At 45.0% G+C, this 111,270-nt stretch overlaps 5 protein-coding genes across 7 annotated transcripts; 3 read left to right on the top strand and 2 right to left on the bottom strand.

The window, feature by feature from the left end:
- Nucleotides 1-30,555: 30,555 nt before the first annotated feature.
- Nucleotides 30,556-77,803, top strand: CBFA2T2 (CBFA2/RUNX1 partner transcriptional co-repressor 2). 3 transcript variants are annotated; one of them, XR_013336306.1, is made up of 11 exons: nucleotides 30,556-30,693; nucleotides 34,973-35,214; nucleotides 45,530-45,619; nucleotides 51,077-51,258; nucleotides 51,915-52,168; nucleotides 55,361-55,446; nucleotides 56,669-56,864; nucleotides 64,477-64,545; nucleotides 67,933-68,123; nucleotides 72,994-73,666; nucleotides 73,838-77,803. XR_013336306.1 is itself a non-coding variant. In XM_077769319.1 (10 exons), the coding sequence occupies exons 1-10, from the start codon at nucleotides 30,576-30,578 to the stop codon at nucleotides 73,291-73,293; spliced, it is 1,725 nt and encodes a 574-aa protein (XP_077625445.1). In that variant the 5' UTR covers nucleotides 30,556-30,575; the 3' UTR covers nucleotides 73,294-77,803. The 3 variants fall into 3 exon arrangements, 2 of the variants coding, with proteins under 2 accessions (XP_077625445.1, XP_077625444.1); XM_077769319.1 differs by having other exon boundaries at nucleotides 67,936-68,123; nucleotides 72,994-77,803; XM_077769318.1 differs by having other exon boundaries at nucleotides 72,994-77,803.
- A 6,100-nt stretch (nucleotides 77,804-83,903) lies between these two features.
- Nucleotides 83,904-102,074, bottom strand: NECAB3 (N-terminal EF-hand calcium binding protein 3). The gene is made up of 15 exons (XM_077769373.1): nucleotides 102,069-102,074; nucleotides 101,753-101,860; nucleotides 99,794-99,925; nucleotides 97,848-97,872; nucleotides 96,214-96,322; nucleotides 95,188-95,213; nucleotides 94,880-94,977; nucleotides 87,034-87,170; nucleotides 86,642-86,760; nucleotides 86,457-86,536; nucleotides 86,295-86,348; nucleotides 85,667-85,779; nucleotides 85,420-85,497; nucleotides 84,827-84,918; nucleotides 83,904-84,737 (listed from the first exon to the last, which is right to left on the bottom strand). Exons 1-15 carry the CDS (start codon nucleotides 102,072-102,074, stop codon nucleotides 84,709-84,711), a joined length of 1,206 nt encoding a protein of 401 aa, XP_077625499.1. The 3' UTR covers nucleotides 83,904-84,708.
- On the top strand, nucleotides 88,462-89,812 carry CUNH20orf144 (chromosome unknown C20orf144 homolog). The gene is made up of 2 exons (XM_077769365.1): nucleotides 88,462-88,793; nucleotides 89,465-89,812. The coding sequence occupies exons 1-2, from the start codon at nucleotides 88,560-88,562 to the stop codon at nucleotides 89,810-89,812; spliced, it is 582 nt and encodes a 193-aa protein (XP_077625491.1). The 5' UTR covers nucleotides 88,462-88,559.
- ACTL10 (actin like 10) lies at nucleotides 92,681-93,765 on the top strand. Its single transcript, XM_077769392.1, has one exon. It carries the CDS (start codon nucleotides 92,748-92,750, stop codon nucleotides 93,660-93,662), a length of 915 nt encoding a protein of 304 aa, XP_077625518.1. The 5' UTR covers nucleotides 92,681-92,747; the 3' UTR covers nucleotides 93,663-93,765.
- E2F1 (E2F transcription factor 1) lies at nucleotides 102,012-106,721 on the bottom strand. Its single transcript, XM_077769372.1, is given in 6 exon segments — nucleotides 102,012-102,889; nucleotides 102,985-103,099; nucleotides 104,390-104,542; nucleotides 105,355-105,574; nucleotides 105,948-106,038; nucleotides 106,701-106,721. Coding segments are annotated over 6 exon segments (1,125 nt in total). The 3' UTR covers nucleotides 102,012-102,364.
- Between the last annotated feature and the right edge of the window lie 4,549 nt (nucleotides 106,722-111,270).

The raw sequence follows: 111,270 nt of genomic DNA, 5'->3' as shown, positions 1-111,270 counted from the left end.
AGTGTGAGAAGGGGAGGGTCAGAGAGAGAGGAGATACAGAATCTGAAGCAGGCTCCAGGCTCTGAGCTGGCTGTCATCACAGAGCCCGACGCGGGGCTAGAACCCATGAACCGTGAGATCATGACCGGAGCCGAAGTCGGACGCTTAACCGACTGAGCCACCCAGGCGCCCCTCATTTATATTTTAAATTTTAATTCCAGTGTAGTTAATATACAGTGTTCTATTTGTTTCAGGTATACATTATAGTTTCCATATATTACTCAGTGTTCGTCATGTTAAGTGCTCTTTACCTATTTCACCATCCCCACCACCACCCTTTTACTTTCCCTCTGGTAACCATCTGTTTGTTCTGTATGGTTAAGAGTCTTTTTTTTGGTTTCTCCCCCCCCCCCCCCCCCTTTTCTTTTTTNAAATCATATGGTATTTGTCTTTCTCTGACTGGCTTATTTCACTTAGCATTATACTCTCTAGCACCATCAATGTTGTTGCAAATGGCAAGATTTCATTCTTTATTATGGCTAAATAATATTCCGTTGTATATATACACACCACATCTTTTTTCTTCGTCTAGTGATGGACACTTAGGTTGCTTCCTTAATTTAGCTATTATTAATAATGCTGCAGTGAACATAGGGGTACACGTATCCTTTTTATTTTAATGATTTTTTGTGTGCGTGAGAGAGCATGTGGGCACACTCAAAAGTGGGGAAAGGTCAGAGAGGAGGTGGGAACAGAGGATCCCAATTGGGCTTCCCACTGTCAGCACAGAGCTCAATGCAGGGCTTGAGCTTGAGAACCCCAAGATCATGGCCTGAGCCAAAGTCAGACACTTAATTGACAAACCATCCAACACCTCCATGTATGCTTTTCAGTTAATGTTTTTGTATTCTTTGGGTAAGTACCCAGTAGTAGAATTACTGGATCATAAGGTAGTTTTATTTTTAATTTTTTGAGGAGTCGCTACACTGTCTTCCATAGTGGCTGCTCCTGATCGCATTCCCACCAATAGTGCATGGGGGTTACTATTTCTCCATGTCCTCGCAAATCGTTGTTTCTTATGTTTTGGATTTTAGCCATTCTGACTCATGTGAGGTGGTATCTTGTTTAGGTTTGCGTTTTTCCAATGATGAATGATGTTGAACAGGTTTTCATGTGTCTGTTGGCCATTTGTATGTCGTCGTCATCGTCTTCTTTTTCTTTTTTGAGAGAGAGAGAGAGGATACAAGTGAGAGAGGGGCAGAGAGAGAATCCCATGAGGGGCAGAACATGGGGTTTAAGCTCATGAACCATGAGATCATGACCTAACCCGAAGTTAGATGCTTAACCAACTGAGCCACACAGGTGCCCCTGTATGTCTTCTTTGGAGAAATTTCTGTTCATGTCTTTGGCCCATTTTTATTTGGATTATTTGGACTGTTTTTTTCTGCATAAAGTAAAATAAGTTATTTTTATAATTTGAGTTTGTTTTTGTTTTTAAGTAATCTCTATGCCCAATGTGAGGCTTGGTCTCACAACTCTTGAGATCAGGAGTTGCATGCTCTACTGACTGAACCAGCCAGCACCTCATCTTTATATATTTTGGATACTAACCTTTAATCAGCAATGTCATTTGCAGGCTTCTCCCATTCCTTAGGTTGTGTTTTTGTTTTTTTTGTTTTTTTAACTTATTTATTTCTAGGAGAGAGACAGCGTGAGCAGGGGAGGGTCAGAGAGAGAGGGAGTCACAGACTGAAACAGGCTCCAGGCTCTGAGCTGGCAGTCAGCACAGAGCCCGACGCGGGGCTCAAACTCACGAACCGTGAGATCATGACCTAAGCGAAAGTTGGACGCTTAACCGACTAAGCCACCCAGGCGCCCCAGGTTGTGTTTTTGTTTTGTAGATTGTTTTCTTTGCTGTGCAGAAGCTTTTTATTTTGACGTAATCCAGATAGTTTATTTTTGCTGTTGTTTCCTTTTCCTCAGAAAACATACCTAGAAAGATGTTATGGCCAGTGTCAGTGCCTGTGCTCTCTTCTGGGATTTTTATGATTTCAGGTCTCACATTTAGGTCCTTAATCCATTTTGAGTTTATTTTTGTGTATGATGAAAAAAGTGATCCAGTTTCATTCTTTTGCACGTAGCTGTCCAATTCTCCCAGCACCATTTGTTGAAGAGACTCCAGTTGTATTCATTCCGGATGCCTCAGTTGATGTGACCATTTGTGTAGTGTTTAACTCTACTTTTCTATTAGCTTAATATTTTATAAAAATTAAATCTTCACTGTAGGTTTATACAGGGCTTTTCAACCTTTTCACAGCACAGCACAGCACCCTGAAAAATTGGTAAGTTCTGATTGGCCACCCCAGGCTGAGGAAATCAATACCTCATACATCCAATCATTCACACCTCTTCACTGTTTCTTGGATTATGGCTTGGGAAGTTCTGCTTTAATAGAAAAGAAAGCTTTCTGTATTACATTTTAGTTAACTGGAATTAGGAAAAGAGTTCTAGGCTATACTGTGTATCAGATATGCTAGGTAGTTTCCATGATTATAAAAGCGAAGAGCTCAAGGAACCCCATGGGCTCGAAGAGAGAGACAGGCACAAACAAACAGTGGTACAGTTTGACAAATGATATTGTACAGATAATTATAAGGGGCTGTGAGAGTGCAGATGTGGGGAAGCTTAATTCTGTCAGAGTGCAGTTGAGGAGTCTCTAGTTGGGCTAATGAGGTGAGGGTTGAGTTGAGCCTTAAAGTAGAAGTTTCCAAAGTGCTTGAGACAAGGAAGGCAGCGCAGTTTGTGGAGAGGGAACAACCTGTTTTATAGACACTCTGCCTGTTTAATTTCTATTGGAGATCTCTTAATATATAAGTAGATATTGGAACTTAGAAGTTTGCTCTGATAGCAGATACGGTTGTTCGCTCTGCCAAAGTGCCCATCTACCTTCCATTTATGTTGGTTGGATTCATTCCCCAATATAATAATAGCCTTGTATTTGCCTTATGCTTTTAATTTTCAAAGCTTTTTATCTTCATAATAGCCCCCCAGGGATGGGGAAATAAAAACCAGGTGGCAATATTTTTGATTTTACAGAGGATAAAACTAAGATGTCATCATATCAGCACTTTTTTCCCCAAGCTTGGTCATTAAGAGGCAAGGATATAAATTTTGAAGAGAAATTTCTATGACAAATAACACTTCCCAGATAAGTTGTTTTCCTTTGCTTGATTCCAAAGGGTGCTGTCGAACAGGAAGAACCTCTCACAGTTCCCTGGGCACAGCCATAGTGCTGACTGATGGGATGGTGACCGGGAGGGAACTAGCAGTGCATATAGCATGGCTGCTGATCACAGAGCTAACAGCCTGACATCTGCAAGGTGCAGCTGTAGCATTTAGCTGCAGCGATTCATATTTACCTTCCTACTTGCTGAAGAAGCATGGGGTCTGGAGGAAGAATGCAAGATAAACCCTTCCAAACATAGAGTGTGCTTCATCCCTAGGATTTAATATTCTGTATTGGGTGGAGTTGTTCATGAGATCCCATAGTTGGTACTTTTCCCAGTTCATTTATTGCCATGTTTATTCCATCTTTCCCATACCAATTTTAGTTTAATGCCAAAATAAGATTGAGCTATCTTAACAGATGAATTGAGTGGGTGCTAATTGCATCACTAAAATGTTTGCCAAAGAGATCTTATTTTCTAGCTGGTTTTGACCTGTTTCTATCCTTCAACCTCTCTTAGAAAACACAGTAGAATACCTGGTTATGTTTTAGGGTGTCATCATTAAGATGGTATTTTTAATGAGCAGTGATGGCTATTGGTCCTTTATATTTGTGCCTAAATGCCTCTAGGTAGTATTTATCCCATTTTCTAAAGGTACCTGCATGTTTGGAAATACTGAAAGAAGGAACTTTTTAGGTCATTGATTTTGAGGATCTGTACTGGGAAGAAAAGGATGATCTTGGTGTGGAGCCAACATTTTCACAATTATGGTTTAATTTTTCTTATTCCTTGAGCCCATTCATTTGACAGACCAGGCCTGCTTTGTCAGAAGCCTCTCTGATTGTCAGTTGAGGTCATAAATGGGTTCCTACATAGTAACTTCTACGTCAGTGTTCTACCTTCCCCTGGGCCCGCATTAGCTATAGACTCTACATTTACCTTCACATAGTTTTGAAGAAACAAACTGTATAAGAATATGAAATCTCTTTGCACTAAGATCAATGTTCATTTCTTTTCTCTTATTAAATCTTTGGTCACAGTGTACAAACTTGATGGAATCCTATAATAATTTACTCTTTCAGTATCATTCAGTGTAGGTTTCTTTTGCTATAGGTATGGGCTCTGACGTCCAACCGAGCTATCATGTCTTAGCTATATGACCTTGGGCATAATTTAAATTCCCTGAGCCTTATTTTCTGGCTGAGTAAAGTGTTAATCATGATGGTACTTCCCATTGTTTTGGTGTTGTTTAAATATTAACAGTGCTTAGCACCAATCTTTGTACGTAATAAATGTTATGTTATTTGCAAAGGATAAATGGAAACGGAGAATAATGGTAGCTATTATTATTATTATTTTAGTTGCTTCCTGACTTCTATTATCTTTCCCTACAAGAAGGTTGCCCTACTCAAATCTTAGATAAATAGGAAAAAATGCTTTATTAGCAGTATGGATTAAGAAAAAGTGTATTGCATTCATGAGTATCTGAAGAAAGCCTTTTAAATCAGTTTTCCTTTGTTATCATTGGTCACTGTTTACTGCTCTAGAATAGAATAAATGGCTGCATAATACAAATAACATCAAAATGTCATGCCTTGGGGTGCCTGGGCAGCTCAGTTGGTTAAGCAGCTGACTTTGACTCAGGTCATGATCTTGCAGTTTGTGAGTTCAAGCCCTGCATTGGGCTCTGCTGACAGCTCAGAGCCTGGTGCTTGCTTCCGATTCTGTGTCTCCTTCTCTCTCTGCACCTCCCCTGCTCGCACTCTGTCTCTCTGTCTCTCAAAAATAAATAAACATTAAAAATTTTTTTTAATGTCACGCCTTAATATAAGCATAATTCAAACAGTTGCAGGAACAATGTAAAACCAAAAATAAATGGCCTCTTCCCAACACACGTACTCCTGACTTTTCCTTTCCGGCTGATTACTTTGATGTTTGTACACCAATTCAGATTTTGTAAATGCAAATTTTCCCACATCTCTAAAATTTCGTAATGTTTTCTAAGGCAATGTGTATGATTGAATTGATTTACATTGAGTCTTAGCTTCGTTGGAAGTATTAGGGTTTTTTCTGTTGGTTTGTTTAAAATTTTTTTTTCCATTTTATTTATTTGAGAGAAAGCACGTGTGAAGGAGGGGCAGGAAGAGAAGGAGAGAGAGAATCCCAAGGAGGCTCTGTACTTACAGCACAGAGGTGGATGTGGGGCTTGATCTCACAACACTGGGAACATGACCTGAGCCAAAATCAAGAGTCAGACACTTGACCAACCAACCCACCAGGGTCCCCAGAAGTATTAGTTAAAAAAAAAAAAAAAAAAATAGATCCTTGGAAAATGGTAGAGTTGAAAAGTCAAGGCTATGAATAGATAGAGAACTGTGGCCTAAGTTGAGTACGGAATTGAGATAAACAATTCCTATTTGTTTGGGAAAAGAATCATAACCAAGGGAAATGAACTGCTTGCATCCATTTGCTACTACTTTCCCTTCAATCATGTCGTTTGCACTTTTTCCATACTGGCCGGTTGTGGAGTTGCCGTGCTCTGCAGTGTCCCACGAGGCTGGCACAGCACCCCTCACTTGCAGTGCGTACAGCTGTCATCCACAGGGGCCAAGCACATGGCATTGTAGTGTATTTCCAGATGTCCTTCTCTCTGGTTGGAAGGCGTAGAGCCTAAGAAGGGCGGTTGCTCTAGAATAGGAGAATTGTTACTTTGGCATAAGGCCACTCTGGCACCATTCCCACATCTGTTATTGATTAGAAGTGAATGCTGGTCAGGATGCAGGAGTGCTGGTCTGATTATCAAGCTTACCCTTCAGGATGAAAAACTGTGGGAAATTTGAAGGGTGGCACAAGCTGGTGCTGAAAGAAGACCCTTTCATAGCTATTGTACAGAGACCTGATGTACAGCCTGAGTGATTTCCACATGCCATGAAGTTATCCTTCCATCAGAAACTTCCCTTAGAGGAGGGCAGCAGAATAGGTGGTGAAAGCCTTTGGAACTGACTTTTTATAATACATGTAATTCAAATAAAATGCACAGATACTATATTCAGTCTAATAAGTTTTTTTTTAATAATTGTCCACTCTTATGTAACTATAGTGTTAACTAAAATTTAGAACACTTAACATTTACCAGAAAATTAACCTCCTGCAACCAATATCTCGTTACTCCTCTTGTATTTCCATTTCTTTAAATATATTTGTTTGTTTGTTTGTTTGAGAGAGGGAGTGCATGTGAGCAGGGGAAGGGCAGAGGGAGAGAGAGACAAAGAATCTTAAGCAGGCCCCATGCTCAGCACGGAGTCTGAGGCAGGGCTGGATCTCAGGATCCTGAGATCATAAACTGAGCTGAAATCAAGAATCGGATGCTTAACTGACTGAGCCACCCAGGTGCCCCCCCATCCCCCTATATTTTCATTTCTTGTAAATGGAATCATATAGTGTGTATTCTTTTGTGTCTGGCGCTTGTGTTTTTGAGTTTTATACAATGTAATTATGTGAATTAGTGGCTTGTTCCTTTTTAATGTTGTTAGTATTCCATTGTATGGATGTACATCAGTTTGTCCATTCACCTGTTGCTGGACATTTGGGTTGTTTCAGGTTTTTGCTATTATGAATAGGACCACTATAAACATTTTTGTAGTTTTTGTGAACATACATTTTAATTTCTCTTGGAATAGAATTATTCAGTCATTGGGTAGATGTATGTTTACCTTAATAGAAAACTTCCAAGCAGTTCTCCAACAGCCCAAAATGGTTGTACTTTTTTCTTTTTTAATATTTTTTATTTATTTCTAGGAGAGAGAGAGAGAGAGACAGCATGAGCAGGGAACGGTCAGAGAGAGAGGGAGACACAGAATCTGAAACAGGCTCCAGGCTCTGAGCTGGCTGTCAGCACAGAGCCCGATGCGGGGCTCGAACCCACGAACTGTGAGATCATGACCCAAGCGAAAGTCGGACGCTTAACCGACTAAGCCACCCAGGCGCCCCAAAATGTTTGTACTTTTTACACTCCTATGAGAATTTCATACACTTCATATCATCCTTAACATTTTTTATTTTAGTGAGTGTGGATGGGAGCTCATTATGATTATATCGTGCGTTTTCTGGATGATTAGTGATGTTGACTACCTATTAGTGATGTTGACTACCTGTATGTATTAGACATTGCTTTATCTTCTTTTCTGAAGATATATTAATTTGTTCCATCTGAACATTGTCTATTCAAATCTCATTTTCAAAAATTAGGTCATTTAAGTTTTTATTGTTGTCAGAATTCTGTATACATTCTAGGTAAGAGTGCCTTTGTTAAATATATGAGCTGTGAGCAATTTTTTTAATCTATGGCCCATCTATTTTCTTAATGGTATTTGTGGATGAGCAGAAAACATTAATTTTCATAAAGTCTAATTTATCAATTTAAAAAAAATGTTATGACTTGCACTTTTTTTGTGTGACCATCCAATAATTCTTTGCTTACCATAAGGTCATGAAGATACTCTTCCGCTGCTCTTTTTCTAGAAACTTTCTGGGTGTTAGTCTGTAATCCATGTTGAAATAGTTTTTGTAGATGGAATGACAGTATTCAGACTAGTTTTTTACTACTTGAATAACCAGCTTCAACAACATTTATTAAAAAGACTTTTCTTTCCTCGTTGAATTGATTTGGCATCTTTACTAAAAGTCAGTTGCCATTGATTAGTTTGTACTCTAACTTTGTTCTTTTTTGAGATTGTTTTGACTGTTCTGTACCCTTAACGTTATCACATAAATTAACTCCTTTGTTTGTCCCTCTTTTTTGCTTTCTAATGCAAAGATAGTCTGGAATTTCTAAAACTCTTAGAAAATCAGGAATATACATTTTATGCAATTTCAATAAAAAGTTACAGAGTAATATTACTGCACAGTATAATTTCTCTGTTATGTTTAAATGTATGTATATATATAAATGTGTATATATATAAATGTGTATATATATAAATGTGTGTATATATATGTATAAAAGCATGGAACAAACTATTAAAATAGAAGAGTGTTTTGTGTTATCTCCCATTAGAAGCAAAGCCAACATTTACCTTGTTGCTTTTTTTTTTTAATGTTTTTTTATTTATTTCTGAGAGAGAAAGAGAGACAGCATTAGCAGGGGAGGGGCTGAGAGAAAGGGAAACACAGAATCCGAAGCAGGCTCCAGGCTCTGAGCTGTCAGCACAGAGCCCAACGCGGGGCTCGAATCCACGAATCGTGAGATCATGACCTGAGCCAAAGTCGGACGCTTAACCGACTGAGCCACCCAGGTGCCCCACATTTACCTTGTTTTTATTTGGATTTAAATCAAGGCTAAAGTTCTGGTCCTAATTTCCCATCCTTATTGTTTTTTTTTTTTTTTTCCAACTTAATGGTCCTACTATTATTAAGAAAACTTGTAAAGTCCACTAAGAAATACCTAAGAGTTTAACTTAAACAAATTAAAAAAAAATTAAGTAAGGATCAAGTGTGTACTATGTTCTGGCCTTTGGACTTGGCATTGGAATACAGCAGTGATCAAGAGGCTCCAAATCTGAAGGGGCATACAACATGAGAGGCATAGGCTGGCTTCTTATGAAACAAAAATGAACAAATTATGCATTTGAGATCTTGTGATGTGAACAAAAGTTTCTTGATGTTCTCTATTATGTAGCAGCGGATCGATGTGTTAAAAATACCACCCCCCGAAAATATCACCCAATTGATATATCTTACCATTTGGGTAGGACTCCTCTGCAGCATACAGATACCATTGCTAATTTTTGTATTTTCTTTTGTTTGTTTTTAATTTTAATTTTTTAATGTTTATTTATTTTTGAGAGAGAGACAGAGCATGAGCAGCGGAGGGACAGAGAGAGAGGGAGACAGAGAATCCCAGGCAGGCTCCATGCTGTCAGCACAGAGCCCAGTGCAGGGGTCGAACTCACAAACTGAGATCATGACCTGAGCTGCAGTCAGACACTTAACCGGCTGAACCACTCAGCCGCCCCTAGTTTTGTTTTTTAATGAAAATATGTCCTGCAGCCTTACTATCAGTATTAACATTGGGATGAGTGAGTACGTATATCTGTGGTTTTGTCAGGTATGTAGTTAGTTATCTTCTAAAATTTTTTTTTGCAAAGATTTGTTTTGTACCTGTGATAGGTATTGTGACTCAGGTTCTTTGTTTTTATTTTGGATTTTTTTTTGGGTGGGGGGGGAAGAGTTGTTTTATTTTAATCCAGCGGAACCAGAGGTGTTAGCCTGTGTTTTAAAACTCACATTTGATAGTGGTACAAACAGCTGTCACACTGAATAATTGTCAAGTCATTATGAGGGTTTCTGTTGCTCACTAATCTGTAGGTATAAATCTGGATTTTTAACCACATGTGATGGGTAAAAATTAGTTCTTAGGAGAGTTTATGCTGTGTAAGCCATCTGTTCCATTTTCTCAAACAGAGAATGAAAAATTAGCTTTAAAATATGCAAGCTGGTGAACTAAGATGTATGTTAAGGTGGGCTGAGTGAAGTTTCAGGGAGACACTTGAAACTTGGCATCTGTGTGTGATTTGGTTGCAGAAGGAGTAGTGTCTGTGGCTAATACTCTTCATTTGATGGACAAGAGTCTGTTTTTAGCTGATTCTCCATGGTGGCTGTGAACCTGTTTATCATCTAACACAGTATGATTTGATTGTTTTTTGTAGGATTCAGTAAAGTTTTCCCTTTTCTGTGTATCTCCACTCCCAGTCTACTTGAGGTCTCCTCCTTTAATTCTTATTAATAATTATTATTATTAATTCTAGCTATATCATGAACTCCTTGACGCTTAGAATTGTAGCTTCCTCTTTGTGTTGCATATACTGGTTATATTCCAACTAACAGTGGTTGGGTCATGTTAGTCTTTCTGTGATGACTGATAAAATGAATTATCATTGCAGTGTCTTGCTTTATGAATGGCAGCAACTTATTTTTTCCACATTCCCTTTCAGTTTTGCCTATGAATTTGTATGCTTTTTACATGTTGTTTCCATGAATTTTTTATCTGTGGCACCTCATATCAAGGCTTTTTCTATGTTGCTGTATATTTATCTGTCATGATTTCAGTGAAGAAATAGACCCAGAATGTATATTGTTTTCATTATGTAACATTTATAATTAGATTATAGTTTTTTTGTAATTTGTAATTATAATCAGATTGTAGATGAATCATATTGTATTGCCATCTACCAATCCTTTATATATATACAAGAGCACTGCTGTATGTATTTGAGGAATCTGTTGTTTCAGTTTAGCCATTGCCCAAGCCCCTTATCCTTGTCTGGTTTCCTTTTCTTTGTCTGGACAGAGCGACTCTATTCAGTTCTTCAGCTGATTGGGGAGATCCAATTATTCCTCTGAACCAGTAATTTGAATCTAATGTTTGATTAGGTTTTAGAGAGTATCTTCTTTATTTCTGAGTTGAGTATGTTTTTATGAAAAGTCTTAGTATTTTAGTTTAAGTGAATTATATTTAGTAAATAATTTTAAATCATTTTGTTCCTGAAAAAGATAAAATCACAAATGCTTGAGAATGAATTATTTGTTGAATTAAAATAATAAGTCCTAGAGTGGTGTTGGTTAAATGTATTTCAGTCCTAAGTCACCTCATTTGGATTTAGGTGGTAACTAAGTCCCTACTAGCAATGCATTTAGACACCATTTCATCAGATGTATTTTTTTCTGCAGGGAGTTCTATTATAGTAAGTATTCAATTTCAGTACTAGCACACTCAGAGGACAACTGTCTCAAAATGCTAGAAGCACTTTTTTGTACCCCCTCTTCTACCAACTGTATCATGCATTTAACTGTGGACTTGCTCTCTATTTTCCTTCTAGATCTTGTACTCTCATCTTTGTCATTAGGTTTAAGTGACATTTTAGGTTTAGATTTTTGTCTTAGCCCATTAAGTAAACTCTAGCTAGCTTCTATAGCTGGATTCTAGGTAGGTGCAGTAGAAGTAATAATAAGAATAATAGCAGATGATGGTGGTGATAGTATGTTTTGTAATTGGTTAGCAGTTTACAACAGGATCACTAACTTACATTTTTTGATGACAGACAGATTGGATAGAGGCCCGCTTAACTGCTTATTTTACATAGACCATGAGCCACTGTTTTAGATGTACTTATTTGTTTAAGCATTTACTGTGTACCAAAAAATGGTATCTGTTAAACTCACAATGAGATTTTGACAACTTAACTGACATGCCTTTGGTCATAAAACCAAGTTACTAAGATTGGGTCTAAACTAAGAGCATATTTTTACCTATCTATGGTGGAGTAGGACTGGGGTCTAGGGCTTCTGACTCTCCAATTTTGTTTTTTTTGTCATGCTTCCTATTTCAAAACATCAGTCCCATTGTTCTGACCCTAACTGCTTGTCAAAATTTTGGTTTCAAAAATGAAGTCATGGTAACTAGATCATATTGCTTCTGTGTGAAGAAAGACTTCACATGTTAGGAATGCTTGGCAGCCCAGAGGGTGTCTTATAATTCTCCTGTATAAAGGGAAGTTTAGTGAGAGAGCAAATGAGAATATTTTATAAGCAGTGTTACAAAACCATTCGAGGAAATTGGTACTTACCCGTTATTCCCACGTCATCAATTCCATTTTTGTGTTCCTTTCCATACTCTGACCATATGTGTTTGTTTTATGTATATATATATTTAATTACACAATTATATGTATAATAAATTACACAATTATATATATAATTGTAATTGTACTGTATATGTAATTTTTGTAGGAGGCCTTCCCCCACAGTATTGTATTGTATGCATTTCTCCAAATGTTGAATGATTTTCATAATTATAATTTTTAATGCCTTCACAGTTCACATTGATGTGCGGTTCCACCATTTAATTAACCATTCCTCTGTGGTATAAATTGCTTTTTCCCTTGAGTTATTTTCTAAGGACATATTCCCAAGAGTGAGGTCCGGTAGTCAAACTGTATGAAACATTTTTCTGGCAGAGAAATCAGTTTTTAACCACACTAATTGAATGTCGGTACTTTAACATACATTTATTTCTGTGCTTTTTCTTCCTAGTATGTTAGTAATCAGATACTGTAACTAATGGAAGGTAACTGGCATACATATAGATAAAGCCTTACAGTTTGAACTGAAAATACATCATAATTTTCTCCCAAAATTTCACTATACCATTTTGCTATGCTTTGCCAGAATGATGGAGGACTGGCTGAGGAAATGTGGAGAATTTGCTATTAAAACCTTGGCCATGGTAAATTGAAGTAAACTTTAGGAGAAAGCTTAGCTATAGAAGGAAAGCATGATTACTCTTTATGATTGGCTATTGAAATATGAGTTTAATCCTTTTGTCCTTCTTTGCACACCAGTCTCTTTTTGATATTTGTTATTTGCCCACTTCCCTAAAAATGTGGCTAATTAATGGGTATGGTACTTTATGTTATAAAAAGGACAGCCAGGATATGCTCATGTAATTTTATCAACATTGCAATTAATTACTATCATTTTCCCCTTATTTTAAAAATAAGTAAACAGAGGTTCCTGTTAACGTTGGTTCATTATTTACCCAAAACAGTGCTACTTGCTCATCCTGTCTTTCTCTGAGGGTTTTAAGCAGTAATGGGATTCATGAAAACCATTCATATTCTGTAATAGATTCTTGTAATAGATAAAATCTTGAGAAGCTTCACAGTCAAGAGTTTCTAAATAATCAAAAGTGCTTTGTGGAGCATAGAGGCCCAAAGGGAGTCATAATAGGGAAGTAAAGATAGAAAGGCAGCTCTGAATAAGGAAAAAGTCCTGTGATCCTACAGAGGTATGTATTTTGACCATTATTTTTTTTCCTTAGAAAATGCATAATTATGGCACAGAAATTCAGGATTATTCTAGTTTGAAGCTGGAAACTGGATTGCTAGCTTTCTCAAAGTATATAAGAGAGTCTCCCAAGAATGTCTTTAACCAAATCTAAACTTTACTACTTAAATGTAAGATTCTCTGCCTTTGTTGAATGAAATTAGTTTTAATTACATTCCCTTAGATAAGTATGGAGAGTATTTTGGATGTTTCTAAGACGAAAGTTAAATCATTTTACACGTACATCATTTTAACTTGTTACGTCTGGGCTGTTTTGGCATTTAAAGCCATTAATCTTCACAATTTCTGTCCCAAGACAAATGAGAGTCAGATGCTCACATCTGGACCGTTTGTTCCAAACATTATTTCGTTCACATAGTTTAAATTCCATTGGAAATTTTGATAGTGATGAAGTCAGGAATTTAGAGTGAATCATTGGGTCTTTCCATTGAATGCGGAAGATCAAAACTTCCAAGTTAATATAGAGGTAGAGACTTAAATATTTTTTTGTGGATATAATTTAAAATATGCATTGTTATTCTGTTTTAGCTTTGCTCAAGTGTTTTTCAAAATGATAAACTTTCAGGGGACTCCTGGGTGGTTCAGCTGGTTAAGCATCAGGCTCTTGATTTTTAGCTCAGGTCATGCTCATTCATGGTTTGTGGGATTGAGCCCCACATCAGAGCATGCTTGGGATTCCCTCTCCCTCTCTGTGTGCCTGCTTGCACATGCATATGCATGTTCTCGCTCTCAAAAAAATAACATTTAAAAAGTTAAAATGATAAACTTTTAGAGGGAAAAGTGAACATTTCAAGTATTTTCTGTAATTAAAATAGAAAGCTAGGTGTAAATAAATAAATAAATGGTTTAAAAATATATTTTTAAACCAAAAAGTATCATTGCTGTTCAGCTCACTATATTTCTTTCTTGCTCTTACATTTCTGGCCAGTTTGAAAGACTTAAACTGCATTATCTTTTCCTTTATTCCTTGGTTTGTTACAAAGAAAAATACTGTATTTAAGAGTAACACAGCCTAATCAAACAGGATGATCCCATAGTACAGGGATAGTTCAACATTTAAGGAGCTGAAAGGAGAAATAAACTATCATTTCAATAAATGGATCCCTTCCCCTCATAGAAAAGCTTTTGATTAAACTGAAGACCTATTAAAACAAGTAAAACACAAGTTTTTGGTAGATGGAAACTTTAAGGGTATAAATGCAAAACATAATTTTTAAATTAGAGTTCACATTTAAAGATGGTGAAGAACAGTAGAGTTTGGTTTGGGGCTGGGGGAGACCCACAGATGAGAGAATCTGACCTAGAGCTTGAGGGATGGAAATCCAGCCAAACACAAAGAACACAAGGAAGCTGTGGAGACACCTCCCCTCGTCTGTATCTGCTATGGACATAAAGACCATATCAGAACGCTTCTCCCAGGTTCATTGTAATAAAGCACCTCAGTTACATATGCATCTTATACTCCTCAAAGATTGAGATCCATAAAATGACTCATTAATTGAGTTCTTTTTATTTTTACCTTACATTCTGGAAAGGAAGAATAAACCAAAACTATTCTACCCTTAATTGCTCAACCTTAGTTATGTGAGATCATCATTTTCCAAATTTCCCTTGAAAAATGACAAAAAGATGAATTTGTTTCTGTGGCTCAGGGTCTCTGCTAGGTTCTATTTAAAAAAAGAATTTTTTTTGTAGTGTTTATGCATTTTTGAGAGAGACAGAGACAGAGCATGAGTTGGGGAGGGGCAGAGAGAGGAGACACAGAATCTGAAGCAGGCTCCAGGCTCTGAGCTGTCAGCATACCACCCACACATGGGGCTCAAACTCACAAACCATGAGATCATGACCTGAGCCAAAGTCGGATACTTAAGCGACTGAGCCACTCAGGCGCACCTATGTTGTTCTATTTTTATTTGATTTGATTGTCTACAGCAACCTTGGCAGCTGGACGGTATTGACTGCATGTTACAAGCAAGGAAACAGAGACTTTGAAAAGGAGCTATTCCTACTATCAAAGAGCTAGACAAGGGGCGCCTGAGTGGCTCAGTTGGTTAAGCGTCTGACTTCAGCTCAGGTTGTGATCTCACAGTTGATGGGTTCAAGCCCCATGTTGGGCTCTGTGCTGACAGCTTGAGCCCGGAGGCTGCTTCGGATTTTGTCTCTCTCTCTGTCCTTCCCCTGCTCTCTCTCGCTCTCTTTCTCTCTCAAAAATAAATATATATTAAAAAAGAAAAAAAGAGCTAGAGAAGTAGCAGAGCCTCAATTTGACCCCTGATCATCTGCCTGAATCCAGAGACCATCTATTTTTCTACCATATTCCTCTTCTAAAAGAGCTATCCAACCAAGGGGCGCCTAGGTGGCTCAATTGGTTAAGTGTCTGACTCTTGATTTCAGCTCAGGTCATGAGATTAAGCCCGATGTCAGGCTCCATGCTGGGCATGGAGTGGGCATGGAGCCTGCTTGAGATTATCTCTCTCCCTCTCACTGTTCTCCTTCTCCATTCTCTCTCTCTCTCTCTCTCTCTCTCAAAAATTAATAAAAGAGCTGTACAACCAAAATATAATGCAGTCCACAAATAGGGGCCACATATGTAAGTTTTTCTAGTAGCTTTATTTAAAAAAACAGATAAAATTACTTTAATAATATAGGTCTAATATATTTCAACATATAATTGGTATTAAAACTATTGAAATATTTTATATTCCTTTTATTTAGTACTAAATCTTGAAACTTGGTATTATTTTACCTAAAGTATATTTCTGTCTAGACTAGCCACATTTCAGGCGTTGATTAGCCACATGTAGCCGATGGCTATCATATTAAGTAATGCATCTCTATATTGCAAAATATTATGCAAAAATCTATAGTTCAAAAACATGAATTTGTGCTAATTTATGTAATGTTATAGAAAGAATCTTTGCAGTACACATGGATTTGCCAGAAACTTTTTCCTGAGTAACTAGAATTTAGAGAATATTTGTTGACATGACTCAGGAGCATATCTACTCATAAACTCAGAAATGTTTATAATCCATCCCAGTGTCCTGTCTACAGACAGCTTCCAGAAAGTAGTTAAAATAAGCCATCAAACCCTCAGTAATTTTTTGTTATTTTTTTAAAGGTAGTTGTTTCCCTAGAAAGGGGGAAAATAAATAAATGGATAGAAACCAAATTGAATCAAACACATAAGAGTTATTTACCCCCTTCTTGGCATCCTGTGACTGTAGGTGCCACAGGATGTAGTATGTAGTTTGGTGGTTTTATACAACCACTTGTCTTTTGATCACTCATGATGAGATAGTTTGCTTCAAATATTTGACAATGTTAAGACCCCAGGAAACCGAACTATTAGTGACCATTGCCCAGAACCACTTCTTAGTTATCCAGCAATGGCATGTGCTATTTTTCTAGTAAGGCAAACTCCACAGTGACCAGAGTTCCTTAACAGAAACTGGTGTCAACCATTCAGGGAGGTTGTCCAGACCTTCTCACTTTGGAAAACAGTTTGTATCTTTGGTCTCTAATACTCCTGATTCTGCAGTTCTGTTTGTTTGTTTGTTTATTCTTGAGAGAGAAAGAGACAGAGCATGAGTAGGGGAGGGCAAAGAAAGAGGGAGACAGAATCTGAAGCAGGCGCCAGGCTCCGAGCTATCAACACAGAGCAGCTTAGAACCCAATGCAGGGCTTGGATTCATGAACCATGAGATCATGACCTGATCTAAAGTCAGACACTCAACCAACTGAGCCACCCAGGCACCCCACTGCAATTCTGTTTTTATGGTTGTCCACCCTAAGGCAGAAATTGACAGGCTTGGTCATCATTCTTCAGACTGCAGAAATATTTGAATCAGTTCTTCTAATATTAAAGGGATATGGAACCAACTTGGAACCCTAGCATTGGCAAGCTGTTTATAAAGATTGAAGAATAACTGCGTACAGAAAATAAAAACATTTGTACATCCAAGTTAACTGAGCACAGTCATGTGATTTAGAAAACCTTTTTTTAAGTTTTTATTTATTTGAGAGAGAATGAGCGGGGGGCGGGGGGAGGCAGAGAAAGAGGAGAGAGAATCCCAAGCAAATTCCACACCTCCAGCGTGGAGCTCAACACAGGGCTTAAAATCACAAACCATAAAATCATGACCTGAGCTAAAGTCAGACATTTATCTGACTGAGCCACCCAGGCACCCCAGAAAAAAATTTTTTTTAAAGTTACAGTTAACTTGGTGATTACCTTACTAATATTTGAAAGATAAGGCTGGGTACATATGCCTTTGTATTGGACAAACATTTTTTTTTTTTTACCTACTACGATATAAATAAAATAGTGAAAGTTAATAGCTGTTAAAATTTAATATTTTCAATCTGAAAGGGTAACGGCTATTGATGGATCGATAGATCGATTGATCGATCGATCAGTCGATCATTGGAAGCCACTTCTAGGCCAGAGAAGTAGGCTGCATTAAGTCACTTCAGCACAGATGCAGCAGTATTTGGAGCCAGAGAGACCAGCTGTGTGAGAATTTTTTTTAAATGTTTTTTTAAATTTATTTCTAGGAGAGAGAGAGAGACAGCGTGAGCAGGGGAGGGTCAGAGAGAGAGGGAGTCACAGACTCTGAAACAAGCTCCAGGCTCTGAGCTGACAGCACAGAGCCCGACACAGGGCTCGAACCCACGAACCACGAGATCATGACCTAAGCGAAAGTCGGACGATTAACCGACTAAGCCACCCAGGCGCCCCGTGTGAGAAATTTTTATCAAATTTCCTGGTCTCCAGAAAAACATGTAAGAAAGACTTTTATTTAACCAGGGCTGCAGTTAGCTTATCCTCTGACAGTCTCAGATCTCTGACTTGTCTGACCTGGACTATATGTGTTTGGCCAGAATAATAATGCTTCACAATGTTCAGAGATTGATATTCTCAGTAGATTTAGATTGTGGTAGGGGTGACCTCTACGGGAAGGCAAGATGCTAATCAAATGTAGTCTTAAGTCCTTTCTGTTCTTGTGAGAAATATTAACTTGGTGGAGACTTGAAACAGATGGTGTGCAGTTGGAGTAGATAACTATATTATTCCAAATAAACAGTTGCTGGAGCTAGGAAGCAAAAATCCATATTTCACTTTTCCCTATTTACATTATCAAGTCAGCTGTGTTGTTGCTGCTTTTAACTTGCATTAAGGTTATCAACAGGGTTTTGATGTTGGCAGGCAATTATAACATATCTTTAAATATTAAAGTTATTAGCTTCGACTGAGACCCGTTGGTTACCTTTAATATACAGTTACATAATGGTTGTTAATACATTACTGATGCATAGCTGTCTAATAGTATCTTGTCCTTCGTGTAACAGCACTTTCTCATACGTTACTGTATGGCCTTTCCACATCTCTTTCCTCTCCGTTACAGGGGAGCAAAGCAGAAGTGTGGGGTGACTTGCCCAAGGTCCTACAGCTGATAATTTCATAGAACAATCAGGATTCAAAGTCCTATATTTCAGTTGTATTCCAGCCTTCTTTCTTCTCCATCAGAGGCATCATGAGGCAGTTTTGGCCAGTACTGATCTTATCATCTCTCCTCTCCAGTGTACTATTATTATCCCTCTTGTGGCCTCTGTCTTGGTCACTTGTCTTATCTTCCACATCTAATCAGTCAACAAATCTTATTCTAACTCTAAATATCTTTGAAATCCAACCCCATTTCCCCATTCCTATTTCTACTCCAATCTCAGGCCATAATCATCTCTCATTATAACAATCGTGTAAGTAGTCTCTTCCTGCAGTATGATCTTACTGTTTTTCCCATTGTAGCCGGTGATTTTTCTTTTCTGATGAAATAGTTCAAGCTTACAAAGTAAGAAAAAAGCACAGCATAAAAAACACTCATGTACCCACTCGTAACTTTATCAAATTTTACTGGTTTGTCTCATGTTTTACTTCCAATATTTCAAAGAATTAAAACACTAGGAGATGCCTGGGTGGTTCAGTTGGTTGAGCATCTAACTCTTGATTTTCACTCAGGTCGTGCTCTCAGGGCCATATGATGAGTCCCCCATTGGGCTCCATGTCAGTGTGGAGCCTGCATGAGATTCTCTCTTTCTCTCTCCCTCCCTCTCTCCCTCCCTCTCTCCCTTTCTCCTTCTCTCCCTCTTCCACTCCCCCCCCCATGTATCTTCTACCCCACTTGTACACACACACTCTCTCTTTTTAAAAAATAAATAAATAAAACCTTAGAACCACAATTTGTAACCGCCTAATTCAGTCACTTTTCTTTCCTTTGCAGTACTCATTATCCTGAATTTGAAGTTTTATTTTTATTTATTTTTATATCTCCCCTGCCCCAGGGATCATGACCTGAACTGAAATTCAGCCAACTGAACAAGCCAAGCACCCCTTGAATTTGATGTATATTATTCCTTTGTTTTAAAAAAGATGCTACTCGGGTGCCTGGGTGGCTCAGTCGGTTAAGCTGCCAACTTCGGCTCAGGTCACGACCTCGTGATTCATGAGTTCGAGTCCCGCATCGTGCCCTGGGCTGACAGCTCAGAGCCTGGACCCTGCTTCAGATTCTGTGTCTCCCTCTCTCTCTGACCCTTCCCCACTCATGCTCTGTTTCTCTATCTCAATAAATAAAACATTAAAAAAATTTTTTGTAATAAGGAAAAAAAAGATTTTACTATGTATACATATGCAAATGTACCATATGTAGATTGAACCTTTATCATATGTAAATTTTTTGGTTTTAGGCTTTTAATAAAGCATTAGTCTATCCGTATTTTCTTTGCAACATGTTCTTTTTACTCAATAATACAACACTGTTTGGTGATTTATCCTTTTGATACATGTAGCTCTAGGTCACTTAAATCAGCAGTACTATTTCATTTGTGAATATGCCTTAGTTTAGTTGTGTGTTCTTTTGTTGCTGGACATTTAACATGTTAACTTTTGTACCTAGATTTTAGTATTTGCTCATCAAGTTACACTAAAAATCTTGCTGGTATGTAATAAGAATTGCATTGAATTTATACATTAAAATGAAGATAAAATAATGGTGACAGTCTTCCTATCCATAAGCATGATAGATCTACTTAAATCTCCTTCTTTTTAAGAAGTAATGACTTTCTTTTTTCCTTTTTAAGTTTATTTAGAGAGAGAGAGAGCATGTGAACGTTCACAAGGGAGGGCAGAGAGAGAGGGAGAAAGAGAATCCCAGGCAGACACAGAGCCCTACAATAGGCTGTCAGCACAGAGCCTGTCAGCACAGAGCCCTACAATAGGCTCAAACCCATGAACTGTGAGATCATGACCTGATCCAAAATCAAGAGTCAGGTGCTTAACCAACTGAGCCACCCAGGTGCCCCTTAAATCTCCTTTTACATCTTTTCAATCTACTTATATTCTTCATAAAGGGCTTATGTAGTTTGTGTTAGGCTTATTTCTAGATGGTTTATAATTTTTGTTGTTGTTTTTGAAATCAGTGTTTTTTTGCCAGGATATAGGAATGCAATTCACTTTTAAAATATTGGACTTCTGGGGCGCCTGGGTGACTTAGTCGGTTAAGCGTCCGACTTTCGCTTAGGTCATGATCTCGCGGTTCGTGGGTTCGAGCCCCGCGTCGGGCTCTGTGCTGACTGCCAGCTCAGAGCCTGGAGCCTGTTTCAGTCTGTGACTCCCTCTCTCTCTGACCCTCCCCTGCTCAAGCTGTCTCTCTCTCTCCTAGAAATAAATAAAACATTAAAAAAAAATAAAAAAATAAAATATTGGACTTCTATCTAACAATCTTGCTGAACCTGTATAATCTAATAATTGGATGGTAGAGTCTCTTGGTTTTCCTTATAGAAAGTCATCTGGTGTGTATAAAATGACAATTCCATTTCTTCCTTTCCAATACTTATTATTTCTTCTTAACTGTTCTGCTGTTTGAAAAATGTTGAATAGAAGCATTGAGCTAAAAGGCATTGCTTGTAATATTTCACCAAGACGTATGACATTTTATAAGGGTTTTTGGAAGCGATCCTTTATCCAGTTAAGGAACTGATCTGTTTCTAGTTTTGTTGATATTAATGAGTGGAAATTGGATCTTATCAAATGCTTTTTCTGTAATTATTGAGGTGATTTTAAGACATTTCTTTTAATCTGTTAATATGGCCAATTTTTCTGAACCTTAAAAAAATATTTTTAATATTTATTTACTTTAAGAAAGAGAGACAGAGCATGAGCAGGGGAGGGCCAGAGACAGAGGGAGACACAAAATCTGAAGCAGGCTCCAGGCTCAGCGCTGTCAGCACAGAGCCCAACACAGGGCTTGAACTCATGGACTGGGACATCATGACCCAAGCCGAAGTCAGACACTTAACTGACTGAGCCACCCAGGTGCCCCTCTGAATTTTTTTTTCCTTAATGTTTATTTTTTAAAGAGAGCTAGAATGTGAGCAGAGGAGGTACAGAGAGAGGGAGACCACAGAATCTGAAGTAGGCTCCAGGCTCTGAGCTGTCAGCACAGAGTCTGATGTGGGGCTCCAACTCATGAGCCATGAGATCATGACCTGAGCCGAAATCAGAGGCTCAACTGATTGAGCCACCCAGAGACCCCTTACTGTATTTTAAATGTATAAAATTATGCTTGCCTTCTTGGATAAACTCACCTTGATTGTGATTATAGAAAAACACGTTTCTGCATTTGGTTTGCTAATTTTTACTCACCTTTATTGTGGTATAATTTAGGTAGAACTATCATATTTAAAGTCAGGATATAGAAAATTTCCATCACCATAAAATGATTTATCATGGGGGTGCCTGGGTGGCTCTGTTGATTATGCGTCTGTGCCTTAATTTCAGCTCATGTCATGACCTTACCATTTGTGAGATGGAGCCCTGAGTCAGGCCCTGCAATGACAGCACGGAGCCTGCTTGGGATTCTTTCTCCCTCTCTGCCCCCACCAAAGTGTGTTCTCTCTCTCTCTCAAAATAGATAAACATTAAAAAAAATTTTGTTAAAGATTTATCTTGCCCCCTAATGTGCCTCTTTGTAGTCTGTTTCTTTCCATCAGTCCCAGACAGCCACTCATCTGCTTTTTGTCACTAATTTTGTCTTGTCATAAAATTTTATATAAATAGGATAATATGGTGTGTAGTTTTGTTGTGTGTCTGGCATCTTTCATTTAGTCTAATGCTCTTGACATTCATCCATATTGTTGGATATACATATCAGTCGTGTATTCCTCTCTACTGCAGTATTACAATTTGTGTTTTTTGATGACTCATATGCTGAGCATCTTTTTATGCCCATATCAGACAATTTGAACATTTTCTTTTGGGAATTGTTTCTTTAAATCTCTTCTGTTCATTCTGGGTTGTTTGTTAATATCAAGTTATTAGGGTTATTTATATATTCTTCATGTCTCTGTGTCGGGGATCAGATGGCGCTGGTAGAAGGTAGAGGAAAGAGGGATGACTAGGGGAGAAATTAGCATCATCATGAAGCAAGTGATCCTTCACAGTTTGGTAGTCATCTTTGAGGTTCTTCTCTTAGGTCTGTTTGTTTTTGGAAGGACATCAGATAACTAGCCTCATTTTTGTAACTCTGCAGCCAGCTCTGACTTCATTTTGTTAGTATTCTATCTTTAAATAATGTTTTCTTTAAAAAATAATTTTCTCTGTTTTTAAATAAATTTTTTTCTTGGAGGTCAGTAAGTAAATTCTCTTTATATCCAGTCTACAGAGAATAAAAATGTTATTCAGATGAACGACTTCAGTGGAAGCTGCAGAATAGATTTTATATGCATAGAAATAAACTAAGAATTCGAAATTTAATTTGTCAGTTTTTTAATCAGCCTTTGCAGGGATCAGTAAACTATGGCCCACTGGCTATTTCTGTAAATAAGATTTTATTGGAGCACAGCCACACCCATTCCTTTGTGCATTGTCTACAGTGTGCTGTAACAGCAAAGTTGAATAGTTGTGATATAGTTGAATAGTTTGAGACCGTATTGTCTACAAAACCAAAAATTTTACAGTCTTGGCCTTTGCAGAAAAAATATTGATCCCTGAGCTATAGGAATGTATTTGATGAATTAATCTTATGTATTTAAAAATGTGGAATGGAAAAAAATGTTTTCCAATCTCTATTTTTAGTATACAGTAAAGTACTAATTTTGTTTTAATGGATCTCTGTCAAGATCCCTTGTAAACCATTGTTTGGTCTTACTTGAGTCCTTATGCCTCAATTTTTGTTGAATGATAGATTATCTGTCATTATAAACAGTTATTCCTGGCTGTCTCTGCATGTGAAGCCTGCATGTTATTAGAAAGTTGGATGTGTTGTCAGGTTCATGGCAGAGCTACATGGATGGGAAATGTTCATCCTTAAGCAGGTGCTATGCGCACAGTTTAACCAGCGTTACAAGCCTACAAGTACAACAGTAATTTTGATGTTTTTTCCTCTAACTTTAGCAGATTAGAATTGTCAATCTTGGAAATGTTTCTCATCTGACAGCTACACATTCAGACTATTTCCCTATTCTTGGCAATGGTTAAAGAGAGACTCTAGGCAAGGAAATCTTTTTTCTGATTTTTCCCTTGGTTCTGATCCCAACTTTAGGGGCACTGTTTAAACCATATCTTTCATGATTTTGTCCAAGCTCATGTAACCTTCCCACTGAGCTACTTAATGCTCTGTAAAGACGTCCTTGGCCTTCACACATGGTACCATGTTTCTACTTTTTATTTTCTTAGTACTTTACAAACATTTTGATATAGGTGTTCACCTTAATCAAGGCCCTATCTTCTACGGTCTCTTTCCGAAAGCCTGGCAAATACAGGGTGGTCAGTAGCATGGGATCTAGAGAGCCTCAAAATTCAGCTACAAATGATTACAAATAATCCAGTTATTTCTCTATACAGAATTGTTTAAATAAACTATGGAACCTCCACATATGGAATATCATGCATCTGTTAACAACAAAAGGTCGTGGAATTACACTTTTAGGACATATTTTGAAATTATGAAACAAGGCAAAAGAAAAACAAGACAAAACAAGACAAAAAACCAAGGAGCAGTACAGTTTGTGGTATAGATCTGTTTCCTAGTAGTCTACAGCTGTGTAACAAACCACACTAGAACGTATTGGTCTAAAACAGTGTTTTTTATTTTTTCTCTCACAACTGTTGAGTCTGGCCATTGTTTTGTTCTTGGCTGTTCTTATTTATTCATATGTCTGCAAGTCAGCTCACTGCAGACCAGACTCAGTAGGTTAGGCTCTCACGTGTTTGGGGATCAGCTGGCCTTAGCTGGGACAACTTCTCTCTGTTCCATGTGGTCTCATCCTGTAGGAGATGAGTCTGTATTTGTTTTCATGGCAGGGTCAGGGTTCCAAGAGAGGCTCAGAACTGGCACTCTTTCACTTCTATCACATTTCATTGGTCAAAACAAGTCGGAGGCCCTGTCCAGATTCTGTGGAGAGGGAAATAGATCCCACTTCTTGATGCATTTCAAAAGTGGACATTGAATTTAACATCAGTACGCTTTCTTTTTATAAACAGGGCTGGGATAGGAATTTAAGGTTGTGTTTGCTCATTTGTGCATGGAGAAAGAAGGGGAGGATATACAAGAAATTAATTAAAATGGTTATGAATGGGGGCACCTGGGGTGTTTCAGTCGGCTCAGGTCATGATCTCGCGGTTTGTGGGTTCGAGCCCTGTGTCGGGTTCTGTGTTGACAGTGTAGAGCGTGCAGCCTGCTTCGGATTCTGGGTCTCACTCTCTCTCTGCCCCTCTCCTGCTGTCTCTCTCTCTCTCTCTCTTTGAAAAATAAATAAACATTAAAAATTTTTTTTTGAAATTTTTTTAATCTTCATTGATTTTGGGGAGTCAAGGACAAGTAGTGGAGGGGCAGAGAGAGAGGGAGACCCAGAATCAGAGGCAGACTCCAGGCTCTGCACTGTTAGCACAGAGCCCCATGTGGGGCATGAACTCACAAGCTATGAGATCATGACCTGAGCCAAAGTCGGAAGCTTAACTGACTGAGCCACCCAAGTGTCCCTAAAAAAAAATTTTTTTTAATGAAAATAAAATGGTTACCTTTGAGGTGTGGTAGGTAGGGACAGGAGCAACAGATATTTCTTTTTATATCATATTGATTCCTGAACCATATATATATATACCTATACATATAGAAAAGAAAATTATCTGGTTTTGCCTCTGCCCCCAAAGATTTAAAGTTTTAAAAGGTTTAAACCTTCCCATGGTTTCTTAGTTAGGAGTTTGATTTTTTTTTTTTTTAAGAAGTAGATATAATGGCTTCCTTGGTCAACATGTTTGGAGTGATCAGTATTCCTGTTCCAGTAATCTGAAAAATCTATATTCATCTCATTTTTCTCAGTACTGATAATCAGGAGCACTTGACCGTATCTTCTGTCTAAAACTCAGCATACAGGGGCGCCTTCAGGGCTCAGTCGGTTATGTGCCCGACTTCAGCTCAGGTCATGATCTCACAGTTCGTGGGTTTGAGCCCCATGTCAGGCTCTGTGCTGACAGCTAGCTCAGAGCCTGGAGCCTGTTTCGGATTCTGTGTCTCCCTCTCTCTCTCTGACCGTCCACTTCTCATGCTGTGTGTCTCTCTCTCAGAAATAAAACATAAGAAAAAAATTTTTGACTCAACATACATAAACATGGCCAAATAAAATTATTAACTTTAATAGATTTGTAATCTAATTCAAGTAAATACGTACCCTAAGGCCATTATTATATATGTTCTCGTACCCCTCACAGAATCCTGTTTTGAGTGTGTTACCCTAGGAACACATGAGGAAAATCATTACCACACAAAACTAGTAAGTGATAAAGCATTTTTCACATCAAGTTCACCTTCTTTTACCTAAACATACTTTTTCCTTGCAGCCCTGGGAGTTTCTTCATTCCAGTAGTCTAGGAAGTCCTTCTCCTGACATAATTGCATTTTTCTTACTTCATTTTTACACCTCTTCTATTTATTTTTCCATTGTATACTTGAGAGTAATTTTTTAAAACTTTTAAAAAGCAATTTTTGGGCACCTGGGTGACTCAGTCCATTAAGCCTCTGGACTCTTGATTTTGGCTCAGATCATGATTTCACAGTTCATGGGTTTGTGGCCCTGCTTTGGGCTTCTCGCTAATGGTGCAGAGCCTGCTTAAGATTCTGCCCCTACCTGGCTTGTGCTCTCTCAAAATAAGTAAATAAACTTAAAAAAAGTAAAAGTAGTTTATAATGCTTTGTCAATACTTTTATTTTTGGGCAATTTAACGTACAGGATTCTTCTCAAGTAACATTTATCTGGGATGCTTGTGTTTATGTTCTGTATTACTTCTCTTATAGAATAGTTCTACTCTTTAGTTTCATGTCTGATTCTTCAAATTCCTATTGAGAAGAAAAGCTCTGCTGTCACACAGAGGAGCCGTTCATTATTGTGTTCTCTCTTTCATCAGTTTTCTATTTTCATGATATCCATAGCTTATTGCATGAGGGAGAACTAACATCATTATTCAGACATGTTTCCAGAGCTTTTTCATGTTTGCTCTTCTTCGTTCCAATAGTGATATTGGAAATGCATGCGGTCATATGTTTGAGTTTTATTATTTTTTAAGTGTTATTTTTGAGAGAGGGCACATGTGCCCACTGGAGCAGGGGTAGGGCAGAGAGAGGAGGCAGAGGATCTGAGTAGGCTCCAGGCTCTGCACTAAAGCAGGAAGTCTGATGGAGGGCTCGAACCCACGAACCGCAGGATCATGATTTGAGTTGAAGTAGGATGCTTAACTGACTGAGCCACCCAGATGCCCCTCGAGTTTTATTTTTTAAGCGAAATATACCTAAGTCTTCAAAATAACCAAAGCACAGACTCGGTGACTAAATCAGTTACTTTGGATATTAAAAATCTATGTTTAGGATCAAGTTGAACCTTTATGACAAAAAGAAGGGTTATTTTGATTTTCTTGGACTGAAGACTTTATTTCTTTTTGATAATCCAAGCAGTGGTGTTTATGGGCTCAAAGTCCCAATTGAGAGAAAGGAATTTATTCTCTTTGCACTGTATCTAAGGTTCCCTGGCATTGAAAAGAGCTCAAGATATGGTTGGTTCTTTCAAGGAATTCAGCTAGAATATAAAACATGAGTATCTGTTCCATAAAAATTCAGAAATGAAATCACTGTAACAGTGATGACATAAAGGCAGGCATGGCCAACAATCAGAGGGCTAAAATGCCTACTCTGGAATGTACCCCTTATCCACCATCTGAGCAGCTGCTGTATTGTTAGGTTATAAACCACTTGGATAGATCTCACAGCGTGAAGTGTCTTCATGCCACCCAGCCTCCAATAAAAATACCCCCTTACATGGTACTTGGTGCTTTTGCAGCTGTTAATTTTTGAATTATTCCATGTAATATCGCTGAGGTTAGATGGATTAACTGTTGATAGTATACCCGTTTTCTATGGAAATCAAATATTAACTCAGTCATGGTCACATAGCTAGTTAGGTGGTATATCCAGAACTTGACACAAGGCTTCCCAGTTTCCAATCATCATTTCTATTTACTGAGTACCTTCTCTAACCTGGCACTAGTCTAGGCATTATTTCTTAACTTTATCTGTTTCCTACCAGGTAGGTCTTATTACTTCTTATTTTACATTTGTTGAAAATGGCCCAGAAAGGCGAAATGGGATTTGATAAAAGTCACGTAGGTTGTAACAGAGTGAGAATTCACATTAAATTTCTCAGTCTCCATACCCATGTTTTTTCTACTAGTCGATGTTATTGAAACATGAGATAGAACACTAGTGTTGCAGGTTTATGAGTAGTGATGTGAACCAGAGATATGGGTAGTTTTAATTTGTAAACAGTACTCTGTGGGCTGGGTTTTGCCCAGTATCTGAGCTTTCAGTAGTGTATAATTCAGTGTTCTGCAGTTGGGCTCCTCAGTTTTTCATTCTGCCAAGTGCTGAATGTTAAAACACATCTTGCTGTTAAGTCCTCCTCAGGCCTTTGGCGCCCTTGCTGTAAAGGCAGGTGGTCTGAAGAAAGGCTCCCTCTAGGTTGTTGCACACTATACACAACACATTATAGTGCGAGACAACTGTCAGTTCCTTCCTTCCCCTCTCCCCCACCCTCCAGAAAGCTGGGCCCCAGATGGAAGAGCTGGAAACATGTCAACCATTCTCTGAAGGGCATTGAAAAAAATACTGTCAAGAAGAAAAAGGCAAACGCAACAGCTCATTAGTCCACTAATCAGACAGGACGACCGTCAATTTCACAAAGAAAATGTCCTGGACAGAGAGATGGGAAGAGCTGGCAGAGTGTTGCCCACATGGCTCTCAGAGTGCTGCACATTTTTGTCAGGGCTTTTGTAACTTGAGGACATTACTTGATAGACTTTATATATTCATTAGCTCTCTTTCCAAAATATGGCCAGTGCACACTGAAGCATAAAAATAATATTTGGTGACATTTTCCTCATTAGAGCATGCTCATGAATGTGCAGAGATGGGCTTTTTTTTTTCTTTGCCAGTGTCATGAATGTATTGTGTTTATAGCTATGATCTCACAGAAAGAAATCTTTGATTTAACATTCTCATTTGTACCTTTGGTGTATCCTTTTCTTGTACTTTAAATTGAATTCAGCAGTAATTGGAGAATAAATACATGGCATTTAATTGAAAAGCTGGAGTTACTGAGAGGAACACAGTTCAGTTTAAAGATGATTATGGTGGCCCTGGCCCTATTAACCAAATATGTAACATGTTCTCTTTAATGAGGAAAAATAACTGAAGCTGTTAGAATATTGCTCCAGTCCTGTTGATATTAGCCCAGACCTATTTACAATGTCATTAAGTTTAAAACTGTCAAATTTCTCTTTCTGGAATTTGTTGTTCTCTGCCATTATCAAACAGCTGCTTATGAATTGTCCCCCTGGTGAACTAGCCTGTGCCTCATTTAGATTCAGCTCTACTTTTCATTTTTTTGGATACTGTACATCATAAATGACATTTTCGTGATTGGTGCCAGGGATGTTGACTCCTCCTCTTTTTTCCTGCTTACCATAGTTGATATATATAAAAATTTAGTACTTTGTCATTTGTGGTAATTTATATACAACTGATTATGATTCTATTTCCATGCCATGCAATTGATGCCTACTGGTCTAGATAGTCCCCCCCCTTCGCTCCCCCATTATTTGATGAATTTATAAAGAGAAGTCAAAAAACAATGCATTTGAGATAAGCTGAATTTGTAACCTGGTTTCTTCCTTTCTCAGCCACTATCCTCACTGTGAACTTTCAGGTCATGTTACCCTTTGATCTTACTGGCTTGTTTTAGTTTCCTATGATTGTCATAACAAAGGTCACAAATTGGGTGGCTTAAGACAACAATAATCTCTCACTGTTTGGGGGTGGGGGTGGGGCAGAAGTCCAAAACCAAGGTATAAGTAGGGTTGAGTCTTTCTTGGGACCTCTGAGGAAGAATCTAGTCCATACCTGTCTCCCAGCTTCTGGTAGTTGCTGACAGTCCTTGGCATTCCTTGGTGTATAGATGCATCACTCCGGTCTCTGCCATCATTGTCACATTGCCTTCGCATTGCACAACTACGTCCGTCTTCATGTTGTCTTCCTTCTGTGTATGTGTCTCTTCAGCCCTTCTTAGAAGGAGGGTATCATTCATAGTGGATTTGGAGTCCTCCTGGATAATCCAGGATGATCTCCTTTCAAGATCCTTAGGTACGTCTTCAAAAACCCTTTTTCCAAATAAGCACATATTCACAGTTCAAGGTAGTGAGAGTAGTCCTCCACCCCCATCCTTTAACCACAGGGGATATATTCTAAGACCCCCGTGGATTTCCGGAACTGCAGATAGTACCAAATGCTATACACATCTATGTGTTTTCCTACACACATACCTGTAATAAAACTTACTTTATAAATTAAGCACAGTAAGAGATTAACAATAAATGAAAATAAAATAAAACTATTATAATAATATAGTGTAATAGAAGTTATGTGAATGTGGTTTCCCCCTACCTCTCCCCCTCTATCAGAATATCTTATTGTACCGTACTTACCCTTCTTTTTGTGATAATGTGGATGATGTGAGACAACAAAAATGCCTGCATGATGAGGTGAATGACATGGGCATGTTTACCTCATGTTAGGCTACTCTTAAACTTCTGACTATCCTTCAGGAGGATCCTGTGTTTCCAGACCATGGTTGGCCACAGTTAACTGAAACCCTAGAAAGTGGAACTGGCTGAGAGGGAACTACTGTAGATCCCTTTTGAGGGGCATCCATTCAGCCTATTCAAATAAGCATTCTTAAACTTCTCAGTCCTCTAGAAAAATATGATGGTATTTTAAGTTATTGTCAAAATTTTTATCATCTTCTAGAAAACTCTGACTTCCATTCCTTTTATTCTCTTTAGTTGGTGCTGAGAAAAGAGTGCCAGCAATGCCTGGATCGCCTGTGGAAGTGAAGATACAGTCAAGATCCTCACCTCCCACCATGCCACCCCTCCCACCAATAAATCCCGGAGGACCCAGGCCAGTGTCATTTACTCCAACAGCATGTGAGACCTCTTAATTTACTTGGGTTTGTGGGTCAGGGTGACATTTCAGTCTAAGTGACTGGCTGCTATTAAGCCTTCTGCATATACTATTCAACATTTTCAAAATAGCTGTATGGCATTTTATATGTATACACACACATATGTACATACACATATACACGCACACACACGGTTATTTGTTTTATAAATTGGTTTTGCCCTCTGAGAATAGTACTTAATTTAGGAATTTGAAAATTTAGTGATCTAAATATTTTGTTTTCATACTCTGGCTATTAAGTAGCTATTTTAATTTCTTGGCTCTAAAATGAGTTTCAATTATTATATTTATTTATAGGAATCAAAGTAAGTTTCATATAATTATCAAACAACTTCTAAAACTATTTGAGGACTACCATGGTAAAGCTGTTGACAAAAGAGAATGAATGTCGTCTTAGTTTGCTAGGGCTGCCACAACAAAACATCACAGAAGGGCTGGCTGAAACTCACAGCTCTGGAGATAGAAGTCCAGGGTCACAGTGTCAGCAGGTTTGGTTTCTTCTGAGGCCTCTTTCCTTGGCTGCAGGAATGGCCACCCTTCCTGCTGAGTCCTCCTATGTGCTTGCCTCTGTGGATGTAGATACCTGCTGTCCTTTCCTCTCATAAGGACAATTTTCATAGTGGATTAGGGAGCCACCCATATTATCTCATTTAATCTTTAAAGGCTGTGTCTCCAAATACAGTCACATTCTGAGATGTCGGGGATTAGAACTACAACATAGGAGTTTGTGGGGGCCGTAATTCAGTCTATAAGAACTACATTAGCGCAGGGGCGCCTGAATGATTCCGTCAGTTAAATGTCTAGCTCTTGATTTCGATTCAGGTCACGATCTCACAGTTGTGGGATGAAGCACCACATACAGCTCTGTACTCAATGTGAAGCCTGCTTGGGATTCTCTCCCCCACCAATGTAAATAAACATTGAAAAACAAAAAAAAAATTAGCCAATAAATATATAATAAATATTCAACCTTGCATCAAGTTAACTCAAATAAAATCCAATGTGTAATACCAGAATGTTCAAAATGGAAAATAGTATCAAGCTTTGGTGAGCCTGTGGTGAGCTACCTGAACACTCTTAATATTGTTTGAGTGTGAGAATATTATTTGGTAGTATTTAGTAAAATTGAATTTTCAAAAACCCTGGAACTCAGCAATTAGTTCTGTATGTATAGTTAAACACACAAAAATCAAAAGAAGACCCAGTTTAAAATCTAGCCGTACATACATGTCTAGATTTTTTAAATTTTTAGTATTTATTTTTGAGAGACAGAGAAACAGAATGTGAGCGGGGAAGGGGCAGAGAGAGAGAGAGGCAGAAGATCCAAAGTCAGGCTCCAGACTCAGCTGTCAGCACAGAGCTCTATGAAGGGCTTGAACTCATGAACCTCCAGATCATGACCCAGGCCAAAGTTGGAAACTTAACTGACTGAGCCACCCAGGCACCTCTTTATATGTCTAGATTTTAATATGAATTTTTCTGCTTTTCTATGCCCATGCATGTTGACTCTCACAGATACTCTTCCTTGCTGAGCAGAATAACTTGGTGTTTGTGGAGTGCCCATGATGCATCAGAGCACTCTGCTAGGCGCTATATGCATTTTCTTATTTAAATGCTTTTACATAAACTTACACACTACCTTTGCTCAAGCATTTATGTTTTTTGTGTTTATTATTTTAAAAGGCAAGAGGAGAGTCTAAGAGGTACAGCTTTAATTGAAGTTTTAATTATTATATTTCAAAACATTTGAAATTGAATAGCTACTATAGCATTCTGACCCAAGGAAATAAAATGAAGTTTTATATCCTTTTTAAAATTCTGTTTTCTATTTCAGAGTTCTGCATCCTTAGATATCGGTGCTATCTTGAAATGAACAGATTTAAACCTAGGCTGTCATTCAGATTTCAAGGCACAGACAATAGGAATATATATACATAAATTTAGCCCTTTTTACCTTCATATTTGACTACTTGGTGGTAGAAGGTTTTATTTCGGAAGATGTGCTCATATGCTTTCACTGAAGAGACTGTGAAAAAGCAGCATGGCTAAAAGCACAGTAATATATTCTGTTTATGGGTTGCTTCAAAAGGGGCAGCTCTCCAATGGCAATTGACCTTTCTGTGAACACAAAGAAACAGCAGACCATTGCAACTAATTTTCTCAATTGCTGAGGTTGAGTGTTGAGCTTTCCTTTCCAGTAGCTCTAGTGATCTCTTTTAATGGAAGATATAGAAGAGAATTTGCCTGTTAGTCTTTTATGTAGTAAATCATTCAGCAGCTTTTTCCTTTTAAGCTTAAGCTTTGCTAGCTAATGAACAAAGCCAATATATGTATGGTATACACAATCTACAAAACTTAGTGTAGTATATACGGATATATAACATAGTGTTCATTAAAAAGTACACAGTCTTGGGGCACCTAAGTAGCTCAGTCAGTTGAGCATCCAGCTTCGGCCTAGGGCATGATCTCACAGAGTTTGGGTTCAAGCCCCGTGTCAGGCTCTGTGCTGATAGCTCAAAGCTGAGCCTGCTTCAGATTCTGTGTCTTCCCCTCTCTCTGCTCTCTCATTCTCTGTCTCTCTTGGTCTCTCAAATATAAACGTTAAAAAGAAAGAAAAAGAAGTGCACAGTCTGTTAAGACAGTGCAAATATAGAAGAAGTAAGTAGGTCCCATAATGGAAGTATCTATAGGCAGCAGAGAAGAGTTATTAAATCTACCAGGGTTTACCTTAATGTGGTGCCACAGAATCTGTTAAAGAATGTTTCTTAATACAGGTGATATCTGAGCATACATAGGATGAGGAAAAGTTGGCCAGATCAATTCTGAATCCAGGTCAGTCAAGGAGTAGGAACAGTATGGCTGACCAACTATGATTGGCATGGAGGCAGAAGAAGGGAAGTGGAAGATTTTTCACAATTAATGACTTGGTGTTAAGCCCAATATAAGTAAATGTCAGTTTTCTAAGTTAGGTAAACATTAAATAATTGGGCTCTTTAAATTTGGCTTAAGTCTTGACTTAATTTGTTTCTCATGTCTTAGACATATGTTTTAGTTTTACCCTCCTAGATTTTTAAGCCTAGGTATGATTAAATGAAAATCTATTGACACTTAGGCACCAGGTAATTTTATTTCACCCTTCAGAAGAAGGAAATTTTTTTTTTTAATTTTTTTTTTTAATGTTTTTATTTATTTCTAGGAGAGAGAGAGACAGTGTGAGCAGGGGAGGGTCAGAGAGGGAGGGAGTCACAGACTGAAACAGGCTCCAGGCTCTGAGCTGGCAGTCAGCACAGAGCCCGACGCGGGGCTCGAACCCACGAACCGCGAGATCATGACCTAAGTGAAAGTCGGACGCTTAACCGACTAAGCCACCCAGGCGCCCCAGAAGAAGAAGGAAATTTTTACTTAATACCACCAAGTACTTAGTTTTAGGGTGGTATCATTCCACATTGAAACTAGCAAGAAATGACTAAGAACAATGGGAAAACAAGTAAACTGTAATTAATCACATATATTATAATATGAGCAGAAATAGAGAATTAGTGTGTCCTGTGTGGTGTCTAGAAAAGTGCTTAATTGAATGATCAAGAATCTGGCACTATTAATATCGCACTGTTGGAGCAGAGAAAAATCGACTGTGATGGGCATGAATATTCTGAATGGGCTAAGAGATACATACTTATATTTCTTTTTGCAGAAATAGGTCATTAAATCTATAGCCTAGAAAAAACATTTCTCACTTTAACAGAACTCTCTCTTTTCTGGTTATCTATTCCCATGCTACATTGTAACTGATTCCTTATCTTCTTTGGAACCCCAAGATCAGGAAGGAGATGTAACATAAAAGATGGGCATTTGTGCATAAATGCAAATGCATAAATGTTGAGTCCACTGGAAATATGTATCCTACCAGACTCAGCTGCTGCAGTACCTATTGCAGGAAATCTTAACACTACCTACCCCAGTCCATAGCAACTGTAGTTAGGTATCCCTTCTCCATGCTCTTACAGCACTCCATACTCTTCTATTTTAACACGTCTGTGTTAATCTGTTATCGTTTTTGACCTGGTAATCTGTCTTACTATGTAGTAGTCTCACTGAGAGCAGAAACTCTTTCTTGTATATTCTTAATATATGCTTTACAAAATTCAGATGAATAAACGAAGGTTAATGAGAACAGGAGGAAATTAACAAAGATCCATGTGTTTTGCACTTAAACAGTCTTTCATTTTGGCTTTTTTTTAGTAAGCAATGGCATCAACCATTCTCCTCCTACCCTGAATGGTGCCCCATCACCACCACAGAGATTCAGCAATGGGCCTGCCTCTTCCACATCATCTGCACTAACAAATCAACAGTTGCCAGCCACTTGTGGTGCTCGGCAGCTCAGCAAGTTGAAACGCTTCCTTACCACGCTACAGCAGTTTGGCAATGACATCTCACCAGAGATTGGGGAGAAGGTGCGGACTCTCGTTCTAGCACTGGTGGTAAGTACAGCATCACTGTCTACAGCTACCTGAGTACGTGGCTTAGAACCAAAGCCAGCATACCTGTAGCAACATGGCAAAATATGCAGACTAGATCAGTTATTATATAACTCGTATTAAAGTGTGGAATTGTGGATTTTAATTAGGGATAACAATGCTTATTAAAGAAACAAATCTATAATGTTTACCTCATTATGTTGATTTTAATTCTAAGAAGCATCTTTGAATTTGTCTTAAAACTGAGTTTGAACAGGCTGCTGAGGTTCAACCAAGCTAATGCAAGGTTTTGTTACTTAATGTATTCAGTGCCTGGTGCATTGTATCCAAATCTGAGAGAAAAGAAAAGCAGGGAGTTTAATTTTCACAACAATAATTTGTAAAATTATAAGTCTCGTGGTCTAAATAGTGTCAAAGGGATTACATTATTCAGCTCCTCATGCAAATGTAGTTTCTTTAGAATTTTCAAGGTACACATAATTTTTCTTTGTAGAAGGAGTGTGGTGAACCCCTGGTATAAGGCAATAATTTTCTGACATAGGCAGCCAGGTAGGGTTTGTGTCTCGGTATATGTATATAAGGAAAGTACTGACAGTTCCCTATGTTTATAAATGGAATTCTTCAAAATTTACCTCCTGAAAAAGCAATTCGTGCTTCTGTGTGTTAGCCTCCACCTATGATAAAGGTGAATCATGGTTTTAAGGCTTAATGTTGTAGTTCTCAAAGTGTAATCAGGGACCCTTGGGATTCCCCCAGACCCCTCCTGGAAGTTCTGAAGGTCAAAATTATTTTCATAATAATATTAAGATGTTCCTTGCATTTTCATTCTTATTCTCTCAGGAGCATACAGTAGAATTTTCTCGAGGCTGCATGATAAAGGCTGTTGAAATGGATTAAATGCAGAAGCAGATAAGAAAACCCAGCTGTCTTTTAATAATCCGGATACCAAAAAGATTCACAAAACTGTCATGGCAGTGCCATTCTTCCTACATTTTTGGAGAAAATACAGTTATTTTGAAATGGGTTGTTAAGAAATGATTTCCATATCCTGAACTTTATTAACATTGGGATTATTGATAGATGTAACCCACATAAATTAGGAGTCTGAGACTAAAAAGTTGAATAATTGCTACCTAAAAAGATTTCTCAGTCTAGCATAGAAGAAACAACTTTCATACAAGGCAGAATGTGATAAATGACTTTTTCATCATTTCAGATTTAATCTCTTTTGATTTTTAGAGCTTTAGGTTCATTCTCTCTCTCTTTTTAGGTTGTTCATTTTCATTACTATATTATATAGTATTTTAATGTAGGAATACAATTTGTACTTTTTGCTCTTGATGGACATTTGAGTTGTTTGCATTTTGAAGCAGTCAAAGAACCTAATACCACCCCCACGTTCTGAAATTCCTTAAAAGAATTCACAGGACGTGGCGTATAGCTGTGCTCACAACTAAGATTTATTACAGAGGCATAAGGTTACACAGCTGGATCATAAAGGAGAGAGATACGGGTGGAATCTAGTGGAATCCATGTGCAGGCTTCCTTATGCTCTTTCTCTTGTATGAATAGTCACACACAGCTCACTCTTCACCCAGCAGTGAAAATGTGGTGACGTTTGTGTGACGTTTTTCCCAGGGAAGTCTAATAGAGACTCTGTGCCCCAAGTTTTTACTAGAGTCTGGGTACATAGGCACTCTTCGCCAGCACCTACCAAAATTCCAGATTCCTAGAAGGAAAATTAATGTTCAGCAGAAACCCCAATGTTTGCAAAAACAGTCCTGGCACAGTGAGCCACCCTTACCAGTTAGGAAAGTTTTTTTATTTTTGTTTTGGGGGGGAAACATTTATTGGTCAAATTTTACACTACTGGGTCTAGACTAAAAAAATGGGTTTAAATGTCAAGATGAGTTTGAACATAATTGTAAACAAAGCAGACATCAGAATGTCATTCCAGTTCNAGACAGAACTTTATGTATATATATTATATACATAAAATTATATATTATATACATATATATATAATATAATTTTAAGTTTATTTATTTTGAGAGAGAGAGAAAGAGCACAAGCAGGTGAGTGGCAGAGAGAGAAGGAGACAGAATCCCAAGAAGGCTCTGTGCCATCAGTGCAGAGCACCATGTGGGGCTCAAACTCAAAAACTGTGAGATCATGACCTGAGATCAAGGCTCGGATGCTTAACTGACTGAGCCACACAGAGGCCTCAACTTTAAGTGGAGTCTATGCTTGAAGATAATTTCAAGAGTAAAAGAAAAAAAATGACAGACCTCATTTGAGAAAAAAAAATTCAAATTTTGTTATAGCTATAGAAGTATTTATATGTAGATGTAGCCAGTTGTGTCCTTTAAATGGCCATTTTCAGGTTAATTTTTTCTTCCTGATGATATCATCAGTAGGTGGTAAAAGCACACATAACATTTACCAACTTACCCCAGTTTTAAGTGTACAATTCAGTTATTTAAGTGTATATGTTGTTGTGCAGCCATCACCACTATGTATTACCTCAGGAACTTTTTTCATCATGCGAAACTGAAACCTTGTGCCATTAAACCAGTAACTCCCCTTTCCTTACCTATCCCTTCAGTTTCCATCAACCAGCATTCTACTGGACTACTCTAGCTACCTCATATAAGTAGAATCATACAGCGTTTGTCTTTTTGTTGCTTATTTTGCCTAGCATAATTGTCCTCAAGGTTCATCCCTGTTACAGTATTTATCAGATTTTTCTACTTTTTTTGGCTGAAAGGTCCATTGCATGTACATACCACATTTTACTTTTCTGTTCATCTGTTGATATACACTGGGGTACTTTTACCTTTTCGGTTAGGGAAAGTTTTATATCTGTATGGGACACTGTTTATCGCCCAAATTCATAGGTGCCAGTCGATGGCCCAACTTTGTAATAACCCTTTATTAAGGTTATCAGTTTTAAACCTGCTATATTAACTCTTTTCTGTATGGGGGCCATTGCAAATAATGTTGCTATAAGCATTCTTTTACATGGTACACATGTGTAAGCATTGTACTGAACAGTGGAATTGGGATTTCATAAGGTATGCATATATACCAATTTCATATGTAAGGCTATTGGTTTTCTTACGTGTTATACTAATTTATACTCTGATATAATGGGATTTTTATTAAGATCAGTATCCTAATCTGTTCAGGCTGTTGCAACAGATACCAATGACTGGGTGATTTATAAACAATAGTCATTTATCTCTCACAGTTCTGGTGGCTGGTAAGCAGTGCCAGTAGATTTTGTATTCAGTGAGAGCTCACTTTCTGGATCCTAGATAGAGCTGTCTTCTCACTGTGTCCGCACAGGGCCAAAGGGGCAAGGGCGATCTCTTAAGGTCTCTTATATAAGGTCACTAATGCCATTCCTAAGAGCTCTGTCCTCATGACCTCTAATCACCTCCCAAAGGCTCCACATCCCAATACCAATTCATTGGGAATTAGGTTTCAACATAAGAATTTTGAGCGGCACAAGCATTCAGTCTATAGCAATTGGTATTGAAACCATGAATGTATTTGGAGAAGTTGCAGAAAAGGAAGTGTCTATTAAATTTAACATTATTTTTAAAAAATTTTAAATGTTTATTTGTGAGAGAGAGAGAACGCACACAAGTGGGGAAGGGGCAGAAAGAGAGAGGTAGACATGGAATCTTAAGCAGGCTCCAGGCTCCAAGCTATCATTACAGGGCCCAATGCAGGGCTCGAACCCACGGATGGCAAGTTTATGACCTGAGCAGAAGTCAGACGCTTAACTGACTATGCCACCCAAGCACCCTTCCATTCATTATTTTATTTTTTATTATNAAAAAATATCAAAACAAGTTAATAAAAAATAAATAAATAAATAAATAAATAAAAAACAAAAGAATGTCTCTTCCATTCAGTGTGATCCTGAACATTCTAACCTAACAAATAAGATATTAAGATTGGTGAGAGATCAATAAAACAGTCACTGTTCATAGATAAAATGATTATATTATATATGGCATTTGATATCTCTCTCTCTCTCTCTCTCTCTCTCTCTCTCTCTCTCTGTGGTTTGGCTGACATCTTGTTGAAAACTGTTTAACTTGGAGGAGAATGAACATCTTTAGATGGTTTTATTTCCCTATTCAAGAAAGCCTTCTTTCATTTCCTATTTATGAAAAATATGGTTAAGATTTTGGCAGACATATCTAAGTGGAACTGTTGTTCCGTGTGGAGGAGACTTCGTTAGTCAAGTCAATAAAAGACCACACAGTTAGGTACCTGGGGAATAGTTCCGCTGTGTGAATTTCATGTTTCTGGTGTGTAAGAAATAAAGTACTGATAGTCCCTAACTGTACCAGGAGGTTAGCATGCTTGATTTCTAGTGCAAGGTAAAGGGAAATGTTTTATACTCCACCTAGAATACACATTCTGTAGGGCAGTTTGGCAAATTTCAGGTACCTTAAAGTAGGCAGTTTCTTTGGCAAACCATTTTCTCTCTTTGAAATTCATCCTAAGAAAATTAATAAGCAGTTTGCACCAAGATCATTAGTTCAACATTTTTTATAATGCCAAAAAAAAAAAATTGAGACCAGCTAAATGTTATGTAAAACCCTGTGTAAATTGTAATACATCAATTTAATGGGATATGATATAGTCATTAAATATCAATGTCGGTGTAAAGCCTTGATACAAACGTATACTTCCTCCTGTTTCTCCTGACAATTAGAGCAAGAATCTCAGGACGTTAGATGAAAAACCAAAATAAAGAAGATTCTGAAAGATAGCAAGTTTGCTAATGACCTTGTAACCCAAAGACATACATAGTAGTGAGTTCTCTAGGTTTTGTGTTTTCATCATATATCCTAGACTGTGGACTGTTGAAGCTAGTAACCTAGAAAGACTTATGAGTACAGACAAACAATAATAGAAACCCTCTTTCTAGCCAAAGGACCAGGAAAGGAGCAACCAAACAAGATCGAAAACTTTGACAATAAGCACACTATCATAGCCAAATATCTGAAAATTGCAGTAATGGGCAGCCTTTCCTCTCCCATCAGAGGCCCAATGGGGAGCCCAAACTCCCGCCCTTCCCAGGAGTAATGATTCCCTCTCCCCCTCTCCAAATCAGTGGGAGAACCTGAGGATTGAGTGGGGAACCTGGGATTATACCCCATATGACTGCATCAAGGATTCTCCTTTTTCCAACGGTACAGTCTTGGGAGGCCTCCAAAATAGAAGAGAGAGATAAGATCCAGAGTCTTACAACACAGAACCCAAAACGTCCAGGATATATTACAAAAGGACTTCTCATATGAAGAACCAGGACCATCTCAACTGGAATGAAAAAAATTACCAAGAGACATAGCTAAGTTGACACAGATGTTGAAATTAACTAACAAGGCTTTAAAAAATGTTTTTAAATGTTTATTCATTTTTGAGATAGAGACAGAACATGGGCGAGAGAGGGGCTGAAAGAGGGGGAGACACAAAGTCTGAAGTTGGCTCTAGGCTCTGAGCTGTGAGCACAGAGCCCGATGTGGGGCTTGAACTCACAGACAGTGAGATCGTGACCTGAACTGAAGTCAGATGCTCAACAAACTGAGCCATCCAGGTGTCCCTGTCTGACAAGGATTTTAAAGCAGCTGTCATAAAATCCTTTAATGAACAATTGTCTACACAAATGAACAAATGCAAAAAAAATTTTATTTATTTTTGTTGTTGTTCCTCTCCCCCATCCCCCTGTACAGCCCCAGTTTTGTCTCTGTATTTAAGAATCTCTTGTGGTTTGCCTCCCTCCCTCTCTGTTTGTGACTTTATTTTCCCCTTCCCTTCCCCCATGGTCTTCTGTTAAGTTTCTCAAGATTACGTGGAAATTTTAAAACTGAAAAATATAATAATGAAAGTGAAAACACCAATGGACTCAACAGTAAAATGGAGAGAACAGAAGGAAGAGTCTGTGAACTTAAAGCCAGAACAACAGAAAACATGATCTATTTTGAACAACAGAAAATGACTTAAAAAATGAACAGAACCTCAGGGATCTAAGGGAATATAATAAAAGATCTAAATCACAATAGGACAGAAGAAAGAGTATGAAGCTGAAATAATGGCTTAAATTTTCCCAAGTTTGACAAAAGACCTAAATTTACAGATTTAAAAAAGCTAAGCAGGCCTCAAACAAGATACTCCCTTGCAAAAAAGGCCAAAAAATCTTGAAAGCACCGAAAGAGAAATATCTTATCTATAAAGGAAATATTCCACTGACCATGGCATTTTTCAAGTACTGAAAGAAAAGAACTGTCAACCCAGAATCTTACATATATCAAAAATGCCCTTCTGGAGTGTTCAAAATATTCTCAGATGAAGTGAAACTAAGAGAATTTGTCTCTAACAGACCTCTCCTAAGCGAGTGGCTAAAAGAAGTTCCTGAAGCAGAAAATGGTAAAAGCAGGAATCTTGAAGTATCAGGATAGATGGAAGAAAAATGGAAAGAGCAAAGATAAAAGTCAATACAATAGACTTGCTTTCTCTTGAGTTTTCTAAATTGTTTGGTAGTTGAAGCAAAAGTTGTAACATTGTCTGATATGGGATCTATATACCAGACAATCTGTGTACGTTAAGGAAATATTTAAGACAATTATATTATAAACCAGAGCGCAAAAGGGTAGATATCGTTTCTGTGCTTCTGTATCTTGACTGCAGTGACTTACATGGAATATACACACGCACTGAAGTCACAGAATACTCTGCTCACAGTTCACCAGTGTTTGTTCTGTCCTTGGTATATTGCACTACAGTTACAGAAAGTGTAGCCAATGGGAGAGCCTGGGTGCAGGATACATGGGAACCTGTCCATACTGTCATACTGTTTTTACAACATCCTATGATTATATTTATCTCAAATTTATGGTTGTTTTTAATAAGGACTTAGACTTTTTTTTAATTTTTAAAGTTTATTTATTATTGACAGAGCAAGGGCATGAGAGGGGCAGACACAGAATCCGAAGCAGGCTCCAGGCTCTGAGATGTCAGCACAGAGCCCGATGCAGGGCTCGAACTCACAAACCGCAAGATCATGACATGAGCCGAAGTCGGTCGCTTATCCAACTGAGCCATCCAGGCGCCTCTCAGAATTTTATTTATTTATTTTTAAATGTTTTATTTATTACTGAGAGAAAGAGAGAGAGAGAGACAGTGTGAGCAGGGGAGGGTCAGAGAGAGAGGGAGACACAGAATTTGAAGCAGGCTCCAGGCTCTGAGCTAGCTGTCAGCACAGAGCCCAACGCAGGACTGGAACCCACGAACCGTGAGATCATGACCTGAGCCGAAGTCAGACGTTAAACCAGCTGACCCATGCAGGCGCCCCATCCCCTCAGAATTTTAAAAGATGAAAAAATTTTAGTCTGGTAGCCTGTCTGTACCTGTTGTTTTCTAAGACCACTGTAGGTGTTCCCCTCCAGTAAGAGACCAGATCCCCTAACATTTTACCTTTTCGCAGTCTTCTCTTTGTCAGAAGCATCTTTCCTGAGACTGTCCTTTTACTTTTTCAGGTAACACCTCTGTAAAGCCTTCTTTGTCCCCCTGAGTCTGATTCAAGCATGTCTTCTCTTTGTGGCAGTAGTGTCCTGCATGTGTGTGTCTTGATCGTAGTGTAATGAGTAGCTTGCTTGTCAGTTTTCCTGCTACACTATGAGTACTTAGGGAAAAACAACTATGCTCTTATTTAAATAACTGAAGAGGGGGCGCCTGGGTGGCTCAGTCAGTTAAACATCTGACTTCAGCTCAGATCATGATCTCAAGGTTTCTGAGTTCAAGCCTTGTGTCAGGTTCTGAGCTGAGAGCTCAGAATCTGGAGCCTGCTTCACATTCTGTCTCCCTCTCTCTCTCTGCCCCTCCCCTCCCCAAATAAATAAAACATTAAAAAAAATAAATAACCAAAGGAGAGGGCAAGATAACAGAACAGTGGTTTATCATCTTCCTCAGATGATTCCCTTGCAACAGTATATACGGTCCTGAGTCACTTTCTCTGGCCTAAGTCACTATTTCTCTGATCACGCATCTCATCCTTTCCCTTCTTTGTCCATCTACAAGAATAGTTAAAAATCATTCATACAATTTATGCATATATTTACTCTATTTGTGTTTACTTTTATTTTATTTATTTATTTATTTATTTTTACAAATAGTTTATTGTCAAATTAGTTTCCACATAACACCCAGTGCTCATCCCCACAAGTGTCCTCCTCCATGCCCATCCCCCCTCCGCCCCACATCCATCAGTTCTCAGTTTTTGTCAGCATTCAAGAGTCTCTCATGGTTTGCCTCTCTCCCTTTCCCCCACCATTTCCCCCCTTCTTCTCCCCCTTGTTCCTCAGTTAAGTTCCTCCTAATCCTCCTATACGTGCAAACATATGATATTTGTCCTTCTCTGCCTGACTAATTTCACTAAGCATAACACCCTCAAGGTCCATCTATGTTGCTACACATGGCCAGATTTCATTGTTTCTCATTGCCATGTATTTGTGTTTACTTTTAGAGGCCTGATTGCATTCATTGCAGTAGGGAAAGAATATTCTTTTACACCTCATTTTTATTCTGATTACCAGTGCCTTTGGTGGCATTATACAAATGTTACGTACTTAAAACAAGGATTCAATTAAATTGTAAAAGCATCTTGGTATGGGGCGCCTGGGTGTCTCAGTCAGTTAAGTGTCTGACTCTTGGTTTCAGCTCAGATTATGATCTCGCAGTTTGTGGGAGCGAGCCTCATGTCAGGCTCTGCGCTGACAGCATGGAGTCTCCCTGGGATCCTCTGTCTCCCTCTCTCTCTGCCCCTTCCCCATTCACACTCTTAAAAACTTAAAAAGTAAAATAAAATCAATTCTTTAAAAAAAAAATCTTGGTGTGAAATGAGATAAACTTCAATTCGATATAAAAGGAAATAGTTTTAATTTTTACTGAATATTAATGTGATATATTTAGAAAATCCAACATAATTTCATATCCAGAAATAACACTGTTGTAATTGTCTTTTTAGGCACTTAAAATACTATGTGTGTGTGTGTGTGTGTGTGTGTGTGTGTGTGTGTGTGTGTGTTAGACACCTTTCCTTATTAATGCACATAGTCTTTCCCCCTCCCTTAGTGTTCCAATGTATGACTGTACCATACAGTCATGGTAGTGGACCTGTATGTTTTCTGTTCCTTGTTACTAAGAAGCAGTATTGTGTTGATAAATAATCTGTATGGTACTTGTTACAGCTTTGAACCCTTGATGATTTTATAAAATAAAATCTCTACAAGTAGTACTTGTTCTCTCAGGGAAGCAAGAATAATGCCCCGTTTTGTTTTTTAGCTTGTCATTATACTGTGTTTTAGGGAATTGAATAAAAATATTTTGTGAACTTTGATGAAAATATTTTTATTTGTACGTTCACCTTACCAGAGGAGCTGAGAATCCTATTTAAATCTAGACTTTTGAAAAAATACATGGGAAGTGCTAATAACCATACTGGAAATACTACAGTCTCAGCAGTGGGAGTGTGCCTATTTCCAGGCAATGTAATACACAAGCCGACCACGGAAGGTAGAAGGCACCTGCTGTTCTGCCTTGGATTTTTGGTTTGTCTTTTTTAGAAGATTTAGGGAACTGATGCTAGAAGGAGGCCAGGATCTATGAAGAAGTGAACTTCAGAAGTTGATATCCTGGACTCAGTCAAGATTATTCCATCTGGGAACATTGTAGGCTTGGTTTCTGGTACCTGAGGTGAATTGTCATAAACTCCTTAATACAAGGAACCTGAGTGCCTCTCTTTATAAGTACTGAGGAAAGCAGTAGCTGCTGAATACAGAGGAGAATTTAGATTTAGGGTATTAAAGAAAAGAAAATTAATGAGGCCAAATTTCTTTCATAAAGGAAACAGGATTTATTTAACCTTTAAGAGGGATTTGAGGGGCACCTGGGTGGCTTAGTTGGTTAAGCATCCGACTTTCGCTTAGGTCATGATCTCGCGGTTCGTGGGTTCGAGCCCTGCGTCGGGCTCTGTGCTGACTGCCAGCTCAGAGCCTGGAGCCTGTTTCAGTCTGTGACTCCCTCTCTCTCTGACCCTCTCCTGCTCACGCTGTCCCTCTCTCTCTCCTAGAAATAAATAAAAAATATTAAAAAATATAATAATAAGAGGGATTTGAGTTTACATTGGTGTTCTTGGGATTTTCCTTTTCCTTGACCTAAAAAGGGTTAGCACTATTAGATTTGTATTAGGGGGACAACATCCACTTTTAGAAATTGATAATGTTATTTATCTTTCCAGAACTCAACAGTAACAATTGAAGAATTCCATTGCAAGCTCCAAGAGGCTACAAACTTTCCTCTTCGTCCTTTTGTGATTCCATTCCTCAAGGTAATTTTTATAATCTCTGAGTGTAATTTATCTTCAGTGTTTCCTCAAGCTTCCCTGCTGCTGATCCCTGTTCTGTGATCTAAGCCAGGGTGGCTCGCCACACATTTTCATATTTTTATTTTATTTGAGTCTGCTCGAGAAATGGGAGTGTGGCCTGCAGATAAGCCTTCCTCACAGGTAGGCTTGAGAATTACAGAAGTCTTGAGTTGTGGTCCATATGCAGATACTACTGGTAACACACAGGAGCAGGTGAGGGGAGCAGGAGATATGTGGATGGTGTGGAGGCTTGGCTTTTAGCAGAGGAAGTAACTGAGCACTGAATTTTTTGTTTGTGGCCAACAAGAGAAGTGGGTGTGTTTTCTGAGGAGGCTGTCAGACAAGGAGAGGCCTCTCAGTTTCCACTTATCCTCAGAACAGAAGAACATGCAGGAAGGCACTGTTGCTGTCTCCCCAACCCCAATTGGTCTATCTTCTGATTAGGTCCTCTGGAATGAATGTTCCTTAGAACCTGTTGTCATGAAGGCTTTTGAACATTTACAACAAGTAGAATTAATAAGGCCCATGGAAAGAACTTGAGTAAATACACAGAGAGAGTACCAGCTGATGAAACTACTTTTGGATAATACTCAAATTATGAATGCTTTGCAGAAATACCCCAACTGTCCTACAGATGTTTGACAGTGGGCAACATCCTCTCTGAGCTGGTTATGAATATGACCAGGGGCTTCACTTATGGAGTTTCAGGCTTACTCCTCTAAGGAACTAAAAGCTATTGTCCTTTAACAAGATATGTTACTATATTTTTTTATATTTATAAAATTGTATTTTTGTACTTATCAGAGACTGTTATACATGTAGGTCTTGGCTGTGTCTTGCCTTTGAATCATGAACAGTTACATGATTTATAATTCCAGTGATTTAGATTATATTGTAATTCAAAGAAATAAATATCACTGTCTTTTAGGGGGAAAAAAAACTTTTGGGAGACATTGTTCGGAATTGTTGTACTTACCTGAGACGTAAGACTGTATTAAATTTGTATGTAATATGCCCTTTTAAAAAAGTGTTTTAGGGGTGCCTGGGTGGTTAAGTTGCTTGGGCAGACGACTTCCGCTCAGGTCATGATCTCATAGTTCGTGGATTCGAGCCCCACATTAGGTTCTGTGCTGACAGCTCAGAGCCTAGAGCCTGCTTCGGACTCTGTGTCTCCTTCTCTCTCTGTCCTTCCCCTGCTCATGCTCTGTCTCTCAAAAATAAATAAACATTAAAAAAAATTTTTTTTTAAGTTTTATTTCAAAATAATTTTATACTCCTAGAAAAGTTACAACATGGTACTGTAAACTTACTGTATACCATACCACCGTCTCTTTAGTCACATTCTCCAAATGTTACTATTTTATCACATCTGTTTTTCTTCTCTTTGTCTTATATTTATTTTTTCCTCAAATATTTGAGGGGTGCCTGGCTGGCTCAGTCAGTAGAGCATATGACTGTATCTCAGATGTGCGAATTGGAACCCCGTGTTGGGTGTAGAGATTACTTAAAAAATAAAATCTGGGGCACCTGGGTGGCTTAGTCGGTTAAGCGTCCGACTTTCGCTTAGGTCATGATCTCGCGGTTCGTGGGTTCGAGCCCCGCGTCGGGCTCTGTGCTGACTGCCAGCTGAGAGCCTGGAGCCTCTTTCGGTTTGTGACTCCCTCTCTCTCTGACCCTCCCCTGCTCACGCTGTCTCTCTCTCTCCTAGAAATAAATAAAACATAAATTTAAAAAAAATAATAAAATAAAATCTTTTTTTAGAAAAAGAAATGTTTAAGAGGAAGCTACAGACATGAAACATCTCAATACTTTTTAGTATAATTAACAAATCAAGAAATTAACATTGATAAAGCACTGTTTTTTGCAGACATTATTCATGTTTCACCAAATGTCCCACGAATGCCTCTTAATAATAAAAGAAAAGCTTTTTTGTGTGGTCCTATATCTGATACAGGATCACATCTTGCGTGTCATTGTCATATTTCTTCAGTCCACTTTAATCTGAAACAGCAGCTCAGCCTTTTATGACCTTGACAGTTTTGAAGAGTTCAGGATTAAAAAAAGAGAGTTCAGAATAGTTATTTTATAGATTGTACTTCAGTTTGGGTTTTTCGGAGGCTTCCTCATGATGAGAAACAGGTTATGCATCTTAGGCAGCAAGAGCACGTAACTGGTTTTACTGCATGCTCTTTGCAGCCATAGATGTTTTATCACTTTTCAAAAAAAATTTTTTTTGATGTTTGTTAATTTTTGAGAGAGAGACACAGAGCATGAACAGAGGAGGATCAGACAGAGTGGGAGACACAGAATCTGAAGCAGGCTCCAGGCTCTGAGCTGTCAACACAGAGCCTGACGCGGGGCCCAAACCCACGAACTGTGAGATCATGACCTGAGCTGAGGTTGGTCGCTTAGCCGACTGAGCCACCCAGGCGCCCCTGTAGACGTAGATGTTTGTCTTCTGATTGGTAATGTTGACTTTGATCACTTGATGACAGCCGTGTGTATCTATCATCCTTTCCCTCGGTAAAGTTACTGCCTTTTCCCTTTTATACAATAATTTTCAAAAACAACAACACAACAGGTAACGTTCTGACTAGTACCAAAAAAAGATGAACCTATGTCAAAGATTTTATTTAACTCATTATTAATGAGGGAGTCAGTAACATGTTACAACCAGTTCAGTAGAGAATCCAAAGAATGGACACATTTATATAGATCAGGATTATTGATATGAATATGCAACCAGAAGTAAATTTGGCTTCTACAGAGTATGCAAGGAAAGTCATTTGAACCTCTGCAGGACATAATTTTATTCATGTCCATAGATAGTAATTATTTTGCATTGCTATCATTCATCTATAACTTGCCAAGGTATAAAGTAGCTCCACAGCAATGAAAGACTAAGGTCAAATACCAGGGTGTTCTAGACCAAGCATAGTTTGGAAACCTGTAACACAGACCAGCTCACCATATGGTTGACAGCCCTAGAGAGAATTGTTTGTTTATTTGTTTGTTTTTAACTCGACACCCAGTGTGGGGCTCAAACTTCCCACCCTAAGATCAAGAGTCGAACGCTCTACCGACTGAGCCAGCCAAGCACCCCAAGAAGATTAATTTTTACAGACGTGCATTTGTAATCAATTTGTAATAGGGAACACTAACTCTGAACCCAGTTAAGCTAAATGTTATCCTCAGTCTCCCCCCCCCCCNCCCCCCCCCCCCCCCAACAAAATGAATTCCACTCTTTTCATTCGCGGGAGACAAATATTACAAAAAATTAGACTCAGCTTTTTGTTTTTTTACCTTTTTTTATACAATGTTGCGGAAATTTGTTTTTTCTCTTGTATATGACAACCTACATCATATCTTCACTTTTGCCTCTTGACTCACAAAGCCTAAAACACCTGGCCAAATAAATATTCCCCTTTTACCTGTATTTTTGCCCTTCACTTCCTAAAAAAAAATAATAAAAACATCAAAAAGATGGGTCAACTTATTGGAGTATTGTTACCAGTTTTTTTAATGTTTTAAAATGAGAGTAGAGCAAACAAATAGGAAAATGCATAGGTGTCAGGGGCCTGGGCTGCATGTGGCTCTGTTCTGATAGCATGGAAGCTTCGCTGCTCAGAGCAGTCTGCGGTGCCCTTTTCAGCCCCAAAACAGGTGTGCTGCTTCCGTCTCGGTCTCGTTGCTGTATGTCAGAGCCAGGAGACAATTATTTCCCCTAAGACTCCAGAACCAAGAAAGATTTGTGAGATTTGTGTTAATAAGAAATAATTAGCATTAAAAAAATTCATCAAAGGGCACATGTCACAAATGTGAAAGTTATATGACACAGTATTTTTTTCAGTTAAGATTTTTTTTTTTATAGTTGCTACAAGATTGAGGTTATAGAACAGACTTAAAAAGTATTTTATGTTGTCATGTTCCCTATTCTTAACTCTCTTTTGGAAGACAGCATGAGGTAGGATGTTATGGCAGCTTTTTGGCCAGTGTTTGGGTTTTCTCAATTTATTTCTGCTTTAAAACAATCACTAATTATGTGCCTCCTAAATTAACTCTTGGTAAAGGGACCATTACTTAGATCTATTAAAATTCTCCTTTTACTTATTCATCTGTTTCCCTTGAGATAAAGATGTCTGTTATATGCTCAGTCTGAATTGTTCTTAAATTTGGGGAGAAAAAAATATAATTATTTTCTTTGAATAAAAGGAATGTAGGAAAAGTACATTTTACATATGAAGATGAAGTTTAAAGGTAGATAGGATTTGTTTTATTATTTGTCCCCATTAAAGGTTTCTAAGCTTGTGAAGGAAATATAATAACTACAAAGTTAATTATTCTTTTACAAAGTACGGAAACAGGGGTGCCTGGGTGGCTCATTCGGTTGGGCGTCTGACTTCTGCTCAGGTCGTGATATCACGGTTCATGGATTTGAGCCCCACGTCGGGCTCACTACTGTCAGCGCAGAACCCACTTTGGATCCTGTGTCCTTCTCTCTCTCTGCTCCTCCTCTGCTTGTGCTCTCTCAAAAATAAACATTAGACAACAACAACAAAATTAGGAAACAGATTCAACTAGGGTGCCACACAAGAAATGGATTTTGCCCCTGAGTTATGTGTGTGTCCTCAGAGCCTAGTCTGTCTAGGCTTGTTGCCTTCATTTCCATCACTGTCGATACTTTCTTCAAAACCCCACCACGTTCCTACCAAGACAGAGTAATTGTCGCTTCCAGAATTCCATGACAGCTATCATAGAGAACATAAAAAAAAGGTTGAGCAGTCCTGTCAGAGATGAGGGGATTTGAAAGAGAGAAACGAAGAGTTACTGATAATCATAGAGGAAAGAGTGAATTCCTTCTACCCTTGTGTAAATGGTACTAATTCTCTTCTTGGGAAATGACTAAATTTAAAAAAAAAAATTTTTTTTTTTAAATTTTGAGTAGGCTCCATATCCAGCATGGGGCTTGAACTCACAACCTTGACAGCCAAAGCCATATGCTCTACCCACTGAGCCAGCCNCGAACCCACGAACCGCGAGATCATGACCTAAGTGAAAGTCGGACGCTTAACCGATTAAGCCACCCAGGCGCCCCCCAAAAAAAATGTACAAATTCTTAATACGTTCAACACCTTCACTGAGCTTTCACTCTGCACTAGTCCACTTAGGTAAATAAGGCACAGTCTTCCTGTTGAGGGGATTTATACCTTGTGGGGGCAAGAGACAAGTTAACCAATAATTCAAGTTCGGTATTATAGATGTCACTTTACTCTCAGGCATATAAAAATCAGGCTGACCAGGAGCTAAGGTCTTTTGTCTGGTGTCATCCTGTTTATGAAAGCCTTTTGAGGGGCTGAGCTCTGTTGTGTGGGGCCCAACACCTGGAAAACTACCTTCCAGCCCCTGCCTCTGTTTTTCAAGGCCAATCTGCCCCTGCTGCAGCGAGAACTGCTGCACTGCGCTCGAGCCGCCAAGCAGACCCCATCCCAGTACCTGGCTCAGCACGAACACCTTCTGCTCAACACAAGTATTGCGTCACCTGCTGACTCTTCTGAGCTACTCATGGAAGTGCATGGAAACGGAAAGAGACCCAGTCCAGAGAGGTGAGCAGAGAAGTGCTTTGTTGTCTCTGCTTTTCTGGAATTACTCTAAGCTTTCCCTTTGCTTGTGAAGGAAAGAGAATTTGATGACTATGGTTATATATGGGTATAGACTCAGAATTTCTAAGGTTGGTTCTGCTTTGTCCCAATATCAGAGACCAGAATGTTTCTCAAATCTATAGGTGTGGCTCCCAGACACAAATATTTTTCAGAAATTCTTCAATGACTCTGCATACCCCTGGTGAGAGAGTCTGCTCTAGAGACTCTATGGGCCCACTCCTTCAGAACCATCAGAAATAGAATCTGTCCAAGACACTTCTTCTGATGTGTAAAGTCTAATAATAAAGTATAACAATTAGTGATTGATACTTGGTAATGAATCACCCTTACTTTGAAGATTGAAGTTATATTAATTTATTCTGAAATTTTCAGTATGAGTGAAAGTGTTGGTCAAGGAAGCAGTATTTTAACAGCAGTGAAAATTTGTTTTCTGCCTCCCCCTAGAGACATTTCAGTTCATGCTTCATGTCAAACCTTTCCTTATCATCTTCCTATTCAGGAAAGTGCACAGCACAATACATAACACAGAGCAGGTGCTCAGGACATGTTTGCATGAACACGTTTATGGGCTAAGATATGTACTTCCGGTTCTTCTACAGGAGGGAAGAGAGCGGTTTTGAAAGAGATACAATTCCTCCTGAGCCTCCTGCCAAGAGAGTGTGCACCATCAGCCCTGCTCCCCGACACAGTCCTGCCCTCACTGTGCCCCTCATGAATCCTGGGGGCCAGTTCCATCCGACTCCTCCACCTCTTCAGCACTACACGTTAGAAGATATTGCAACTTCACACCTGTATCGTGAGCCCAATAAGATGCTGGAACATCGAGAAGTTCGTGATAGACACCACAATCTTAGTAAGTGACATGAGCAGCATGGTAGTGATTGAAATTCAGTTTGAATCATTGGGTTTCTTACCTATTCAGTTATACAGCAAAATAGTACAGTCATTGCTTTTATTCCACTGATAGATAAAACTATATTATACATAAAAAAGAATATTAGAGTTGTGTTGATTTCACTGGGAAATTGATCTCCCTTCATACTTTGTTGCTGTTATATGATAGAAGTGGGATTCAGTAAATTTTAGGAAATACACAGTGAAAAGGAGATAACACTTATTCTTAAATGATGCAAACAACTAGAGAATGATAAAACAAATCAGCTAAAATACTAACATTTTGGAAACTGGGTGAAGGACATAAGAGAATTCTTTTACTATTCTTGCAGTGTTTCTCTAACTTTTGATTTATTTCATGGTAATGTGTTCTTTTTTTTTTTTTTTTTCCAAGTTTATTTATTTATTTATTTAGAGAGAGTACAAGCTGCGTTGGGGCAGAGAGAGATTCCCAAGCAGGCTCCACACTGTCAGCCCAGAGCCTGAACCAGGGCTGTATCCCACAAACCATGAGATCATGACCTGCGCCCAAAACAGGAGTCAGATGCCTAACCGACTAAGCCACCCAGGGGACCCAGACTAAAAGTGTTTTTAAAATTAACCAAAAAAGATATGAAATATGTGGGCTTAGAGTGAAAGTGCATAGATGTTTAGGTCAGAAGGTGAAGCAGATCTAAAATTTAAATCTTGGCTGTGCATTCTAACTAGCTGTGTGATCTTATGCAAGTTGATTAGGCTCTCTGAGCCTCAGATTACTCATTTCTAAAATAGAGCTAATACTACCACCTGTGCTGAGTCATTAGACTGCCTGGCACCTGAATCCTCAGTAACCATTCAATCTAGAGAGAGGCAGAAATGCCCCTAACAGACCTTACCCAAGACAGTTTTGAACAGAGCTTATCGTCATGTCCTCATACAGTTTCACTGTAGAAGGGGTTTGGTTTTTTTGTTTTGTTTTTTAGTAACTGCTGAGCATGTCCAAGCAGAGAACCAAAGGGCTGCTAGCTTCTAGGGTTTCCCCTACATTTCCATCTGTGGGGTACTCCATGGAGTAAAAAAAAGTTACAGCACATTTCTTTTTCTTTTTTTTTTTTTTTTTTTTTTTTTTAAATTTTTTTTTTAATGTTTTAGTGATTTCTAGGAGAGAGAGAGAGAGAGAGACAGCGTGAGCAGGAAGGGTCAGAGAGAGAGGGAGTCACAGACTGAAACAGGCTTCAGGCTCTGAGCTGGCAGTCAGCACAGAGCCCGACGTGGGGCTCGAACCCACGAACCGCGAGATCATGACCTAAGCGAAAGTTGGACGCTTAACCGACTAAGCCACCCAGGCGCCCCACATTTCTTCTTTTTTTATAGTTTTTTATTTATTTTGGAGACCGAGAGAGACAGAGCATGAGCAGGGGAGGGGCAGAGAGAGAAGGAGTCATAGCTCAGACTCCAGGCTCTGAGCTGCCAGGACAGAACCCAGTGTGGGGCTCAAACCCATGAACTGTGAGATCATGACCTGAGCCAAAGTCGGACACTTAACCAACTGAGCCACCCAGGTGCCCCACATTTCCTTGTCCCCATTCTCACTTAGACTCATCAGCACCTTTCAGAGGTGTAGACCTTAGTAAGGCCCTGGCTTCCTGCAGTGGTAGCTGAGTGGCAAGGGCCACGACTATAATTGTGCTCTCAACTGCCAACATTTACGGAGTCTTAGGTACTGCTGCTTAGATTGCAGTAGACGTACATCCTCTCATTTAATCCTCACAGTGGTCCAGTTGTTACCTCGTTTTTACAGATGAGAGGTGAAGAACTGTAGCCAGAATTACATAGCCAGAAAGTAGCAGAAACCAGATTCAGAGTCCAGCTATGATGCCCAAAGTATTGCCAGTATGCTGTGGCTCACCCTTTGCAGCTGTTCTATGTGGTCCAATGCCTTTTCCCCATGTCTCACTTTTTAGGTTAAGAACTAGGCTTTGCTTTTGATTTCTTCTGTATTCATACACTTTTTTAAAAGGTTTTTTTTGAGAGAGAGAGAGAGAACCAGCACTAGCAGGGGAGGGGGAGAGAGCGAGAGGAGAGGGAGACACAGAATCTGAAGCAGGCTCCGTGCTCCGAGCCGTCAGCTATAGCCTATCTTAGACCCATAATAGTAGCATCAATATTCTAAACCATAATGTATAGGAAATTATTATGTTAGTGCTCAGGGATGACTACAGAAGGAGATGTAGTGAAGTAAGCAGATGCTTACACAGATACAGGATCACTATCAATATAACACCTGTAAACTTAGACTGATAACAACTGTATTATCTTAATGATTACAATACTATAAGCAGTATTGTCATATGTGATGTGATTTTTCAAAATATTGGACAGCGTTTAATTTAGTATACCTTTGATTCACACAGTCCTTGTATTCCAGCAAATTTCAGTATAAATCAAAACCATCAAAAAAAATTTTTTGGTGGGGGTCACCTGCCTGGCTCAGTCAGTAGAGCATGCAAGATCCTGAGGGTTGTGAGTTCAAGCCGCATGTTGGGCGTAAAGCCTACTTAGAAAAATACACATATTTTTTTAAGTAATAAATGTTATATTATAATAAATGTATATATTTTAAGTAATACTGAGTTGTTTCCAAGTGCTTGTACAGTACTCTAGTTGTTGTGCTAAAGCATTTATTTGATTTGTGCCACATCCTTCCCAACACTTAGTTGTATCTGACCATCTAATTTTTTTCCAGTGGTTGGATATAAAATACTATCTTCATAAAGATTTTATTTGCACTATGACTACTTATAAGTTTGAATGTCTTCACATATGTGTATGGGCCATCTGTGCTTTCTGTCTGTGGCATACCTGTTTATTTCTTTCGCCCATTTTTCTTTCGTGCTATTTGTCTTTCATAGTTGATTTGTAGTTTTTTTAAATATATTCTAAATGGTAATTTTAGAATAAATGAATAAATTTTAGAACAAATGTAGAATAATATATTCTAAAGGGTAATTTTGTTGGGTTTTATGTCATTTTGTGGGTCCCCCGCTCCTTGTGAACCATTGCCCTGGCAGTGTACTCTTGGTGGTATGGATGCGTTATATATTTACTTGGTAGAATTCTATATATTGTATTCTTGCCTCTATCTTCACATTTAATCTCTAATTTCCTATAGGTCTAAATGGAGGCTATCAAGATGAGTTGGTAGATCACCGTTTGACGGAAAGGGAATGGGCTGATGAATGGAAACATCTCGATCATGTAAGAATCTTATAGTGTATAATTTTCCTATTACATTGAATTCTTATTACCAATAATAATAATAATAAGGGTATATATCCCTGAAGTGAATTTAATCAGAGCCACAGTGTCTGCCATAAAAACTTGACTTTTGAGTGTACCTGGCTGACTCTGTCAGTATAATGTTCGCCTCTTGACCTCAGGGTCATGAGTTCAAGCCCTTCAAGCCCCATACTGGGCATAGAGCTTACTTACAAAATAATAGTAAAATAAATTTTAAAACTTGGTGTATCTACTACTTACTGCCCTAGCTAGAGAGCTAAGAGTAATTCCCTAATCTTTTTGATGGGATAATCACTTCAGGATATAACCAAGTAAAGTCATAGAGTATAATGGTTAAAGACAGAAATTTTGGATTTCAAAGTCCCAGCTTTGCTGCTTCCTGCTTTCTATGATGGGTAAGTTGTTTTACCATTTCTAGCCTTAATTTCTGTACCTTGAAAAAAAAAGAACAACTTTTTTAAATGTTTATTTGTTTTGAGAGAGAGAGAGATTCCCAAGCAGGCTCCAATTGTCAGTGCAAAGCCCAGTGTGGGGTTTCATCCCACGAACCATGAGATCATGACCTTACCCAAAATCAAAAGTCGGACGTTGAACTGACTGAGCCACCCAGGCACCCCAAGAATACCGTATTATTTGAATTCATAGGAGGGTTGTTCTAATATGTAAGGTGCTTACCACAGGATCTAGTATATAGGAAATGCTAAATAAATGCTGCTTCTCCAAAAACAAATGAGAATTGATGTCCTAAAAAGAAAGAAAAGATATACCTGCTTGAAATTTACATACAATAGCTTTTTCTACTTGAGTGAAATTATCTCTGAATATTACTTCTCTGATCGCATTCTTATGTAAATCTCTAGCTTATCAGATAACTTGGTGTCTTTGGGCAGAGATATAATGTGCTTCACCATGCATAGTGTTTAAAGAACTATATTATGGTCAGACTCTGGCTGCTTCAATCTGGAAGAATCCAAAAAGTGTTATTTTGAAATCCAAAAAACATTATTTACATATACATATTTAAAAAGAAGCTCTTAGGAATGGCTTTCATATATTGACTTGATATTGCTTGATCTGTAAGATACTTAAACCTTCCTTCTTTACATTTTACCTACTCTTAAATTTCAGTCTTGGTTGTTTCAAAGTCCTAATCTTATCTCTGACTTGCTCCCTGGCTTAGGCTCTGAATTGCATTATGGAAATGGTAGAGAAGACGAGGCGCTCCATGGCAGTCCTGCGGCGCTGTCAGGAATCTGATCGTGAGGAACTCAACTACTGGAAAAGACGATGTAACGAAAACACAGAGATGAGGAAGACAGGGAGCGAGTTGGTCTCTAGACAGCACAGTCCTGGGAGTGCAGATTCTCTCAGCAATGGTAAGGGTAGAGTCTCACCTGAGATGGTAGGATGATAGTGCTTGATGGAGTTAGAAAGACCCAGGTGATTGTGAAGAGTATGATAAAATATGTCAAGGACTCAGTACCTGGAATGTTAAAAAAAAATAGGGTCTTCCACATGGACAATGGAAATATTTGTCATTTTGTTCAGTTTTCAACTCTCTCTATATGTGCTAGGTGATGATCAAAGAGTGGTTCTTAAAGTCAGCCTCATTGAATGTCTTATGTACTCTTACATACATCACATATATTCCTCAACAGTAGTCCTGAAAATCTAAAAATGTTCACCTCACCTTCCCTCATCTGTTTCCTACTTCCCATCCAGGAAATCAGCATTTATCAACCTCTGTCTGGAGGGCTTTAAAAAGTTCTACTATACCCTTACTCTACCAAGCTGGGTTATCAGCCTGAAGCAGCAGAGATAAGAACTACTTCTGTTAATCCAGGATACATCCACAGCTGTTTCCCCCAAAACGTTCCATTGCATTCATCTAGTAACTGAAAAAGTTCCCTATTCAAAGACACATCCAAATGAGGGGCTATCTGTGATCAGACTTTACCCCTACCCACCGACTTCAAGCTCCCTCTTCTCATCAGGAAGAATGAATCACTTATGACAGACCTCGCATGTTCCACAGAAGACAGCTGTTTGTCTATAAAAGACTTCAAGGGGCTCTTGGGTGGCTCAGTCGGTTAAGCATCCAACTCTTGGTTTAAGCTCAGGACATGTGGCTTCAAGCCCCGGATCCGGCTCTGTGCTGACAGCATGGAGCCTGCTTAGAATTCTCTCCTTCTCTCACAGAACCTCCCCTGCCCAGTCCCTCTTTCTCTCAACATAAATAAATAAACATATTTTTTAAATAATAATTTAAAAACTACAAAAGACTTCAACAAAAATGGGGCAAAGACGTTGATAACCAAAGATCCCACTCCCCACCCCTCCCACAGAGGTAACTCTTGAGGCAACCATAGATTATCATTGTTGGGTATCACAGCAAGACATCGAAGAATACTTGTAGCTGCAGTGATTACTTTCATAAAGACTTCAGAGCTCAGGACATCTGGCTAGCTTAGAAGAGCATGCAGCTCTTGATCTCAGGTAATGAGTTTGAGCCTCATGTTGAGTCTAGAGCTTACAATCAATCCAGTCATCAGTCAGTACATACATACAAAAAACTTCAGGGCTCATCCTCAGGTATCCCTCACCATCTGAACCTTGACAGTAGTCCCTGTAGCAACTTATAGAAACATCCAAAGTTCACCATTCAGATCACAAACCTTCCACCAGTCAGTCTGCATGTGTTTAGGTGGGAGGCACCTAGTGCAGAGTGAGCTGTGGTCCTGAAGCAGCTCTTCTCCGGCCAGGATGGCAGGCCTTGCTGAGCCATTTAAACACTACCCTCTACTCATCCCTTTTATTTTTTCTTAGAGCACTCGAGTTTGTGCACGAGTGGGGGAGGGGCAGAGAGAAGCAGGGGTGGAGGGGGACAGAGGATCTGAAGCAGGCTCTGCACTGACAACAACGAGCACAATGTGGAGCTGAAACTCACAAACCATGAGATCATGACAGCATTGTAGAAAGTTCGAAGAAAACTCTGAAGGAAGGTTATTTTAACTTAGACTTCTGTGCTAGACCAAAACAGTTAAATGTTTAACAACATACAATTTTTTTTAAAATGCACCTCCTATGTACTCTTTACCAGGGTGCCTATCACAGTTGAGTAGGCTGTGCCCTAAAACAGCACAGTAAACCAGAAAGTGGAAGACATGGAATTGATTATGCTAGATCCAACCTGAGAAAGAGAACAGAAGGCAATACCTAGGCTGGTGAGGGAGGGTCCCGAGCAACAGGTTACAGCAAACCTAGAAAGCAGTTGAGGCAAGAATTGGCCAAAAGCTTGCTGGATATTTCTTCAAGAAAATGAAATGTATAAAATATCTACACAATAGAAAGAAGGTGAGATTGAATAAGAAAGAATTACATAAGAAACTTAGCATATGACTAAACAAGGCAATTATTCTTTTTTTTTAATGTTTATTTATTTTTAAGTGAGAGAGTTAGAGATGGAACATGAGCAGAGGAGGCAGAGAGAGAGGAAGACACAGAATCTGAAGCAGGCTCCAGGATCCAAGCTGTCAGCACAGACAGGGGACTCAAACCCACAAACCGCGAGCTCACGATCTGAGCGAAAGTCAGACACTCAACTGAGCCACCCAGGCGCCCTGCAATTATTAACTCCTAAAAAAATGAAAACTTGTTCAGGAAGATAAAAAGATTCATAGGACCTGAACCCCATGACCCAGCTATGATTAGCATTTAACATTGAGTACTGAAAATGTTGACTACCAGTGCAACAGAATTTGAGTAGCTCTCTATTGCAGGGAACGGAAGGGGAAGGAATTGTGAATGTGCCTGGGGTGGAATGGAGGTGGGGATTAAAAGAAAGTGAAATATTTGGTCAATCAGTAATACCCACAACTGAAAAATCAGGATGTAGCAATAATAGAAGAATCAGCTAATGAAAGACACCTCATTGTTATAATAAAAAATATATCTGACCAACAGAGAGGTAGTGCCCTTGCTGTGGTTTGGAAGACCTTAACCATGAGCACCAGCTTCTAAGTCAGGCACTTTTCTTTAGTAGTTAAAGCCTAGGTGCCCATTAGATCCCACAAGGGGACTTTTGGAAAATTCCTGATGCCCTGGCCCCACCTCAAGATTCTAATTTAATTGGACTAAAGTGGGACCTGGGCTCCCAGAATTGAGAACCATTCCTTTACGTATGTTACCATTTAATTCCCCAGAACAGTCTTATGGGGTACATATCACTGGTTAGTTGGAACTACGTGGCTCATTGTAGAAAATATAGAAATGTAAGAAGAATTTGTTAGCTCATCATCCCACACTGAAGAATTTTCAAATGTATTTGAGAATCCTGTTACAACTGTGTATTATTTCCTTGAAAATATAAGTTCATATTAAGTATGTTCTTACATCATTGAAGATTTTATAAACACAATTTTCATGATTATACAATATTCTATCATGTAAATACACTATAATTTCCTTATGCCGTTTTTGTTGTTAATCATTGCATATTGTTTCCTTGTTTTATTTTTGTTTTTCAGTGTGTAATGCAATATTTAAAATCTTTTACGTGTAAGGATTTTTCAAACGTCTTGCATTTCTCCCTTAGGAGAGCTATATTCTTAGCTATAAAATTAATGCGTTGTGAATATAGGCATTTTTGTTCATTTGATCGTGGTTTTGTTTTTGTTTTCTCCCCCACCCCATCTTGGTTTGTTTTGATGGATGGGATAGCTAGTATTTATGAAATCAAATTCATCTTTTCCCTTTATGGGTTTTTACTTGACCTTGAATTCTATCCAAGGTACAACAAATTTCATCTATGTTATATTCAAGTATGTGTGTTTGGAATTAGCTATCTAACTTAAAATTTCCCAAATTGTTTAAATTTTCCTGCTATCAGTTAACTGATGCCCATCCTTTAAATATTGAAATGACATAATTATCAGATGCTAGATTTTGTTAAATACTTCAGTCGGTTTCCTTCATTAATCTTTCTCTTTTTTTAATGTTTATTTGAGAAAGACACAGAGAGTGTGTGTGTGTGCACAAGTAGGGGAGAGGCAAGAGAGAAGAGAGAGAGAATTCCAAACAGGCTCTGCACTGTCAGCACAGAGCCCACCGAGGGGCTGGGAACTCACAGATTCTGAGATTATGACCTGAGCCAAAATCAAGAGTCAGACACTTAACCAACTGAGCCACCTCAGCGTCCCCTTCATTAATCTTTCTGACTATATCAGTTATCAATTTTAGTAATAATAGTTTACCTGGGTTCTGTACCGTGTTCCAGCCATGTTAAACCTGTCACATGTATTTTCAAAACTACCTGTTGAAATATAGGAACTGCTATTATATTCTTTTACAGATGACAAAACTGAGGCTTAAATAAATTAAAAAGTTGGCCAAAATGGTCACATTATAGTTAAGTCAGGATTATAAGTTCAGCATTCCAGATCCAGCACACACTCTTAGCCATTATGTTACACAGCCTCCCCATATAATATCAAACTTTTATTTATTTCTGAGAGAGAGAGACAGTGTGAGCAGGGAAGGGTCAGAGACAGAGAGGGAGATACAGAATCTGAAACAGGCTCCAGGATCTGAGCTGGACGCGGGGCTCGAACCCACGAATCGTGAGATCATGACCTGAGCCGAAGTCGGACACTTACCCGACTGAGCCACCCAGACGCCCCTAAAATTAATTTCTTTTTAATGGATTGCATTGTATAAAGGTCAAGCAATGCAGGAACATATAAATGGTAAAAATCCTGCCGCCACCCAGTTTTTCCCTCCTGCTTCCATAGGCTCACTTCTTAACAAATTAGTCTGTTCATAGAGATTTTTTCTTTTTTTTTTTGTGCCAAGCATCTGGTTTTTATTTTTTTTTCTTTTTGTACATATAGAATTTTCTATGCATATGCTTCAAAGAACATTTTCCCCAGTTTTTTATTTTGAAGTTATCAAACACATAAAAATGTTAAAAATGAGCACTCATATATGTGCCGTATACCTAAATCACCCATTTTCCACTTTTGCCATATTTACTTTCTCCCATTATAGATTAGTAGGTAGGTACGGTCTCCCCCAAATATTCATGACACTCGTCCTTAAATGTTTTGTTCTATTTCTCCTAAGAACTAGAGCATTCTCCTACACAACCACAATACCATTTGTTGCCCATTTCTGACCCAGCTTATTTGCATTATCTGTCTGACCTTTGATTACAGTAGCCTTTGAGACTAATAGGGGTTTTCATATTTGTTTCTGTTTTTATTTTTTCAGTCTATTTTCTTTTTGAGAGAGAGAGGGAGAAAGAAAGAACATGAGTGGGGGAGGAAGAAAGAATCTCAAGTAGACTCCGTGCTGTCAGCACAGAGTCACGGCTCGAACTCAAAAACTGAGATCATGACCTGAGCCAAAATCAAGGGTTGGACACTTAAGCAACTGAGCCACCCAGGTGCCCTTGAGACTCTAGTTGTTTTTAGTTCCTTTCTGGGTTAGAGATATAAAAACAGTTACTCTGGCTTTTGGAAATGTCATGAATATGCCCCTAGTTTCCAGCTATGTCCTGAGTAAGCTGAGAAGTTCCTTTAGGGTCAAGTGCATCTCACCTTTTCATCTGTTAGAGAAAAAAATGCTGGGGACCAGGCAGATCGATATAAAGGGTATGACCAAGGCATATTGCTGACTGAAATGAAGTGGCTTCTCCTGGGTTGCTCAAGACTTCCCCCATAGCCCCACAGGTAAACAAGTGTTTCTTCTGTCATTTATTACCAATGGCAGCTTGTCTACGGACTTAAACCTTTTTCCTCACTGGTTTTCCTTATTGAAGATGCTTTTGAAAATGATCCACTGCCTTCTCTAGCTTGTGTCACATTGACTCCTCTGATCCTAGATTTTTCCCTGTATTTATATCTTGAATCTAATCCGTGAGTGTCTAGGTGTTTGACAAATGGCTCCAGGAATCAGGAACCTCACCTGTGTGGAAGAGAGCCCTTCCCTTTGCATTTTATTGACAGTGGTGGTAGCGCCTCTAGAGACCTCAGTGTCACAAAAAAGTATTAGTACAATCAGTATTTTAAACTTATGGAATTCTTCTCGTGGTGATAGAAATGTCATGGGGCGCCTGGGTGGCTCAGTCAGGTAAGCATCCGACTTCGACTCAGGTCATGATCTCACGGTTCGTGGGTTCGGTTTGGTCCCTGCATTAGGCTCTGTGCTGACAGCTCAGAGCCTGGAGCCTGCTTCGGATTCTGTGTCTTCCTCTCTCTCTGGCCTTCCCCTGCTCTTGCTCTCTCTATCTCTCTCGCAAAATAAAAGAAACATTTTAAAAAAAGAATTAAAAAGAAATGTTCTGAAACTAGCTGGTGAGGATGGTCGCACAACATTTTGAATATACTGTGGGTGCCTGGGAGGCTTAGTTGGTTAAGTGTCCGACTGTTCATTTCAGCCCAGATCATGATTTCACAGTTCATGGGATTGAGCCCCATGTCAGGCTCTGTGCTGACAGCACTGGAGCCTGCTTGGGATTCTCTCTCTCCCTTTCTCTACCCCTCCCCTGCTCATGTGGGCTCTTGTGCTCTCTCCCTCTCTCAAAATAATTTGTTTATTTACTTAAAAAAAAATCAGACATTGTGAATGTACTGAATGTCTCTGAATTATATTGAAAATGGTAATTTTATTTGTATTTTACATGATTTAGAAAAAGCCTCCCTTTCCCCTCCTAGTTCTGGGGGCGGATACTGACGTGGGTTCTTTGTGCTGATAGCCCTTGGAATGGAGAGAGCCCCTCCCCACCCTGGGGAGTTTCCTGCCTCATAGCTAGTTCTTAGGCATTCCCATGAGGACTAACCGTTTTAAAAAGCTCCTCTGGCAAACATTTCATGCCGGGCCAACCTTCCCTGTCATGCTGACTGCTCCCCAGATTCCTCTTTGCACCATGGGTTGATGCGTATTCAGAGCATAAAATTGTGGATTAGCCTCAGTAAAACATAAGGAAATGGGCAAGTCTTCTGGGATTTACTCCTTAAAAAAAATTTTTTTGGTTCAGTGGAACCAGTTCTTATAAAATATTGTATCTTAAAATCACAATAATCAGACACAAATGTGTCACCTTCCACACTTGTGCCCTTCCCAGCAGCCCTGTGGGATGCCTCTGGGCTACCTTTGAAATGTACTGTTCCAGATCAGAGTTTTTTCTTTACTGCTTGCTTTTTATTTGTTTGTTATAAGCATCTTAAGAAACTTTAAACAAAAGCCTCTTAAATCACATGTAAAAATTAAGAGTTGCCAATAAACAAAATCCATATTCTCTGACATAACCTATAGAGCCCCTGAGAGAGACCTGTGCATGATGGGACAGTTAAACTGGATTTGATACACACACATGCATACCCATAAGCATCTGTAGTTAATTTTTAGGGAGTATCTTAAAAGTACATACATGTTCATAAGAACATATAGATAAAAGAAGGAAGTGAAAATCACTTTTAATCTCACTACTTTGAATTGAAATACTCTTCTATTTGAGGTGCACACACGTGTGTGTGTGTGTGTGTGTGTGTGTGTGTTTTACAGCTAAATATTAAGTATACTATCTGATTTTATCCCTTACCATTTTTGCACTAAGTGAACATATGTCTTTGAATCTTTCTTTTTTTTTTTTTTTTTTTTAATATTTTATTTATTTCTAGGAGAGAGAGAGAGACAGCATGAGCAGGGGAGGGTCAGAGAGAGAGGGAGACACAGACTCTGAAATAGGCTCCAGGCTCTGAGCTGGCAGTCAGCACAGAGCCCGACGCGGGGCTCGAACCCACGAACCGCGAGATCATGACCTAAGCGAAAGTCGGACGCTTAACCGACTAAGCCACCCAGGCGCCCCTGTCTTTGAATCTTTCTAAGTGGTGAATGAGAGCTGTGATTTTTCATTAAAATTTTTCGTAAAAATAAAACATGTTGGTTTATAGACAGCTTCTAACCCTGTGCTATTTATCTCTTCCGTAGATTCTCAGCGAGAATTCAACAGTAGGCCAGGAACAGGATATGTACCTGTGGAGTTTTGGAAAAAAACTGGTACGTGTCTATCTGATTCTAGGTCACGTGTACTCACTAATTTGTGCAAGCGCGGAGCCCAAGCTTGGGGGAAAGGCGGCTGTCTCATAACTTTTCCCTCAGAACTCTAGGCTCCTGCCTCTCCCTCTTCAGCTTTCCCATACATCTTTACTGCCTCTCATGTTACTTTGCAGGTCAGGAATCTGGAATGATTCCCTATAGTCCATCCAAGTCCTTTGCACACCCTTTTGCTGGGCCACTCTAAGGCATTAAGTAACCAATTTTTCCTTCCCTGTTTATATGCCTTATTTCTGGGCATATAGCTCAGTTCATTTCTGCATGTTGTCTTCACTCAAACCTACACACACTGTGTCCACGCACTACCATATTTGGTTCATTTTGGTCTTGGAACAGCCGCCTGCTCTTCTTCTCACCTTCATTGTCCCCAGTTTTGTCAAGACTGTTCTTGGTGGTCCTTATTTTCTAGAAGACTAAAGGAGAGCGGGTCTGCCTATTGTGATAAAATAGGGGAGTTAACACCATGTCCCTAATCCTGCCCTAGTCCAGAGACGATCTGCCTTCTCCTTTTTTAAATTTAATTAATTAATTTTGAGAGAACGTGTGTGTGGAAGGGGTAGAGGGAGATAGAGAATCTTAAGCAGGCTCCATGCTCAGCATGGAGCCCAATATGGGTCTTGATCCCACAACCCTAGGATCATGACCTGAGCCAAAAGCAAGAGTTGGATGCTCAACCAACTGAGCCACCCAGGTGTCCCAAGCCACCTTTTCCTTCTAGTCTCCCTTTTCCAGTACTATTTTTTTAATTGAGGATTTTTTAATGTTTATTTATTTTTGAGACAGAGACAGAGTATAAGCAGCGGGGACAGAGAGAGAGGGAGACACAGAATCTAATGCAGGCTCCAGGCCCTGATCTGTCAGCCCAGAGCCTGATGCAGGGCACGACCCCACAAAATGCAAGATCATGAACTGAGCCGATGTTGGATGCTCAACCTACTAAGCCATCCAGGCACCTCAGATGAAATTTACTTCTACAAAAGTTAATAGGTGACCTTCACAAGACTCTTTTAGGAGCATCAAGACCATAATAAACAAACAGACAAAAGATATGAACAGATTGTGAAAAATGAGAATAGACATACTACTGATTATTTGTTCTTCCTGGCAGTCAGGAAGGTACAAGATGGGGGCACCTGGGTAGCTAGGTTGGTTGAGCATTAAACTCTTGATTTTGGCTCAGGTTGTAATCCCAGGGTGTCGTGGGATAGCATTTGGGAAATATTTGCAGTTGGAAACGGAAATGTGTATTATTAAGAAGTAGGATAGAATTATGGGAAATGAAGAGAGCAGTTGTTAAGGTAGAAAGAAAGAGGGGCACCTGGGTGACTCATTCGGTTGAGCGTCCAACTTCGGCTCAGGTCATGATCTCATGGTTCGAGGGTTCGAGCCCCGTGTCAGGCTCTGTGCTGTCAGCTCAGAGCCTGGAGCCTGTTTCAGGTTCTGTGTCTCCCTCTCTCTCTGACCCTCCCCTGCTCACACTGTCTCTCTCTCTCTTGCTCTCGCTCTCGCTCTCTCGCTCTCACTGTCTCTCTCTCAGAAATATATAAAACATTTTAAAAACATTTTTTTAAAAAGGTAGAGAGAAAGATTTCCGTGCACGAGATCTCCTTGATAACTAGTGATTTCCTGCTTGTGAGATATTGTTGGGTTAACTATGGTTAAGAGCCAGAGTTTGGTGTTGAACCAGCTAGATTTGAGTCCTTCTCTGCTTTGGTGTCATCTGTGACCTTAGGTGACTTTAGCAAGGTAGTTATTCAAACTATGACTCTTATTGATTGGTCCTTAACCTGAGAGGAAAAAATGTACTTCAGGGTATTGTTATGTTGGCTTAAGACACCTGTATCTGCTAACTAAAAGAGGCTTATGATGGGTAGCTATGGTGGGCCGCAGTGGACCTGTGTGGGTACCGGGAGTAAAGGAAGCACAGAGTCAGTGTCAAGTCAGTTCAGCATCATCCATTGTCCTTTGGGGTAAAAATGTTTTTTTTTCTCTCTCTCTCTCCCTTTTTTTTAATATTTATTTATTTTGAGAGAGAAAGAGAAAACATGCGCACATGTGGGTGAGGGGCAGAGAGAGAGAAGGAGGGAAAGACACAGAATCTGAAGCAGGTTCCAGGCTCTGAGCTGTCAGCACAGAGCCCGATGTGGGGCTCAAACTCAAGGACCATAAGATCATGACCTGAGCCGAAAGCAGACAGGTAACCTACTGAGCCACCCAGGTGCCCCAAAAATGTTTTTTTCGTAAGGCTGGAGTGATAAGATGGCAGCCTAGAACACTCTCTTTAGATCTTCTTTGAGCCTAGGCCATGTGAAAGAACCAAGCAGTAAAGGAGTTTCTTTAGGCTTCTGGGTTTTCTAGTTCTGTGGACATGGGAAGGAGGTCTTTCACTTTGGGACTTGGAGATGAGGCTCACTGCGAAGAGTGTGCCATTTGGAGTGTCCGTCCTGTGGAAACCAAGCAGGATGGCAGTGATGGGAAGATGTGTCAAGAACCAAGTGGGGCGATGGTGACTGGACCAGTCTTTGGAAGCCCAGGCTCCTGGCGTGCCCAAATCTGTATCTTCAGCCCATGCTTCTCTGCCAAGTTCAGTCTTCTGAACCTAACTGCTTCCTGGACATTTGTGTCTGGGTATCCTAGGGCACTTCAGTCTTCTCACTAGCCTCCACATGGCATTTTGCTTGCTATTTGTTACATTTCATGACTCTGCCGTTCTCCACCTTCACCTTCACCTCCAGACCCATAGCTGCCACCAGCCTCATTCTGCCCCATCCCTTCCTCTGTGCCACTTGCTCCTGCCTAAATTCAGTCTCTTCTATCAGCTGAATGTCTTTTGCCCCTGCCTCTCCCAGACCCTCTGCCTTCAGTCTTTTCTGCTTGCATAGAACCCTTCAGGAGTTCAAGTTTTCTCTAGAAAAAGGGCTAATAACATCCTTAGCATGGGATGCAAGACTTTTCCAAAAATTCATTTCCACTTACCGTCTCAACCAAGACACGTTTTCTTGATCCTTCCCTGCCACTTGTAGAGTGGAACTCCTTGGAACTCCTGTACTGACATACCTTTCTACTTGATCACAGTTAGGAGAATATGGAGTTCATCTTGGTCCTCTAGGTATCCCCAGCCCACAGCACAGTGCCCACTTCCATGTACACACCCAACAAATGAATCCATGAACACACAAGTGAATAAAAGTGAATGTGTATGTCTTATGTTAAACCCTCTGTATTTTGGAAAAAGTCCTCTTGTTTCAGCTCTGTCTCTTCTTGCAAGTGATAGGGAGTGGGAGGGAAAAGATTTCTCGGCCAGTTAATTTTACTGTCACTTTCTTCTAGAAGAAGCTGTGAATAAGGTGAAAATTCAGGCCATGTCAGAAGTACAGAAAGCCGTTGCTGAGGCAGAGCAAAAAGCCTTTGAAGTGATTGCAACAGAGAGAGCTCGGATGGAGCAAACCATAGCGGACGTCAAGCGGCAGGCCGCAGAGGACGCCTTCCTCGTCATAAATGAGCAAGAAGAGTCAACAGAGGTCAGAGTTCTGGTAGCTTTGGGGGCTGGGGCTGGGGCGGCTGCAGTGACCAAGCCCTCAGTTTTCTTAAGTGATGGGAAGTAAGACACAGCAGTCCACTCTTGAACTAGATGACTGTAATTTTTATCTAGTACCAGAAGAATTTTGTTTCTTAATTATTATATTCTTAAACATTATTATATTAGTTTAAATTTTGAAAACTCAGCCTAAAGAGAGAGTTTGTGGAATTGCATAATTATGGTGACTACCATCGACTAGTGGGCTCGCCGTGTGCCACAGACAGTTAAGCACGTATGTTGCCTTTGTGATCCTCACCATGACCCTGTAAGGTAGGGATTGTTGGGTTCCGATTTTCCAAAAAGGAAACGGGGGCTTACGGAATTTAACTGACATAATCCCGCAGTGCTGAAGGCAGGGTGCAGGGGCCCTCCTGCATTTGGTCTATTTATAAAGAGGATGGTTCTTTTATGGATTAAAGTGACAGATTGGGCAAATGTGTCCACCTCTCCCAAGACCCCAGGCCCAGGACTCAGTGATGTTTGTATACAGAATAGTCTTGTACCATAGTGAGGACTAAAGTAATCAAACTGGAAAGAAAAACGCATATGACACAAACATTCTAACAGCCCTTTGGAAGGTAAAGTTCTTCTGTAACTTTCATTTCAGTCATCTTTCAGCTTTGAGACAAGTCCTGAAACAAGCCTGTTTCTTTAAGTAGGCAGATCCATCTACCAGCTGAGACATAAACAACTGGGTGGTTTTTGTTGTTGTTTGTTTGTTTGTTATAAACAAGAGAAACGTTATTATCTCATCCTATGTAAATGGTCCCCGTCAGTGTAGCAGTGCCAAGCCTAAGTATTGTGTAACTATCACAGAGGATGTTGGAAAATTCCTTATTGTAGCATCCCAATAAGGGCACTGAATTGTAAGAAAATAGTTCCATTAACCCTCTTCTTGCCTTTCTCCCCGGCTACTTTTTCTTTAGAATTGTTTCTGAGCAGGGATGTCTCTGTTGTGTTCACTTCTGTATCTGTAGCCATCCATATCAATATCATTATCTGTTTGTGTTTACCGGCTTTTATATCTGTGTTTACCTTTGACTGTGTCTGCCTCCAAAAAGGAGTGTAGCATTTTGGCTAAGAGCATGAGTTCTGGATCTAGACTGCATGGTTTAAATCTCAGCTCTCTATTTACAGTATTGGGCTGTTAAGGACCTGTAATTTTCAACAGTGCTCAAAGAGGCCTGCAGGTGAGGCTTGCACCAGCATCCATCCCAGGCAACTTTCCAAAACAGGCGTGCTAGCGGGACCTAAGCTGTAGGTCAGTTTGCATCTGGCCAGATGACCTGAATTCCCTTTATCCCATTCAGAAAATTCTTGAAGTCCAGCAGGCATCTCTGGAATTCTTATTCTCTGAGAAGTAGTGGGGTATAATGGAGGGAACTCAGAACTGGAGGTTAGGAGCCCTGAGTTCTAGTCCCACTTCCCCCTCACACTGGCAGTGTACCCCTAAGGACTCAGTTTCCTTCTCTGTATAGTGTGTAGCAGCCCCTGGCCTGCTGGTCCCATAGTTTTACAAAATCTAACGAGATCAAAATTGTGGTTGTGGAAGCGTTTTTAAATTGCAGTGCACTGTGTAGACAGAAAGGATTTTGTTACAGTGTAAAAACAGGTATAAGCTGTGGCAGCTCCTGCTCTTATAGAACAGCTGCGTCCTCTGAAGCTAAGGCTAGACCCCAAGGGTCTGCTCTCGGGCAGAGGGCTGGAGTACAATGTCTCCTCGTCTCTGCCACAAGGCACCTTCTGTCCTCAGCCTGGATTTCCTTGCAAACCTAATGGACTGACTATTGACTGTAAGATGGGTAAGCATTTCCCCTTTGGGCCAGGTTTGCAGTAAGGTCAAGGAGGCCTGGGGAGGGTCCCAGAGATTTTGATAAGCCCCACGTCATTCTGGTACCGGTCGTCCCAGACCACACTTACATTACACTACAGGTATCCCCTGCTTTCTGAAAGTTCGCATTACGCCTTTGCTTTTACAAAAGATGTACATTAGTACCTATTTTCATTTGCCAAAAGAAATCTGAGGAGTATTTTCACTTTGATGAGAAAAGGCAAAAAACAAAAATAGTGTTCAGCATTTGTTATGCAGTGAGCTGTTCTAGAAGCAGCACACACCCTGAGCAGCAAAAGTGGCCCTGCCAAGCTGCTTCCTTGGGAACTACACCCTCAGTCAGCATCCAGCTGTGAGAGCTTTGAACTGGGTTTGTGAGCATCTGTGCTTTATCTCAATTTATTTTGTGCATCCATTAGCAAGATGTGTCCTAAGGAAAAGCCTAAGAGAAAGTATTTTCTGGGTCTGGGAATTTTTCCATTAAATTAATGCTAATTGCTTCTCCACTTTCCGCTATTTCAGCTTACAGAAGTTTCAGAGGAAGGCTCCACTTCCAGATAGCAGGGGAACCTGTAATAATGGCATAGACTGATGATCTTTGCTTAACAAAGGAAATTCTGGAATCCCCTTTCAGAGTTACCTGGCCAGTAACTCATAAGGTTTATCACCTCTTTCTACTCGCCACAAAGGACTGTTTGCCACATGTGTTCCTCCAGCTTTGAGAAATGCAGACTTGAAGGGCAGCTACAACAGTAATACATGTTTTGCCTTATATCTTGGCAAAAAACCCTCATTGTTGTCAGGGAGGAAAAAGCCACAGGGAAAGGGAACCTAAAATGTCCTTTTTACTCTGGCTATTCTGGCACTAACCACGTTCTTCCTGCATTCTCTGTTCTTGCCTCTATGGGGGCCAGTTATCTTGTTTTATTGTATCCCATAAATTCAGAAATAATCTATTTTAAATATATAATGGCAGCCAAGGTGAAAGTACTAGTGGCTTAATACTCTTTCCCCATTTCAGGGGTGCCTGGGTTGTGGCTCAGTTGGTTAAGTATCTGATTTTGGCTCAGGTTATTATCTCACCGTTTGTAAGTTCAAGCCTTATGTTGGGCTCTGTGCTGACAGCTCAGAGCCTGGAGCCTGCTTTGGATTATGTGTCTCCCTTTCTCTCTGCTCCTCCCCTACTCACACTTCTCTCTCTCTCAAAAAAAATTTTTTTTAAATACACTTTCCCAGTTTGAGATGTTCTCCCAGGCTTGGACAGAGCTAGTAGAGGCTCTCCCATTCAGCCAGAGCTGACTCATTGGTCTCTGTGTTTCCACAGTGGCCCCATGTAGTCAGTAAACAATTTCTTCCCCACAAGTGATCATGTTCTCCTACAGCATCGTTTGGAGTCAGCCTACCAGGGTCAAAAGGATGAAATTATCTGGAGTATAGTTTGCTTGAGAATCTGTAAATGTAACCTGAGAAAGCCGTTGGCTGCCTGTTCTGGGCCTCTGCCGTAGGTGCTGGGGAAGTTTGGGCCATCCCGAGTATATTTCCTGACAAGCCAATTGGGTTTGAAGAGCATCTGCAATCCTTTGTAAGCGCTTTGAAACTAAACTTGTACATTGAGTCTGGTGGAGTCAGGAGGTCCAGGTTCCAGGCTTGGCGCAGCCGTGTAATCACTTTATAGCCTGAGGTGTGTCCCTGCCTGCTGGCTCTTGGTGTCCCATCTGCACAATGCAAAATGTGGGCTAGGTGGCCCCAAGCATGTGTCTGTTCTTTTATACTTGAGTAAGTGTCCAGATTTCATTGGGGATAGTGTCTTTCTTCCCTGAGGGGACTACGGATTGGTCAAGCCCAGCCTCCAATCGGCCTCTGCCATTCTGGAGAACCTAAGGTCGGGGAGGGGGGGGGCTGGGGGGGTTGCCAGCTAGCTGGTGGTCAGGTCCTTCCTGGTGCCTGGCAAAGCCTTGCCTCTTTCTGGTAGTTTCACCTGGCCAATGTCAGAGGCTTTTTCCCTTGTCTGTGAGTCCCAGAGGCATCAGGGGCAGGCTCACTGGAAGTCATTACGGGAGCCTAAGGGAAGGGAGAGTTCCAAAGGGCAGGTGCCAGGAGTCGCACCTGGTGGCCTCCTTCTTCATGACGCTGCTTTGCCCTTCTTAGTTGACTGGGGGAAGTGCAACGCTGTCTGTTCAAGACTGTTTTTGCTCCTTTCACAACTGCTCCTTGTAGCTCTAACCAGGTCTCAGCTTGGCTCATCCCTTCTGTGGAAGTAGTACTTTCTCAGTTGGTGCTCTCCCTCCATCACCCCGCCCCCCATGCATCTCTGCCAAGTCCCAGCAACACCTGTCCCTTCCCCGGCAAGTGCAAGGAGTAGCAAGAAACCTTCCAGGCCGCTGAGTTCCCAGGAGTGGCGGGCCTCCGTTAAACGAATCAGAAGCAGTCCCGTGACTCCCAGCCCACCTCCGACAGGACAACGGGCACAGAGGAAGTAGCACAACTACTCACTCCTGTTTGCCCATTCTGGTCCCCTAACAGGGGACTTTTCTTTAATGGAGCAGGTGGTGTTAGTGGAAACACTCAAGATCATTCCTCTGTTGGGAAGAACGAGAGAAAAAAAAGTTACCTAAACACAGGTGTACAAGTATGGTGTCGGGGACCCCGGGACAGAGTTTGGTTTGGTCGCTGAGGATTAAATGTGAGTCAGAACAACGAGTGGGTACCTTTGGCAGGCGGTGAGAACTCCCACCTGCCCTCCCCTGGCACCCTTCATCTTGCTGTCCCGCCAGCCTGTGGTAGGGGGCTTTCCTCTCAGATGAAGGAATTCAGAGAGGAGGGGGTGTTCCCCGCGCACAGGCAGACAGCAGCAGAGGCAGGACAAGCCCCGGTACGCATAGCCTCGAATGCCACGCTCCCCCCACGTAGCGCAGCTGACCGGTGGTGATACGCCTACCCCACAAGGTCCAAGCGGCTAACCCGTGCCTGTGTCTTGCAGAACTGCTGGAACTGTGGCCGCAAGGCCAGCGAGACCTGCAGCGGCTGCAACATCGCACGATACTGTGGCTCTTTCTGCCAGCACAAGGACTGGGAGCGGCACCACCGCCTCTGTGGCCAGAACCTGCACGGCCAGAGTCCCCACAGCCAGAGCCGGCCACTGCTTCCTGGAGGGAGGGGCTCCTCAGCCAGGTCCACCGACTGCAGCGTGCCGAGCCCGGCTCTGGATAAGACCTCGGCCACCACTTCACGCTCCTCAACGCCTGCCTCTGTGACAGCCATCGACACCAACGGACTCTGAGCCCCAGACTCCCTTCCCTCTGATGACCTCACAGCGCAGCAACCCATGGCACAGGGGGCCTGGCGGTTTGAACCAGTGCAATTAGCTGTTGGGTCATCAGCACGGAGTGCAGCCGAGGCAGGAAGAGCACAAGCCCAGCCAGCGCTGCTCCGCAGCCCCTCCGGACACCTGTCTACTTCCCATGTGTCCTCGGGGTGGGGGGCGGGGGGGGCTGGTGCGCCATTCTCTGGGCACATAGGCAGCTAGCCAGAGCCGCTCCTTCTTCCTTGGCTTCCAGGTTTGTTCCTGTTCCCGCTGAAACTGGTGTGGCCATCCCCTTCTCCGTATGGACCACCAGCTCCCCTCCCTGCCTCTCGAGGCAGCAGACTGTCAGGTGCCCAGCTGGGCTGGAGGGGGCTCGCCCCACGCACTGCCGCCTACCCTGCCCTCCTCCTGCGGCAGAAGCCTGGAGGCTGACAGCAGGCTGCAGAGGAGATCCCCTCCGACAGGGGTGACCCCTCTTGCCCTGGAACAGCTCCTATAACCCCGTTTTCACCTTCAGCAGATGCCACTGGTGAGCCCCACCCGGACATGGGTAGGCGGAAGCAGCACTCAGGACCCTCTCCTCGACCCTGCTGTTCAGACTTGTTAGGAGTATCAGAAATCACAGGAAATAAGTCACCATTTCACTAAAAGCACCCGTAATGATGAAAAACAAATAAACTTCCTCCAAGCATCACAGATCATTTTGGACAAGATTTTCCAACCTGGCTTGCTACTTTAGTTTGGGACCCATTTTTTTCTCTCTTACTTGATTTTGCTTATGCAGAAATAGTTTCCAGCGCATGGATTGGTCTGAGGGAGAATGAGACTCAACTGTGGATAGTCTGTTCTCTCTGAGCATGTTGGCCAAACTAGTATTGTCAAACCATTGAATGGATTATCTTTTGGAAATGCAGAACCTTTTGTCACCGCTTGGCTGTTTGCACAGTCGTCTTGTTCTGTGTCCCTTTCATCTCAGGCCGCGCATGTCCAGATCACTGTGTGGATCTTGTCGTGGTCTCTCTTTGGCCCCTGTTGAGCTATGGTTGTCCCATAGGATGTGATGTGTTGTGGCTAGGACCTGCCTCAGCAGTCGAGGCCTGCTCACATCTCAGCAGCCTTCCTGGACCTGAAAGAATTCTTCAAACCTCGTCCATAGTACATGTGACGTCAGTTTATTATCAGGCATACAATCTCGGTTTCCCTTATGGTATCTATTTGATACCTTCCCTCTCTGAGCTAAGAAAAGTTCTGTGAAATGTCACAACCATTTTGAGAGCAGCCACCAATTTCTCTTCCCATCATCAGGGAGTTTTCCAGATTCTTACTGGCTTTCCAAATGTGACATCGCCTATACCCCTTTTAGAATATTAGGAACTGCCACACATATTCTTCCCTGCCATTTGTGTTTTGTTGGGAGCCCAAGTACCCTGACCCTCTCACTCTCCACCTCCAAGCCTCCAGTGCCCTCTTGCCCCAAGGAATCAGTTGGGGTGAGGTGGTTGGCCCTGCCCCTGCTGGCCCATGAAAGCCCAGTTTTAGATGACTACCTTCCGTGCGCTGACCAGAGGGAAATAAAAGCTCTGTCTTGTCAAGGAAAAGAGATCAGCGTAGTAGCGTTGTCCTCACATACAGGTGTATCTTACTGTGAGAACTTTTCAAGTCCCTAATTTACCTAAAGATTTTCTATCTTACAAAGGAACTCAGTGCCAGGCGCCTTTAAATACCTGGATTTCCAGTGTATAAAAAGTATGCCCAGAGAATGAATAACAGAATAATGTTACTCATTAAACTGGAACTCCTTAAACTGCAGCAGTTGGTGGGGCATCCTGACTTCAACAGGAAGGAAATTAGTACCCTGGGCAGGGCTAGCCTACATTTACATGAGACATGGGGTGTCCCATGAGTAGGTCATGAAGCCTATAAACCAGAGCAAGAGGGTATCTCATGGTACCTGTTGGGTCTGTCCCCAGGCCACTGTCTTTTTATTGGCGAGATGAACACCTGGACGGGTTCTTTAAGTCTTCAGTTGGCCACAGGACTAGCCAGGGTAGCCCAGGTTTTTCCTGTTTCAAATAAAGAGCCAAAAGCAGGACCCACTGTCATTTTCTGTAGCTAAGGTTTCAGGTTTCAGGCTCCAGGTTTCAGCATGCGGGTCCTAGCTGACTGTTGTGGGCTGTGGTTCTACTGACCGCGAAGTTGGCAGAGTGACTGATGCTGATCTAGACTGCTTTCCTCACGTGCTGCCCAGAGGCCACGCTGGGTAGTGGTCCACACCGTAGTTCATTTCTCAGACCTTTTGCTGTGTTCATTTTGGTCACTTTCACATCTAGGTCGATAGGGCATCTGTCCAAGACTTCCCATTTAGGCGTAAAGAATCCCTTTCTTTAGCTCCCTCCTCTGAAATTCTCCTGCTGTCTGGGTGAGAGGAGGAGGGGCACTGCCTTGGGGTGGCGCGGGGAGGGGGTTGAAGGAGCAGGGGTGACTGAGTCCAGCTTCCCCGCTTGGTCTCCAGTGTCTGCTCACCATCCCAGCCACCAGACTTGGAGTACAAGTTCAGGCTGCCCGCTTCCATCTACTTAGACTTAAAATATACAGTCAGGCTGTTAGAGAATCAGTCTTTATAGTTAATATTTGGGGGGACAGAAAAGACAGGGGATGGGAGTGGAGGTGTTTTCAGCACAGTCACAAAGCGAGTGTGACATGTGCCTGCCCACCCGTCAGAGCACATCTGGAGGATGAGGCCATTGCTCAGCATCGCCCACTGAGGGACACTGAGGAGTGATGGGACTTCATTGTCCTCCGCTTGCGAGAAATGGTTGCAGGGACCAGAGGAGGCCAGAGTGGCCAAACTGGGAGCCATCTTTAAATGTCCTGAGGGATGGCCGAGGGCTGAATCTTCACACCCTCAGTCGCCCTTTGGGTCCCCACCACCTGCACCATGCCTGACTCCGCCCGGTGGTGAAAATGGACTCGAGAAGAAGTTGGTCCATTCCACGTGCTCAGGAATAGGCAGCCCACCTTGTGAGTTGTGAGTGGGAATGGGACTTCCACTTTGGAAGGTCCCTGGCAGCCGCAGGGGTGGGCCTCTAGCAGATGTGCTCAGTCACAGAGCGAGTGGATCTTGGACTGTGCTGAGTCATACATGTCTCAGCGGATCGAAGTCTGGAAACCACACACATCTACCCGGCACAGATCGGTGTCATGTTGGCTGCAGTGTGGACATCCTTTGCCCATCTGGGCCTGCTAGTCCCCCAGGAACTCCTCGCTTCTTGGTGTCAACATGAACATCTTCAGCTTCTAGACAGAAAATTTACACTTTATTCTCTATGGCCTTGTTCCAAAGTCAGATTGATCCCCAGGGCTGTCACCTGCTTGTAAGGGTGTAGACCTTATTCTGGATATTTCAGAAGCTGTCTCAGCAAGTGGAATTGAAGGTTCAGCAGGACTATTGGAATTGTGTGGTAGTGAGTTCTTCAGAACGAAAGCATAATGACCAGGTAGCCATTTGTCCTGGAAACTGTAGAAGGGGTTGTGGATTGAATAAATCACTTAGAATACATCTTCGAAGCTTTCTTCAGAACTGGTATCAGAACCAGGTCAGTAGACCAAGCCAACTTAGTTTTGTTTTTTTGTTTTGTTTTTTGTTTTTTAAGCTATTTACAGAGAACTGGGTGGTGGCATGTTTGAACCAAATGTAAGAAAAGCCACAGGGACCTGGACTGTTCCAGCATGGGCCAGAGGGCCAGGTGTCCCGGAGGAGTCTTGTCTGGAATGGGAAGCGGAGGGGCTGGGCGAGTCAGCCCTGACTGTCTATTTCTTATGAAACCAAAACATTGAATGCCTGCCTCTTTGCCCATATGCATTGACATGCTCATTTCCAAAGATGATTGTGCAGGTGACCTTTTCCATCGTGAGCCAGGAGAAGGTTGGGAGGCCTGAGGGTGGACCTTGCATCCCCCTTCGCTCCGCAGCCGCAGAAATGGCACTTCCCCGGCAGACCCCATCTGGTCAGGCCCACAACTGCCTAGTGTACACTCGTTGATGCTTATACCAAATAGGGCATGTGCGGCTGGTGGCTGGCGGAGACAGCCCTGTCCCTGCATTGGAGTTGGCAGAGAGAAGCAGCAATAAGCATTAGGTGAATGATTGAAAGTGCTATTTGGCTCAGCGGCCTTTGGTCTACTTTCACGGCTTTCCAAGTTCCCAATGAGGCTACAAAAGCTCCATCCATAAAAGAAAGCCAATAATGTAAATAAAAAACTATGCCTCCAAGCGTGGATTTTAAAGGGGGATGATGAATGTGAAACCACCCACAGGATGCGGTAGTCTGGTTTTTCTGTGCTTTGTCATTTTACTCTGATAGCAATTTTTGTTACTTAACTCTGTGCATAACTTATTTAATGTACTGTATAAATGAACCAAAACTGTTAAATATGTATTTAGTTTGTTCTACTTAAAGTAGTCAATAAAAAGGCTATATTCCTTTTCTGACTCGGGCTAGAAGGGGGCTGGGAGGGAAGGTGGTATATCCACCGGAAGACATCCATCTGCCTGTAGGCTTCCACATACACCCCCCTGTTTTGGGGGGGGGGGCTCTAGTGGCTCCCGCAGTGGCCTAAAGAACACCCAGGGGAGTGGAAGCCGGGTGTACTGCTGAGGAGCTGCATCCAGCCCAGCCACGACGCCTCTGGGCAGCGCGGAGGGTCCCAGGCCCAGCCAGACTGGTGGCCCGCTCTGGGCCGGTGGATAGGGACAGCGACAGCTTACAGACACTCCCGGTTCCTCACTGGGGAGTGAGCTTTCAATACAGAAAGTGAGAAATAGGGTAGTGGCCATATAGGTACTTTTTTCTAACCACTCTTACATATTTCCTTAGAAATTTTTCACATACCTGGACTTGTGAATATTCATTCCTGTTCTTCGTACACGGATGTTAAATCACGTGAGTTCACTATTTCCTTCATGTTCACTTACTTAGTGGTTGTATGCTCACATTGGGGCTGTACTTTTTTGGACTCTTTCCCCTCCTGTCGAGTAATTGGATTGCTTTCAAGGTTTCCCTGTCCAACATACTGAAGTGAGCATCTTTCTCTGCATGCTTTGTTTCTTTGGGATAGGTTTCCGAAGTGGGAGTTCTTAAACTGACCATTTCTTGTATCCTCAGGGAATAGGTTCAGACTGCTTTCCCCGAAAGCCCACCAGCTTGTGGTACCTCCAGCAGGCCGTGTGTAGTACTTTGCATGGCTCTGAGGTGGTCTAACCAGCTGTGATATGACCCAGATTGGTGCAGGCACACCCGTGCACACCTGGATGTTGGTCCAGCTTCCTGGCTGATGACCCAAGGCCTCACTTCCCAGGCTCCTGGTCCCATCCCCCCTCCTGTGACCCAAATACCCATCCTTGACCTCTGCCCTAGACCTACTTCTATGTGGTCTTGCCCTAGGAGACTTGTGGGCGCCACCAGCTTCACAGTCCTCCAAAAAAGCAAAGGGAATGATCTTGGGGTAGGTAGAAAGGGCTGGGTTGTGGCCATGGCCCCAGAAGACAAGGAGGCGGCTTTGCCGTATGATCTTTCATGCAGATGGTGCCAACTGCCAGTCTCTGGGCAGCTGCCCAGCACTGCAATCCAGCATTAGAACAATAACAAGATCTCAGCCTTGTGACTGTCAGCCTTGCACAAAAGTACATTTGGTGGACAAGTCAGCAATCCACAGTCTGCTTTAGCTCTGAACAAAAGATCCTAGGGACTCCAGTGATAGTAAAGTAAAATAACTATTGGCTATAGAAATCGACTAAAAAATTTGCCATTATCCTAAAACACCCAGATGCTGGATAAATTCCAATGAATGTACTTTTAACTGTATTGCTGAGGTCACAGATGAGGAAGTCTAGGGAATCCCCAAAGGCCAGGAGAAAATTAGAGGAGTACAGCAAACCAAAAACCACAGGAGTAGTTGAACACAAAAGAGGAAACCTGTACTGCCTGGGGTCAGGAGAAATTGGAGTGTGAGGGATTAACTGCCTCATGGGTGGGGGGCAGGCAGTGTGAGGCTCTGAGGGGCTTTGAGCCTCTACAAGATGGAGGAGGAGATCTGAGGCCAGTCCACTGACCCAGGTTACTCTGGCTTTAACCTCAGTGAAAAAGGCAAGCAAGGAAAAAAAATCTGTCTGCAAAGGGAACTATACAGAACACTCCGCCTGTCTGAAGGATGAGAATCTAACCAAAGACAGGTCTGTTCTCTCCTGGGGCTGTGGTTCAGATTTTCATACTCCTGGGGCCAAAGCACTCCTGGGCTGAGGAATTAAGATGATTCTAGGCTTGCAGATATCTCCTGGTGTCTGACAGAAGCAAAAATGCAAATCCACTAGAGAAAAAATATCAAAAATATAAATCATAATATGGCAACCAATTATAAAGTGTCCCAAAAAATTACTGAACATCCAAGGGAATGAACCATTATGAGCAAAATCAGCAAGAAGAGTAAACAATTGATTTAGACCCCAGGGATTTCAGATAGTAGTATCAGATACAGACTGTAACTATGAAATCTCCAAAGATGGTGCTGGAAAAAAGTAGCAAAAAGAGACTAAATAACCAGGCAGATTGGAAAACCAAATTCTGGACCACTCTGCCGAGTAATACTCTGCACGACCAGACAGCATAGTAGATGAATCTGAAAGCGAGTGAAGCATAGACAAGGAGATGGAAAATAGGAGAGAGTTGTTCCTTCTGGAACGTGTCAAGCGGAGAGCCCTTTCAAATTTTACCAAGCATGGAGTCAAGGAGCCTCCTGACTTGTGTTTCTCAGTATGAAAAGGGAAAGAATTGGCCTGAGATGATGATACAACCTCACTATGAGCAAATGCATCGATCTGAACTCTTCTTGCCCGTCATTGCTGGTTTCTTACTGCTAGGTTTTTAGGGTCCTGAGTTGTTACCCTCTCCTCGCTGTCCTCCCTCCCAAGAGGGTTGCAGGGAACCCACAACAAACCACCCACCAACCCCCTCTCCCGTTGCCCAAGAGAGTCACTGTCTGGTGCTGGGCGCCCTCTTGTGGAAAGAGCCCAACTTGCTTCCTGTGTTGCCTGCAGCCTGCAAGCCAGATTCCTGTCCGGGGCACACCCCAACTTTTCCTTTCTCCTTTGCACCAACATTTTCTGCCTTTCTGCCCCATGAGTTCAGCTAGCATTATCTGGGTGCCTCCTAGGGAGCTCCAGAAATGAGTACTCAAGCCCACCACCACCTATCTTCGGATGGCTGGGCCAGACCCACCCTCCACCTTGCCCTGTGCTCCCATGGCTCTTCCTTGCTGTCCCCTCTGCCATCCTATGGCCCTGAGGCGTGGCCTCCTTTCTTCCTTTGTTGTAGCTGCCACTGTCCTCCCGCCACTGGCTGGCTTCCATTACTACAGGATGCCCGAGATCTCCCCCAGCATTGTTCACGCTTGACAGCAAGCAGCTGTTGGTGCCAGGGAGTTCGTCTGACTGTGACTTGGAGCAAAGTACTTGCTCCCTGAATTCGTTTCTTCCTCTGTAAATGGATGCTAATGATGCCTACACCACTGAGTTGTAGTGAGGTGAAACGTGCTCATATGGGAGTTGTTCCAGCCCAGGACCCTCAGTAAACAGAGGCTGCTCTCATAGCCTGCTTCTCTGTCTGCGCTATGTGATTCCTTGAGAGGATTCATCTTTGCCCCCAGTATCTTGCCTGGAGCATGGTGTCTTACTTATGTATTTGTTTTGAGAATAACCTCCTGGGGGCGCCTGGCTGCCTCAGTCCGTAGAGTATGCAATTCTTGATCTCAGGGTAGAGTTGGGTGTAGAGCTTTAAAAAATGTGTGTGTGTGTGTGTGTGTGTGTGTGTGTGTCTTCCTTCCTGAAGGTCCACCTAATTCTCAGGTCCTTTGTTTTGATCCATCAAAGGCTATGTTAAGGAGATTTGGTGTGTTTCCCTCTGAGAGCTGGAGAGCAATGACAGCCATTTAGATTGTTGCTATCTCTCCCACACCTGGCCTGGCACTGGCCCAGTCCCCAGGACAGGTTTGAATGTGTGCAGGTGAGTCACTAGCACAGGTGGGAGGAGGTGAGGAGGCAGGTGCAGGGAGTGGGTGAAAGGGCAGGGGTGGCAGCTGGTGGAAGGGCTCAGGAGCTCTCCCAGCTTCAGTACTCTGCCTGCCCTTGACCTGGGTGCTGTCACCAGTTCAAGACATTTCACCATCCCTAGCACCTGCCACAAATCAGGTGCCCAGTGGCTGCTGAAATGAGATGAAGAGCCACCAAGAGCAGGGCATTGAGGGCAAGGGCTGGAAAGGTGACCCAGACCTGTTGGCATTGACCTGCTACTTAAAGGTTAAGGAGGCGTTTCTGTGGTAGACCGGGACAGGGGAAGGGGGAAGACCAAGAGGGAGTGACCGAGGTCACAAAGAGCCCAGCTCAGCTGGTGTGTGTTTTAGGGAGAGGCTGCTCCACATAGTGGGAGTGGGGCTGATTGCTAAGGGCCGTGAATGCCAACTCAAGTAATCAAACTTGATCTTGATGCTGAAGCCAGTGTGGTACATTGAAGGGCCTTAGCCACAGGAGTGTGGTCCCCATGGCAATGTTTTGAAAGTGCCTTGTCTGTTTTCTTACGGAATGGGCTGTGGGGGGCGGGGGTGGATTGGAGATGGGAAGCCCAACGAAGAGGCTGCCACAGTCTTCTAGGCCAGAGGTGATGGTGACCATGAGCTGGGGGTTAGGGTGACCACAGAATGGAGATGAAGGCGGGTTTTCAAAAGTTAAGTAAACACAATGTAAAGGCTTGGCAACCTTCTTTGTGCCCCTTTGTGCTCCTTTGTTCTTCCTGTAAGCTCCAACTCCGGCCTCAGGTCTGCAGTCCAGTCCCCACACCCACCCACAGCGTCCCCCATTACCTGCAGAGCATCACGCACACTCCCTCTGGCCCAGCCCCCGGCTCGCCTCCAATCCCTTACGCTCCGTGGCTCCACCTCTGCTCCCTTTGTGCGCCGCGTTCTCCCTGCCCAGCCACCCCTCGCCACTGTCAGAAACACCTGCTCAAAGCCAGGCCACTGGCCAGGCCACGACTGACCCTGCAGGACTGACCCCGCTCCCCTCCACCTGCAGCGCCCCCCCCCCCAGCACCTCCAAGCTTCTGTAAGGGAGGAACGACACCGCCCATCTTAAAAAGCAAAAGTAGTGAACTTCCAGAAGGCCACTGCAGGGTGGGGCGAGCAAGGGCACAAACCCTATGGAGTCACTCGCTTCACAGGAGTCAGCTTGAGGATTTCAGCATCCTCGTTCGAAGATGCCGATGGGAAGTTGTTTTTAGTGTTGAAGGTTTGCTGTTGCTGTTCAGGTGGAGGAAGTGGAACAGAAGCAATTAGAACCCAGGACAGAAAGGATGATTTCCTCCCAGGCGGGCTTCTTGCCTAACCAGGACCCCGAAGCCTCCTTAGCGCAGTGCGGCACCAGTGCCAGCGGCCCTCTCCGGGAACTGCCAGGAGCCTGCGAAGAGGGGCGGTGGGGCACAGCCAGGCATGGTGCCGCCCAGCGAGCCACCAGGTTGCTGGTTCTTTGGCCTGGGTGGCCAGGCCGGTGGGAGCAGCTCTGTGGCCCCCCTCAAGTCTGAACTCCTGCGGGGGGCTCACGGGAAGAAACCTCAGGGAAGACCCTGCCTAGAGTCCCAGGCCAGGATGTCCATCTGAGCGGTCTTCCCGGCACCACGAGGGCGGTCGGGAACATTGGTGAGATGTCAGCCAGAGACCCCCGGCTTAAAACCTACCACAGCTTCCTCAGGATGAAGCACCTTTGAGGCCCTGCCGCCTCCTCACTTCCGCCTCAGCCCACTGCTGGGCTTCCTTCAGTTCACGCGGCAAGCTCCCCTCCCCCTCAGGGCCTGAGCGTGTGAAAGTTTCCTGCAGAAAAACTCCTGACCCCAACACCTTCCCGACCAGGTCAGAGGCCATCCTTTGCTCTTGTGTTGCCATGTGCCTCCCCTTTAGAGCCCACATCTGTGGCAGTCACCTCTCCCCAGATGGCTGGAGGGAGGGCCCCCTGGTGCCTGGAAGGACCAACTTGGCCATCCCGCATCTGGTTCTGTCAGGTGACACGGGTGGTGACAAATCCAATCTGGAAGGGGCTGTGGGGAGGAAGGCTCTGTCAGGGACAGAACTTCTCACAGGCATGCAACCACACTGGGATCCCAAGAAGGTTCTGTGCTCCCAACTTCAGACCCCATCATGTCGGCAAGGAGGGTGGTGGTGAAGCTAGGACAGCCAGCTGACTTGGGGGGGGGAGGGACGGGGGACTGAAAGCAGGGACCTAGGCCAGCCTACTCCCTCTCCCAAGCAAGACCCGAGGACCAGGGTTTGTGAGCACAAGGGGGTCCTAAGTTGAGGAAATGGAGGTGAGCTGTGATTAAATTCCCATCGTCGTCGTCATCATCATCATCATCATCTGTTCGCATGGGAGCTCAAGATAAGAACTGGTTGATTCCTAAAGATAGTTGTCTGCCCTAAATCTCTGGTCTGAGATGCAAACCAACCCCAGGGCCTGGCCTTCTTGCAGAAGGAGAGAGAGGACACAACACCAGAGGTGACCACTGCCTTTATTGCCTCTGTGCTGGGGTCCTGGGCTTGGGTTTGGAGGTATCTGGGGGGAGTAGGTGACACTGGGCCCAAATTATTGCTACTTGGCAAGGTCACCTTGGGACTTCCCATAGTGCCCTGAGTGTGGGTAGGCATGGACATGCAAATGATATGCAAATGACATGCAAACCAACCCAGGATCCTGCCGAGGTCTCTGGTGCAGCCAAGGGTGCTGGAAGAGTTGGAAGCCTGCTAGCCCAGGAGGGTGATGGGGACACCCAGGTCCTTACCCCACACTGGAGATCGATCCGGCCCAGCCTCAGGGGTCGAGGTTTGGTGGTGGGGGGTGGGGGTGGTGTCCCTGAGCATCAGCCCTGGTTCTGCTGCTGGCTGAGGAAGAGCAGAAGCCTGGCCCCAAGACAGCAGGAAGAAAGCAGGGTACCCACTAGGCAGCCAGACAGCCCGAGGCCCACCCAGAGAGGGAAGCGACCTCCTCTGTGTCACACAAGCCTGGGACAGAGGCGACCAGAATCCAAGCTTCCTGAGCCAGGCAGAGGCCAGAATGCCTCAGAGGCCAAAGCTACAAACAATAAAATACGCTAATAAATAAATAGAAAGCAAGCAGCCCAGTCCCTGATCCCTGGGCTGAGAGACTCTCCACCAGCTGGGTTTTGGGGGGAAGGCTTGGAGAGCCCGCCCCCAGGTCTAAGAGTGGCAGCGTCCTTGGTCTTGGTGCTGAGTTGACCAGTCCAGAAGCTCCAGAAGGAGGCAGGTAGGGCCCCAGGGCCTTGGCTTATGCAGGTCAGGCTCAGTTATTATTCATAATCCACCAGGAGGCTAGGGGTCAGAGGTTGAGGGTTAGAGGCCATCAGGGGCCCACTGCCACTCCCTAGGGCTGTAGAGCGGGGTCGGGGGCCACAGCATACCTGGGAAGAACACAGTGGTGAGGGTGTCTGGAGCACGCAGGTGGTCAATGAGGACGCGCTGGAAGGCCTTACTGCAGGCAGACTGCTGGTGCCTGGGGAGGGCCGTGGAGTCACCTGAGGCTGGAGCTGGTCCCCCGAAGAGCAAGACCACATGGTTGAGAGCTCCCCACCCCCACCCCGGTCCTGCTGTCTGGATTCAGATCCCAGTCCTACCTCACATTGGCCCTGAGCCTTGGTTTTCTCTCTGTGAAATGGGGACAATAGTGCCTACCGGGCCAGGACACTGGAGGGATTACAGGAAGTAATATGTGGGTGCTTGGCATAGACTGTGGCACGGTGTGTATACACTGAGTGCCTGCCATCTATTGTGGATCTGCCATTGTGTTCAGCCTTCTATACACCATCTCATTTGGCTCATGAAAGGGTAGACCTATTATGACTCTCATTTTGGAAAGATCCCTGGGGCTCAGAGGGGATAAGTAAGTAACTCTCCTGAGGTCACACAGCCAGTGAATAATAAAGGCTGATTTGAACCCAGGCCTGACTCACTCCAGGGCCCATACTCAATATGAACTTTCAGATACCATTCATACCTTCTCCAGGAGGCCTCATCCCGCCAGAACTCATAGAGGGTGAAAGAGGCATTGTCCAGCATCTTCTGGGCAGACACACTGTGGGGCCAGAGAGATGGCCAGGCCAGGCCCAGGCTACCACCTCCACTGCCCACCCAGCCAGGGTATCTAATGGGAGCCCTGGCCCAGGACACCCGGCCCCAGCACTTGGCCCTGCTCGCCCTCCTTCCCCGACTTTGGCCAGCCCGTTAGCCGGCTAGGGACTCACTGCAGGCAGTGGCTCTGGGCCCCTGTAAAGTCCACATAGCAGCACAGGGCACGGTGGAAGTCCTGCAGGGCTGCCTCCGCCACGTGCACCTGCCTCTGGGCCACGAGGATGTGCTGGCAAGAGAGGCAGCCTGGTGAGCCAGGGTAAGGGGGGGGGGGACAGGGGAGGGGCTGGCTGTGGCCTTCAGGAGGACCCTGCCCTTCTTGACTTGCACTAGTCCCGCCTACCATGAGGTCAAGCTCCTGCCCCAACCTGGCCCCCAGTATCCCTGCCTCCATCCTCCCCTCATAGCCAAGATCACTTCCTAGAGCCAGCCACTGTCCCTCTCTCCTGCAGGATGCCACCACTTCCCCCTCCAGCCTCCGCCCACACCGCCCAGACCCAGCTTTCAGGAATGCAGATGAAGTGAACTCGTGCCCAGAGAGGGGCAGTGATTTCTACAGGGTCGCAGAGCAAGAGCCAGAACCCAGCACCTGCCAGGCTTAGGGGATGAGGGCTGGGCCAAGCCTGGGAAATGGGCATGTGTATAACAGAGGCCAAGCAGGCAGCAGGCCCCGTTAAACCCTTCATTTGATGAGCACCTCCTCTTGGCCCAATGCCCAGTTGCCTGTGCCTCCCCTGGACTCACCGAGTCAGGCCCCTTGGTCAGCTCCTCTTCACGCAGGGGTTCGAGCCGGGGGGCCTGGAAGGGACACAGCGTGGGCAAGCCCCCCGGCGTGTGCCTGGCGTAGGTGGATTCCAGGACGACCCTCCGCCCCCGCCCCGGGGCACCGGCCAGCTGGCCACTCACCTTACACTCGAGCTGGTCAATGAGCTCCTGGAGACGGTTGACCTGGAGCCGCCACTGCATCTCGGCCTCTGAGCTCTGCCCTGGGGTGGGAGACCCATGGGGGTGAGTCGGGCATGGGCCCCCTCAGGTTGGGAGGCTTCTCAGGATGAGCTGAGGGGCAGTGGAGGAGCGGGCACTGGGGGCACCTGTGTCTGAGGAGCCAGGAGACCAGGTGGGCGACCGACTGACGCTCCGCGGGGCCCTGCGCCCTGCCCGCCGGCAGCCATGGGGCCTGCTCTGTACCTCCACACTGTCTTCGTCTGACCTAAGAGAAGTGGAGGGTCAGCGCACTGCTCCCAGACCCACAGGCCAAGGGCTGGGGCCCCAGCACAGGGCTGGGCCTGGGTGGAGCACGACAGGCTTCCCAGGACACTGAGGCCCAGCCTCGAAGCCAGCCACCCCCACCCCCTTCACCCCTTCTTGGCCTCCCTGCCCAAGAACAAGAATAATGGGCTCGGGGATGCTGCAGCTGCGGAATGTGATGGAAGCCGAGGGCCCTGGAATGTGGAGACAGTGACCAGCAGGGCACCTCCCATACCGTGGGCCACGGGCCTGGACCTCCAGGGTATCCGACGCTCCTTCCAGCGAACTCTGCAGGGCTTGGAGCTGGCTCACGGTCTCCCGCAGTAGGAAGCGGGTCACAAACTGGTCCACCTTGGAGGCCCGCTCATATTCCTGGGGGCAGAGGGGGGCATGCTCAACATATCCTGGCCCCAAGCATGCATTTCTGAATGGGGAGCCAGCGCCCTGCTCCCCCAGCCCTGCCCACCCAAGCACCAGTACAGCATCAAGAGCAGAGAGCGTGCAACCAGAGGACAGTCCGGGGACTGGGAGCAGGGCCTGGACCCTCCTCGTCTGCGCCTGGCCTCCCTTCCTGGGACACGTCAGGCCTCCTTACAGGGAGGCATCTGCCATTTTCTGGGCCCTAAGGCCCCTTCCGTGTGGGGCCACTACCTTCAGCCAGTGTAGCCCCAGGCACAGCCAGGCTGGTGGGAGGAAGGACAGGTCACAGGGCATCCAGAGGCATCATGAGGCAAAATGATGGTGTGATGTGGCCCCAAACTCATAATCTATCATGCGTTCATTCAAGCACTCATCCACGCAACAGATAGGTACCTTCTACTGGAGCCGCAGATACAAGACAGCCAGGCCACTGTCCTTACACACACGGCACTGACTCCTACATCACTAGCCTCCACTCAGCCCCTCCCAATGTGGTCAGAGAGACAAGGCCGACATGCCAGGCCTACACTGCCCATTTGAGATGTTCAAAGATTCTCCAACTACCTTCACCTCCTTGTGTNTAGCCATCTCACCGAGCTGTTGAAAAACTTCAGTGAGTCCATTCCTACTTAGGACACAGCCCGGGATGGGAGTCCTGGTGCTTGCCCACCCTCCACAGGGGGCCCCGGAGGCACCATCCGTCAGGGGCTTCATCTCCTTCCATGACCTGCCTTGGCTCAGCCATCAGATGGGCCCTGCTGGGCCACGCTTATGAGCTGGGAGGCAGGAACAGAATGGGGGCCGGTGCTCTCACTCTTAGGCCAGTGGTTTCTGCCCTGTCTCCGAGCCTAGTCCCCAGACTTCCTGGCCTCGCTCTGAGCTCCGTGAAAGCCTTCCAATAAATTCCATTTTGAGCACTTAGGATGGTCAGTCTCTGTTGCTTACAACCAAAATACCCCGCTGACACAAGCACCCACTCTATGCCATGCCCTGTTCCAAGCAGAATTTCATTTCATCCTCATAACAACTTATAAGAACCATAATGGACCCCAATTTGTAGATGAGAAGATTGAGGCCTGGAACAATTGACTACCTTGGCCGAGATCACACAATTAGTTAGTGGCAGAGTCACAATTCAAACCCAGACCACAAAAATTCCTCTCTACTCACCACTAAACACCTTACAAGCATTGCCTCATTCGCGATTATTAGCGCAGTTTTACAGCTGAGAAACCAAGGCCAGAAGTCACAGCCAGAGTAAATGGAGCCAAGATTTGCCTGTGGGTCCTGGGAGGAGGAGCTTAGAGCCTAGAGCTGGTGAGGTTGACCCATGAGGTCACAATGTGGCCTCCGCAGGATAGAGTGAGGGCAGTGTGCCCCTCCCCCAGCCAGAGGGCAGGGCAGAGGCAGCGGGGGCTGGGGCCCCCAGTGGTGACCAGCCCTGCCATGGGAAACAACAGTTCTCACAAGAGGACCAAAGTGCCCAAACGGGCCTGCAAGGAGAGGCCACCCGACATGGACAAGGCTGGGCAGAAACAGCAGTTCTTCAGCCACCTCAAGCAGAAGAAGCCAAGTGTGAGTGCCAGGGTGTTAGGGGCAGGTGGGAGTCAGGGGAACTTGAACAGGTGGGCAGGAGGGGATGCTGGGAGTCTATGCCTTATGGGCATAATTGGAAGGGCTTGGATAACCCCTCTGAGGATGACAGTTCCAGGAACCCACGTGGTATGGTTGGGTCCTAAAAGCCCAGAAGGGAGGGCAGGGATTCAAGCAACCAGGAGAAATTAAGAGACTTGGGAGCCCAGGACGGTGGGGCAGGAAGGGATTCTCCCAACTCCGCACGGATGAGGGCTCGGCATGGGGAATCAGCTCTAGTTGGTGCCACAGGGGGCTCCCTTATGCCCCCTTTCCAGCTCCCAGCCTCAAAACATGCTACTTTCCCCCATCTTCGAGTGGGCAGAGGCCCTGGATGGGGTCCGGTGGGTAAGGGTCCCAGCACTACGGCTGGGAGGGCAGGCAAAGATCCCATAATCGTGGACGGTGCAAGTCCCAGGAGGTCAGCCTACGGTGGGTTAGAGCTTCCAGAGGGAAGGCAGGTGTCCTGGGCAACGGGACAGGGGGAGACCCACTCCTGTCCCTGAGCACGCGGGAGTCCTGAAAACGTAGAGGGGGCAGAGTCTTGGGAGACGGGATCCTCAGGAAGAAGGCGCGGTAAGCTCTTCCCCCTCACGCTCCTGCCCCACCCCCAGGCCAAGATCCTGCTGCTTTTCCCCTTGGACAAGCGACAGCAGCTAGCCGAGGTGGCGGCGGGCCCAGGCGCGCGGCCCGGGCGGCCAGGCGAGGACGCGACGGGTGCCCCCGTGGGCTCCCCGGAGGCGGCGCCCATGCTGCGAGGAGCGGGCGACTGCGCTGATCGGCGCGAGGGCGCACGCGCGCGTGAGATGAAGAAGATCTTGGTCCTGCTGCTGCTGCTGGACGCGCGGCTGCAGGAGGCGGGGCGCTGCGCGNCCAGCCGAGGAGCAGCGGCGCAAGCGGGGCCGCTGCCCTCGCCCGCGGCCCTGAGCTCCCGGCCGAGCCCCCGGCCCGTGGCCCAATAAAGAGCACATAGCAACCGTGGCTCCTGCTGGCTCTGTCCGAGGCAGCGCAGAGCTGGGTGGGGGAAACTGAGGCCCAGAGCAAGGCAAGAATGAACCGGTAGTACTGAGGGCAGAGGTACGGCAATGGCTTGGCGCCAAAACTGTGCCTTCTCCTTCCTTGCGACCCAAGGGTCATAACCCCTGCCCCCAGGTGGGGAAGGGGCTCCCTGCTACGGTGGAGGGAAGCTATTTCCCTCCTCCTCCAACTCCGGCCCGGGTCAGACCTTCCAGGTTTGCAAGCCCAAGGTGGATGAGTTTGGGCAAACCCCGGTTTGGCCACGCTAGGAGGTGGGACCTGCTTCCAGCAGAAGCCTAACATCTCCAAAGAGTCCCCCAACAAGTCCTTCTTTGGCAGGGGGAGGGTCCCAGGCAAACAGCCACCACCACCCTGGAAAAAACTGTGAGGGTCCCACGGTCAGCAGGGCTGGGGCCTGAGACTCACATCCTGCCTGTGAGAGCACCCAGGAGAGGCTGGAGTCTGGGGGCTTCTGACCCCTCACTCCTACCCCATTCTGCTTGGTAACTCCCCAGTCACCTCATCGCTTGCCTCTCACCCTACCCTGTGCCACCCCGTTCCCCACGCTGCAGCCAGAGATGTCTTCCAAACCACTTAGCTATCTGTAGGACAGTTCGCTCGGCTCATAAGCTCCCACTGATTTCTCCAAAGCCCCGAGGGAAACGCCCAAACTTCCGGCTGGCATGTGTAGGCTCAGGGCTTTCCCTCTAGGCCTCCTGAGTGACTCGTAATCTCACCCTTGCTCTGACCATATTGCTGGAGACTAATCACGCCCCTAATCCACCCAGGAGAGGCCTGGTATGTTATCTGTAAGAAAGACCCAGCTAACTTCTCACTTTCCTGGGTCCCAAACCCAGCTCCAGCCCGGAGTACTGCTCCAGCCCTACCGAGCCTGTAGCCAGCCTTCCACTGGTGACCACCTCAGAATGTCCCAAAGGGGACAGATGCAGCAGGGGGTGAAGGTCCCAGCTCATTAAAGACACAGGCCCGGCTTCTGCTACAGATGCACTTTCGTTAGTGTCAACACGATCGACATCTCTTCCATATCCCCTGCATCAGGCTGGAAGTTGCATGACTCACAGCATCTCCCCAAATGCTTGTAAAAGACCCTTTCCGACCATCCATGTGGTTACAATCAGGATAACCATGTCCTTCAATGTGGCCACACATCCTGGCCATACGTGACTGGCCCAGGCTGGTCCTATCAGCCTCTTTCCTGGGACTGTAATTCAGGAGCTGTGAGAGACTGTTTTTTACATGAACACGCAAGGGCTTAAGCCAGTCTTCAGAAGAACAAAACAATGCAGAGTCTGTACACATCCTGCAGCCAGGCCCTGCATCCAGCCTGTTCCTGAAACCTGATTTCATCTTTGTCTTCAGTATCCATAACACTTACAAGATCCTTGTAATCAAATCCCTATTTTAGCTTAAGCTCACCTGAGTAGGTCTTCTACTTGCAACCAAAATGATCCTAAAGAGACCCTAGACTCGCCTCTGCCAAGACTAGAAGGGCCCTTTTTCCTGGATGAGGATTATTAGTACGTTCTGGAGGAAGAAACTGAGCCCAGAGAGAGATTAGGACTTGCTCAGGGGGGCACAGTGAGTCATCTTCAGAACGGAGTCACAAACTCAGGTCCACAGGAGTCCATACATGGAAGCCCCTAAAGGTAGGGTCCCTATGTGGGCCACCTGCTACAGATCTGTGATTAAGAGCTTTCCCTTCAGCCTTGGGGGAGGGGGGCCGGGAGGGAGGAGAAGTGCTGCACATCTGGCCAGAGTACATCGGATAATCTGGAGTGCTCTGGTTGTGCTGGACCGCTGAGGTCAGGTCCCCTGATGCCAAAATCACTCTCTTGGCCCTGTCCCAGGAGTGAGGATGAATCCAGCAAGTTTTCATGGAGGGAGAGGTCTGCGGAATACAGCAGGTACTGAGGACTGAGGTCACAATGAGTCCGATCCAAGTTCTTCTCCTTCCTTCTCTCACCACCCCCCCCCCCCCCCCCACCTTAAGTCAAGGCCAAGAGAGAGGTGCCAGGAGACTGTCTGGGGCTCAAAGACCGGACTGGACTCCTGGGTCCCCAAGAAAGAATATATGTCCAGAGGACGTTGCCATAAGGCCATCATTGTTAGAGCTCTGCTGCTCCCAGAGGCTTCTCATCTAGAAGGATCGGGCGAGGCCCTCTCAAAGTCTACCTCTGCCAGGACTGGGGGAGCAGAGCCGCATAGTGGAGGTGCATCCCCAGAGGGGTGGGCCCAGTCCAAGGTGGAGCCTTGAGCCTTGAGCTACAGGAGGGCAAAGAGGCCCAAAAACGGCCTGAACCCCGCAGGAGTGGAGACTGACACTTGAATTAGTGGCGGGTCCTCAGGCCTGTGGGCAGAGCCAAGAGCTAAAAAGAGACGTCCAGTCTGGCTGGAAGAGTGGGAGCTCGGGACCAGAGGCTGAAGCCAAGAATTGAGGGCACTAGTTCTGTAACCAAAGGCAGGGATTTAGGCCTGGGGCCAGGGCCAAAAGCTGAAAGGTGGGCCTCCAGTGAGGCCGGGGGCAGGGCCCAGCCTCCGAGAGGGGTGCCTCTGGCAAATGGCGGGGTCGAGCCAGGAAAAGCAGCGGGATCGGGGACTGGGAGGTCGGCGTCCGGGAGGTCGGCGTCCGGGGAGTCCGGGAGCCGCCGGCTCCGGCGGCCGCCCTCGCTGGGCCGCGTGGCGGTGGTGGTAGAGGAGGGCTCGGGCTTCATCAAGGCGGGTTTCGGGGGCGAGCGCCAGCCCCGCCTGGTGCTGAAGAGCTCCAGCCTGGTGCCCGCCTGGGACCGGCCGGTGCTGCCCGGCGCACCCGGCGACGAGGTGGCGGGCCGCGTGGTGCGGGCGCATCCCATCAAGCACGGCATGGTGGTGGACTGGGAGGCGCTGGAGGGGCTGTGGGAGCGCCTGCTGGTGGGCGGCCTGCGGGTGTGCCCGGAGCAGTGGCCCGTGCTAGTGAGTGACTCGCCGTCGGCACCGCCCGCGAGCCGCGAGAAGGTGGCCGAGCTGCTCTTCGAGGCCCTGGCAGTGCCTGCGTGCCACATGGCCAGCACGGCGTTGCTGGCGCTCTGCTCCACGGGCGCGTTCAGCGGGCTGGCCGTGGAGGCAGGTGCGGGCGTGTGCCACGCCACGCCTGTCTATGCGGGCCACTCGTGGCACCAGGCCACCTTCCGGCTGGACGTGGCAGGCAGCACGCTGTCGCGCTACCTGAGGGACTTGCTGGTGGCAGCGTGCCCCGATCTATCGCTGCGGGCCTTGCCCCGCAAGGCCATCACACAGCTCAAGAAGCACTGCTGCTATGTGTCGCTGGACTTTGAGGGTGACCTTCAGAACGCTGACCGCCACCATCCGGTCAGTCTCTGCTTAGGCACTGGGTGCTCCATCTGCCTCAGCAGCGAGCGCTTCCGCTGCCCGGAGCCCATCTTCCAGCCGAGTCTGCTAGGCCAGGCTGAGCCAGGACTGCCTGTACTGGCCTTCCAGGCGCTGCAGAGGGTCCCTGCAACTTTACGGTCACGGCTGGCTGACACTGTGGTGCTGGCCGGTGGTTCCACGCTTTTCCCTGGCTTCACTGAGCGCCTAGAAATGGAGCTGGAGGCACAGTGCCAGAGGCACGGCTTTGGGGCACTTCGGCCTCACCTGGTTGCCAGCCCTGGGCGTGGCACAGCAGTGTGGACAGGCGGCTCCATGGTGGCCTCCTTGCGCTCCTTCCAACAGCGCTGGATAACCCGGCCCATGTATCAGGAGTGGGGCTCCAGGCTGGTGCACGAAGCGTTCAACTGAATCATGCTGGGCTGGAGGGGAGGTGCCACGTGAGGGGCTGCAGAGGCTCGGTAGGCTGAGCTATAGCTCTATCAGGAATTGAGTGCCAAATAAAAGTCTCAAGTGATTGGAGCTGGCAGAGTCATCATGTGCCGATGGGTCGCTCCCACCCCTGACTGAGCCAGGAGGAGGTGCTCGAGACCCCAAGGACCCTCCCTTTGACCTACAGTTTGGATCTACCCTAACCAGTGCCAGTTCAGAGAATACCAGTCCAGGTGCCTACCTCCAGGGCCCTGTTTCCATGGCAACAAGGGAGACAACACCCCCACTTGTGTCCAGGCCACAGATACGAAAATTATCACAACACATCAACCGCTCATCATGTACTATTTGGATTCCCATCCTGTGTCAAGCTTCAAGGGGTGAAAACCTACTAAAGCCCATGGGGAAACAACCAGAAAAGGAAGTCCTGTCCTTGGCTGATCATTGACTCACCGAGGGCCTCAGTTCCCCTTTGTGGGGTCAGGCACAATCCTGGGCCTCCTCACAGTTCCCGCCTTGCCTCCTTATTAAAAGCTATGGGACAAAGGGAGGTGGAGACATGTCTTAAAAGGAACACACAAAGGGAGGGGTGGCTTGTGTTTCTGAAGTCACTATCTAAAAGCCTAGAGCCCGGGGTTTTAAGCACTGTTTGTGCTTGTATGTGCGTGTGGCCACACATGCATACAAACTCTTGGGTGCACACATGCCTGCCTTACTTACACATGCGCGTAGGCCAGGCCCTGCCCCTCCAGGTTCCACACACCAGCATGGGCCTGTGGCCGCGTGTGAGCATGTCCCACCCCTAGCCCCTCCCTGCGGGGTCCTGGGCTTGATACTCAACAGTTAGGTCTGGCCAATAGTAAAAACAGCAGCAGCAGGAGCTCCAGGTACCAAGTGGCTGCTGTGTGCCAGGCACAGCTCTGGGTGCTGGGAATAGAGAACAAGGAAGACAAAAATGCCTGCCTTTGTTCTCATTTAATTGTCACATCAAATGTCTGGAGGTGAGCTCTATTATTATCCCCAGTTTACAGATGAGAAAACTGAGGCCCAGAAAGACAAAGGTACACAGCCAGCAAGTGGGAGAGAACCCAAGCCTCTAGCTCCCCAGCCCTGAGCCATGACAGTAGAGGCTCCCACAACATAGCAGACACCCCTGCCCTCGCTCCAGGTCCTCCACCATCAACCCCTCCACTCACCAGCTTGGTGGTGTCCATGGCAGTGAGCACTGCACAGTTCAGCGACTCCAGCGCGGCCAGCACAGGCTGGTAGACACCCAGGTGTTCTGAGAAATAGTCTGCGGGCAGAGAAGGGGCTCAAAGGTCCCAGACCACCCCCTCCTCCTGCTCCACGGTCTCATTTACCCAACCTGGGATTCCTCAACTGCCAACCAGGCCTCATATCCTGAGCCCATCTCATTCCATTAGCAGAGAAGGAACAGCCTCGAAGGAACATCATGCCCACCTGCCTAGGGGTGGCAGACCAGAGCTCCCCTGGACCTACTCACCACACAGTTTCTCTGTTTCCAAATTGCTGCAGGAAAGAGAACAGCACCCTTCAGTCCCACAGACTTAAGCTTGGTGACCTGAGACTTTACAGCCAGTGTTCCTCCCATTGCCCACTGCAGCTCAGCCTGATGAGGAGGCTGCTTCTGCCCCCACCACAGCTTAAGCTGCTCAGTGGGCCAGCGGGGGCAGCAAGGGTATCACTGAGGGCAAAATTCAGACCCATTCTTGGCCTCCTAGGGGATCTCAGGCCCTCGGAGAGAAATGTGGACACAGGCCAGGGAGGAGTGGTCAGAGCCGGGAAGGAAACACCAGGTCTGGAAGTCCAGAGAAGGCCTGGGGTATTACTTGGTAGGTTAGGGAGGCCTTCCAGAAGGAGGGTGCTTAAATTAGGCCTTCAAGGACAAGGAATTTGATTGGAGTGTCTGGTGGTGGGGAGGTAGCCACACTGCAAATACAAGGTCCAGCCCAAGCCTCAGAGTAGGGAAAGGCATGGAAGCCTTAAACGCCAACCCAGAGTCTGGAATTTATTCTAAGGAGACGTTGGGGGAGAGGCAGGGACAGCTGTGGATGCGTATGTGCCCATGTGAGGAAGCATGGGGAGGGAAGCATGCAGACTCCTGCTGAGTCTAGTAGATGTGGGAGCGCACACGGGGAGGTACGTGCGTGTTCATGCACCTGCATCCACGGGTGGAAGCAGGCGAGGCCCAGCTATCTTCAGGCATCCTCTTGTCCTTGCAGGAAGCGGGAATGGGGAGGGGGGTTGGGGGGACACCTGTGGGCTGAACCACGGCTGGTGACTCAAACCTGGCTATTTTGGGGTCCCAGCTGGAAGGAGTGTGATGGACAAGGCTGGAGCCAGGGAGGGGGGTGAGTGGGCGGGTAAAGCTGGCATCAAGCCCTGGCACCTCTCTCCCTATGCAACGCCCCATCCTCCATAAGGAACCAAGGCAGCAGGGGACACCGCGGGGCTGGGACAGCCTAGCTTCACATCTACACCCAGCTCACCCACCCGCTCTCGTACTCACTCAGTGGGGTGCCCATCAATGCCGCTGAACAGCTCCCGCAGCTCCGCAGGGCTGAGAACCCCATCAGCAAAGTAATTCTGGAACTCCTCAAATGAGAGCTTACCATCATCTGGGGTGGGGGGCAGAGAGTAGAGCTGGTATCCCTGACCCCTGGCCGCACCCCTGCCACCAGATTCAGATCCAACCCCTCCCCGCCGACCCTCGACCCTCGAAGACTACTTGGCCAGGTGGAATGGAATTCTGAGCTTGGTGGGGAGGACCTGGCTGTTGGGGACAAAAGGGCCTCCAGAGGTACCCACTTAAGGCAACAGGGCCCACTTTGCAGGCACCCAAAGGACAAGACAGCACACACGTGGCATTGCATAGGGACTCAATAAATGTTTGCCAAATGAAGAAGCAAATGGAAAGCCTGGGACACAGCCAGATCATGGCAGGACCTAGACATCACTCGGAGGACTTGGGAGCTGAGTGTCTGCCTGCCAAGCCTGGCTCTGGGCTGCTCTGGATCCACTCCCTTCACAGAGAAGCCACCGGGAGGCAGATGAGATCTTCCTAAGAGTCGGAGCCCCTGCAAGGAGCAGGCTGGCAGGATCAGGAGGGAATGACCTCCTCTCCACAGGGGCCATGGAACAGTCTAAGAGCACCAGTGGGATGGTCAGAGACAGTGGGGATTTGCCTGTAAGATCTCTAAGCAGATGGGGTTGGGGGAGCAGAGCTGGGGAGGGGGTGGGGATCTGAGCCTTCCCAGACAGAGTGCTGTAATCCAAATGAGACCATGTGTGCCAGCTGATCAACGGGCTGGGATATGATCCTGTCTCCAGGAGGCTGAAACGCCAAAGGGTCTAGGACCCCAGACAGAAGTAAGCCCAAGGCTGACCAGCTGCCTCGGCTCAGACCCTCACCTGGCCAATCAGGAGACACTGGGCTACTCCAAGCTTCTGTGGGCAGCAACTTGCCTGCGGGCTCCCGTGAGGGCTCCTGCATTAGCTTTCAAAGTTTTCCCAAACCAGGGTCTGAGCATGCCCAGGACCCGGGGCAGGGGAAGCGGACTCCCTAGACCTGGCAAACTCTCCCTGGGTCCAGCTGGTTGGTCATATGGAAAGTTACTGAGCCCTCTAAAGACTGAAGAGCACAATCCCCCACAGGCCTCATCTCCATCGCCCCACGTTTCCAAGTCCCTTAACATAGGAAGCTTGGGACCAAGCATGACACAGACTTGGGTTCAAGGCCCACCACTCAATGACTGTGTGACTTCAGGCAAACTGCTTCACCTCTCTGGGCCTGGGCTCCTTAGTCTGTAAAATGGGGTGAAGAATTCCCACCTAGCTGGTGTGTGAGGACAACATGAAATCATATAGAAGGGTTACCCATACCTGTGCCAGGGCACTGTGCGAGAGTATGCCCCCACTTCCAGCCTCTGGCTAAACCACATCCCCTCCACTCTCCATCGTGCCAAGCTGAACTCCAAATGGCACTCCCTCTGGGAAGGACAGCTTGACTGATTCTCCTGATTTGGGTCTCCCCAGGATTTTTCCCTATTCTAGACTGTGCTCCAAACTCGTGATGCTCCCCTGAACCTCCTTGATGGCCCCCACCCCTCCCCACACTGTAGACCCAAGGGAAGGCACACTCACCATTTTTGTCTGCTCTGCGGAAAACCTGGAGGACAAAGGGGCAGACGGGAGCTGTGAGTGCCACCTGGGAGGCAGAAGGCCCCCACCCAGCTCATCAGGGCCCCAGCTGGCCAGCCTGCCTCCCCCAACCTTGCCTTTCCTCCTGCTCAGCCTGGTTCCAACCCCCTGCCCAGATCAGCCCTGCGGGAGATTTTCCAACAAGGGGGGCACAGGAAGATCACACAGCAGGTCCCACCGCTTGCTCAGTTTTCCTGCGGGTCCTGGCCCCACAGGGGGTGCTCCTCACCAGCTTCCAGCTCCCCCACCTCCCACACCCAGAGTCTACGCTGGGTTCTGTCTGATGTATCAGCCCTCGGCACAGTCCCAGCTTGAGGACAGTGGGGAGATGGGCCAAGTTCCTGGGCACTTGTCCCAGACCTGAACCCCTTAACTCTGCATCATGGCCATGGACCATCCCAGACTCTGCCCACTCCAGGCTCTTTCCCTGTGTGCTTAAGACCCTAATATGCAGTGGCTAGTTCGTTCTTTGTGGGTGTCTGGGGTTAACCCTTCCAGGGCTGGGGCTTCCTATGAGGCTGACTCAGTATGAAGGCCTTGGACAGGCTCGTGTGTGCATGCACATGCCTGCACACACATGTGCACAGGGGAGTGTGAGTGGCAGAAAGCAAGGGTAGACCGACTGTATTTACAGAGAAGCAGAGATGAAGGGCAACAGTGGCAGATAGAAAGGAAAAGAGTCAAGGCGTAATCAGGGACCAGAGACTTCCAGGTCATCCGAAGCAGCCCAGCAAAGGGAGACCAGCACATCTGGCAAGGAGGGGCCGGCCAAAGTCTGGACAAAGAAGCCTTATCAATTCCAGGTCCTGAATGCCACCCCTCTCCAGCTGTTTTCTCAGGATCAGTGAAGTGTTGGGATGAATCTAACCCCTAGACAGAAGCCTGACTCAGAGAAGGTCTGCCACTGGCTCAAGTCACACAGCAGCACAGTGTGGCCTGGCTGGGGCAGGTGGAGATGGCAAGAAGGGGTGTTATGCTGTGAATGAGGGCACCTGGGGCCACACCCAAGCATGCTTCTGTCTCCATGTGTGATTGTGGACATATTCCTAACTCCTCCCTCCTTGGTTTTTCCATCAGGGAAGCGGGATGGACAGATCCCTTCCATCCAGGACTGTGGTCAAGGTGCTGAGTCACTGGGGGCAGCCAGGAGGGGACAGGAGTCCGTCTTTCCCACAGGCAGAGACCTCTGAAGGAAGCGGGGGGCATGAGTGGGCCACGATGGGGCTGGGCACTAGGGTGAAAGGGGAGGAAGAAGCCCAAGGCAGTGGCTGAGGCCTGGCAAGGCTGCCCTATGTTGGTACCCCTGGGGGTGCTAAATGGCCACCTACCACACATAGGAAGGAGGCACAGACCGCTGGGGGCAGTCCTGACCAACTGTGGGACCCCAGGGCCCCTGGGTCAGATCTACAGGACTCCGGGAGCAGCACTGCATCAGGAGTCCAGGGGCTGTTTATTCTTCCAGGCTCCCTTGACTGGGTCAGCCCAGCCTGAAATTGCCACAGAGGGGACTGCTCCTGTGATCAAGTGTTGACAGCCCCTACTGCAGCAGACCCGTAAATGGGGTGGACTAGGGAGTGGGGGGCAGCAGCGGCAGTGACACCGAACCAGGAGATGAGGAGAGTGAGAGACAGAACGGACAGAAAGGAAAAGAGAAAAAGAGAAGGGAGAATGGAGACAGCAGGGTCAGAGAGAGATAGTGAGAGGCAGAGACCCAGAGACAGAAGCAGGGCACCAAAAGACCTGGAGACAGAGAGACGCAGAGACGGGGGTAAGGAGAGACAGCGAGAAACAGAGAGCCCAGCGAGACACAGGGAGAGAGCAGACAGACCTGGTGAGACTGACAACCCCAGGGCTGGAGAGCCTTCGCCCCCTGCCCGCTCCCCACTCACGTCCTGGAAGAGCGTNCTCGCCTTCACGAATGGAAAGGCAAACTCCAGCCGCCAGGTCGGCAAGAGCTGCACAACGTAGGACACCTTTCGCCTCCGCAGCTCTGTTATCAGAGGCTCCCGGAGGGTTGGCAACTGTGGAGTAAGGAACCACCCGAGGGGTCACTGTCAGCCGGGACTGGCTGCGTAAATGACAAGTGACAGTCGGCTTGGGAGTACTACACAGCCAGCAACAGAACGGAGGGCTGCGTGTGTCCCACACCACTGTAGGGTCAACAAAGCCAACTGCAGAACAGAGTGACACCTTGTGGGGAAGACCTGCAAGGGACTTCAGCCGAGCGTCTGTATCCTTTTCTGCAAAATGGGGTAATAGTAGATACCATCTAGGATTGTTGTGGGGACTCACTGACTATACAGGGCTTAACATAGGTCCTGGCTCAGATAAAGCTCACCTAAGGGTTAAACAGATCCGTGTGGGGGCGCCTGGGTGGCTCAGTCGGTTAAGCGTCCGACTTCAGCTCAGGTCATGATCTCATGGTTCGTGGGATCGGGCCCCACTCAGGCTCTGTGCTGACAGCTAGCTCAAAGCCTAGAGCCTGCTTCAGATTCTGTATCTCCCCCTCTCTCTGACCCTCTCCTGCTCACGCTGTCTCTCTCTCTCTCAGAAATAAATGAAAATATTAAAAAAAAAACAAAAAAACAAAACAGATCTGTGTGTATGGCCTCCCAATCACCCTCCCCTCCCCTTTCAAACTCAACTCAGTCCTTTTTACCCTCCCCTCTGCCATTCTGGCCCCTCTTCAATTCATCCTCCACATAACAGCCAAAGGGAGTTTTAAAATATAAAACAGGGTATGTCACTGCTATCTCAGACTCATCAGTGAGTCCCTGTCCCCTGAATAAACCCCAACACTGAACTTCCCACTCTAGCCCTCCCCTCAGGACTCCACACTGGTTTCTCTGAGGTCCTCTGTGCCACCTCCCCCCCCCCTCCTGCCCTGGGGCCTTTGACCACAATGCCCTGTCTGCTAAGTGGGTTCATGTTTTCCTCCTCAGGTAACTATCCTAGAGCTCTCAGCTCAAGCCATCACCTTTTCCAGGAAGCCCTCTGATTTTCCCATTTGTGTAAGTCTCTCCCCAAGAGCCTCATGAGGGCAGGGAATGTGTCCCCAGAACCTGAAAGAACCTGACACATCATCAGCCTGTTTTAATTATTTGCTCCATGTTTACAAATGCCCAGAAACATCTGGAAGGAACACAGCAATCAGAGTGGCCTCTCTGAGGCTGGGAAAAGGAAGGGAGTTCACTTACCACTTCATTGGATCAGTTTCTAAGTAAGGACAAAAATGGTGATGAAGCCTGCCTTTCTTGTGGCTGGGAGGTTCAAGGGAAATGAAACCAAGTAGAGGCAGGGAGAGGGGAAGTAGACAAGGGGTGTTTTCCCAGCAACCTTGACCTCTCCCACCCCCAGATTTGCTCCTTGTACACAGTCCCAAAACCCAGCCCAAACACCATCAAAATATTTATTAAAACCAAAGCAAGAGGGAACAGAGCAGTTAGAAAGGCAAATCAAAGTGCAGATTGGAGGGTAGGGCAGAGCAAGAAGTGGGGTAGAGGGGGCACTTCAAATGCCACAGGAGGGAACCCTGTGGTCTGGGCTAGGGGAAGCCCTTGACCCACCCCTCCTGCCCACCCTGTCAGTGAAGGTCCCCCACTCACCTCTCCCATCTCACATCCATCCTGGGGGGCAGATGGGGTCCTGCAGTGACCCTCTGGGAAGGGACCACCCCCTCAATCCACCCATGGCTGTCAGTCAGTCAGTCAGTCTCCCTCCCTCACTTTCCCAATAAATAAACCGCTCAGGCCTCAGCTCCTTCGGAGTGGGGCAAATTACAGCTTAGGGACCCCTGCCCTCGCTCAGGGGTATAAGGAGTTGGGGCATCAGTCCCACACCCCTCCTACCCTTCGCTGGTGCCCCAGGCTTGCCAAAGAGGCCTTGATAAATAAATAACGCTCCATTAAAGCTTCGATCAGAAAAACCTTTAAGACGACAGAAGTGCTCTCGCTGTCCTGCAAACAAGCAGGCCAAGGCCTCGCCACCTGGCCTGGTCAGCACACAGGATTCTGGGGGCAGGTGGCCACCCTGGGCCTCGTGGGGCCCCTGGAGCAAGGAGACCAAAAGTGCAGTTAGAGCCCCCACCACGCGCACACATGGACTCATGCACACACACGTGGACACACTGGGGCGTGTTTTCAGTGCACGCACAGATGTGTTCACCTTCATTCCCCGGTACATGCACACACACATGCTCACACACCACTCACCCCGTGTACACACATGTTGGGTGCTGGGTGCATGCACATACACACCACAAACAGAATCCTTCCCTTCCTGGCTTGCTCAGCCTCCTGGCAGTAGCCAGACTCCAGAGCTAGAAGCTTCTGGAGACAGGGGAGATAGGGTATAAATTAAACATTTCCAATCGGGCTGGGAGGACGGCCAGGGGCAGGGGGCTCCAGGGCTGCAGAGACAGGGTGGGCATCTCAGGAGTCCCTGGTCCCCCCTAAGCCCCATCAGAAATCCAAGGGGGTAAGGTCCCCAAAGTCACAGTCGAAGAGGTCTTTGATGCCCTCACCCTCCTCAAGGCCAAAGTGGTAGTCGAGGGCCTCGTGGGGAGGGGACAGGCTGATGAACTCCTCAGGGAGGAGGCCGGAGAAGTCCTCCCGCACATGCTCCAGGAGTGAGTCGGCCGCCACCAGCGGGGACAGGCGGTCCTCGTCCACAGGGGCCCGCAGGCCACCCATCCGGGAAAGCAGAGGTTCTGGGGAGACGGGGGAGCATCACAGGCCAGGGACGGCCCGCAGGGAGGGCAGCGGGGCTGTCATGCCTGCCCANGACTGGCTGGGGTCTGCAGCAGGGGATGAGGAGGGAGATGATGGTGGTGGCACTGTGGTGGCAGGGTCAACTGCCCTGTCTTCCTCCCCAGAAGCCGTCCCCTGGGACGAGGTCTTCCCAGGGCTGATGCCGCCTGCAGTCTCCTCAGGGCACAGGAAAACGTCAATGGGGCCTTGCTTGCTCTTAAGGGAGATCTGAAAGGTCTGGGTGGAGGCAGCAGGCAGGATAAATTGAGGCTCGGCTGACCACCGGACCCACCCCAGCCTGTCTTGGTCAGGTCTGGAGTCCTGAGTCTCACCTCTGAGGAATCTATGGCTTGGAGTTGGGTCTCAGGAGGGGCCTTGATCACCATGACCATCTGCTCTGCAGGGTCTGCGATGCTACGAAGGTCCTGGCAGGTCACGTAGGCCAGGGTTGGTGGAGTCAAGGACCATGTGATCTTTAACCTCTGGGGCCACCCACCCAGAGGATTCCTAAGAACGCACACCTACCTAGTCTCTCCTGTCCTCTCCACCCCCCACCCCAGGGCCTGGCACATAGTTGGTGCTTCGGCCTATGTCACACCTTGAGCCCCGATTTCCACGTCTGTACAGTGAGACCATTCTACCCATCTAATCCCAAGTTAATGATGACTGCCTGTAATAATTTCATGTAAGTTATGTAAGACAACTCCAGGCCTGGTGCTGAGAATTTATTCTGACCCATGATCTTGGTGTCAGTTGGTGGTTGTCTCCAAAACTTATAAACATAATCTGAGTATTCACTAAAAACAAACAAAACAAAAAACTTATTTTAAAATAGTTTCTAGGGGGGCGCCTGGGTGGCTCAGTCGGTTGGGCGTCTGACTTCAGCTTAGGTCATGATTTCATGGTTGATGGGTTCGAGCCCCACGTTGGGCTCTGTGCTGACAGCTAGCTCGGAGCCTGGAGGCTGCTTCAGATTCTGTGTCGCCCTCTCTCTCTGACCCTTCCTGACTCATGCTCTCTGTCTCTCAAAAATAAACAGACATTAAAAAAAAAAAAGTTGCTAGGGACACCTGGCTGGCTTAGTCAGTGGAGTGAGTGTGCAACTCATAGTCTTGTGGTTCTGAGTTCAAGCCCCATGTTGGGTGCAGAGACTACTTATAAGTAAAGTCTTAAAAAAAAAGTTACTATTTTTGGAAGACAAACAAGAACTGAGATCTTTAACTCTGAAGTTATGGCCACGGGGCACCTGGGTAGCTCAGTTGGTTAAGCATCCAACTTTGGCTCAGGTCATGATCTCATGGTCCATGGGTTCAAGCCCCAAGTCGAGCTCTGTGCTGACAGCTCAGAGCCTGGAACCTGTTTCAGATTCTGTGTCTCCCTCTCTCTGCCCCTCCCCTGCTTGCTCTCTCAAGAATAAATAAAGTTCATTTGAAGTTACGGCCACGTACTGAATCACTACCAAATCAATGTTTGCTATTGCTTCTACTAGGTTTTCTTGTTTTAATCTGTGCAATTTCGGAATTGATTACTTTCCCCTTTTCCAGATGTAGCTGAGGCTCAGAGAGGTTAAGTAACTTGTCCAGCATAACAAGTAAATGCTGAGCCCAGAACGTGCATCCAAAGCCACAGCCCTCTCCTGAATCCATGGCCCAGGGTAGCCTCACAGTCCCACTTGGATGGGACCCCCACCCGCCAGTCCTGTCCTCCATGGCAGCAGTCCCAGAGATCCAAGGATATCGCTGGCTGTCAGAGTCCTCAGAAAGCAGCCGCAGTTGTGCGGTACAGATATGGATGAGGTGGTCCAGCTGCCGCTCACTTTCCTGCAGTTGCTGGAGGTCCTGGGTCAGTCCTTCAAGCCGCCCACCGATCCCCACTGCCGCATGGCTGCCTCTGCAGGAGGCAAAGAGAGGGCTTGCAGCTCCTGGCCCAGGAGCTCTGACCCGCAGCACTCAGTCTGCTGCTGCCTGTTCTGTGAGATCTAAGCGAGCCTTTGTCCCTCTCTGGGAAGCAGCAGAGGGCTGAAGCTGGGCTCCAAGTCAGACTGGCAGGGGTCTAAAGTTGGGCCTGAAGGTCTCAAAATACCAACATCTCCCTTACAGGAGGCAGGATAAGTAAATGATGGTGCAGGCATGCCGTGGAATACTATAAGGTTGTATAAAAGGATAAGCATGCATCAGATGTACAGACATGGAAGCACTTCAGACATGTGGTTAAAAGAAAAAAAAATGATGCAGAATGGAATGATCTGCTAAAAACGGAAAAGGCAGGTGTGTCCATAACAGAGGAGTAGGATGACAAGGGGAGCAGAGGAGAAAAATAAAACAAGAATTAACAATAAAACAGATGTGTTAGACAATCCCATTGATGGCAACAGAGGGCAGAAGAGTGATCACCTAATGGTATCAGGGGTGGGCAACAACTGGGAAAGGGCACAGGGAACTTTCTGTGGTGCTGGGCGTGTTCTTTATTTTGATCTGGAGGGTGGCTCCCCAGGCGAAGAAATACATGAAGGCGCATTAAGCTGCATATGTGAGATCTGTGTACTTTCCTCAGAGAAGCCACCTCCACTCGCTAAGCCCCCATTTCCCCAGCTAGATGACAAGGACACAGGCAGCCACAGTGGGTTCTGCTCTCAGCTCCTCCAGGCTGGTCCAGCCCTGCGCCTCAGCCTCTGCCTGCCCTCCTATTTGGCTGGTACCTACAGCCACTGAATGTGGTTCTTGGACTTCTTGGCAATGAGCTGGATGCCCTCGAGGACATTGGTGATGTCATAGATGCGCCGTTTCTGCACCTTCAGCACCTCGGCTGCCCAGTTCAGATCAACAACGCCATCAGCTGAGCGGCTCAGCAGCTCCAGGAAGCGTTTGGTGGTCAGATTCAGCGAGGTCTCATAGCGTGACTTCTCCCCTGGGGATTTCACACCTGGGGGTCCAGGCGAGGTGGCTCCCTCAGCACCACCCCACCCCCAGGCAGGCCTTCCTGGCAATGCAGGGCAGAGGGATAGGGGTGGGAGGGGTAGATGGCTCCTTCCCCTTGGCCAAGCCGACAGGGAGGCCCTGTGGCTGCTGCCTGCCAACCACATGGCATTCCTTTCCTGGCTGGGGAACTCCCCACCCCCCAGGGTCTGGGGAAGCCATGCCAGGCGGCCACTCCAGCTGCCCCTCGGGGCCTCCAGAGGCCTGGCTCAGGTCCATGCCTGAGAGACCAGAGCTCACTTTGCAAGCTTATTTGTCTGTCCACACCCCCAACTTGGGCCTGGTCAGGGGGCCTGCCCCAGCCCAAGTTCTGTGGGTACCTTTTCCTGGGTGGCGGCCTCTGCCCCGGGCTGGCCCACTGCTCTCGGCCAGGTACTGATGGTCAGTTTCCAGGTCCAACCTCCGCTTTACCTGTGGCAGAAACAATGGGATGATGCCCAATACCCAGGAGTGAGGCTACAAGAGACCTGACTTAGGGCTTGATGCTCCTGGGCCACCCCTGCCCCACTTTCTCTACCGGGACACTTAGTGTGTGAGGGATCCCAGGGGACACAATCCTACTACACAGGGCAGATCACTCAACCGAAGGGCAAAAGAACCGAGTTCAAGTTCTAGCTCCACCACTACCTCCCTGGGGGCCTGTGATGGTTTAAAAATATGTCTGCAAATTTCTTTTTGTTTTTAAGTTTATTTGTTTTGAGAGAGAGAGAGAGAGAGAGAGGACCCATAGATGCATAGTGGGGGAGGGGCAGAAAGACAGAATCTGAAACAGGTTCCATGCTGTCAGCGTGCAGCCCAAAGCGGGACTCAATCCCACGAACAGTGAGATCATGACCTGAGCAAAAATCAAGTTGCTTAACCGACTGAGCCACCCACGTGCCCCTGCCTGCAAATTTCTTGGTACTCTCCCTTTCAAAAGATTAGGGCCTAATTCTTCTCCCCTTAAATATAGACCTGACCTGGTAACTTGCTTCTAAATGAGCAGTGTGATGGAAATGATGACAAGTCACTTCTCAGACTGGGTCCGAGACGCACTGGGGCTTCCTCCTTGTTCTCTGTGTTGGATCACTCACTCTGGGGAGTGCCACGGCCATGCCACACAGGCCCAGAGGGCAAGGAACTGAGACTTCCTGCAGTAGCATCCCAGGTGAGCCTAGACACAGCTCCTCCAACCCTCGTCATGCCTTCTGATGACTGCCACCTGGCCCAACACTTTGGCTGCAACCTCAGAAGAGACCCTGAGGCAGAGGCACTGAGCTAAGTCTCCTCTGAATTCTTGCCCCACCAAAACTATGTGATAATAAATGCTTGTCATTGTTTTTTTTTTTAATTAAGCTTTTAATTTCATTTCTCGCATAACTGACATACAGTGCTGTATTAGTTGTTTGTTGTTCTAGGCCATTAGGATACAGGTCCCTCGGACAAGTCGCCTCCTCTCTCTGGTTTTTGTTCGAACATGGAGGCAGCTGGTGCTCACACATGCTCTGCATGTTCGGTCCATCCTGTAAACTAGCAGCACAATAATGGCTCCATTTTACAGATAAAGTAACTACTCAGAGAGGCCCCCGGTCATACCGCCCAGAAGTGGCTGAGCCAGGATCCCCACCCTGTTATCACCGTGGGGTGATAGAACACCCCATGAGTTGGTCACACACACTGGAGGAGGGAGTCTCACAGGCCTCTCAGGTGCAGCCTGACCCAAACCAGCCATGCCCGCCCCGCCATCACACATAACCTGAGTTAGAACGTTCAGCAGCCATGGCCTCACACATCTAACTGCCAAGAAAGCCTACCACCACAGCCACTATCTCCTCCCATGTGGGCCACTCAGCCACGTCCCCGCCTCCATCTGTCCCTCTCAACCCTAGTGTCCTCCTCTGTCACTTCTCCACGTGCACTTCTGCAGACACGTTTTGTCACAAACCTGTGCCCCCAAGCCTTAGCCCATACTGGTTCCCTCCCTCCTACTCTTCACACCAACTCCTTCCACCTCTGGAGGCAGGCACCTTACCCATCACTTACGTCTTTCTGATCCTGCAACAGACTGTGTCCCTTCTCCTGCTAAAATGCCTCATACCTGACCTTTCCCCACATTATCTCTCAATGCAAATTTCTGCAGATGTGTTTCACCCGGAAGGCAGTGCCCCTTGGGGGCAGGCACTGGGCCTAAATAGCCACTGTATGCAGTGCCTGGCATCAACTGTTTATTATATGAACCTCTGCAGACCCTGCCTCAGACTGCATTCACAGGTTCCCTCATGTGTCCCGGGGATAGAAGCACTCACATGTGCTGAGTGCTCTTGTGTGCTGAGTACAGCTAAATAATTGCTTCACCTGCATTCGGTCATCAAACCCTCTGCCCAGACTCTGCCAGCAGGTGCCATGATGACTTCTCCACTGCCCAAGGAACCTACACCTCGGAAAGGTTGCATAGGCGGTGAGAGGCGGGGCCAGCATGTGAGCCCTAACAGGCGGCACTGAGCCCACCTTCCTATCTACCACGAGTCCTGCCTCCCTGGAGCCTAGTCCAAAAGTTGGCCCCCAAAACCCAACCAGAATGTACCTCCTCTCCAGCCTAGCCCCGTGGGCCTGAACCTGGCATGCTTCTGATAGTGGCACCCCTCCCTGCATCTTCCCCCTGTTGTGCAGGCCCCTGCCCACCCTGAAGACAGGTCAATGCCACACACTAAAGCAAGGCCTCAAGCAGATGTCAATGTCTACCACTGCTCTCTAGAGATCTTAGCACAGGGGCCTGGAAAGGCAGAGGTGAGGACACACAGAACACTGGTTAAAAAAAAAAATCTGGATGGCTCAAATACCCATCCATGGAAAGGGAGCCACAAAAACTATGGCTCATTCAGCCCCTAGAATACCACGCTGTTGTCAAGGACTGAAGCAGGTGACACAGAATCCTCTCGAAGATATAAGGGCAAAGGAAAAAAAAAAAACAAAAACATTGTTAGAGGGCAATGCATTTATGTGATCCCTTTTTGGATTAAAAAGCTCATGAAACATTTTTCTCCAGTTTCTAAAAATCAAAATATTTTTTAGAATCCATTCTAGAAGCCAGCTCTGTATGGTGTGTGGGTGGGGGACAATCATGGGAGACTGTTACCATATCTGTAAGGTGTGGATGATCCACTGTTTGAATACAGAAATAAAGGGAAAACTACAATTTTTAAAACTTAAGAAAAAGAAAGCTGTCACAACCACCTCAAAAAAAAAGAGGCTTAGGAAAAAAATCAGAAGGAAAAATGGATGGGGCTGGCATCCTGCCCCCTTCAACTTTTTAGTCTCTATTTTTCTATAGTAAATGTGTATTTTTAAAAAAATGTTAATTTATTTTGAGAGAGCAAGCACATACACGCGTGGGGTTACACCTGGGGATCAGAGGGAGAGAATCCCAAGCAGCCTCCAAGCTCAGTGCAGAGCCTGACGTGAGGCTCAATCTCACCCCAGAGATTAGGACCTGAGGAGAAATCAATTTCAAGTTGGAGGCTCAACTGATGGAGCCACCCAGGTGCCCCAGTCAATGTGCATTATATTTAATTTGTTTTTTAATAGCCAGGATGACAGGATAGAGGTGGACAGGAAGCGCCCAGAGGAATGGCTGAATTGCACAGACCCTTGTATGCTAGAGGTGCTCAAGGAATGCTCACGGTTGCAGAAGCTGATCCTGTAGCTTGTTTCAAAGACTGTCCCAAACAAATGGCAGGGCAGAGGGTCAGCGGAGGCCACAGCTCATTTGGCCAGTGGCTACCCAGGGGTACAAGAGTTGGGCAGTACTGGAGGGCAAAAGCTGGGCCCATTTTTCTGGGCTTTAGCTCCAGGATGGTGCCAGCCTTCACCCCAACCATCCACTGACAGAAAATGGCTATTAGCACTTAAGTACTGTAGAGGGCAGAGGTTTTTGGTTGCTTGCGTCTAGTACCTCTTGGGCATTCATTAACTCAACAACAGCTGAATGAATGGAATGCTCAGGCTCGCAGAGGCTGCCCCTGACACCACTGGGGGTGGGGTGGAGTCCACTTCCTCAGCCCAGTCTCTGGCAGTCCCTCTGAGCCTGGAGCTCGGCTTCTACAGCCCCAGGCCTGCTAAGTACTTGTCAGTCAGTTAAATGCAGTTTTCATGTCCAGGCCCCAAGCTGGCACTGGCAGAGACAGGCCACTGGGATGTAGGTGACCCACTCTTGGGAGAATCCTCCTCCTTTCACCCATTAGAAGGGTCTGTGAACTTCTTTCGCCCTCTATTAACATCTCCAGGAGGCAAGGCATTCCAGTGGTTAATTGGTTAACCGCTCAGGAAGTTTGGACTGGCCCCACCACTTCACTAGCTGAATGACCTACCATCTCTAGGTCTCAGCTTCTCTATCTGTAAAAGGGGATAGTTGTTGAGAGTTAATTGGGTGAAGTGCTTGGCACAGAGCCTGGCACACAAAACAGTCTCAAAACAATGGTGGCTCCTATTGTTATTATTATTAGCATCTTGGTGATTCCGGAAGGAAGGCAGAACTGGGCGAGAGGCCAAGGGAGTTAGGGGAGACTTGCCTGCTGGGATGCCTCAGGGACCAGCTGCCACCCAGGCCCCCATAAGCAGTTGGACAGCTTCCACCTCCTTGCCCTGGGCTCTGCCTCACCCCTCCCACTTGCTCCAAGCCCCCTGCTGAGACCCCATCCTGCCAGGCTGGCCTGGCCCCTGCCTGCCTTCCAAGCCCCACCTTCACCCACAGGCTCTGCCAGTCAAACTGGTCTCCACACCCAGTCCTGAAGCCCACAGGTCCAAGCTCAGGGCCTCTACTCCCTTCTTCCCGGTAATTCAGCCACCTCTTCTGCGCCCCCCACCCCACCCCAGTCTTGAGCCTCTTGCTGCTCCGGGAGCACTTTATCAAAGCATTTCCCTGGGATGTTTCCTCTCTCCTGGCACTGGGGGCTTCCACTCCAGATCCCTGAGGTCCAGCCCACCCAGTACTTTCCCAGGGGCCTAGGGGTCTGCCTGTCTGATTAATGAGGTTCCATGGCAACCAGAGCCTGTGAGAGTGGAGGGTGGCAGATGGAAGGACAGGCAGAAGGAGGGGATCAGCAGCTGGCCCAGCCACCCCGCCCCTGCAGAGAAGGCCTCCCAGCCAGGAGGCCTGTCCCCAGAGGCCCAGAGGCCCAGGCCTGCACCTGGCAGTGGAGCATCTAGGCAGGAAGGAGGGTCTCCTCAATGACTCTTCAACAGTCTAGCTCCAGGAACGCCCCTCTTCACTTCCCCAAGGCGCAGGTGCCACTACCCCGCCAAGAGTTCTGGTCTGAAGCCAGCAGGCCTCAGTTCAAATCCCTGACCTACCACTTGCAGCCGTAGGACCGGGGGCAAGTCACTTCCCCTCTCTGGGCCTCAATTCAGATGGGCACAGTGATTAACACTGAGCTCACAGCATGGCTGTTGAGTTTTAGCCGGCTCCAAGTGGGCCAGGGACCTGGCATGCAGGCAGCGCCAACTGAATACACGTGGGCCATTATTATCACGGAGTCTGACCCTCGAGCGGCTCCGGGAAGGTGAGGCCCACAGCACAGAAGCAAACGGGGACTGGCCCGAGGTCACCCCGCACCCCGGGGCGGGGCCCGGAGGCCCAACCCAGGCCCGGCCCCGCCCAGCCCGGGG

This window comes from Crocuta crocuta, unplaced genomic scaffold (assembly GCF_008692635.1).
Source record: "Crocuta crocuta isolate KB4526 unplaced genomic scaffold, BGI_CrCroc_1.0 scaffold445, whole genome shotgun sequence".
Classification (NCBI taxonomy): Eukaryota; Metazoa; Chordata; class Mammalia; order Carnivora; family Hyaenidae; genus Crocuta; species Crocuta crocuta.
This window is presented reverse-complemented; position numbering and strand designations above follow the sequence as displayed.

Bases quoted from the DNA above. Each gene is read 5' to 3' on its own strand.
- ACTL10 (XM_077769392.1), top strand. From the start codon at position 92,748: ATGGTGGTGGACTGGGAGGCGCTGGAGGGGCTGTGGGAGCGCCTGCTG.
- CBFA2T2 (XM_077769318.1), top strand. From the start codon at position 30,576: ATGCCTGGATCGCCTGTGGAAGTGAAGATACAGTCAAGATCCTCACCT. The intron at 35,215-45,529 runs GTAAGTACAGCA...TTATCTTTCCAG, and splicing joins CTCTCGTTCTAGCACTGGTG to AACTCAACAGTAACAATTGA. The intron at 56,865-64,476 runs GTAAGGGTAGAG...TCTCTTCCGTAG, and splicing joins TGCAGATTCTCTCAGCAATG to ATTCTCAGCGAGAATTCAAC.